The 144179-nt window shown below is 39.6% G+C and overlaps 1 protein-coding gene across 1 annotated transcript; it reads left to right on the top strand.

Annotated features, from left to right (window-relative positions):
* Positions 1–51620: 51620 nt before the first annotated feature.
* Positions 51621–134455, top strand: LOC149147295 (glycosylinositol phosphorylceramide mannosyl transferase 1-like). The gene is made up of 5 exons (XM_089438342.1): positions 51621–52153; positions 58429–58825; positions 59906–60069; positions 60230–60300; positions 133920–134455. The coding sequence occupies exons 1-5, from the start codon at positions 51894–51896 to the stop codon at positions 134078–134080; spliced, it is 1053 nt and encodes a 350-aa protein (XP_089294468.1). The 5' UTR covers positions 51621–51893; the 3' UTR covers positions 134081–134455.
* Positions 134456–144179: the final 9724 nt, after the last annotated feature.

Here is a 144179-nt window from a genome sequence, read left to right as displayed (position 1 = left end):
TGTTGTGTGCCATTTCTATTATCCAACCAGATTGGATAAACGAAGCAAGGGAGGAATGGAAGAATGACGAAGAAGTGTGGGCACTTATTCGAAAGCTACAACAAGATTCCAGTACTTCTGATACATTTAGCTGGCAAAATGATTCGTTATGGTACAAAGATCGCTTATACCTCTGTAAGAATTCCCAGCTAAAACAAAAGATTCTTATGGAATTGCACACTTCTCCCTTAGGAGGGCACTCAGGATTTTTAAAAACTTACCACAGGGTTAAGAAGGAATTTTTTTGGGATGGCCTTAAATCAGATATTCAAAAGTTTGTGGCGGAATGTTTGGTTTGCCAACAAAATAAAGTTGAAACAATTAAGACACCGGGTCTATTACAACCTTTATCCATTCCAAGCCAACGTTGGGAGGAGGTTTCAATGGATTTTATCACAGGTTTACCCAAGTCTGAGGGAAAGAGTGTCATCATGGTGGTAGTTGACAGACTTACCAAGTATGCACACTTTTGTGCATTATCACATCCATTTAAAGCCAGTACAGTTTCTACTGCATTTATGGAAACAGTTCAAAAGCTACATGGAAACCCAAAGATTATTGTAAGTGACAGAGATCCCATTTTCACTGGAAATTTTTGGACAGAATTATTTTCTTGTCTTGGTACTCAGTTAGCTCATAGCTCATCTTATCATCCTCAATCTGATGGGCAAACTGAGATAGTAAACAAATGTTTGGAAGGATATCTTCGTTGCTTTGTATCTGATAAACAGACACAATGGGTCAAATGGTTGCCTCTGGCTGAATGGTGGTATAACACTTCCTTCCATACAGCAACAAAAATGACCCCATTTATGGCACTTTATGGGTATCAACCACCATCCATCACATCATATTTAAGAGAAAATTCTAAGGTTCAGGCAGTGGAACATCACATCGAACATCAACAACAAGTCCTCCAACTCTTAAAGGATAACCTCGTGTTGGCACAAAATAGAATGAAACAACAGGCAGATCAACATCGCAGTGAAAGAAGTTTTGATGTAGGTGATTGGGTATTCCTACGGCTACAACCATATAAGCAAATGTCCCTAAAGCAAGCTAAGAAGGATAATAAATTATCACCAAAGTATTATGGTCCGTACAAGGTGTTGCAAAAGATTGGTACTATGGCATACAAATTGGAGCTTCCTGCAGCTTCTCGATTGCACCCAGTTTTCCATGTTTCATGTTTAAAGAAGGTTATAGGTGACAAGCTCCCAATTCAAACAATATTGCCAGAACTTGACGAGGAAGGAAAAATTATATTGGAACCGGAAGCAGTCACAGAAACAAGAACTCGACAGCTACGAAATCGATCAATTTCAGAGTATCTTATCAAGTGGAAGAACTTATCCGCTGAAGATTCCACATGGGAGGATGAGAATTTTATGCAGAAGTATCCAGAACTACTCAAGCGTTGAGGACAACACTTTTTTGAAGGAGAGGGGCATGTTGGGTCCCTATAATACTAGTGATTACCCCATTACTATTGTAGTTATACCCCTTATTTATATTGTTGTGCCCCTATTACCCCCATATTGTTATTTCTGTGCCCCATAAAATCCCTCTATTGTTATTTTTGTGGCTTTATATTATTATTGTTAGGTCGACTGGATTATATTGTGACTCCTTATACTCCTATATATAGAAAGGAGGTTTTGTCATTTGTATCATCCAAGAATTGTTCATTTATGTAATGTAAAGGAGGTTGCCCCCTCGAAGAGGCTGAATTCTAAGGCGTTGATCTATCTTTTCTATCTTTTCTTGAGCTGGTTTCATAACATGTTCAAAGGCCTTTGTTGCTTCCGGAGTCCATGAAAATGAATCTTTCTTCAATAATGTTGTTAGAGGTGCTGCTATTCTCCCATAATTCTTAACAAACTTGTGATAATACCCTGTCAACCCAAGAAATCCTCACAGATGCTTTATGGATGTGGGGATTTTCCATTCCTTAATGGCTTTAATTTTGCTAGGGTCTACCTTAACTCCTTCATGAGATACAATATGACCCAAATATTCCACCTCCTGGATTCCAAAGAAACATTTGGATCTTTTTGCATATAATTGTTTCTCCTCCAATAGTTGTAGCACCCTGTCAACATGTTCAACATGATCCTTCCAAGACTTGCTATAGATTAGTATATCATCAAAAAATACTAACACAAATTTTCTAAGGAATGGTTTGAAAGTTGAATTCATCAAACCTTGAAATGTTGAAGGTGCATTGGTAAGGCCAAAAGGCATGACCAAAAATTCATAATGACCCTCATGAGTTCTAAATGCCGTTTTCGGAATGTCTTCAATCTTCATTCTGATTTGATGATATCCCGAACGAAGATCCAACTTGGTGAAGTAAATTGATCCATGCAATTCATCCAATAATTCATCAATGACAAGAATGGGGAACTTATCTTTAATAGTGAGCTTGTTGAGCTCCCTATAATTCGGACACATGCGCCATGATCCATCCTTCTTGTGCACCAATACTACTGGAGCTGAGAAAGAACTTTGACTCGGTTGAATTATACCAGCCTCTAGCATTTCTGCAACCATACATTCAATTTCATTTTTTTGGACATAGGGATATCTGTACGGCCTGATGTTTGGAGGAACACTTCCTGGAATCAGATGAATAGCATGATCATGATCACGCATAGGTGGGAGACCTTTGGGAGTCTCAGATAACTTGGAATGATTGTCCAGGACTTTTTGGAGATCTGGAGAAATAGATGATTCCAATGTGGAAACATCTAGGGAACATAATTGTGCAATTACACCTCTTTGCTCCTTTTTTAGAAGCTTAGTCATGCCATTAGAGCTGATTATCTTTCCTGGTTTCCCTGCAATACCCTTAATTCAACTTCCTTTCCTTCCGTAGAAAATTTGATGAAAAGTTCTTGAAAATTAAAAGCTATTGTACCCAAGGATTGTAGCCATTGGACTCCTAGTACAACATCAGCACCTCCCATTGGAATGGAAAGCATTGGGCTAGTCAATACATATTCTCCCGTGGATAGCTTGATATTATGGCACTTTCCAGAGCAATTTATTGTTCCTCCATTTGCAATCATCACTTGACACTCTGGTGCTGGATATAGGAAGCAATTCAATTCTTTTGCTACCCTACAATGAATAAAATTGTGGGTGCTTCCTGAATCAATCAACACTATTACCTTTTTCTTCTTGATTTGTCCTTCTATCTTGATGGTTTGAGGAGTGGTAATTCCCGCCAATGCATTACAAGATATGGTCGTATTTATTTGTTCTTCATCTAGGCTTTGTTCCTGGAGTATATCCTCTTCTTTTGACCTTTCTTGCTTCTTTTCTTCTTCCTCTTCACAATCTATGTAGAATAATTTCTTCTCAGCACACTTATGACCTTTTGTGTATTTGCTATCACAACTGTAACAAAGCCCTTTTGCTCTTTTTTCTTCCAATTGTTGTGGTGTCAACCTTGTAGGTTGTTGAAGACTAGGGGCAACAACACTTCCGTCTTTATAGTTGTGAGTGGTATGCTTCCTAGTTGCCATAATTTTGCTTTCCATTTTTCTTGCTAACTTGAATGCCTTCTCTAATGAATCAGGTTCCCAAAGGCGAACATCATGTTGGATATTATCCTTTAAAGACCCTATGAACACATCAATCCTATGCTCCTCTGGAATATCTTTTACCCTTATGTTCAATTTTTGGAACTCCTCAATGTGCTCCATTATTGAACCCTTTTGTTTGAGACTTATCAATTGGCTAAAAAAAGTGTTGCTTTTTGTATCCTCATAATGTGCTATCAATTCTTCCATAAAAATTGCCCAAGTGATAAATTTTTTATGAGAACAAATCCATTGATACCATACAAACTGATTTGGTTCCAAATATACAGTTGCCATACGTACCTTTTGTGCGTTTTGCACATTATTGAGATCGAATAATTGCTCCATCTGTAATATCCATGTGGCGGGATCTTTGCCATCAAACTTCCTCATATCGATTTTTGGAATATGGTGATTCTTCGATCCAACATTAGCGTCTATGGAATCATGATTAACATTTCTTTTGTTCTCATCATGAGTTTCCTTTACTACCTTTTCACCATTAGTAAGTATTTCTTGTAGAAAATTTGTCAAATCTGTCTTCCAATCTGCCATGCCTGTCTTCAAATTTGTGTTCAAATCTATCTTCAAATTGTCCATCTTAGCTTCCATGCCATTCATCTTAGCTTCCACGCCATTTATCTTAGCTTCTGTTAACTTTTGTGGCGTGACATTTGTTGCACTTGTTCTTGTAATTTTGATATATCATGTAGCATTTCTTCCTCTTCTTCATGAGTCATGCTAGAGCTTTCAGGTTCCTTACTAGGTGTTTACATTTTCCTTCCTCGGGGCATCAGTTACCGATAATAATGCTCTACTATGCCCTTTGAATTCCTTCAAAATAAATTTTCAAACCAAGCTTAAGCAAAAATTTAAAAATCTACACACATTTTTTCACTTTGTAGGAGCTCGATATTGCCTCTGATGTATCTCTGTATTTTCCAATCATTTAGTTCTAAATTTGTGACCTGTAGTAGCTCTCTGTGTCCTCTTTCAAATGCCACAATTCTAATCCAAATTGGATTCTCCAAGAAAGAGTTATGCCCAATCTCCCAAGATGACCGGATTATAGACCTTTCCAAAAGAGCGAAGTTGTATGAAGTGCCACGTGTACAATTTTCGATATTTGGTTCTGAAAAAGATATACAAGAAACTACAGCCTGTCCTCTTTCTGTACCTTCTTACGAAATTTCAATCTGATTCCCAGAGAGAAGGTTATGACGATTTTCCCCAGGTCACCTGTTTTGAATGTAATTCAGGAGTCTGCAAAAGGACCAACTTCCTCAGATCATATCTCCGCAAATATCGCACGAAAAGCTATGAAATTCGGACCCAAGGTTCAACGCGATTTCTTCTCAAATGGGTTTTTTTTCGACTTCTAAAACGTCACAGTAAAAAAAAAAAAAAAAAAAAATAGTTATAGCGAAAATGCCACGATGACTTGTTTGGAGCAGCGAAACCCTAGAATCCAAAGCTCTGATACCAAATGTTATGAAACCAGCTCAAGAAAAGATAGATCAACGCCTTAGAATTCAGCCTCTTCGAGGGGGAAACCTCCTTTACATTACATAAATGAACAATTCTTGGATGATTCAAATGACAAAACCTCCTTTTTATATATAGGAGTCTAAGGAGTCACAATAATCCAGCCGACCTAACAATAATAATGTAAAGCCACAAAATAACAATAGAGGGATTCTATGGGACATAGAAATAACAATATGGGGGTAATAGGGGCACAACAATATAAATAAGGGGTATAAATACAATAGTAACGAGGTAATCACTAGTATTATAGGGACCCAACACATTCAACATTATTCATTTGAGGAAATAGCCAACTATCTTTTTTTTGTGTAAATAAGCTTTTCTATTAACAAGTGAAACATATAGTACAAAACTTTTGCCGAGGCAGATTGCTGGCTGCATAGCAAGCCTTACTCAGTAGCAACGGATTGAAAAAGGAAGAGAGAGCTATAGAAGACATAAAGAAAACTAGAGCTGCCTAGGATAACACCACGCAGGGTGACTTGGTCCAAAAAAACTGATTATCACATAGCTGAAAAACACAGTAACAGAAAATATAACAGAGTCCAACAAAGGGACAGGGAAGACTAATCATGGTTGTTGGGAGGGGTTGCATGCGCCTCTCTGTGCCTGGGGGCCTGAGCCTGGTGAATGCACGACGAACCTCCCTTCGGCGAATCAGCGAGCTTGTTGTCCTGCTCAATAACTTTCTGGAGGAGCTTGACCAGAACAGAGAGCTTTTTGCTAATTGAATCCATCTCCTGATGCAGAGCGCAGAGTTTAAACTCGCTGCTCTCGACCACAGCTCTGTGTTCCTTCGTCATCATGGCTGCAAACTGCTGGAGGGTGCGAAGTTGTTCCGCCTGTTCCCCCTGAACGTCCATTGCCTTTGCCAAGATGGTCTTTATGCGCCATGATTCGGCCTGAGTGCGGAGAAATTGGGTTGCTCTAGTGCTAGGCGTACCAGGGTCATGCAACCAGTCGACTTCTTGGCTGAGTTGATGATCAGAGAGCTTGGCTTCCTCTTCCTGCGCAGAGGCCTCCAAGTCTATGATTTTCCTCTTATTCCTCTGAGATGTTCTCCGCTCAAACAATTCTCGGGCCGTCTGCAGATCTCTGTTTGCCGACTAATTTCGGTTGCTATTGCCCGCCATGAGAAACCTTTCGTGACTGATACTCTCCTGGATGTTAATGCAAAGATGGAGTCTCTGCCTCCTGAGCGCATGAAACATGATGCTCCAATGGAGAGTAGGAGCAAATATATAGAAATTGGCGGGGAGGTTTCGGGCTGGGGAGTGGATCGCGGTGTGATCCTTGCCTGTCCGATCACCATAAATGTTATTGTGCGAAAAATTGGAGGGGTTTTTCATTGATTGGGAATGTTTGCCTTCGCCACCTCCTGCTCGATCTTGAGTGTGCCACGTGTCCCTCCGTCCAGCGCTTCTGCGTCGGGCTATGTCATCCTGGATCATGTTACTGTACAAATCCATGTAACCTGCTATATTCATGAATGCCCTCAACCGGCTTGTCCTGCGGTAGTTGTTAGGAGTTGAAGGCCCCAGTCCCGTTGGCCTATCCATGTACTTGTGTAAGATTATTAATCAGATTGCTGACCTGCCCTTTCTGCAGCCGCAAAATCTAAACGAGCGAGTTGAGAGAATCGGTCTTTTAAATGATGATTTTCCACCATTTGCCAACAGCTGTCCACCATTTCAGCTGGGTGTTCGATCCCGTGGTTAGCCAAGTGGTCGGCGACCGAATTTGCCTTTCTCCTTACCGCTTGGAAGATGAGGCCTTTCATTCCTCCAAGCAAATTCCCAATATTGTCTGTGACCATGGACAGGCGCCAGTGCTTCGTTACTTTGCTTATTGGAGTGCCCCAGTATATTTTCTTGGCCACTGCTATGGCTATCTCAGAGTCGCCCTCAATTACTGCGTTTTCTGTGTGATTTCTATGAAGGATTTTTAACCCCTTTTCCATTGCTGCGAATTCCATTTCGTTATTGGTGCCCTCACCCAGAGCTTTGCTGTAAATATGGAGAATTTCGCCTGAATGGTTTCGGATGATGCCTCCTATACCAGCTGGGCCCGGGTTTCCTTTCGAGGCCCCGTCGAAATTTAACTTCAGAAAACCTTCAGGGGGCCGAGTCCATCCTTTTAGCGTGCTGTTAATGTTCTGTTGTTTGGCCTGGGGGACGAGACTTTGGCCGGTGCAAATGTTGAAAGCATTTAAGATTCTCTGTTCCTCTGGCGAGATTCGTCTGGCAGGGTCGGCTTTACTTTTTACCAGAATTAATTGGCGGATGTTCTGGAATAAGGTAATTCTCAAATGTTCAAAATTCCTGTGTTCGCTTTGAAAAATCCTTCTGTTTCTTTCTTTCCACAAAGTCCAACTAATAAAACCTGGTAGAGCTTTCCAAATATTGTTGATTTGAGGATTTTCTGAATAATTGCTTGGCCAATTGTTAATAGTGTTGTGGATGGAGTCTAAATCTCTGCTGTTTTGCTGCATGATAGCTTCTATCTCTTGCCAAATGTGGTTCGCCCACTCACATGTATTGAATAAGTGGTTCATGGTTTCTGCGTCTTGGTTGCACATAGGGCAAAAAGAAGGGCCTTCAAATCCCTTTTTCTGCAGGTTTTCCCAAGTGAGGGTCTTTCGCTGCATGAGAAGCCAAAGAAAAGTTTGAATTTTTGGCCAAAAGAGGGGGTCCCAAACCTTGATGAACCAAGATGCATCCTCCCCCTGCTCTGTGAATTCCATCTGCCTTCTGGCTTCTTTAAGATTGAAGTTGCCATTGCCCTTCAGCCCCCATCTCAACTTGTCCTCATCTGCGGTTATTCTGATTTTTCTTTTGTTTAGGATTAGAAGCAGGTTTTGAAGGTTATTATTTTCTTCATTAGGGTTTGCTGTGTCTGGGAGGGCCCATTCTCTCCATTCCTGATCCTGGCTATTTGGGTTCCAGTAATGATGGATGGAGTGCTTTCCACTGTTCTGACAGTTAATTTTGTACGCTGCAAGATCTGGGTTTTCAAGCTTTGGGTGTTGTTGCCAGGAGTCTTCCCAAAAGAGGGCAGATTTCCCATTCCGGATCTCCCAAAAACTGTGTTCTTGGATTAGATTTTTATTCTTTTTTGCCAAATTCCAAATTGGGGAACCTTCTGGCAAAGCCTAAAGTCTTATGAGGTCCTGGTCTCTACAGTTGGGAGTGTATTTCTCTTTCCAATGTCTGGCCCAGGGGAGGTTAGTCTCCTTTAGCCAGCGCCACCATAGCTTCGCTCCACCAGTATTGTTGCTAGTGTCGGGGTCGATTAGGTTTAAACCTCCAGCTAGTTTTGATTTACAGACCTTATCCCAGGCCACGAGAGCCCATTTCCTTTTCTCTATGCTGCCACTCCATAGAAAGGATCTTTGAATGGATCGGATTTTCTGTAGGATTGCTTTAGGCGCCAGGAGGATAGAAAGCATATATTGAGGTATGGCCTGAAGAATAGCTTTAGTTAAAACTAGGCGTCCCGCAAAATTAAGTGCCCTGTGAGTCCAATGTTTGCATCTTTTTTCCATGTTTGCTATGAGCCTTTCCCAGTGAAGCTTTTGCCAAGGCTTGGTGGTGAGCGGGGCTCCCAGATACTTCGAGGGAAGAGAACCTTTTCGAAAGCCTAGGATGCTGGTAAGATGGTTCTGAATTGAAACATGAGTATTAAAGAAAAATATAGTCGATTTGGAGTGGTTTATGTCCATACCTGATGCCCTGCTGAATATAGATAAGATGGATTTGAAAGCCTTGGCATCTTTGATCGTTGGAGAGCCATGCAGCATAGTATCATCGGCAAACTGCTGATGAGTGGTTGCAGGGGTGGAGGGGAATGGGTGCAATCCATTGATTTTCCCTTCCGCTTTGGCTCTGTGAATATATCTGCTGAGCCCTTCCATGACTATCACAAAAAGGAAGGGGGACAGTGGGTCTCCTTGCCTTATGCCGCGGGAAGGAGCGAAGGGGGCCGAGGGGGAACCATTAACCAGAATAGAGAAATTTGTTGACTTGACAAGAGCGAGGATCCAGTTGATCCACCGAATGTCGAATCCAAAAGCACTTAAAGTGGCCTCCAGGTAATTCCAATTCACTTTGTCGAAAGCTTTTGAAAGGTCGAGCTGAATCATCATACCAAGGATTTTTCTGGATTGTAAAGTATGTATCATCTCCTGAGCCAAGAGGATGTTGTCCAGAATTTGTCTGCCTTCCACAAATCCTGATTGCTCCTCCGAGATGATGTCAGGGAGGATTGGTTTAAGCCTGTTAGCAATTACCTTAGAAATGATTTTATAAATCACGTTGCACAGAGCTATGGGGCGAAACTTTTCCGGAGTTCGGGCTTCCTCTTCTTTGGGGATTAGGGCTAGGAAAGTAGAGTTTAGGGCTTTAAGAATTGAGCCAGATCGTCTTGAATCTTCAACTACTTCCCATAACTCTGTTCTGACAATTTGCCAACAAGCTTTGAAGAAGTTTATAGTAAAACCATCAGGTCCCGGAGCTTTATCATTTTTCATGTCTTTAACAGCCTCCTCCACCTCCTCCATAGAGATATTTCTTAACAAAGAGGCATTTTGTGCTGGAGTGATGATTTGGGGTATGGCCTGTATTATTTCCTCTCTGGCTTCCGAACGATCTTCTTGAGATTCCTGGGCAATTTGCTTAAAGTGGCTGGTAAGCAGAGTTGAGATCTCATTGTGGTTTTGAAAGACTTCTCCAGATGCATTGGTAAGCTTAAGGATTTTATTTGCCCCCCTATAATCCATCGTCGATCTATGGAAGAACTTTGTGTTTTGCTCTCCCTCCTTCAACCATTGGATACGAGATTTTTGCTTCCAAAGGATTTCTTCCTGTTGGCAGCGGAGCTGCCATTGCTGCATTAGGATCTTTTCCTGTTCATTTGAGTCCTCCCTGTTAATCCCCGAAGCCCAATCTTTATGAATTTGACTTAGGCGGTCTTCTATATTGTGCTTTTCCTAGAAAATATTACCAAACTCGGTTGTATTCCAATCCTTGATTTTGTGTTTGATGTACTTGAGTTTGGACTGAAGTTTAAACATTTTGGTCCCCCTTACATTTCTGGGTTCGTCCCACCATTTTTTCAACAGATCTGGAAAATTTGGGTGAGTTAGCCAGAATTTCTCAAATCTGAAAGGCCTGTTTTTGGGGGTCTCTAGAAAAGCAGCTTCCAGGGCGATGGGCCAGTGGTCTGATCCCCCACTGGGGAGGATATCAGAGTCAACGGTTGTTCCTTCCAGTAAGATGTTTTCTGAGATCAAAAAACGATCAAGGCGAGAGGATATCCTGTTTTCTCCTCCTCTTCGGTTACTCCAAGTGTAGAGCCCATTTTTTGGGGGGATGTCGACCAGTTGGGCGGATTCCATGAAATCAATAAAGAGTTATGAGTCTTTGTTCAGACGCCGAAGGCCTCCTTTTTTTTCCAGGAGGGAGGTAATCATGTTGAAATCCCCTCCCATTATGATCTTTGAATATTGGTATCTTAGCTTTAACTTCATTAGCGAGTTCAGGAAAGAAATTTTATCTTCTAAACGCTGAGGCCCATAGACATTTATACAGAGGTAGGTTTCAGAATTACCTGTTAATTGAAATTATGTGGCGATGTATGATCTGGTAGCTTCCATAGAGGTGATTTCTATTACTCTGGAGTCCCAGAGGGTTGCAATGCCTCCTTCCCATCCGTGACTGGCTATGTCTATATATTTGATAGTTTTCCCTAGCTTTTTGGTGATATTCTCCAGCTGATCAGTGGCACATTTTGTTTCCTGAATGAGCATAATATCTGGCTTTTCCTGTTGTAGCTTCCTCTTGAGAAGACGTTGTTTGACGTGGCTGTTAAGCCCTCTTGTATTCCAGGAGATGATTTTCATTGATAATGATGTGGTTATTGGTAGGACAGGAAGGCGTGTAAATCCTTCATTTTGCCTGAATTGATCATAAAGATACCCAAATCATGAAGAACCTCTCCATTCGTCCTTCGGCCTCTTTTATTATTTTGCTTCCGTCCTAATGAATGAAGAAAAAGACTTTTGGATTGGTTACCTGTGCCTTTCATGATTCCTAATCTTTTCTTTTGCTTGTCTAGCGCCGCTTGTTGTCTTACTATGAAGAGGTCGCTGATCTTCTTTATTTCTTCCTCCGGGATATTTTCCAGCCCTTGTGTTCTCTAGTGCTTTTCCATATCTGACAGGTTTACCCCTTCTTTTTCTAGAACTTCATTGAGTTCCAGGTCTTCGCTTCCCCCATCGCTTGTTAGCATGTCTGTGTCTTCATCTCGTTCATCTGCTACTTCATGCGTTTGTATTGCTGTGTTTTCAGTGGTTTCCTCTGCATCCGTTGATCTGTGGTTAGTCTTATTTTTTTGAGGAGCTTCTGGAAGCCTTGTCTCTTTGTTGTTACCTTCCGAGTCTGCTTCTGAGTCCATAATGCTGAAGGGATTAAGAGTTATGCTGGGATCTGTCACTGCTTTGTTTACTCTTTTCCTGTAGGTCCTTTGTCGTGATTTTGGTTTTTTGAAAACCTCCTGGTTCTTGGCTGGCTGCTCAGGCTTGGCTTCTTCCACTGGTTTGATTAATGGGCATTCCCTTACAAGGTGACCGTGTTCATGGCATTTCCTACAACGGAAGGGGATCTGTTCGTAGTCGATAGCTTGAAAGTAATCTTCGTCTCTAAACTCTAGCCACAGTCCTTCATGTAAGGCACCTGAGACATCCATTTCAACGCAGATCTTGGCACAGGAAGTGTACTTCCTTTGCATTGTTGCCTCAGAGGCTTTAATGAAGGTACCAAGTCGGTCTCCTATGCGCTTTAGAGTTGCTAGGCCCCAGTAATCTATAGGTAAAGAGAAGAGGCGAATCCATACAGGGACTTGGGTGAAGGTTTCCTTTTCAGGTACGAAGTTTGCCTTCCATGGCCTCATGTAAAGGCCTGCTGATGAAAGGAAGTAAGGCCCTCCATCGAAGATCCTATCTTTGTCTTCTAGGTTAGAAAAGACAACAGTAAAGAAACCTTTAGCTCCGAGATGAAGTTTGACATCACCTTTTGGTCGCCAGTGCTGCTTGATCCATTGGCAGAGAGCTCTCTCTGTTGGCCACAGACCCATAAACTTACAAATGATTGCATGCTCCATCATGTGGTCTCTATAGGCCTGAATGTCTGGATCTGAGAAAACCACACGGAGGGCTTCCTTCTTTTTGGGCTTGCAGACTCCTTGCAGGGTATTTTTAGGGCTGAGGTTGGAAGCTTCCATTTTATCCTCGTTTTCTATGGGGCGTTTTCCCTCCCTGTGTTCCTTTTCTTCATCTGAGGGGGCGATTATTGGGTCAGAGTTGTTTTGGCCTGCTTTTGGTTTGTTCCCGTGCTTCTCCTGCCTGTTACTGACTTTTCCTGGCATCTCTGATCCGTGATTTGGATCTTTTTGCCCCTGGGTTGCTCTTCCGCTGCTTGTCCCAGAGCTGTCTTTTCGAGCTTCATACCCAGAGATATTGAAACCCTCGTGTGTTTTGAGTTTCTGCATGACTATTTCTCTGTAATATGGGGTCCCAGTGGACCCCCCGTCTGTCATTTGCCGGGCCAGAACACGGCCTCTGAGAAGAAGATCAATTAATCGGTCTTTGTGCGCTACCAGAACTGTAGGTGAACCTGTTCAGAACAATGCTAAACCCGTAGGAAATAGCCAACTATCACTTCCATAGTTAGGAGTAAAAGATTTTCTTTGAAGAATTTCTTTCCTTGGTTGTTGATGGGGTTGAACTCTCATCTCCTTGTTGAGAATTTCAGATATTGCATTAGAGTTCCTTTCCTCACCTTGTTAGCTAGATTCACCTTCAACAGATTCATGAAAACCATGACCAGTTTTGATGGTAGGAGACCTTTGACTACTAAGAATATTATCCAAAATCTTAGTACTATCTTGAAATCGTAACAGTTTATCCTTTTCTTCTAATTTAGATTTTAAGATATTTACCTCCTGGAACACAACACCATAATCTAAAGGCCACATTTCATCCAATTTTCATACTGGACCCATAAAAAACATTGAAGCACAAAATCAATCACCACTGCAATACAACCATCAACTACATCTGCATCATCAATCTCTAAATCACCCACAACTGAATCACTAAAGGCCCATCATCACTGTCATCAAAACACAGTCACTAGAACACAGAGCAAAACCTAGAACTCTACAACAACTACTAGAACCAACTGCAAATTCAAATATCATATTTCATAATCTATACGCTACTCTGATGATATTTCTGAGTGATGGTTTTGAACCATTCTACTTCCCTATCTCGCTGCAACATGTCCAAGATTTTGACATATAAAACATTCAACATTATTTATTTGAGGAAATAACCGAAAATCACTTCCATAGTTAGGAGTAAAAGATTTTCTTTGAAAATTTTCTTTCTTTGGTTGTTGATGGGGTTGACCTCTCATCTCCTTGTTGAGCATTTTAGATTTGCATTAGAGTTCCATGCCTCACCTTGTGAGCTAGATTCACCTTCAACAGATTCATGAAAACCAAGACCAGTTTTGATGGTAGGAGACCTTTGACTACTAAGAATATTATCCAAAATCTTAGTACTATCTTGAAATCGTAACAGTTTATCCTTTTCTTCTAATTTAGATTTTAAGATATTTACCTCAACCTGATGTTGTTCTTCCTTTTCCAGATATTGCTTCTTCAAGATTTCTTCAGTCTTTCTTCCTTCTTCCACTTGTTGCCTTAGTTTGAGAATCTCATTTTCTTGTTCTTCATCTGCTTGAGGTAGTTCTTCATTCTTATTATTTTCAAGATATTCTTTTAGAGAGAGGATCTTAGCTACATGGTAATTCTAATCATTTATTTCATTTCTTAATGATATCACTTCATCCTGCAGCTGCTTCCTTACTTTGTTTCCTTCCTCCAGCTAAGCTTTTAATTTGGTAACTTCTTCTTTGAAGGCACTCTCCCTTTTATTAAATAGATCTTGTTGATCTCTGATTTTATCTGATGCTTCATTTGCTTGTTCATCTTCAATCTGAGGTGATTCGGAATCTGAATCCTTGCTCCATGTAATGGCCAATTGTCTCTCCTACTGTCACTATTCCTTTGAGCTGTGTTCTTCTCATGAGGTGATTTCTTCTTTAGCTTCTTTCCCATTGTTTCTGCGGATCTCCTTCAAGTGATCAAACTTCTACCAAAGGACCTGCTCCGATACCAATTGTTGGAAATAATACTAAGAGGGGGGGTGAATCAGTATTAGCAAGTCAATAACTTTTCCATTTCCATAATTAGATTTATATACGCTACTTCAATGAAGGGAACTCGCGTGTACACGCAACTGTGTTTAAGGCAACTAGCGTATATCCAGCAAACTTATGATTCAGTTAATTCATCATATGTTGATTTTTAATCAGTGCATTAATACTTCATTAAGCATATAAATAGTAACCATGTGCAGTAATATCAAAACAAACCATCACACATAAGAAACACACATGAACACCAAGATTTAAGGTGGAAACCCAATGCGGGGCAAAAACCACCTTTTGTTGTCTTCTTTTTAATATAAGAAAAACCTGTTTACAATCTTGTACTGGTGCAGACTCATACCAATACAAAGGCATCCACCTGCAAAAGGCTACAACCTTCTCTCGTTCTCCAGCTTCTATTGGAAGGGAGCTACAACCCCCTAGCTCTTGTACTAGCTGATTTGTTTATTAGTACGTAGGCGCCGACCTACTGAAGGTTCCAACCTTCACTCGTTTTCCAGCCACTACTGGAAGGGAGCTCCAACCCCCCTGGCTCTTATTTTGGCTGATATGTTTACCAGTACGTAGGCACCGGCCTACAGAAGGCTACGACCTTCTCTCTTCCTCTAGGGACCAGGTTTCATAAATTTTCAGACTGGATACTCCTGGAACGCAACACCATAATCTGAAGGCTACGTTTCATCCAATTTTCATACTGGACCCATCAACAACATTGAAGCAACAAATCAATCACCACTGTAATACAACCATCAACTACATCTGCATCATCGATCTCTGAATCACCCACAACTGAATCACTAAAGGCCCATCATCACTGTCATCAAAACACAGTCACCAGAACACAGAGTAGAACCCAAAACTCTGCAACAACTATTAGAACCAACTACAAATTCAAATATCATATTTCATAATGTATACACTACTTTGATGAGACAAACCTGCGTGTATACACGCTTTTACTAAGGCGAACTCCCGTAGATATCTGTAAATATTTACTCGTAACTTTGCAGCTATTCCAGACATCAGTCAGACCCAGATCGTAACATTTATATAATAAAATATGCATCAGTAATTCAGATCTAGTCTATCCATGATCAAACCACATAATGATAATACATTTCAGGTCTTATGATCACGATCCATCATCCATCATCAACCACATAGGTGCATCCTTAGTTCAGATCAAGCAATGCATCAGAAACCCATAACCTGCATACTTGATCTCACACTTCATCAGATATTCAGTTCTTGCACACCATGGCCTAATGATCTTCTCCTACTTATATATTTTTAGGCCTTTCTCAATACCATGGACCAATACCTTGGACCAAATATGTAGGGTCAATACCTCGGACAAAATACCATGGATCAAAATACCATGGACCAGATACCTCAGACCAAAAACTTAGTTTACCAAGGTATACGCACTTTTCCTTTTGTGAAAGTGCCTGTGTATGTATACGCGACTTGTATACAATGAACCTACATGTATATGCAGCTTGGTCAAGGTGAAACTGCGTATTCCTCTCTTTCTTCATTTTGTGTAGTCTGATCTGTAACTCTGTGTTGTTAATCCCGCTGTACTATGATCTGTCATCTGAGTGAGTTGCCATCAAGGACAACACCTGTATCATAATGCTAATACCTTTGGCCTACCACCTAAGAAAAGAGGATTGTAGGAGTGACAATATATGAGTGTGTCCATCATACAAAATCAATAATTCCTTTCATGCTAATTGTAAACTAACATATATGTCCTTTTATCCCACTATCAACATAAAAACAACCATAGAAATAGTGATGGAGAGGTTAGTTAATGATCCCCCCTGCGTGGAAACCAAGATAAGCGTGAGAGATTATATTGAAGGTTGATCCTCCTCCTTTAGGCATCCTCTTTGGTAGATCTACTCTGTTGGCTCCTCAATCACTAGGATAAGATTGGAGGGAGTACCTTCATATGCTAGCAATGGATCAATTTTCTCCATGGGAGTGCTTGGAACATCTACAAGAGTGTTGATAGAAATTTCAATATTGAATCTTTCTTGTAAAAGAGCAACAAATTTATGATTGATAATAAGTAGCTTGTCCGATATGGTTTTTGGTTTGTTTTCCTTCTCATTAAAAACTTGTGGGATAAACAATTTATTCATTAGTATAATTTGATGGGTTTAAATATTTTGGTGTCCATGGTATGAGAGTAACTAGAATAAAGAATCCAGTCTCTGAGAGTTGCCTCTGATTACTCCTTGGTGAGTTATTAACATTGCCATTTAGCATTCTTCTCCATATCATCGATCTCCATTTTAGCATCCTCAATGAACTAAAGTTGGATGTCTATGTCGGACCCCATTGCATTTTGTTGAGTTTTGGTTAGATGTTGGGGATTCTTAAGAGAGGAGAGGGTTTAGGAGTTATGGGCATGCCTTTGTATGTATTCTTCCTACTATATGCAAGGCTAGTAGCCTAGACAACATGTTTCAGGTTGAAGACAAAGTAAGACCAAAGACTAATGAGACATCACCTAAAATAATGATGTAATAAAGGAGCACCATCCACTAAAGAAACATTGTGATAAGCCACACTAAAACTCTAGTCCAGGAAAGAGTCGGGACTAGAGGAGTGCCTAATATCCTAATGGAGACAAGGCTTTTGAGAGCAGGGAGATGCTTGACCAAATATGGCATGACTTTTACAAGTAACCTTTCCTACCACAACACGATGAAAATGTGATAATTCAAAATAGATAACACCCCTGGCGTAGGAGAGGCCCAATACTTATGCTAGTGAAGGACTAGATGACGCCTAGGGTTGAGAATAGAACCAATACAAGAGAAGAGGCTCTATGACATGAGGAAAGTGTGTGAACCAATATTAAAGAAAGGAATATATGAGGGTTTTTCCCCAAAAATCACCATCATCACCTAGCAAACTAGAAAAAATAATTGAACCAATCTTGATTGCACTAAGATAGTAAAATCAAAACCTAGACCTTAAAAACACGAAGAAAATTATTGATCAGGAGATGCAAGAATTAACTCTAGTTCCATGAATTGAACCCAATTCCTAATATTTTGGAGTATGTTGCGGTTATAACCTTTATTACCTAGTTTTCTTGTCCAAGACTAGCACATGCTATAAAGTCCTCTTTTTCAATTCATTCTATGATTGAAATCCCAACCATTACTTTATTTTCATCATTCACACAACCACCATCCATATTATCTATTCCAACCATAAAATATTCTATACCGGAGCGATATAGTCTGCACAACATCAAGAGGATTAGAGCGTGTTGTCTATTATGGCCTCTCTCGACTAGGTGGGAGAAGTCCTTTCTTCTACATTTGCCACCCTAGTGAGGGACAAAATCATTTACTCTCTCACACACCATACCAAGAGATGCAAGACTTGCCTCTAGTTATGATTTACATCATAATATTTTTTAAATGGTGACCAAGAGATACAAGACTTGCCTCTAGTTGTGTGAATTGAACCCAATTCCCTGGAATTTGGTGTAGATTGGGGCTATAACCTTTGTTACCAAGTTTTCTTGTCCAAGACTAATTCAAGCTATACAAGCCCCATTTTCAATCCATTTCATGATTGAGATCCCAAATATCACTTCACTTTCATCATTCACTCAACCACCATCCTGATTATCAATTCCAACCATAAAAACCTTCTAGACCAAAGTAGTACAATTTACACAACATCACAAGGATTAAAGAGTGTTGTTCATCATGGCCTCTCTCACCCACATAGGAGAGGTACTTTCTTCTACATTATATATAGTTAATCTTAAAATATTTTAGCTATGGTTGACATATATATAGTTATAGTTGACATTTTTTTTTGTTATTAATATTTTTTAAATGGCGTATGTTAGTTATATATTAAGCATTCAAAAATATCATTTTTCTTTCTTTCTTTTGATTACTTCTATATATATATAATTGATAAAGAATACGGTGCTATGGTTTTCTACTGTGTCCCTTGGTGCTATATACTCTATGTGGTGGTTTACTCTCTTGGCATTGTGGTGTTCTACAATGGATATACTCTCTTGGTTGACATTCAAACCTTGTCATAAATCTCTTTGGCTATACATTGATTTATGCAGTACGCAACCTCTCTTTGGTGATATGTTAAATTCTTAAACTCTATAGTCTGTTGTCTCTATCTATGGCGATACATTAAACTCTATTCTTGTCCTCTGAGAAGAAGAGGTTGTATTTGGGCTCTTATAATCCAAGTGTATAAGTTCCTCTTGTTTATTTTTCCCTCTTTTTACTTATTTTTAATTGTGAGCACTCACCACATATGCCAAAACCCCAACCTAGTAAGGGGAGGCCCAACAAAGTCACCCCAGAGAGTCTTTATGATCATATATATTTATTAGAAAAGAGGAGATAAGAAATAGAAGCATAACATAAATTAGAGTTAGAGACAATGTTGGATAAAAAATTCAATTTTTTTTTTTAATTTTTTTTTTTAACAAGGTCGAGTACTTTTGTATTATAAAAAGAAGAAAGAACAGAAGTAGGACTAAGTCCTATTACATTTCATTTGCAAAAGATCTTTTATGAAGGTGTAAAAGGGGAGCGCAGTCCCTACCTCGATATAATAGACCTTGTTCTAAAATACTGACAAAGAAAATACACATATTGCCGAACATACTGACCAAGCAGCAAACAAAATCTACAGAGCATTTGAGGAATAGAACAAGAAGATCATCAAAATTGGTTTACAGATTCCTCGGGGTATTGACCCTTATTTTTGATATATCTGGAGGAGGCTTCACCCTGTTCGCTTTGATTCAGAGAATTTATATATTCCACTGCATCCTCAAGATGCTTACATTTATCTTTTAACTCTTCAATCTCAACGTTTTGTTTTTTAAGTTTCGTTTGCTTGTAGTTTTTCACACTCTTCATCTCACAACAGAGATCTTTGAGTGTTTGAATAAAACGACCGATAATGAATCTGTTGGCATGACATAGAGCACAACTATCATTTTTCTCCACTTTTTCTAAAGGATTACAAGACATCTTTAAAGACCTGGCAACTGTGCTACTTTGCAAATCGTCGTTCTTTTGCTGTGAGCTTCTGTGCTTACTGTAGTGATGCTCTGCTAAACTTAGTCTTTGAACTATGTTTTTTTCCTTTTGGAGATTTACTTTTGGTGTACCAATAGAGCTGAGTACGCTTGTTGATGTTGAAAACAAAAGGGATCTGCTCCTGAGAGATGAACAAGCAAGGAGTAAAAATTTCAAGCCTGTTAGTCTGAAGCTTCTGGAAGGTAGGAATCCTGAGAGGACTGGAGAGGTCTGGGTAGTTCAGCCAGTGGCAGGACACACAAGTTTCTCTGGAATTTAGAAGAGGGTTGATTGCACAACAGTAATGAAAAAGGGAGGTAAGAGTCGGGATAGGAAGGACACTCTGATTGAACAAAGGAAAAAGGTGGATTCTTTTCAACTGAGACTGGTTCTGATTAGAGAGGGCGATAATAAAAGGCAGGGTGGTGGAAGGAGAGAACTGCCAAAAGGTGTTAAACAGAACTGCGATTAACCAAGACCTGCTCACTCTTGTCTCGATGTTGAAGCTACAAGAAAAATCCACATGCAAAAAAAGATGAATACTATAAAGATTAACACCCCTGATTGAAACAACCGCTTTCTTACCTTCGCTCGACTCCTGCAAGTAGAGGTTGTTGCGTGTATACACACTTGAGCCACCTCCCTCTTGAGCCTAAATAGCCAAGCGCTCTTTTATACAGCGGAGCTTTCTCCCTTTAACTGCGCAAAAGTGGTTCTGCTGATGGCGTATCCTGCACTCATGATGCTTCTTATAGCCTTGGTTGGACATGTTCTTCTCGTCAGTCTTCTCTGCTTTCTCGGGAGTTTTCCCCTGAGTACCATAATTACCCGACTTACCGTTCAAAATAGTATAGGCACCTCTGTGATTGAAATGACTTGTATCAACTTTGTTTTGCTCCTGTAGACGAATTTTCCTCTGTATCAAATCACGATGCAAGTCTTTCTTCATGATGGGGATTTTCCTCACTGCACAAGGAGGATAGGTTGAGATTTTCCCATCAGTCATATGATGGAGATTCTCTTGCTGATTGTTCATATGAGTTTTTACTTCTTTTTTATTGATGTGGTTAACTATGCTTTGAGCCTTGGACCAGTCCTCCAGAGGGGACAAATTAAGGTATTGGTTTTTCATAGATCTTTTGATTTTCCTTAATAGTCCCAGCCCTCCTATCCACTGCCTTGTTGGTAAGTGTATCGGCCACTTGATTGTGGGCTCTTAGAACGTGCTTAAAAATCACATTTCCCAGACTTTTGATATTGTCCAAAATTCTTTGCCTAATTTTATTTAAGGCTTGGTTTTTAAAATATCTCCCTGCTTCCATAACAGCAATAATAATTGCTAAGTCTCCAATAATGATGGGGTCTTTAGCCTGAAGTTTTTTGAGGATACTACTACCCATTAGCAGGCTGTGAGCCTCCGCCCTATTATTTGTCGTAGTCCCCGGCCCCCATTCATAGGATGAAATTGTCTCGCCTTTCTGGTCAAGAATTAACCCGCCTGCTCCTGCTCTTCCAGGGTTATTCTTTGAAGCTCCATCAAAGAAAAGGATGTAATTTCTTTGATTTTTTATCCAATCCTCTATCTCCTTTTCATTTCCACGAAGCTTCCAATCTCTATAATTACCTCCTATCTTCTTTGGAGATTGATTCCTTGCTGAGCCTTCAATGAGGGCTTTATTATACCAATCTTTTTCTTCTTTCTGCCAACTATTTTGATCCATGATTGGCACTCCATTAGCACTAACCATCTCCACAATTTGTCCCCAAGTTTTGGCTAATATGGACCCTGAGTTTGGCTTTTGGCCTTTAAAGATGCAATTGTTCCTTGCTAACCATATGTGCCAACAAAGGGAGGAGGGGAGACACTTCCAGATTCGCATTATGGCGGATTTTTTTCTTTACATATGGATAACTTTGCACCCAGTTCTTATTTAAAATTAATTGTTGCTAAATTGTGTCGATGTTCATTTCAAGGGGACTGATGAGATGTTTCCAGCAATGCCTTGCAATGGCACAATTCAAGAAAAGATGCTGGATACTTTCTTCTTCTTTTTGACACAGAACACATATGGAGGGCCCATGAATACCTTTTTTCCTTAAATTTTCCGCTGTGAGGATCTTGCCTTTCATAAGAGTCCAGGCGAAAAATTTAATTTTGGGAAGGCATTCATTCTTCCACACAGCTGACCAAAGGCTCCAATTTTCGTGATTGTTGTGATTTTGGAGAAAGTTGTAGCCTGATTTAACTGTGAAATTTCCTCCACTTGGGTCCCATATATAGCTGTCATGGCAATTTTTATTTATGGGGGCTGCTCCTGCAAGAAGAAGCTTCAACTCTTCCCACTGATTTGTCAGTCTATTTGGAAGAGGCAGCTCTCTCCAAGCAGTCCATCTGTTATGAACCCACTCAGAGATAGAGAATAAAGAGGTTGTGCCTTTCTCTTCCATCCAATCTTTTAGACCTCTTAGATTTTGGTGTTGAGTCAAAGGAGCTGCACCCATTATTCTGTCATTCCAAATGGATGTGTCTTTCCCATTCCCTGGATTCTTAGAAATATGTTCTCTAATTTGAGGGATAATTTTCTTGATTTGTTTCCACACTTGGGTACACGGGCGGTCTGGAATCATTTCAGTAAGCATCTTTGACCACTGACAATTGAGGTATTTCCTTGAAAGAGCTTCACTCCACCAATGACCCTTCCCATTTAGCATTTGCCAAACGAGCTTGATACCAAGAGCCTTATTTGTTGAACTTGGAATCCTGATGGAGATGCCTCCTTTTTCGAAAGGGAGGGACACTTGATCCCAACGAACAAGACTGAATTTTTTGGAATCTTGTTTCCCACCTTGCCAAAGAAAACCTCTGGTGATTAGCTCCATTTGCTTGTGTATGCTAGTTGGGGCCAAGATTATAGCATATTGATAGATTGGTAAGGTTGAAAGGAGAGCTTTAATTAAGATAGTTCTGCCTGCTAGATTTAACCACATCATCCCCCAACTTTGTATTTTTCCCCTCATTTTTTCAATTTGTTTGTTCCAAACCTCTGTCTTAACCACTTCTTTTGCCAGTGGTAACCCAAGATAAATGAAATGGCCCCATTTCAGCTGAACCGGAATATCCATAATTTGAGAGATCCTCTGCATTATATTAATTGGCACATTCCAAGTATAGATTCTGCATTTTTTATTATTTAGAAGACCTCCTGAGACATCAATAAAGTCTTCTAAAACTTTTTTGAACCGCCTGGCTATAATACTAGAGGCTCCCCCAATAAGAAGAGTATCATCAGCAAAAAGCGAATGATTTATTTCTTTAACCCCTCTAGCTATTCTGATGCCAGTGATTTCCCTTTTTTCTCTTTGGCTTTCGAGCTGAATACTTAACGTTTCCGCCATTAAGATGTAGAGAAACGGGGAAAGCGGGCACCCTTGTCTCAAACCTCTTGTGCTACGGAAGTATCTACTTGGCCTCCCATTGATCAACGGAGCAATCCAAGGATTGGAGATGCAAGCCATAATAATCTCTATGAACTTGGTAGAGATGCTGAACTTTTGAAGAGCGGCAACAAGGAAATGATGACCAACTCTGTCAAAGGTATTGGCCATATCTAGCTTTATGACCATACCCTTTTCATTTCTTTGGATGCTACTATGAATGGCTTCCTAGATAATAATTACATTATCTGTTATCTGCCTTTTTCGAACAAAACCACCTTGATTTTCTGAGATGATACAAGGCAAAAAAAAATTAGTTTATTTGCCAGTATTTTCGTGATAATATTGTAAGAGGAGTTACATAAAGAGATTGGCTTGTATCTATCGAAAGAGATAGGATTTGGCTCTTTCGGAGTGAGAGCTAAATGAGAAGCTTTGGTGTTTTCTCCCACTTTATTTTTTTTTAAACGTTTTTTATCATTCTTACTAGATCTTTTTTGATTGTATCCCAATGTTTCTTGTAGAAAGCAATGGTGAAACCATCCGGCCTAGGGGCTTTTTCCGGGTGCATGCTCCATATTACCTCTCTTATTTCCTCCTCTGTGACCTCTTTCTCAAGTTCGCTGTTTTGTTGTTCATTGATTTTGCTGCTGATTTGCTGAAGGAATTATGCGTTGTCCACTTGTTGGTCCCCTGTTGATAGAAGGTTTTTGAAGTAATTATGGGCTGCCTCTTTAATTTCCTCCCTTCCCTTTATTTCCTGTCCTTCCACTTGGATTTTATCGATTTGATTGCCCACTCTTCTTATCTTAAGATTGTTGTGAAAGAAAGCGGTGTTTTTGTCCCCCGCTTTTAGCCAAAGACATCTTGACTTTTGCCTGATTTCCTCCTCTTCTTGTCTGTTTTGCTTGTAGAGGTCCAAGAAAATTTCTTTTTCATGGGCGTACTCCTGCTCGGTGTCTTGCTGATTTTGTTTTTCCTTGCTTTAATTCTCAAGTTTCTTTTGCAACTCTATTTTTTTTTTTTTCCTTAAGAGCATTTTCTCTTGCCCATGTTTTTATTTTTGCTCTTAAATTTTTTAGTTTGGTTTCCCAAACATAATGGGGGGAGCCTATAACCTCTGTTTCCCAACTTTCCTTTATTATCTTACCAAAATCTTCCTTGCTATCCTAGATTTTGTTATATTTGAAAGGAATCGGCCCATGGTTCTCCAATCTATCCAAGATCAGCACCATCGGCTTATGATCAGAGGCTGAAGCATGCACTATTTTGCTTTTGATGGACGGAAAGCCTGCTGCTATATTCTCTTGAATCAGAATCCTATCTAGTCTTTCCTTTATATTATGTGCTCCTGATCTTTTATTACTCCAGGTGAACTTCCCATTACTTGGAGGTATGTCTAGAAGTTTGTGCTCTTCTATGAGGTCTTCTAGGGCTGCTCTTGAAGGATCGCTGAAGTAATTACCTCCCAGCTTCTCATCTATATTTCGAATCAAATTTAGATCCCCTCCTATGACTAGTTTGCTTCTTTGACCTTCTTGTGCTTCTTCTTTTACTGATTCCCAACATAGAGCTTTGTCTCTATAGTGGTTTGGAGAGTAAATATTTATAAAGGTATACTCTTCATTTGTGTTCTTGTTTTTTAGATCTGTCCTGACCCAATAGTTGTTGAGTTTTTGATTGATGAGTTCCCATTTCCATTTGTTCCACAGCATGCCAATACCCCCTGAGGCTCCAATGGAATCTATAGCTATTCCTTCAAAAAAAATTGAGTTTTAATCAGTTTTTGAATCTCTTGATTGCTGACTTTGGTCTCTTGGATCATTAGAATGTCTGGTTGTTCCTGCTTTATTAAGTCTTGAGCTGCATTGATTTTGAAAGTGGAGCCCAAACCCTTGCTATTCCAAGAGACCATAATCATTATTTACTCGATTTGTGGTGGGTTCCTCCCTTTTCCTTCTGTTGAATTTTTCCCCACTTCCCTTCTGTTTGCCAAGGAAGGAATCCATTGGTTGTTGGGTGCCAATGGCCATTTCCTTGCTACTGCCTCATCTCTGATTTCTTTTTTGGATTTCCTTCTAGCCTTTTTCGGCTGATCCAAAGCATTACTAGATTCTTTGACTTTGTTTCTTGTGAGAATTCGATCGATGGTGGGTGGGGGTAGGATAAGCTTTGAGTAGGAGAAGTGATAATGGCTAGAGCATTGACTTGGGTAGGGGAACGTGGGGATGACAGATCTTCTTCCAGAAGTTCGAATGGGTTAGAGGATGGGTTTACTGGAAGAAGCTTGGTTATGGGAGGAATAGAGGTTGAAGCAATGTTTTCATGGGGCTGTGAAGGGTTCGGAACATCTTGTTTATTATGAGGCTTCTTCCTTTTTACTTGTTCCCAAGTGTCTTCTTGTGCTTCTACATTCTCAGCATTCTCTACTTCTTTTATTTTGCTACATCTATTTGCAAAATGACCATATTCATGACATACCTTGCATTTGAAAGATATTTGCTCGTAGTCCAGCTGCTGGATGTGAGTCCATTGATCCACCTTGATTTTTATTGCCTCCGGTAGCCCTTTCCCAAGGTCTACTTCCACGCAAATTCTAGCACAGGCATGCATGTTATCTTTTGGCTCACATCTGTCTATATACCATCCAACTGCGTTTCCAATAGCTCTGACCGACTCGTCACCCCAAAAATGGAGGGGGAGGTGTGGCAACCTGACCCAGATCGGCACAGTGCTTGGAATTTCCATCTTGGGGTCGAAATCTGGTGACCATCTGTTCAGATACAAGCCTCTTGAATCCATGAAGTATGGTCCATTTCTGAATATTAGATTCCTGTCTTCTTTAGTTTCGAATAGGAACGTGTAATATCCCCTTCCACAAAGCCTGATAGCTATTTTCCCTTGTATGTTAGCGCTCTAGTTTCTCTCCACCCATTTTTGAACCACTCTGGGGGAGGGCCACAACCCTGTGAATTGTCCCACCAATCCTCATTCAGCTAAAGAGATAGTAGCTTTTCTGGGGAGATTAGGAGGTAAGGAGATGTCTGGTATGTCTGCTAAGTTTTTCACGAATTTTCTTGTAGTTGGCCTGGCTTTTGGAGCTCCATTTTCTGCTATTAATGATGCAAATGCTGCTTCTTGAGCATCGATTCCTTGCTGTGAAGAAGAATCATCCCCTGCCAAAAGGGACATGGTGGAGAAGAACTCAACAGCAGGAGGCTGCCGAGAAAGGGGGAAGGGAGCAGAGGACTGCCCAGGAAGGCGAGAGCCAACAAGGAGGCGCCAGGGCTGAGTTGAAAGAAGCCCAGCAGCAGGAGGCTGCCAGGCGAGGGGGCTGCAGGATGCAGTGAAGTTTGCGAGGGCGACTAGGTCAGTCCAGCACACGCGGCTCCCTGCTCATCTTTCTCTTAGTTATCTACAACTAATTTGGTGGATAACAAATTAAAATTGTTAGTAGAGAAGCTAGAGAATAAAATATTACGGTTTAAAACTCAATTGTAGAAATGGAAGTTAGATCATGATTAATAGTTGAATAAATTTACACCTTGGGAGATGAGATTAAAGAGTTAAAATAAGAACTAAATAACAACTTGGCCTTAATTAATATGGAAAATAATTTAGGAATTGATCCGGATTTAAACAGGAATGCAACAAATTACAGAGATAACCATAAACACAGAGATGTAGCGGAAATAATACTCCATTTCATTAATGTAAAATACTGAAATATGCTTGCAAACAGAAATGGAAATAAACCAGCTAGGGCGATAGTAGCTTATCTCTGAGAAGAGATGTGGCGGCTACATGCCTCTGAACTGTCTTACAATGAGGCTCAAGGGCCTTTTTATTATTGAACAATAAGAGCAAATCCTAAACTACCAAAACCCTAACCCGAGGAGATGTAACACCAAGAGTTTATGGGCCCCGTTGGGGTGAGCTGGACAGCCAACTTCCCGAGGTCACGACTTGGTCATATTATATCCGTTTGACGCGTATGATAGCCCGTTGGAAAGATCTCTCCTAGTACTACGATGAAAAAGATGATTTTAGACAAAAAATCACTAACGGTAGATTTCCCAAAACGGTTCCGGAAGTTTAGGACCCAAAAAACTGCTAAAAATAGTAAATTGTGCTATAATTAAGGAAACTGAAAAACTGAAAGAAGAAATGGTGGGGGTCTAAGTGGAATTGGCGGGTGGCCACCAATATCCACCTGGATCATTCCTCCCCACTTAGGAAGCAATGGTCCCCATTGCATTGAGTTCCTCCATGAAATGAGGGAACTTCTACTGAACTTTGTCCCTGGTGAAGGAGTTGGCTTGCTTTGACAACTTGATACAGTTCGATATTCTGCTGGTGAGTGTGCTTGATCTGTGTGTCCATGATCTGATCAATTCCAGCTTGTTCCCTGCAATATGGATTTAACTCTGCGGGTGTGAGCTGTTCTGCAATGTCAGATGTGTATAGTAATGGCGGAAAGTATGGTCGAAAGCAGTCCACATTGAACACTGGGTGCAGGCCAAGGAATGGGGGAATGCTAAGCTCAAATGCATTGTCTCCCACAACCTTGGTAATGGTGTAAGGACCATATCGGAGTGGTCCGAGTTTCCGATAGGCTCCGGTAAGGCGTTCCTTTTGCAAATGCAACCAGACTTTGTCGCCCACCTGAAACTTGTGTGGCATCCGATGTTGATCATGTCGGTGCTTGTACTTAGCATTTGATTTCTCCAGAATCTCATGGACCTATTGGTGAATATGTTGGATGTGCTCAATGAAGCTATTTTCCTGATCTGTTTCGGTCTGGACATGAGCTGAATCTGCGTGAGTAGCTGCAAATGGCATGGCCACATCAATGGGACATAGTGGCTGGAATCCCAAGCCCACCTGAAAAGGGTTGTGGCCAGTTGAGCTGTGGAGAGCCCGGTTGTAGCTGTGCTGAACATAGGGGAGGCTCTCGTCCCATGTGCGTGGATGCTTTGAGTTGTATATGAGCAGAATGTGTACGATCATCCTGTTAACAACCTCTATCTGACCATCAATTTGAGGATGCAAGGCTGTGGAGTTAGTGAGTTTGGTGTCAAGCATCGACTAGAGACTGGACCAAAATGTACTGAGGAACCTGCTATCCCGATCTAAGATGATAAACTGTGGGATCCTAAAGCGTACCAACACTCGTTCAAAGAAGAGTTTAGCAGTGGCTTCTGCTATGATATTCTTTTTGCAGGCCGCCATAATGGCCATCTTTGAGAACCTGTCGACGACCACAAAAACACAATCATTTCCATGCTTAGTGGAAGGAAGGCCTGACATGTAATCCATGCAGATGGATTCCCAAGGTCGAATAGGGGTAGGCAGCAGGGTATAGAAGCCTTGCTTCTTGATCGTCGGTTTGGCAATGGCGCAGGCAGTGCATGATCTGATGTACTTCCCGACATCCTGTCGAAGACTCGGCCAATAGAAATACTTCTGCAGTACTGCCACCATTTTCTCAACCCCGAAATGCCCAACAACCCGACTGTAGTGTGCTTTCCAAATCATCTTAGCATGCTCACTTGAAGGAACACAAAGGTGACCCAGGTGGCATAACAGGGCATCTTGGAGGTGAAAATCTGGAACACACTAACCCTCCAAGAGTGTCTGGTATGTGTGGACGAATTCTGGGTTGCTTTTGTAAAGAAGTGGCCAATCAGAAGTCTCATGCCCACAAGAGTTGAGCACGGTGGTTAACGCCATGATCGGTGGTCGGCTGAGGCAATCTACAACATTATTGGTGTTGCCCTTCTTATACTTGATATTCAAATGGAACTGTTGCAGGTATGTGGACCACTTTTGATGGCGATAATTCTGCAATTTCCCTTGGGTCTGTATGAACTGCAAGGGTCGGTGGTCTGTGTGGATGACTGTTTCCTTCCCCAAAATGTAATGCTTCCATTGTCGGCAGGCCTGCACAATGGAATACATCTCTTTGTCATAAGTGGGATACTTCCGGATTGTGTCTAAAAGTGTCTCACTGTGATATGCCATTGGATGCCCATGTTGAGTAAGGAGTGCCCCAATAACATAGTCAGAGGCATCTGTCTCGACCTCAAATGGTTGTTGCAAATCTGGTAATGCGAGCACTGGTGCTGTGCAGAGGCGATCTTTCAACTTTGTGAATGCCTTTTGTTGAGATTTAGACCAAAATAATTTTGCTTTCACTCCTCCCTTGGTGACTTGACTCAAGGGCCAAGTGATATGAGAAAATCCCAACACAAACCTACGGTAGAAGTTGGCCAGACCTAGAAAGTTGCGGAGCTCTGTCAGAGTGGTTGGAGATGGCCAATCCCGAATGACTTGGATCTTGGCTGGATCCACATGCACCCCCTATTCAGCAATAATGTATCCCGAATACTGAACCTGGGTTATGCCAAAAGCACATTTCTCCAAATTGGCACATAACTTGTGTTGTTGCAATGTTTGGAAAACGTGTCAGGTGTGGTGGAGGTGCTCTTCCCAACTCTGGCTGAAGATCAGGATGTCATCCAAGTATACCACTACAAATGAGTTGGTGAATGGCCGCAAGATGTCATCTATTAGCCTCATGAAGGTTGCAGGAGCATTCATCAATCCGAAAGGCATAACCAACCATTCGAAAACGCCCTCCTTGGCTTTGAAGGTAGTCTTACACACATCGGAGGGTTCGATTGGTACCTAGTGATATCCTGACTTCAAATTGATCTTGCTGAAATATTTTTCCCCCTTTAGTTGGTCCAGGAGGTCATCAATATGTGGGATTGGGTACCTATTACGGACAGTGATCTTGTTCAGCGCCTGATAGTCAATGCAGAGTCTCCAAGTCCCATCTTTCTTCTGTACCAACACGATCAGGCTCCCACAGGGCGATGAACTCGGACGGATGTGACCTTTCTGTAATAGCTTCTGAATCTGCCTCTTGATTTCATTGTTCTCCAGAAGTCGATAGATTGGTCCATTGGGTAGCGGTGCGCCTGGGATCAGATCGATGGAGTGCTTGACCTAACAATGTAGAGGAACCCCTGCAGGGGAGGTGAAGATGTCCTCATACTCCTCCATGACCTTGTCCATCTGTAGTTGTCGTGTTGAGGGGCCATGTCTGGAGGTCGTGACCACCATCTTCTTCTTTCGTTGAGGGCGTATCATCAGGAAAACAAATTTCCCAGCTTTGGAAATGAGCTTACTGCATTGTTTTGTAGTAACCAAAGAGATGGCGGTAGGTTGTGCTACCTCCAGAATCCTGTACAACTTATTTCGCTTGCATCTTTGGCAGGTTGTCTTGGGCCGTCCCACCTTGGCTTTGTCCTTTGTTCTGTGGTTTGGGGGCACCTTTCCCTTGCTTTGAATTAGCAGATCCAAAGTCTCGCTTCTTCTGTTTAAACTTTTGCTCGACCTTGACGTCATATCGGTATGCCGTGCCAAGTGAGGGGATGTTCAGGAATTCTATTTCTTCTTGGATGTACTTGTGCAGGCAGCCACGATATTTGAGTACCAAATGCTGCTCTGAATCTTTGATACCCAACTTTGTGCGAAGGGTATGGAAAATATCGGTAAACCGACATGTCTTGGTCCCTTCCCTGCCGCAGCGTGGTCCAATTTATGTATTGATCCTCATAGCTTTCGACAAGATAGACATGCTCCTTGATGGCATCCCGGAATGAATCCCAAGTGGGTGCGATTGAAAATAGTGAGCTTGTACTTTCATCCTTCAACTGTCAGTAGGTTTCCCACTAGTCCTTGACGTGGGGGGCAGCTTTGAGAAGAGCGAAAATGATCTTTTCTCAATTGGAAAAATCACGAACATAAAAATAACCCTGTAGCAGATTTAACCATTTATCTACAGCATCTGCGTCTATTTGATCCTCGAAGATTGGGATTTCCAAGTTAACTTGTACCTTAAAGGGCGTGGCATTTCCAGAGGAGCTGTTGGAAGCCGATGCGTTGCCTCTAGGTAGCCGCTAAAGGATCTGGGCAAAGTTGTCCATCATCATGTTCCTTTGTTGCTCGAGGGATTCTTCGAGCAAGATTTTGATAGGATCTCCTACCCCCTCATCTTTCTTCTCATCCGCCATGGGAGGTCGTCGGGATTTGCGAGGCTGGGCTTGCAAAGGTTCGACCAGTTCAAGCCCTAACTCCTTATATCCTGACCTCGTTGGAGACATGCAAAGAAAAACAAAGAAAAAGCAGACCGCTCTGATACCAGTGATCCAGATTTAAACAGGGAATGCAAAAAATTACAGAGATAACCATAAACACAGAGATGTAGCGGAAATAATACTTCATTTCATTAATGTAAAACACTGAAGTATGCTTACAAACAGAAATGGAAATAAACCAACTAGGGCGATGGTAGCTTACCTCTGAGAAGAGATGTGGCGGCTACATGCCTCTAAACTGTCTTACAATGAGGCTCAAGGGCCTTTTTATTATTGAACAATAAGAGAAAACCCTAAACAACCAAAACCCTAACCCGAGGAGATGTAACACCAACTTCCCGGGGTCGCGACTTGGTCATATTATCTCTGTTCGACGCGTATGATAGCCTGTTGGAAAGATCTCTCTGAGGACTATGACGGATAAGACGATTTTAGATAGAAAATCGCTGGCGGTAGATTTCCCAAAAAACATCGTTTAGGGCCTCAAAACGGCTCCGGAAGTTTAGGACACGAAAAACTGCTAAAAATAGTAAGCTGTGCTATAATTAAGGAAACTGAAAATTTGAAAGAAGCAATGGTGGGGGTCCAAGTGGAATTGGCGGATGGCCACCAATATCCACCTAGATCAGAAATAAAACACATCCAAGAGGAAATGAATAAGCTAATTGAGTTGAATTATGACCATAATAAAACAACACCGGGTCGTATAATTGCTAGTGTGAAGGAGTAAAAAGATGAGAACATGCAAGCAATAGTAAAAAAATGACTAAATAATAAATCACGAATTGAAACAAATTATATCCAGAAGAAAAAATGTTGGAAAATTTGATTGAGCATAAAGATAGATTGATCTAGGTTAGGGTAATCTACATTGATCACAAGCTTGGCATCCACAGTAAATCTCCAAGATTAAAAGGGACAAGAATATTTATAAATGAGGATCTCATTCCAATATAGAAATATAAGTTAAGGAAGAAGGTTTGAAAGGTAAAGGAAGCTAGAAAGGAAATACAATGAGCAATCATTAGAAATAGGAAAGTTATTATTTACGATAAAGACCAAAACAAGAGTAATAAATAGGAATTTGGAACACTTCAAATCATTTTCTTGTAATTGTCGTGGAATTCCATGGTGTATAGGTCCTATGTTAAGTTGGATCCTGAGTAGCATTGATATTATTATTCTAGTTAAGACATGGGAGCATGACGAGTCTAAAGTCCCCCACATGGATGGATTCATCTCTTGGTTAATATGGAACAAGAAATCCTCCTACAAAGGGATTGGAGAAATGACTTGTTCTATAAAAAAAACGTCTTTCCTCACATTCAACTTCATAAGATAGATCCTCCTAATTAGTACATTTGTATAAAAATATATGACATTAAATTCTAAGATAATTTGTATTGCAAATTTTTATTTTGCACCTATCAATTTTTCCCTCTATGAGAAAAACAATCTCGATAAAAATTGCCCTTATAATACCTTAGAACAACTCTTCTCCTTTACATTGACAATATTGTCTTTTTGGCAAGGAGTGATTATAGTCTTGGAAAAAAAACTAAGAATCCTCCAAGATTTACCTTCCAAGATGGGTATATATATATATATATATATATATATATATATATATATATATATATTTATTTATTTTTTTTTTTATTTTTTTTAACACTGTCGGATATTGATTATATTGCAAAAAAAAGGAGGAGCGAGCTCCTAATACATTTGGAAGGAAAATGATTCAAGTATAGAGCAGAAAATGGGATCGCAGTCCCTAATTCTACACTTGATACCAAATTTCTATGGATTTCATTAACTGACTTGGCATATTGCCGTACAAACTGTCCTAATAGTAAAATATACTTGCAATGCATTAAAATTAAACAAGTTCACCAAAACTGGTTGACTGATTCCTCTTGTTGAGGATGACGCTTCTTGCTTTGTTTTGTGGAGGTTTCCCCTTGCTGGCTCTGGTTGAGTGACTTGATATATTCAACCACTTCCTCGAGGTGCTTGCACTTGCCTTTAAGCTCTGCTATTTCAACTTTCTGCTTGTCTATATCTCTTTGTTTGTACACATTCTCAGTTTTCATTTCTGCTCTGAGGTCCTTAAGTGCTTGATTGAACCTCCCGATCATAAACCTATTAGCCCTGCAGGTTGGGCAACTTTCATTCTTTTCAGCTCTTTCTATTGGATTGCAAGCCATTGTGATTCTTTGAATGACTGTGTAGTTTGTAGCTTTTCTGTTCCTTTTGAGAGCACTCTTGCTGAAGTTCTTTTGCTCTGCTCCTCTGATCTTGGTGTGATAATTCAATCTGGTGTAGCCTGTTGCTTTAGATATATCCAACTGCTCCCCTGAAGACCCAAAAGTACACTGGACTTGTGTTATGCCCGGATTATGATCCAGATCTTTATCGTGAGCTGAATGACCGATAGTGAGGACACTAAGATGGTGTAGATGAAGCGTATGATGAATGGCTGAAAGAAAGGACTCTACTGTGTAGTAAATGATGGATTGGTGAGAGCGCTGATGATCCAGGTGGATATTGGTGGCCACCTGCCAAGTCCACCTGGACCCCCACCATTGTCCTTCTCAGCATTTTCAGTTTCCTTAATTGTAGCACAACTTACTATTTTTAGCAGTTTTTCGGGTCCTGAACTTCCGGAGCCGTTTTGAGGCCCTAAACGACGTTTTTGGGGAATCCGGGGGCAACATTGGTCCATTGTATGGACCGATGTTGCCCGTTCCAACAATGATAGTGCTCGGATAGATCTTTCTAATGAGCTATTGTACGCGTCAAACGGAGATCATATGCCAAAGTTACGACCCCGGGAAGTTGATGTACCAACTTACCCCCAAACGGGGCCCACAGTTTGGCGTTTCATCTCCTAGGGCTAGGTTTTGGAATGTTAAGGGTTTTCCATTGTTTCTCAACAATAAATAGGCCTTCGAGCCTCATTGTAACACAGTTCAGAGGCATGTAGCCAGCACATCTCTTCTCAGAGATAAGCTACCATCGCCCTAGCTAGTTTATTTCCATTTCTGGTTGTAAGCATATTTCAGTATTTTCCATTAATGAAATGAAGTATTATTTCCGCTGCATCTTTGTGTATATGGTTATCTCTGTAATTTGTTGCGTTCCTGTTTAAATCTGGATCAGTGGTATCAGAGCGGTCTGCTCTTTCTCTGTTTTTCTTTGCATGTCCCCAACAAGGTCGGGATATAAGGAGTTAGGGCTTGCACTGGTTGAACCTTTGCAAGACCAGCCTCGCAAATCCCGACGGCCTCCCATGACGGACGAGAAGAAAGACGAGGGGGCAGGAGATCCCATCAAAATCTTGCTCGAAGAAGCCCTCGAGAGACAACGGAACGCGATGATGGACAGCTTTGCCCAGATCCTTCAGCGGCTACCCAGAAGCAACGCATCGGCTTCCAGCAGCTACTCTGGAAATGCCACACCCTTTAAGGTACAAGTTAATTTTGAAATCCCCATATTCGAGGGTTAGATAGACGCAGATGCCGTAGATAAATGGTTAAATCTGCTAGAGGTTTATTTTTCTGTTCATGAATTTTCGAGTCGGGAAAAGATTGTTTTTGCTCTCCTCAAAGCAGCCCCCCACGTCAAGGAATGGTGGGAAACCTACTGCGAGCAGAAGGATGAAAGTACTGGCTCACTATTTTCAGCCGCACCCACCTGGGATTCATTCCGGGATGCCATCAAGGAGCAGTACTACCCTGTCGGGAGCTATGAGGATGAATACATAAAGTGGACCACGCTGCGGCAGGGAAGGGACCAAGACGTGCCAGAGTTCACCAATCTTTTCCATACCCTTCGCACAAAGTTGGGTATCAAGGATTCGGAGCAACATTTGATACTCAAATACTGTGGCTGCCTGCACAAGTACATCCAGGAAGAAATACAATTCCTAAACATCCCCTCGCTCGGCGCAGCATACCGGTATGCCGTCAAGGTCGAGCAGAAGTTTAAACAAAAGAAGCGAGACTTTGGATCTGCGAATCCAAAGCAGGGGAAAGGTGCCCCTAAACCACAGAACAAAGGACAAATCCAAGGCGGGACAGCCCAAGACAACCAGCCGAAGCCGCAAGCAAAGAACAGTGCCGCGAAGCCGAGAAAGGACACTGGAAAATGGTGCGAGTTCCATAAGAGCTCCACTCACAACACAAGTGAGTGTCGGGCCAAGCAGTCACTGGTGGCCGAGCTAAAGGTTTTAGAATCAGATGCATGTTCCAACTCTGAGTCAGAACCCGATAAGGGGTATGAAAAAGGGAAGCAGAACATTGATGCGGACCCCAGCGCCACTGTTGCTACCGCAAAGATCCAGAAAAATGAACCCGAAGATCCAGAGGAGGAGGAGCGTCTCTTCCACTCCCAAATGTGGGTAAAGGGCTCCCCGATACAGTTCATTGTTGATAGCGGGAGTCAAAAGAACCTCATTTCGGCAGAGGTCGTGAAGCGGTTGGGCCTACCGACCACAGCACATCCACAACCATACACCATTGGGTGGCTTCACCAAGGACGAGATCTTCGCGTGAGCCAGCAGTGTCGCCTTCCATACAACATCAAGCCCTTCACGGATGAGGTATTGTGTGACATTGCTCCCCTTGAAGTTTGTGATGTATTACTAGGACAACCATACTTGTGGAAGCGACATGCTGTGTATGAATCAAGGCCCCGTGCTGTTATTATTACATTGGGAAATAAGTTGTTCAGGATACTAGAGGTAGCACCACCTACCGCCCTCTCTTTGATTACTGCAAAACAATGCAGTAAGATCATTTCCAAAACCAGGAAATTTGTTTTCCTGATGATACGCCCTCAAGGAAAGAAGAAGACAGTGGCTGCGGCCTCCAAACGGGGCCCCTCTGCACGACAACTACAGATGGACAAGATTGTGGAGGAGTACGAGGACATCTTCACCTCCCCGGCAGGGGTTCCTCTGCACTGTCAAGTCAAGCACTCCATCGATCTGACCCCAGGTGCGCCGCTACCCAATGGACCAATTTATCGGCGCTCCGTTCTGGAGAACGATGAAATCAAGAGGCAGATTCAGGAGCTCCTGCAGAAAGGTCACATCCGTCCGAGTTCATCGCCCTGTGGGAGCCCGATCGTGTTGGTATAGAAGAAGGATGGGACGTGGAGACTCTATATTGACTATCGGGCGCTGAACAAGATCACTGTCCGTAATAGGTACCCGATCCCGTGGATTGATGACCTCCTGGACCAACTAAAGGGGGCGAAATATTTCAGCAAGATCGACCTGAAGTCGGGATATCACCAGGTACCCATCGAACCCTCCGATGTGTGGAAGACTGCCTTCAAATCCAAGGAGGGCCTCTTCGAATGGTTGGTCATGCCTTTCGGATTGACGAATGCTCCTGCAACCTTTATGAGGCTAATGGATGACATCTTGCGGCCATTCACCAACTCCTTTGTAGTAGTATAGTTGGATGACATTCTGATCTTCAGCCAGAGTTGGGAAGAGCACCTCCACCACATCCGACAGGTTCTCCAAACACTGCGGCAACACAAGCTATGTGCCAATTTGGAGAAATGTACTTTTGGCATTACCCAGGTTCAGTATCTGGGATACATCATCGAGGAACAGGGGGTGCATGTCGATCCAACCAAGATCCAAGTCATTCGGGATTGGCCCTCTCCAACCAATCTAACAGAGCTCCGCAGCTTTCTAGGTCTTGCCAACTTCTACCGCAGGTTTGTGTTGGGGTTTTCTCATATTTCTTGGCCCTTGAGTCAAGTCACCAAGGGCGGGGCAAAAGCAAAATTCTTTTGGTCTGAATCTCAACAGAAGGCATTCAGGGAGTTGAAGGATCGCCTCTGCACGACACCAGTGCTCGCGTTGCCAGATTTACAACAACCATTTGAGGTCGAGACAGATGCCTCTGACTATGCTATTGGGGCAGTCCTTACTCAACATGGACATCCAGTGGCATATCACAGTGAAACACTTTCAGACACAGTCCGGAAGTACCCCACTTATGATAAAGAGATGTATTCCATTGTACAGGCCTGCCGATAATGGAAGCATTACATTTTGGGGAAGGAAACGGTCATCCACACAGACCACCGGCCTCTGCAGTTCATACAGACCCAAGGGAAATTGCAGAATGATCGCCATCAGAAGTGGTCTACATACCTGCAACAGTTTCACTTGAATATCAAGTATAAAAAGGGCAGCACCAATAATGTTGCAGATTGCCTCAGTCGACCACCGATCATGGCGCTAACCACCGTGCTCAACTCTTGTGGGCACGAGACTTCTGATTGGCCACTTCTCTACAAAAGCGACCCAGAATTCGGGCACACATACCAGACACTCTTGGAGGGTCGGCAGGTTGCAGATTTTCACCTCCAGGATGCCTTATTATGCCACCTCAGTCACCTTTGTGTTCCTTCAAGCGAGCGTGCCAAGATGATTTGGGAAGCACACTACAGTCGAGCTGCTGGGCATTTCGGGGTCGAGAAAACAGTGGTAGTACTGCAAAATTATTTCTATTGGCCGAATCTTCGACAGGATGTTGGGAAGTACATCCGATCATGTACTGCCTGTGCCATTGCCAAACCGGCCATTAAGAAGCACGGCCTCTATACCCCGTTGCCTACCCCTAGTCGACCTTGGGAATCCATCTCCATGGATTACATGTCAGGCCTTCCTTCCACTAAGCATGGAAATGACTGTGTTTTTGTGGTCGTCGACAAGTTCTCGAAGATGGCCATTATGGTGGCCTGCAAGAAGAATATCACAGCAGAAGCCACTGCTAAACTCTTCTTTGAACGAGTGTGGGTGCACTTTGGGATCCCACAGTCTATCATCTCAGATCGGGACAGTCGGTTTCTCAGCACATTTTGGTCCAGCCTCTGGTCAATGCTGGACACCAAACTCACGAAGTCCACAGCCTTCCATCCTCAAATTGATGGCCAGACAGAGGTTGTCAATAGGATGATTGTGCACATTCTGCGCATGTATAACTCAAAGCATCCACGCACATGGGACGAGAGCCTCCCCTATGTTCAGCACAGCTACAACCGAGCTCTTCACAGCTCCACTGGGCATAGCCCTTTTCAGGTGGGTTTGGGATTCCAGCCACTATGCCCCATTGATGTGGCCATGCCACTTGCAGCTACTCACATGAATTCAGCTCATGTCCAGTCCGAAACAGATAAGGCCACCAGCTTCATTGAGCGCATCCAACATATTCGCCAGTAGGTCCATGACATTCTTGAGAAATCAAATGCCAAGTACAAGCAGCGACATGATCAACATCGGGTGCCACACAAGTTTCAGGTGGGCGACAAAGTCTGGTTGCATTTGCAAAAGGAACGCCTTACTGGAGCCTATCGGAAATTGAGACCACTTCGATATGGTCCTTACACCATTACTAAGGCTATGGGAGACAATGCATTTGAGCTCAGCATTCCCCCATTCCTTGGCCTGCACCCAGTGTTCAATGTGGACCGCCTTCGGCCATACTTTCCACCATTGCTAGACACATCCGACATTGCAGAACAGCTCAAACCCATAGAATTAAATCCAGATTGCATGGAACAAGCTGCAACTGATCGGATCATGGACACACAGATCAAGAACACTCGCCAATAGAATATCCAACTGTATCGAGTCGTCAAAGCAGGCCAACTCCTTCAGCAGGGCAAGTGGCTCACCAGGGAACAAGTTCAGCAGAAGTTTCCGCATCTCATGGAGGAGCTCAACGCAATGGGGACCATTGCTTCCTAAGGGGGGAGGAATGATCCAGGTGGATATTGGTGGCCACCTGCCAAGTCCACCTGGACCCCCACCATTGTCCTTCTCAGCGTTTTCAGTTTCCTTAATTGTAGCACAACTTACTATTTTTAGCAGTTTTTCGGGTCCTGAACTTCCGGAGCCGTTTTGAGGCCCTAAACGACGTTTTTTGGGGAATCCGAGGGCAACATGGGTCCATGGAATGATAGTGCTCGGATAGATCTTTCTAATGAGCTATTGTACGCGTCAAACGGAGATCATATGCCAAAGTTACGACCCCGGGAAGTTGATGTACCAACTTACCCCCAAACGGGGCCCACAGTTTGGCGTTTCATCTCCTAGGGCTAGGTTTTGGAATGTTAAGGGTTTTCCATTGTTTCTCAACAATAAATAGGCCTTCGAGCCTCATTGTAACACAGTTTAGAGGCATGTAGCCAGCACATCTCTTCTCAGAGATAAGCTACCATCGCCCTAGCTAGTTTATTTCCATTTCTGGTTGTAAGCATATTTCAGTATTTTCCATTAATGAAATGAAGTATTATTTCCGCTGCATCTTTGTGTATATGGTTATCTCTGTAATTTGTTGCGTTCCTGTTTAAATCTGGATCAGCTGAGGTGAAGCAGGTGGCAGAGTGTAAAGAGGGGGATGGTGATGGAACTAGAGCCTGATAATACTGGGATGCAACGAAGGGAGGATACACAGAGAAATAGTAAGAGCGGAGAGCTGGTAATGTAAAACTGTAGCATGCTTGGTATGAAGGATTTTGGGAATAGCTGTGGGACTGTCGATGAAACAGAGCAACATAAAACACACATAAATGGGAGGACCTGACTGATAAAAGACTTCGCTATTGGCTTGGGGCAATGAACTGGAGACTTCTGCCTTCTTATCGATCACAACATCGATATTTAAGCTTGTCTTGAGAGTATTGGGCCTGTTGATGCTCGCGGATATGTTTGTACTGTTGCTGAGAATGATCATTCAGATACGATTTTTGAAGCCATTGATTTCCTGTAACTTGACCCTGAAAAGACATATATCGACTCTACTCAGAATAAGAGGATATATGTGATCCTTGACTTGCGTGATTTGGATATTTTTGGTTTTTGAATGGATTTTTTGCTTAGATTCCTGTAGATAGCATTTGAGTGTCTCTAAAAACATATCTTCTTTTTTATTTGATGGTGTACTCTCCCTGATTGGAAGTTTTTGTTCATATTTTTTCCCAATTTTTTCATGCCTTTTTCCATTTTTTCTTTTCTCTTTCATCATGATGAGTGTTGAGTGTTGTGTATCATGGAATGGAGAGGCAATAAGTTTCATTGTTTTCCTTAACACTTCCTATTGCTCTTTCAGTGGCCTTGTTGGCTAGGATGTCGGCCTCTTTATTTTGATCTCTCAAAACATGTTTGAAGCTGACATTCCCCAATCCTTTTATATTCGATCAGATCCTATGATATATTCTATTGATGGCAGTGTTGCTAGGATTTTTTCCATTTACCATTGCTTCAATAACGATTGCAGAATCGCCAATTATTATAGGATCTTTGATTGCTTGTTTTTTAAAATCCTTGTGCCTAATAAAAGGTTGTAAGCTTCTGCTTTGTTGTTTGTGGTTTCTCCTAGGCCCCATTCGTATGAAGCAATCATTTTCCCATCCAGATCTCTGATTACTCCACCTGCTCCTGCTTTTCCTGGGTTGTTTTTTGAAGCCCCATCGAAAAAGAGACTGAAACTTTTTTGTCTTTTCCTCCACTCTTCAAGTTCTTTTTCGTTCATCCTTAGTTTCCAGTTCTTTGCTGTAGGGGCTCTCTTTGGTCCTGCTTTCCCCTTGTTTTCTAAAATTGCTTTACCAAGCCAATCTCTCTCTTCTTGTTGAAGATTGTTGTTGTCCACGACTGTCATTCCTTTAGAGTTTATGCTTTCTGAAACTAAACTCCAAGTTTTTGAGAGGATTTTGCCTATTCTTGGCTTTTGATCTTTGAATATGCTTTTGTTTCTAGCTAGCTAGATCTGCCAACACAAAACTGTAGGGAGGCATTTCCAAATCCTTATTATTGTGGCCTTATTTTTCTTTGAGTAAGGATAGATCTTCTCCCATGTTTTGTGAAAATCTGAGAGAGGGTTTGTGAAGTTTAAATTAATTTCCAGTGGACTTGTAATCTGCTTCTAGCATTCTCTAGCAGCCCTGCAATCCAAGAAGAGGTGTTGTATTGACTCTTCCTCTGTCATACACATGACACACCTAGATGGACCTTGGATTCCTCTCTTTTTTTAGATTATCAGAAGTTAGGATTTTCCCTTTGAGGAGAGTCCATGTAAAAGCTTTGATTTTAGGAAGGCATTCAGTTTTCCAAATTACTTTCCATAGACTCCATTCCTGCTGATTTTGCTGATCTTGGAGGACTTTATACCCTGTTTTAACCGTGTATTCTCCTCCATTTGGATCCCACACGTATTCATCCTCTTCCTCGATGTTTATGGGTGCTGCCCCTTTGAGGTGGATTTTTAATTTCTCCCATTGACCTTTTAAATTTTTTGGAATTAATGGGATTTGCCATTCGAGCCAATTATTCTGATCCCATGCTGAGATTGAATGAAGGGTGTTAAACCTTCTTTCAACCATCCAAATTTGTAAGCCAAGGAGGTCCCGTTGAAGATTTAGGGGCTCTCTTCCCATTATTCGATCCTCCCAAATTGCCACCGATTTTCCATTCCCTGGATTTTTAGAAATATGATATCTGATAAGAGGGATTATCTTCTTTACAAGTTTCCAAACTTGCGTGCATGGCCTAACAGGAATGGGTTATGTTATTAGTTTTGTTCTGGGATGATTCAGATATTTCATGGCAAGGGATTTTTCCCACCAACTTTCCCTTCTTGTTATCATTCTCCATATTATTTTCATCCCTAAGGCAACATTCATTAAACCTGGTAAGCAGATTGAGAGACCTCCCTGTTCATAAGGAAGAGTGACTTGGTCCCACTTTACTAGACTGAATTTTTTATTCTCTTGCTTTCCTCCCTGCCATAAAAAGCTTCTTATAAATAGTTCCATTTGCTTATGTGCGCTTGCCGGAGCCAAGATAATTTCATACTGATATATTGGGAGGGCTGACAGGAGTGCCTTGATCATAATCACTTTTCCTGCCAAATTAAGCCACATCATTCCCCAATTTTGAATTTTGTCCTTCATTTTTTCCACTTGTTTGCTCCAAACTTCCGCTTTGACATTCTCCTTGGCTATTGGGAGTCCAAGGTATGTAAAATGCGTCCATCTTGCTTGTATTGGGATTTCCAGAATTTGAGAGATGTTCTGCATAATTCTTAGAGCTGTATTCCAGCCATGTATTCTACATTTTGTGTTGTTTAGCATCCCTCCGGAGGCCTGAAGAAATCAACCATAACTTTTTTAAATCTTCTTGCTATTACATTTTTGACACCTTTTGCTATTTGAATACATGTAATTTGTTTTTCTTTTCTTTGATTTTCCAGTGCTGAACTTAAAGATTCAGCCATGATAATATATAGAAAAGGGGATAGAGGACATCCTTCTCTCAGCCCTCTTGAGCTCTAAAAGAATTTGTTGGGCCTACCATTTATTAGAGGTGATATCCAAGGTGTTGAGATGCATGCCTGAATGGTCTCTATTATGTCTTGAGAGAAACCAAACTTTTTAAGGACTGCTGCTAAATAATTGTGGCTGACTCTATCAAAGACGTTTGCCATATCTAGCTTTACAATAATTCCTTTCTCTTTCCTTTGGATGTTGCTATGGATTGCTTCCTAGACAATAATCACGTTGTCTATGATTTGCCGGTTGGGGACAAAACCGCCCTGATTTTCCGAAATAATTTCAGGAAGAACTCTCTTGATTCTATTTGCAAGAATTTTTGTAAGAATTTTATAAGAGGAATTACAAAGAGATATTGGTCTAAATCTGTTGAAGGTTGTTGGATTGGACTCTTTAGGAATAAGAGCCAAATATGAAGATTTTGTATTTCCTCCCTTTTTTTTTGAAAACATTTTTTGCCATTCTCATGAAGTCTTTTTTGATGATGTTCCAATGCTGTCTATAGAAGGCGATTGTGAACCCATCAGGCCCTGAAGCCTTATCAGGATGTAGACTCCAAATTGCTTCCAACACTTCTTCTTCATAAATTTCTTTATTTATTTCTGAATTTTGCTCATCACTTATTTTTTTGTATGTGTTGTAAAAAATCCTCATTGTCTACTTGCTATTCATTTGTTGTTAATAACTCTTTGAAGTGATTATGTGCTGCCATTTTTAATTCCTCTACTCCTTTAATCTCTTGTCCATCCACTTTGATTTGGTTTATCTGATTTTTGGCACGTTTGATTTTCATTGAATTATGAAAGAAGGCAATGTTTTTATCCCCTGCTTTCAGCCATAAACATCTAGACTTCAATCTAGTCTCTTCTTCTTCCTTTCTATTCTGCCTGTAGATTTCCCAAAATAATTCCTTTTCTTGCAAGTAATCATGTTTGTTCTCCTCTTTGTTTTCCTTTTCTTTTTGTATGCTGTCCATTTTTTTGCAATTCTATTTTCCTTGCTTTTTTTTAATATCATTCTCTCTTGCCCAAATTTTTAGTTTCACCTTTAAATTTTTTAATTTTGTTTCCCATACATAGTGGGGAGATCCTGTAATGCTTTTTGCCCATCCCTCTTTAATTTGATTTCTAAAATCTTCATTGTTGTCCTAGCTCGAATTATATCTGAACGGAAGAGGACCTTGGTTCTCCAATTTGCCCATACTGATTGCTACCGGCTTGTGATCTGAGGCTATTGTATGGATGATTTTGGCTTTCACTTTCACCAAGGTGAAATCAATTGTTATATTTTCTTGGACTAAAATTCTATCCAGCCTTTCCTTAATGTTACTCTTGCCCAATCTTTCATTGCTCCATGTATATTTACCATTACTTGGAGGGATGTCGATTAGTTTGTGTTGCTCCATTATTTCTTCCAAGGCTTCTCTTGACGGATCTGCATGATAAATCCCTCCAAATTTTTCTTCTGTGTTTCTTACCAAGTTTAGATCCCCTCCCAGAATTATTTTCTCATTTTGTCTTTCTGTTAATTCTTCTTTTATCGAGTTCCAACAATGTTCTTTTTCTTTGTAGTGGTTTGGAGCATATACATTTATGATGCTGTATGTTTCCTTTGTGTTAAGATCTTTTAAATCTGTTTTGATCCAGTGCTTGCTGATTTTTTGACTTGTCATTTCCCATTTTCTTTTTTCCCATAATGTACATATTCCTCCTGATGCTCCTATTGCCTCTAGCACTATTCCTTCATAGTTTCTTAACTTTTGTATTAGTTTTCTATTTTCTTCACTGCTTATTTTGGTCTCCTGGATCATGAAAATGTCCAGAACTTCTTTCATTAGTATGTCTCTAGCTGCATTTGCTTTGAAGGGTGTGCCAAGACCACAACAGTTCCAAGAGACCACTATCATTATTTACTGGTATGGTGGTGAGTGATGCCCTTCCCTCTTTGCTGATTTTTCTTGTTATTTCCTGAATTTTTCCCAAGAAAGGAGTCCATTGGTTGCTAGGTTCCTAAGGCCATCTCTTTGGCTGCTGCCTCATCCCTTATTTCCTTATTGGATTTTCTGCCTGCTTTTTTTGTTGTTCATTGATTTGGGGGTTTTCTTTAGCTTGGTTTCTGGTTAAGATACGATCCACTGAAGGAGGGGGAAGAGGGGAGCGAGGGATTGAAGGAGTGGGGGAAAGAGGGAGGGGGTTGGGGGGATGCATTAGGGATTTGGGTAAGGGAGGATCAATAGATTCTTCCAAAGGCTTGAAGGGATTCGAAATTATGAGGGGTGGGGGGATAGCAATGGATGGAGATTGAGTGGTGGTTTCATTTGGTTCCTGTGGCTGTGAAACAATTGATATGGGCTGCTTGTTAGTGGATTTTTTCCTTTTTACTTGCTCCCAAGTATTTTCTTGTTCCTCAACATTTTCAATTTTTTTTTAGGACATCTATTTGCAAAATGACCATACTCGTGACATACCTTGCATTTGAATGGGATCTGCTCGTAGTCCAGCTGCTGTATGTGCATCCATTGATCGACCTTGATCTTTATTGCTTCTGGAAGTCCTTTTCCTAGATCCACTTCCACGCATATTCTGGCACAGGCATGCATATTGTCCTTTGGTTCACATCTATGTACTTGCCTACTGCATTTCCTATGGCCTTAATAGTTTCATCTCCCCAACAATGTAAAGGGAGATGGGGAAGTCTAACCCAAACTGGAACTGCACTTGGCACGTCCATTTTAGGATCAAATTCTGGGGTCCAACGATTTAGATATAGTCCTCTGGAGTCTATGAAATATGGACCATTTCTAAAGATCAGATCTATGTCTTCCTTAGTTTCGAAATGAAAGGTATAGTATCCCCTTCCGCAAAACCTTATAGCTATTTTCCATTGATGGTTGAGTTCCAGTTTCTTTCGACCCATCATTGAACAAATTTGGGAGACGACCAAAGCCCAGTGAATTGACCCACTAGCCCGCGTTCCGCGAGTGATAAGGCTGCTCTGCGAGGTAGAGTGGGTGGAAGAAAGATTTCTAGAATATCCTCGAGTTTCTTAACAAATTTGTTTATTGTTGGCCTGATCCAAGGAGCTCCAGTCTTTGCAATAAGGGAGGTGAAAGCTTCTTCGTTTTCTTCATTTCCTTGGTGGCTATGTGATAGAGAATCGCCCTCCTCTGAGGGATCCATGGTCGATGGGAGCCCAACAGTAGAAGGTTGCGTAGCAGGAGGGAGCCTGCTAGGTCAAGTATTCGCGCGCGCGCGTAGCTCCTCCAGGGAAAAAAAAAAAAATAACATGGGTATAACTATTAATATTAACAAAATAAAAGTCATGATAATTAAATCTATGAAGATCACATACAATACTTTCATATATGACAACAACAACTTGGAGGAAGTTCATTCATACAAATATCTTGGAATTGATATCCACCACATGTTAAATTGAAATTATAACATTGATAAAAGGATAAATGGAGGATGGAAACTTTATTACAGATTTGAAAACAATTGTAAGTTAATAGATCTTTGAATATGTGATTAAAAAAACTTCAATTTGAGATTCTCATCACTTTTGTTATTTTATATGGATGTGAGATTTGAGGTTGCAGTATCTCTAGACAGTCATGGAGGAAGATAGAATAGATCTAAAAGTAGTTTATAACCTACAATCTCAAGATTAAAGGAAATACACAATATCCTATCCTCTTGATAGAAGCAAGTCTCCCCCCCATTGAAAGTGTGGCTATGACCAAGTATCTTATGTATAAGAAGAAGTCGAACAACATGGATGGCAAGAGGTTTCCTAAGATTGCTTCTACCTCCAGCCAAAACCACAACATTCGACTGAAGTAAGGATGACATAAGGATGCCCACTCTTAGCTTGACCATTGGGGGATAGAGGAGGAGATCATTTTGCAAAATATGGATAATATTAAAAGTATTATTACACCAAAATTTAAGGAGAAATTGTGGGATGATCAAGAGTTAGAGAAAAAAACGAAACTAAGATATTATAAGGGGGTGGTAAATCCAAATCTCAAAGATAAAAATATCTCATTGTCTTGACTAGTGCAAAAAAGAAAATAAACATTGCTAAAATAAGAACAAATTCTTTTGAGCTTCATAGTTAAACTAAGAGTTGGCCAATTCCTAAATCACCATGGGACGAAAGAGTCTATCGCCTTTTCAACAATAGAGAGTTGCTAACGAAAATCACTTGTTCTAAGATTGTCTTACTTATCTTTACATTAGATTTAAATTTCAAAATATTTATTACACTACCAACTTTCTTGTTCTTTTGAGGTAACAAAACTATAGTGATATTGAAACACTTCTCTTAATACTTTTCGAGAATAAAAATAAAATACTAAAAAACTCTAAACAACCTCTTTAATATATATCTTTAAAATTTCCATAAACCATTTTAATCTTAATAAAATTAATCATCATCAAATTATAGAAAACATTCACTAACCAAATAAATATTTATTTATTAATTAAAAAATATTTATTAAAAAACCTCACTTAAAAGAAAAAAAGTACCTAGTACATTCAAAGTATCAAAAGTCACACTTATAAAAAAAGGATAAAAACATTTAAAGAGTCTCTAAAGCTTATCACGCTTTTAGTAGATAAAATAAAATAAAGCATCTGGAAAATATTTGAAGTAGCAAAGCTATAACCTTAAAGTCCTTTAAGGAAGGCCACATATTTAACCAATTTCATATATGTGGTATACATATATGATTCAAGCTTTCGTGGTCAAATTCATATTTTTGTGGTCAAGTTTATCAAAAGAGTGGATATGCTTTGATTTGAGAGTAGATATGGTTTGATTTATTGCCCCTAGTATCACTCCAATTACATGAAATGTCTTTGTTGATCTCGTCTTCTTCTTATATATCATTGACTATACCATGGGGTTCAATTATTCATGTAATTTTAAAGTCAAAGTCCAAAGAAAGAAAGTACAAGTACAGTACAATATTTAAAAGATATATAAAGATAAACAATAAATATATAAAGATAAACGATATAATAATTACATGTTAATATAAATTTATAAAATGTAATCCTAAGTTTATGAGGATTAATGATCTAGTTTTAGATTTTTGAATATGTGACCTAAAAGAAACCTATTCTTTCTCAACAAAGATGCTCATGCTCGGATGAAAACCAAGTATTTGATAAGGTCAATCTTTGAACTTTGTCTGGTTAACCCAAATTGGACACTGCGTAAACTTGTTTTCTAAGATATAGATTATTAGTGCATAAACTTGTTTTCTAAAATATATACTATTATTTTTTAAGGGATATAAAGAAATAAGTTATTAATTTTAAATAAAATTTTATTATATAAAGGGATATAGAAAGTTTAAGTCTTACTTGTCTATGTTTTGCAAAAAAAACTAAACCATTAACAGAATAACAAAGAATTAATAATAAAGAGAGTTTTAAGTGACATATTAAAAATCATAAATTGTTATTGTTTTACAATATAAAATATTAAATAAATCGAGCTTGGTCAGTTCTAGAAATGAGACTAATAAACAAGCTTATCAATTTATAATCATTATGCCTAGCCAAACAAAAAGACCAACATAATTGAAAATCTAAAACTAAGGAAAACGCAAGGCACCCACTTTTATGCGACTGGAATGTTTCTTGCTACCACCATTGAGACAAGAACTAGGAGGCAGTTGCTTTTTTATGTGCTTGAGATGAACCCTCATATCCTTTTGATTTAGGACCACCTTGTTTAACATATGTATGCTATCTTATTTTCCTTGATGTTTGTCCATAATAACTTTCCCCAACAACATTTTAATCTTCCAGTAGAGGTCTATAGTGAAGAGATACTAGTTATGACTTCCCCAAGTATGTCTCGGGTCGGGAACCCAGTCAAAGATATTTATTATGACCTCTGAATTTGAGGTGCAACCCTTGTCAATTGCCAATTCAGCCTCAAGCTCTTGTAATTCCTTATGAATAGAGTTAGGAATTTGTTCAACATACACCAGTGTTGAAGCCTTCACATGAAGATGAGCGTGTGACGTTTCCAACCCCCTGTTGTTGTTACCTCCCATGTCGACACGTGTTTGCTGATGAACCATGTTTGTAGGCACACCACCAATGTCGAAGACTAGAAAGAAGTAGAATTTAATGCCGAAAGGGAAAAAGGAGAAGTTGCTAAAGAGAAGGAGATAGCCCCCCTTAACTCACTGTAAGATGTGGCAAAGAGAGGCACTAATCTTGAATAGAAACGAAAGACACTAAGAGAGGAAACGATTGAGTGAATAAGGGAAACCATAAAAGCAAAGGAACCGAATGAAAATGGTGACAAGGGAGTGGAAGATCATTAAAAGTTATGGAGAGGGCATGATGGTCATTGCATCTGACACAAACCATAATATGAGTGTGATTAACCATCATTGTGCCATTCAAGACCTAGTCGTCCACCACTTTTCGACAATGAATATCAGAGTGAGCCACATCACATTTTAATTCAGTTTTGAGGGGACACGTCATGTGTAGTTATTACACTAGGTGGTGACACTGCGATCATGTCCCTGTACACTCGATATGGGTTTAATTATTTCTAAGATATATATGAATGTTTTACAGCTCATTTATTTCCATGATGCAAGTTTTTATTATATTTTTGTTGATTTCAATGCTTTTAATGTAAAAATAGATTTAATATACTCAAACAATGTTAATAACTAATATTTAAATTTGCATGCATTAAAATTGTTTTTTACTATATTTAAGCAAGTTTCCATTTTTTATCATTTAAAATGAATAGAAAAGAACCAATTGTAAATTGTTTAAACACACCTCTTAGCTACATGTCTCTCTTTTATGACAGTTCTATGTAATGAATGCATTTGTATTTTTGATTTACTAAAATTATAATGACTTTGATATTTTCATTTTCTTTAACAAGAGTCTTTTTGGTAGAAATCACACTGTTTTGAACCAACTAGTGTGGTTCATCATGGGGATAGATGAAGATGCAGATCAAGGCACATGCTTAAATAGAGGGCCATGTAGAGACCAAAAAATCATAACGGCTAGTTTATGAAAACTAATATTTTAATAATGATTATTAAGATCAAATAATATTCTTTTAACGACTAATTTAAGAATAATAATATTATAATTTATAATAACAATTAAGATAAAAAATAAAATAAAATAATAATACTAATAATAGTAATTAAGAAAGATCAAAAAACGTAAACATTAATAAGAAACAAACAATCCAAGTAAACCAAATACAAGGAATAAAGTAAAAAATAATTAAAAAATAAAAACATAAAATTAAAAAATTAAAAAATAACTAGGAGTCAAGCCGTGATTACTGAATCAAGATCCTATAAAATAATAATAATTGGAGACTAAAATTAAAACAAAACAATCAAATGGGAAGATAAAATTAAGAAAGATCGAAAAACGTAAACATTAATAAGAAACAAACAATCCAAGTAAACCAAATACAAGGAACAAAGTAAAAAAAAATTAAAACATAAAATAAAAAAATAAATAGGAGTCAAGCCGTGATTACTGAATCAAGATCCCATAAAAATAATAATAATTAGAGACTAAAATTAAAACAAAGCAATCAAATGGGAAGATTAAATTATATATATATATATATATATATATATATATATATATATATATATATAAACTTAAACATTAAAAACAATATTCCTATAACTACTAGCTTATATATATATAATTAATATGAAAAACTGAAAAAGGTAAACATTAACAAGAAACAAACAATCCAACTCAACCAAAAACATGAACAAAGTCCAAAAAATTTATTTATATATATATATAAAGAGGAGTGAAGTTATTAATGAGTCAAGATCCTATAACAAAAATAATAATTAGATGAGACTAAAATTAAAACAAAGCAACCAAAAAAGAGGGCAATTTTATTTTATTTTTTATAAAGTTGAGAAATAAAAAAATATTAACATTAAATGCAAATACCTATATATAAACAAAAAATTTCATGAATAGAAATGTCAAACACTAAAAAACAAAATAATCGGCCAACATAAACAAATTAGGAGGAAAGGACAGGCACCCAACTTCTACTAATATTCTAACCATCATCTCTAAATTTTCATTTTCATTATATTTAAATATAAAAATGAGATTATGAAATATATTTTAATTTAATTAATTTAATATTTTTCCCTTTTAATGAAGTACTTCACTTTTTAGTATGCAAGAATAAGATATTCTTAGTACATTGTCACCCTATCAATCTTTTTGATCTTGTAAGTAGCGAAGCTATGGTGATCTTGAAAATCTTTTCTTAATATTTTTTGAGCATAAAATAAAATGTTAAAGAATAACTTTTTAAATCAATAAAATTATGGTAATGTTGAAACACTTCCTTTAATATTTTATTTTATTGAGCATAAGAATAAGATGTTAAAGAATTCCCAATAATTTCTTAAGTCCAAAAAATCATATCAATATTAATAGACATTAATAATCATTAAAAAATTAAAAATTAAACCTAAATAAAAAACAACTTATCCCAACCAACTAAACTAAATTCAACTAATTTTATAATTTCACAAAATAATAAATATTATTCCAAATGAGGTTGGAATTTATTGATATTAGATGAGGTTGGAATTTATAATTTTTAGTTCTTAAAAATATATTGTATCCTTTGTTAATAAAAATAAGTCAGTTTTATATATGATATTAAAAAAAATATAAAAGAAAAAGCCGTACATACACGGACGTTCATCTCTGCGATTTCCATTCACAATGGGAAAAGAACACAAAACTTCAAAGGCCAGCCAAATCGAACAATTACAATGGGGAGCATGGAACTCCAAATTAACCAAATGAGACAGTGTGGAAAAAATGGCTAAAACTGCTAATAACAAACCAAAATAATTAGGTTGTTGGTTGTTTGCGTGACACAGGGCAAGCAATCAATCCCCTGCTCTTAAGAAACATGAAACCGTCCGTTAGTAGCTAACCAAACCAAACCAAGAAGGCTTACCAACCATTTAGATTGATAAATCAAATCAATTAAAAACTGTTTAAAAATAGCCACAAAAGAAATTCAAAAGGAAAGGAAACGGGGGCAAAGGATATTAATCAGACCAGCACCACCATCCGATGCAGGCACCCGGAGGATAGACAACAGTGTGCTCGCCCCACAAATTGGAAATGAAATAAAAATCACGCACACATCGGGTAAGCAAAGAGCTGGCGCGTTCGATTCTCAACAGCCTCGACCTGAAGCTTCTTGCTTTTTGGTTTATAGTTTATCCTCTTGAAGATCTCGTTTACCGGTATGAATTCGCTGCCGTGAGAGTATTATGGGATTGCCATGTCGAGTAGCATGGGATTGGGCGTGGGCAGCGCCCCTATGAATAGTGGGGTTTATTCCCCTGCTAAGGAAAAAGCTGGAATGAGAGGTTCCCACAACAGATTACTGGTTCAGAGGCTAAGACAATTGCTAATTAACATTGGGTCAGTTAAGATCAAGATATTGGTGCCCTTTTGCCTTATTTTTACGCTTATTGTTATTGCTGGCCGAGCTGCCTCGTTCATGGGATGGCATCACCAGTCTCCCCAGCCGAGATCCAGGTATTCAATCAAATACCCTTTTCATTTTCTGTACTTTATAACCGATCTTTTGTATGGTAGTGAAATACCAATTTCGATCTCCGTAGCTGAAGGCTACACTATTCTAATTTTTCTGGGTACCCATTTCAATTTTATTAACTGAAGGATGTCCTCTGCAAGGATTTACAGCATAATTTGAAGTCAGACAGTTTTTCAAATTGGCTTGCTAATTTTCTGCCTGAAGCTAGTTGGCTTTTCAAATTGGTTTGCTAATTTTTAGCCTATTTCTTTCTCGTTTCATGCCTAATGAGCCGTCGTGGAGGAATTGGGCTTGACCTTTGGCTCGACCTAGGTGTATTTATTCCCTCGACATCACCCAGGCTTGTACCTGGCCTCATCTGTGCAGATACACTGCTTAGGACGGACAGTAGAGGTTCATTTAGAAATGCAGGATTACAAGGTATCTTATGATGGGTGGAATTAACACAGCAGCATTTCTTGGGTTGGGGGATTAAATCGCCGATTGACCTCTTTGCCACAACCCGCTTGACTGTAAAGTTTGGCGGACCTTAAAGAGGAAATGTCGATTGGCTTGGATGGTCAATATGAACACCAATGACTTATCTTCCCACGCCTTAATTTCGACACCTAGCTCCAGATACAAAGACTGCAAATAAAACTTTGGCCAATAGTTCCATGCTGGGCTTTAGGGAGAACATGGTTCGGGCTTAGGTCCTTAATATATGCACTTGACTTCATTCCCAAATGCTATAAATTCGACCCATACCTGCAGGGGTCCCCATGCCTCATCTCAAGTCCGTTGGAGTGGAACCTTGGTCCGGAGCGCATTGGGTAATAAAAGGAAGGCATTAACCGCCCATGGAGGTGGGCTTGGATTCATAACATGGCCATGTGGATCTGCAATATGGCCAATGGGGCATCACCTCCCAGTGTCATAAGTTTAATTCCTACCTCCAGGTGCCACCTAACTTCACAGTTTTAAGGAGAACATGGAGGTGTGCTTGGACCTGTAATGTGTGCACGGAGGTTCTCGACTCCCACTGCCCTTAGATTGATTGCTACCTCAATGGGCCACGGTTACCATAAGTTTCTGGGTGGAGCCTTTTGGAATGAAATATTGGTCACTGTGTGAAACCCATCAGACGCAGTCACAAGCTGACTTTAGTTTCCTTTTTCATTTCCCATTTCATTAGAGATTTATTCTTTGTTCTAACTATACTCATATTTAGATAAATTGGTAGTCTTTAGACCTCTTTACTGGATTAATTGTTAATTTTTGTTTTCACTATATGCCTGTGTATACATGCATACGCAGATACACAGGTGCATTCTTACACTCATACAGGCATAGAATAGATACACAGGTACATACAGTATACTGACTCATACACACATCTTTTTAGGTTTCCAAATATTTCAGGAGTTTCATTGTAAAGCTGCAAAATTTTTTGATTCTATGCGTACCTTCTAGATTTTAGGGATTTCTCTCTTTTTTTTCCAGGTAGGGGGAAACCCTAGGACGTTTTTCTTTATTCAGAGGATGGTACCTAGGCTAGACGCTAGATTCTTCAGGGCACAAGACCAGATCAACAGCAGAGCCCGAAGCCATTGCAATGATATATTTATTATGAACTCAGCATGCCACTCAGAGGAGTAGAACCTGGGTGTGGAGGATAACACTCCAGCCCACAACCACACAGGCTAGACCCAAACGATAATATTTCTTTCTATTTAAGAATTGCTATTTCAATTTCTTCTTATAATGTGGGTCTGTTTTTTAACCAGACATTCCCAGAGTTTTCTTGCGTTTGTTTTTCTAGGCTTTTTTCTCTGTTCAGCCAAGATGGTCCATTTTAGAATTTTTTGAAGTTATCTGGGTTTCATTTTCTTAGATAAAAAATTTGTACTTACGTTTTTTTTTCCAAGGCTTTTCGATAATTCATATTTGTTTGTTTTTTCAGTCATTTCTAATATTTACGTGTACTTGATTGTTCTCTTGTTAATTAATAAATATTATGGATTTAGTTATTTTTCTTATGTTTTTTGTCTGGAGTCATATGGATTTCATATACTTCGCAGAAATCATCTATGTCATAATTTTTTGATTTCTTCTGTATTTATAATGTTTTTTGGTTTATTTATTTTTATTTATGTGGACTCACCTCTCTGATAATTTTTGTACTCTGATTGATTTTCATTTTCTTGTATCCCCTGCATTTTTACTTTAATCACTTCTGTACTTATTTTTTCAAAAAATCATCTTTCTGTTTTGAACAAGTGCATTCATATAGCAAATTAAGTGCAAAGAATGAAATAAATATTATAATTACTAAACAAATCATTACAAGAGGAAGAGCTAACAGCGAAATGGAAATTGGGAGTTTAAGAGAAACTGAGACAGGGAATGAATATAATCATATAATCTGCTACACAAACCATATTACAGGAGGAAGCAAAATGAAGAATGGAACTCACTTAGGTATACCTATATACTTATCAACTTTAAATTCGTTGTCTTGGTCAATGAGAATGATTATTATCAAGATACAGGATAAAAACTGATGATTATGATTGATTTAGTTAAAAACTTCTGATAGTCGTCATGGCACAGGGGCCTGTCAGAGTTTCATAATGTTTTTGAGTGCTCTGGGATGTGCTGTTAGATATCCTATGCAAAGCATCTTGAGAATCTTATGCCCACCTAAATGTTAAAAATTAAAATAACCTTTTACGAAAGTTTGATATATTTATTATGATCTCAGCATGCCACTCAGAGGAGTAGAACCTGGGTGTGGAGGATAACACTCCAGCCCACTAACACACAGGCTAGACCCAAACGACAATATTTCTTTCTATTTAAGAATTGCTATTTCAATTTCTTCTTATAATGTGGGTCTGTTTCTTAATCAGACATTCCCAGAGTTTTCTTGCGTTTGTTTTTCTAGGCCTTTTTCTCTGTTCATCCAAGATGGTCCATTTTAGAATTTTTTGAAGTTATCTGGGTTTCATTTTCTTAGATAAAAAAATTGTACTTATGTTTTTCTTTTTCCAAAGCTTTTCGATAATTCATATTTGTTTGTTTTTTCAGTCATTTCTAATATTTACATGTACTTGATTGTTCTCGTGTTAATCTATAAATTTTATGGATTTAGTTATTTTTCTTATGCTTTTTGTCTGGAGTCATATGGATTTCATATACTTTGCAGAAATCATCTATGTCATAATTTTCTGATTTCTTCTGTATTTATAACGTTTTTTGGTTTATTTATTTTTATTTATGTGGACTTACTTCTCTGATAATTTTTGTACTCTGATTGATTTTCATTTTCTTGTACCCCCTGCATTTTTACTTTAATTGCTTCTGTACTTATTTTTTTCAAAAAATCATCTTTCTGTTTTGAACAAGTGCATTCATATAGCAAATTAAGTGCAAAGTATGAAATAAATATTACAATTTACTAAACAAAACATTACAAGAGGAAGAGCAAACAGCAAAATGGGAATTGGGAGTTTAAGAGAAACTGAGACAGGGAATGAATATAATCATATAATCAACTACACAAACCATATTACAGGAGGAAGCAAAATGAAGAATGGAACTCACTTAGGGATACCCATATACTTATCAACTTTAAATTCGTTGTCTTGGTCAATGGGAATGATTATTATCAAGATACAAGAAAAAAACTGATGTGATGATTGATTTAGTTAAAAAATTCTGATAGTCGTCATGGCACAGGGGCCTGTCAGAGTTGTTGAGATTTTGTATATATTAATTTGGCTAAAATCTCATGGATAATGCCAACAATAGGATTTGTTCCTAAACTGATTGCATCAAATCCTGATGAGGAGATATTCTATCCTATTTTGTTGTGATAGAATTTATTATTCAGTTTCTTCTCTACATCTATAAATTGTAAGCCTGTAGAGGCAAATGTATATGTGAGGTGTGAGGAAGAGGAAATCTGCTGTTGTAATCTCTTGTTGAATAATTGATAAGCCGATACCTCTGTTTGGTGGATGTAGCCCAGATTGGTTGGGTGAACCAAATGCTGTCTCATGTTTTATGCTGTGTGTGAATTTATTTAATTTTCTGCTGTGCATAATCTGAACAATTGGTATCAGAGCGTTGTATACGCTGCCTGCTTGCTGAGTATATGCTGTGTGGAGAGGAGTGCTGTGAGCTGGTGCAAATCTCTGCGTGAAGTGGAGCTATTAAGTGCAAATCTCTGCAAATTTATTTGTAGAGCTGGTGCAAATCTCTGGTTTTGTATGGTGCATGAAGTGTAAACTGAGATCAACAGGTTAAAGGCTAAGATGGCTAGGACGTTTGATATGAAATATCTAGGAGCAGCAAGACAGATTTTGGGCATGGAGATTTTCAGAGACAGGAACAATGGTAAGCTGTGGTTATCACAAAAGAAGTATATTGAGAAAATACTCTTAAGGTTTGGTATGAACAATGTGAAGCCAGTTTTAGTCCCTTAGCTTCCCATTTTAAGCCTTCTTCAAGTTTATGTCCTAACACAATTGAAGAAAGGGAATATATGTCTCGAATTCCATATGCCAATGTAGTAGGTTGTTTGATGTATGCGATGGTTAGTACACGACCAGATATTTCACATGCAGTTGGGGTTGTCAGCAGGTATATGGCAAATCCAGGGAAAGAACACTGGTCAGCAGTGAAATGGGTGCTTCAGTATCTGAGAGGCACAAGTGATTATTGTATCACTTATAACAGAAGTAGTGAATTTGTTTGCGGATATGTTGATTCCGATTTTGCAGGTGATTTGGATAAGAGAAGGTCAACATCAAGATATGTCTTTACTCTTGCAGGTGGAGCTATTAGCTGGATGTCAAAGCTACAAAACATTGTTGCTTTATCCACTACAGAAGCAGAATACATAGCTGCTTCACATGCTTGCAAAGAAGCGGTTTGGTTGAAAGGTTTGTTTGGTGAGTTTGGTAGGTTACAAGACAACATTAAGTTATTTTGTGATAGTCAAAGTGCAATTCACTTGGCTAAAAATCCAGCCTATCATAGTAAATCAAAGCATATACCTATAAAGTACCATTTTGTAAGACAGGTTATCACTGAACGGGGAGTCTCTCTTGAAAAAGTGCATACAAAGGAAAACTGTGCAGACATGTTCACGAAACCAGTTTTATTAGAGAAGCTATGATGGTGTCTGGCTTCTCTTGGCTTGCAAAGAAAATGAAAAGAATAAACAGGAACGAGGTATCAGGCTAATTGTTGTCAAGGTGGAGATTGTTGAGATTTTGTATATATTAATTTGGCTAAAATCTCATGGATAATGCCAACAATAGGATTTGTTCCTAAACTGATTGCATCAAATCCTGATGAGGAGATATTCTATCCTATTTTGTTGTGATAGAATTTATTATTCAGTTTCTTCTCTACATCTATAAATTGTAAGCCTGTAGAGGCAAATGTATATGTGAGGTGTGAGTAAGAGGAAACCTGCTGTTGTCATCTCTTGTTGAATAATTGATAAGCCGATACCTCTGTTTGGTGGACATAGCCCAGATTGGTTGGGTGAACCAAAAGCTGTCTCATGTTTTATGCTGTGCATAATCTGAACAAGAGTTTCATAATGTTTTTGAGTGCTCTGGGATGTGCTGTTAGATATCCTTCGCAGAGCATCTTGAGAATCTTATGCTCACTTAAATGTTAAAAATTAAAATAACCTTTTACGAAAGTTTGTAAAATACAGATGATATCCAGAAAACCGGAAATTCCAATGCAAAGCCAATTGGCTACTTGACAAAAGTACTAAAAGATATGCTTTTGCTGAATTCTGGGATCAAGATCCAATGACTTTGGAATAAGCCGAGCCAAATTGAAAGTAAGACATCGGTTGATCTATCAAATGAGTTCGACTCATACTAATTATAAGCCCAAGATTATCCATACCGGGATCTTCAGATGGTAAGAGATGTTCTGATCAAACTAGTAATTTCTGTGTTTATTTCCATCGTGACTTTGTGTATATGGAAATCCTCATGCTTATTTCCCACACAAGTATTTTCATATGTTAAGTGCTTGGCCTAGAGTGAAGGTGTTTGGCCAGGTTGTAGGAATCTTGAATGCAAAATCTAAAATGTAGCATCAAAAATTCAAATGCAAGCTTTGCTACAGAAGTTGGTTAGTTGGTTTTTAGTTGCATGTATGCTGGATTACATTTTGCAAATGGTTATGTTTAGATAGTGGACTAACAACATTGCATTTGGGCATACTTTTTGTCTTCTTGCAGGAAAATGTATACAGTATTGATTAATACGTGGAGGCGGAATGATCTTCTGAAGCAATCCGTTGCTCACTATGCAGGTTGCAGCAGTGTTGACGCAATACATGTTGTCTGGAGTGAAATTGAACCACCCTCTGCTACTCTTCAAGCCTATCTCAAAAGAAGTGTGCACTTAAAATCTAAAAATAGGAACAGACCTGACCTTAGGTTCAACCTCAATGAAGTGGACAACCTAAATAATAGATTTAGGCCAATTGAAGGCCTAAGAACAGATGCAATATTTTCGGTTGATGATGACGTCATATTTCCTTGCTCCACCTTGGAGTTTGCATTCAGTGTATGGCAAAGTGCTCCAGATAGCATGGTTGGTTTTGTACCTCGCATGCATTGGGTTGATTCAAAGGTATTCTCTGCCCACTTCTGCACTGATTGTTGCTGATGAGTATTACAATTTTGTGTAACTGAATTTTAGCTGGCCCTCAATTGTTGGCATTTAACATATAGGTATTGTGATCTTTTGCATTGTATTTGTGAGTATTAATGAAGGCTGGGATATGGTGTTTGTTCTATTTTGTTTTCATGTGTAAACATCGCTCTTTGTAAATGATAAACTAAAGATCATCTTACTTGTGGTGGCATGTTTGTCTTTCTTTCTTTTATTTATTTTTCCTTCCTTCTTTGTTTGCGATTAGTTATAAGTTTATAACTCAAGACATAGAAGAAGGTGTTTTTACAAGTTTTATAATTCTGCAAGAGTTATACCATTTATTGATCTCTTATAGCATGCTTTTCTAGTAAGCAAATGCCTTCGGTGGAGATAGATTAAAATAGATGATTGATGGCTGTCTTTAGTGTTATCTTTTTTAGAAATGGAAGAGTGCCTTTGTAGATCCTGGCATTTGAATTTTGAATACATACATTAGGTTCCTGAATATTGGGAGTTGTTAATCACCAAGATCTTGGAAACTCATATTGACTTGAGGCTTTGAGAAATTGAAGGCCAGTGGAAGTCGTTAATATCTGAGATCTTGGAAGAGCAAAGCAACTTGTGCTTGATTGTACTGGACCCTTAAGATTTGTCAATTTGGAAAGGCCAATTTTCTGGTAATTACTTTGAAGTTTCCACAGGTTTGCAGTGTGCACTATTATTTGAACTGTTATAGTCCTTGTAAAATTCGATATACTTATTATTGTAAGATATCTGACAATATATTTTTAACTCTGGAGTCCCGAGTTTTGTAAATCTGCAGAGGCTTTTTCTTAGCCAATTGCTTTCACGTTTCCACAAGTTTGTGGTATTCTTTGAATTGTTGCAATGAAGATAAACCAATAGTCTGTGTAAAATTCTAAATAATTAAATGTCGTATGATTTCTGGTAGTAAGATTTTAATCCTGTTTCTTTGAAGCATATAGTTTTACTGCTCGTCCTTCGAGTGAAAATTCCCTTCGCCTTTTGTTCCTCATACACTTTTTATGTCTGCAGAACCATGATGTAATACGCTATACTTATGGGGGTTGGTGGTCTGTCTGGTGGATGGGCACATATAGCATGGTTCTTTCGAAGGCTGCATTTTTACATAAAAAATATCTTGATATGTACACTAATCAGATGCCAGCGTCAATCCGGGAGTATGTAATCAAGGAAAGGTTTGTTCCATATCTTGCGTTAGTACCTTAAACATGCTTTTATGAGTGTCCTATTATGTCAGATGTGAACTCCAATGTTTTCCCCTTATCATGTTTGTAATACAGAGAAATTTCCATATTGATCATGCTGTTTTTTAACTTACCTGTTTATATATAATAGGAACTGTGAAGATATTGCAATGTCTTTCCTTGTTGCAAACACAACTGGTGCTCCTCCTATCTGGGTTAAAGGTAAGCAAGGATATTACATTAATGTGTTTGACTCTTTCTTGCATTCAAATCTTTGCCTTTCTCATTGATGAAATTATATTTGTACATCATTTTGCCTTGTGTCATTTGTTTTTTTGTAAGTTCTTTGAATTATAAGGAGCCCTCAAGTTAGCTATTAAAGCTCTCTGCATAAATTAGTACTTTTTTGATGTGATTGGATTCTGGAAAGTGTATGATTGGACTATATGCTTCTGACTCTTTCCTTTTATCGGCTAAGGTTAAGTGCTTTTTTTAAAAATCCATGGTTAGCTATGAACCCCAACTCTACATTATTGCGGTAAATTCACTTTAAAGTAAGGGCTGTTCAACTCAAGTTTCAACCAATTCATAATACACATGATCCAAGTTCTATGCCTGCTGGTGTTTGAACTTTGAACCTGTCTAACAACCACACCACTGTGGATGGACAGCTCCTTACTATTGCATTGTTTTAGGAGTCGAAATGCAATGTCATGCATGATACTTCTGACCATATTCCATTAAGCATTACTGCTTATATGAGAATAGGTGACAGTGCTTCTATAAATTCACTTCTCATTGCCCCTTTATTGTCTTCTGTTGTTTTTCAGTTGTGTCCCAAGTTACCAGGATTTGGATATGGATCCAGATCCACTAGATTTTTGAAACGCTAAGATCTGGATATGGCTAGGAAATGGGGATGAACAGTTGTGTTCATTTGATGAGGGTCTATCACCTCCTGTAATGCTATTCCACTCTATTAAACTAAGACACTTCCACCACTGCATTTTTGAAGCAATTTGTCACCGATTAGTGTCCTTCCTTTTTAGGGTCTAATTGGGGTTTTTTGTGGAGGATTCTGTGCTGGATGTTTCCAGCAATGCGGGATATGTTTTCAATGGCTGATCTTGAATGGATCCAAAATGCATTGGCATTTCTTTCTAGATCCATTGCAGATCCTGCCGGATTTGGATCTGGACCTGCATTTCCATTATGCTAGATAGGCAGATCTGGAAACTTAGGTTGTGCTCCTCTCGTTGACTTGCTTAATATTTTGTGATGGTTCTAGTTTATTTAGGAGTGACATTACATCATTGAAGTCCTTTTCTTGTGAAGTATCTCTAGCTCTTTTATGTTTCTTGATTGTGAGAATAAAAATGGAGTTTGTGGTCTCTTGCTTTGTGTGCTCGAGTTTCCTCAACTGTCTCACGTTGACAGTCATGTGGAATACATATATCTTTTCCAATTAAGCTAGAAGGCACTAGTACATGTGAGATTTAAGAGATTTAAGGTTTTGTACAAATGCACAATTATTCTCCGATTGAAATTAGAGTGGTGAATGACAACCTTGAAATCAGAGTGATGAAATACCAGTTTTTCTAGTTTTTTTGTTTTGATATTTTGGATGTGGTACTTCTCTTGGTATGCTATTGTATGATACTTCTATTCTATTGTATGTGTAGACCTCTGTAACACAGGATTTGTTGAGTATGCTGAGATTAAGCTGGTGAGTCGAATTGGCATTCAGTCAAAAGTTTAAAACTTGACCTATTTTGGACAAACACTAAAGCAGGTGACATTTAAGCGTGCTTGGATGGGGAACCCGAGATCCATGCATTCCTGTGCAAACTTCCTGCTTTTATTAGCATTTACTAATTTTGATGCCAATGGAACTTTTAGTAATCTAGCTATAAGGATTTATGAATTATGGTTGCACTTAAGATTTTCCAATTTTTGAGATGGTTCCTTGTGAAATTTGTGAATGCAATGTATTCATGGCACTTGAAGTTGTTCAAAGAATCTAAAGAAATGGAAAGTATGGTGTGCGCGAGAATAATTCTTTTAACTTCAAAGAGAAGGACAAGCAACAAGTGGGACAAGGTTGCTGAAGAGGATGTGGTCTAGGAAGTATGCCTTTCTATATTTTTGTCAAGGACAAGATACATTTGGAAATATCATAATTTTGTGAAGCATTGAAGATTTCCCTGCCCTTCTTCGTAAAATTAGGAAAAAGAGAAATGTTAATATGCTTGTTATTGTACCCAAAGAAAGAAGGTTGAGTGTTTGAAAATTACGTCTCGATTCAAATGTTCTTACAAGACATGGAGCGAGGATTGGTGCCAATGTTGGATCAAATGATTTTGCTCAAAGAACAATTGGGAGGGTAAAGATGTGAACCCAATACCCAAATGTAGTGGAACAAATGCAATTCTTTAAGGATGTTGGCACACTGTTTAATGATATGGGACGATAAGGAGATTATCTTATTGTACTTGATTGCTTTTCCAATTGAGTGGAAGAAATTTAGAAGTATTCAAAAGTTGGTGGTTCTCCTCAAAGCAGGGAATCCACTATCCAAACTTCTGAACACTCTACAACTATTACAAGGAGCATATCTATCTCAACAAGAGAAGGAAAATCAAATTCAAGTAAAACTTGTGCAAAAATTGGCCTATTTTGGGGATGTGATCTTTGAATTTGATCCACAAGTTGACCTTGAAGTTGAAGGATTCCTTCTACCACAAGGTATATGGGACTTTCCCTACGGTAAATATTTTGTTGAAAGACATTGATTCAAATGGGTCTGCTAGCCCTATCATGGTGGAAAAATGGGTCGACTAGCCCTATGATGGTGGAAGAATGGGTAAGCTAGCCCCATCATGGTAGAAGAACTATCTAACGGTAGCCAACAAACATCTTGCCAACCTTCTGGGTATTTTAAAAAGTGTGGAAACAAGTTTGACGGGGATAAAAATCTATGCTGATTTCAAAGTGTTTGATTTGGAAGATGCATGTATTGTTGAATTGTTCTTCTGGAGGGGGAAAAGATTGAAAGGTTTGTTATCGCTTGAAATTGTCCTTTGAGAAATCAACCTGAACGAGTTTTGAATGGACAGTTTAGTGACACTGTCCCTGTCTCATGTGTGCACCTCTTGCTTTAGAATCAGTACTCACTGATTCTAGGGAAGTATCCCTATAGGATCTTGCTCATAGAATCTCTTAAAATCTGCATCTTATACTTCAAAGTAGCAAGCCATTTTCAGATCTGCAACTAATATTTGCAAATCTGAAAAATAGATTCTTTAAAGCTTGTGAATAAATTGTTTGAATTCAGCTTTAAAACTCAAAATTCAATGATGGTTAAGTCATTTTTTTAAGAGGCCTGTGCCTTGCGGAGCTTCAGTAGTGAAAGAAGAAAGAAAGAAATAGAAAGAATATCAGAAAGGCAACTATAGCACTGAATTTTGCTGATAAAAGACTCTCAAATTTGAATCTATATAACACGTGAGAGATATCAAACAAAAGAATTCTTACACAAAGTAGTCATCATTGACCAAAGAGAAGGATGACTTATTTTCTTCTTTAATCAGAGCTGTTAAGTACAAGATCTGAAGGATTTCGGATCATAATCATGCCTAGCCAAAGGAGCCAGGGGGACCGGATCATAACTTAGAATCCTTGTCTCTGCACAATTTTTGGAGATGCAATTTACAGAAGAAGCACGCAGGAGATTTGATCTATAAAACAGTTGAATGCTGCCTAGAAACTCAGACATGAAACAAAGAAGATGGAGTGAATGGTGTAAGGAAGAAAGACTGAAGATGCACCAATGGAATGAAATGCTTGCTTGTCCTCTTCTTATAGATGAAGCCTTGGTTCCAAATTCGAAGTCATGTTTTAAATTTGGTGTGTCCCACCCCCCCACCCCAAAAATAAAAATAAAAATGTAAAGCAATATCTTTTCCCACGATAGCATCAATATTGATTTTGGCACTCTGTCGGAGAAAGGATCACTTCTAAAGGCTGCGCCTCCCTTGGCACCACCCCAGAGGATAGGCCAAGTGTCCTCCTCAAGAATAGAGTTCTTTTGCACAAGAATAGATTTTAATCTTTGTGCTGCACAAGTGCACTAACCTTCTTGTCCAAGTGCAAACTGGTACACTGAACCATTGCTGCCAGTACACTGAACCATTGGTGTTAACAAGGTGCATTTTAACTGAAATGTTGAAGGAATGTGGTCTTAGCCATTAGAACTTAGAAGTCAATGAACAAAGTTAAATCGTCAAGGTCAATTTACAATGTCGAGAATGAGTTTGGGACATGATGCGGAGAACTACAATTGCAGTTCAATTTCATTTGTGTAGAACTCAGATGCTGACATATTCATTTGACAATTGCAAAACTATGGAGATCAAGAGCTTGTTGAAGAGAGACAATATATCTCGTAAAGCTTGTTTTAGCATGGGAATTGTTCCTTGACTTTATGATGAATTAAGAAGATAGGTTCAACCTTACTACACATAGAAGTTGAACTAGGATTCTTTTAGGAATTTGATACTTAAGAGAAAATTCTCTAGTGATGCATGTTAATCAAATGCAGTGAGATGCAGTTTTCAAACTTGGGTCATCTTCATAGCAAGCACTCTGGCTTACTGCTAGCTTGCTGCTAGAAGACAACTTGACAGACTGTACTCTTAGTACGACCTTCTAAATCTATATATCAAAATATCACTACAAGGTTTGGTTGTCCATTGATCATCACAAATACTCAAAGATCAAACATTGTGTGAAGAGAGCATTAAAAATAAAATGTTATTACTAGAATTATGTTCCAACATGACACAAGCTTACCTTACCATACTTTAGCTAATGGATAAATTTAAGCTATCAACAAAATCTTGGCTACGGAATTGACTATTTTGTGTAATGTGGATCCAGATAATTGCAATGATCAAGTCCTTGTAGTCTTGTGGGTTTATTGGGACAAGAAGTCGTTTGGTTATTATTAATTTTTTTTGAATTGGGGTAATTAATGCAATCTGAAAATATACCTCATTTACTTGAGGTTTCCTGGATCTAATCCCCATGAATTTTCAGTTGTAAGGCTGACTTGAAGTATTCAATTATGGCGACAAATGCTTCTCTTTAACCCACATCACCTTGCGGCCTGACAGAACAAATAATATATAAGTGTACTACAATGCCAATAAGGTACAGCTCTTAGGGCACACTTTTCCAAGCATATCACATATTTGAAATAATTTTATTACAAGAATTTTTTACAGCAGAAAATTTTCTCTTTTATCTTCACATTATGTGTTAAAACTGTTGAAAATGTAGCGAAGGAAGAAGGTCTTCTGGTTTGTGCCTTAGCCAGTGAAGACTTCGATCTGTCTTTCTCTAGCATGCATGCGAGATAATGAGATAGACTTCAATTGCGATGAGTTGATTTTCAGTTCACTGGTAAACTGCATACGTAGTATTGGAGCTTGAGTGCGTTGGAGTCTTCTTCAGTTAAACTACAAGATGAGTGGGATGAGGCAAGTTTAGTTAGGACGAGTTAAGACTTCAGAGACAAGTGAAGATGGGACAAGTTAAGTCCTCAGCTGACTCGGTTCACAACTAGAGAAAATCAAGAAACAACTCCAACCAGTCAACTGAGAGCTCGTCTAGGTGTAAGGAGGACTTGCTTCAGTTAACTGTGAAAAGCAACTCATTGCACTAGTGTGAACAAACATTCGAACTTGGCCTCTTGCATGCATTGAAAGTCTATTAAGGCAGAGAAGGATGAAGGCACAAAGATTGATGATCTTTTGTTGATGGTATAACACATTGATTGAGGAGCAAAGATCAAGAATTTGAAGAGCAAGCCGAGACTAGGTTCAATAGGAAATGATTGTGTGAAGGTTGAGATCAAGAGGCAGGGCCGAGAGCAATTTCTCAAGGCAGAGAGCAGTGACAAGCTGAGAACAATTTTTGGAGCTGAGATTAGTGGGAAGAAAACCAAGAGCTTTCTTAGAGGCTATTTGCTGGTTGTAGTAGCAGCAGACTAAATTGTAAAAGATTTATTTGCTCAAAGAAAATCAATAAGAAGACCACAACAATGAAAGCAGGTTTTCTCATTTGGGTTTCCTGGCTAAAACATGGGTGTCAAATTTATGTGTGCATGATCCGAATTGGATCATTATATTGTTTGTCATCCATCTTGATGCATTTGGAGTGGAAAAAGTGGAGGAATTAGCTCACGGGATCGTTTTTATCGGCGGCACCTTATTTGGCGAAACAGGGTCTGGAACCTTTCGGGAGCGTTTTGTGGCATCAAATGACGTTTTTTGGGGGTGAAAATTTGGCGCTTTAGCATAACACCTGTTCATGCTATTCTACACACAAAGACCTTTCCAGCGGCGAAGAAGTGCGTCAATCAGAGTCCGTATGCAAAAGTTATGCCACCTAGAAGTTGACCTTCATGTTTTCACACCTATAGTTCGGGAGTATGTCGCGTCAACCCCTTATTATTCATGGAAAATGGGCTACCCACGTGTTTGTGATGTAAAAGGCTCTAGAAGAGTCTATTTTGTAACTCTAGTTACAAGTTGATGTTGTCAAGCTTAACCACTAGTAGGCTATCGGGCTGTGTTATAATTGGGCCACTAGGAGGAAGAGGCATTCCATTCTTTCGAGAGCATTTTGTTCCATAGTTAAGCAAAGATAGCCAGGAGAGATAGGAGGTAGATCACACAGAGAGGATCTGTGCATTGCAGCGCAATCCATGAGTCACAGGCATTACTTCTTTGTACCTGCAGCCATGTTTCCAAAGAGAGAAAGAGAGCGTAGCGACCTCACCTTCCAGCTGAGTTTTCTTCCGAAAAGGTTTCCCAGAGAGCATTTCTTGTGTCTTATGTGTGTGTATGTGAGCTTATTTTGTCGTTCTCTACTTCTATGCATAATTTATATTCACATGCATGCACTAATTATAGTTAAACCTACTAATCTTAAAGTTGAATAAAACTGTAATAGTGTAGAATCTTAGATTTTTAATATAATATTATCAGATCTGTTGTGACAAATTGTCCAGTGCAATATCCATCGCAGTTTACGGATCATTTAGTATCAGAGCAAGTGTCTTTGTGTATTTTATGAAGATTGAAAGGATCTAGATCGGCGAGGCCGAAAATCATAAAACCTTAATCATAGGCGACGAATTTGTAAACAAACCTCGTGATCCTGCAGAGGTGAGGTTTTTCGTGGCTTGAACAAGAAGTCGCGGATATAAACCGCAATGTAAACCTCCTCATGGCGGCCCTAAGCAATAAGCTTGGGCTATTTGGAGAAGACGGGGGTTTGAATGCAGAGGACAAATTAGAAGGGGGATCGAGAGATCAAGAAGACACAAAGAACTAACCGAAAAAAAAAGAACTTGAAAAAGATTAACCCAATTCGAGTGCCCTGAATCAATCCCTGTTCAAAATGGAAGCAAAAGTCGATATCAAGTTGTATCATGGCGAGATCGACGCTCTGAAGCTGAACCATTGGTTGCAGCACTTGGAAGTTTATTTCAGCATCCATCAGATCGAGGAAGGGCAAAAGATCTCATTTGCGTGGCTGAAATTAGAGGGCCATGCACTGACTTGGTGGGAGAGCCACACGGAAACCCTGAGGTTGGAGGGAGAACCTCCAGTGACTAAGTGGGAGGATTTCAAAACTCTCATTAAGTCATAGTTTTATTCCATTGGGTACGTGGAGGACCAGTGGATCTGATGGCACTACTTCAGGCAAAATTCGGGCCAAAGCGTGCAGGAGTACACCACAAAATTCAGAAAGATGGCTATAATGTTGGGTATCTCTCCAAAGAACTTAGATGTATGCCTCAAGTATTTGGGGGGTCTACACTGCCATCTGCATGAGAAGTGATGTTGTTCAAGCCCAAATCGGTGGATGAGGCTTGTGTACAAGCACAATACCTGGAGAACATAGGCCTGAAAAGAGCGCAATCAAGTGGATCAAAGCAGAAGGAGCAACAAGAAGCTTCTGAGGAGAGGAAGAAGAAGCAAAAAGAGGGAAAATATAAAAATACGACAGCCACAACACACCAGTGCAAAGATCCTAGCAACCACTGCAACATTGATGGCCATACAGAAGAGAAGTGCTGGAAGTTGCATCCAGAGCTAAACTCGAAGAACAAGAAGAAAGATAATAAGAAAAAGAATCTCATGGCCGCTGATTCGAGCAACCAAGTTGAAAGCAACTCAGACGATGAGAAGATTGTTTGTACATCAATATAGAAGGAGGTGAATTTGAGTAGCCTTTAGTAGCAGGAAGAGAAAGAAATGACCAAACTCTTCCATATAAAGATACAGGTCAAGAAGACAAAGATTGATGCTCTGTTTGACTCAGGATCGCAGGCGAATCTCATTGCAACAGAGCTGGTCAAGAAGTTGGGGCTAGAAGTTCGTGATCATCCAAACCCATATCCACTGGGATGGGTAAATAAGGATGCAGAGTTGAAGGTAACAAAACAGTGCAAAATTAGATTTGTTATCAGTGCTGATTTTATTGATGAAGTAGATTTGGATGTGGTTCCCCTTGATGTATGTGGAGTCGTGTTTGGGAGTCCATACATGTACATGCGTGATGCAATATTCATGAGGAGAGCTAACCAGTACCGACTCATCAAGGATGGAAAATCGTTCATCATCAACGCACACAAAGGCAAGTCAAAAATTTCACTAGTAAGTGCCAACCAGGCCAAGAAATTGATCAGTTCCAACAAGAAGTATGTTTATTATTTTTAAGAGAAAGTCAGTTTGAAGAGGAGTCAATAAGAGGCAAGGCATCCCTAGAGGGGTGTACTAAGAAACAAAAACAACAATTGGAGGAGTTGTTACAGGCATACAAGGATGTGTTCCGAAAGCCTAAAGGGTTACCACCTAAGAGAGAAGTGGAGCACGAGATCTAACTATTGCCAGACTCCCCATTGCCAAATATTGTGCTGTACAAGTAGTTTGTTATAGAAGCAAGTGAGGTGAAGAAACAATTGTAGCAGCTGCTGGAACAGGGTGTCATTCGACCGAGTACATCACCATGTGGGTCACTCATCATCATTGTGCCAAAGAAGGATGGGACTTGGCGGATGTGTATAGATTAGAGGGCATTGAATAAAATCATGCTCAAGAACAAATACCTTCTCTCCAGGATAGATGATCTCCTAGACTAGTTGCAACAAGAAAAGTATTTCACCAAGCTGGTTTTGAAGTCTGTATATTACCAGGTTCGAGTCAAAGAAGAAGATACATGGAAGACAACCTTCAAAACCAGACAAAGTTTGTATGAGTGGTTAGTTATGCCATTTGGCCTATGTAATGAGATTAATGAATGATATATTGTGCCCTTTTATAGAATCATTTGTTATTGTCTATTTGGATGATATACTAGTATATAGTGCTACCTGGGAGGGGCATTTTTTGCATTTGACGCAGGTGCTGGAAACATTAAAGAAGCACTAGCTGCTAGCAAATCTCAAGAAGTGCGAGTTTGCGCAATTGTCCTTGGTGTATCTGGGGTATTGATCGGTGGAGGAGAGTTGAAGATAGATCCTTCCAAGATGGAGGCCATCATGAAATGGCCGGTGCCGACAAATGTTTCCGAGGTCAGGAGTTTCATTGGGGCAACACAGTACTTGAGGAAATTCATACTCTCATTTTCAACGGTAGCAACACTGCTCCACGCCTTAATAGCAAGTGGCAAGAGTTTCCAATGGAGAAAAGGTCCGCAAAAGGCTTTCGAGGAGTTAAAGAAGAAGATCAGTCAAGCACCAGTTCTGGCATTACCAAACTTGTGGCGGCCCTTTGAAGTGGAGACAGATGTGAGTGGGTATGCTATGGGGGCTGTCGTGATGCAAGGAGGAAGGCCCGTTTGCTACCATTTTGAAGTATTTCATGGGGTAGTTCTTAACTACCCTACCTATGATAAGGAGCTCTATGCCATGGTGCAAGCTATGAAGAAGTGGAAGCACTATTTGATGGGAAAGGAGACAATAATCCACACAGATCACCAGCTGTTACAGTACTTGCAATCCCATAGTAAGCTACAACAGACCAGGCATTACAAGTGGATGGGATTTTTACAATAGTTTCATTTGGTGATCAAGTATAAGAATGGCAGCACAAACAAGTTCACTGATATGCTTTCAAGGCCACCCACATCAAAGATTACAACTTTGGGGACTCTTATGCACATGGAGCCATTCACCCATGATGCATACAGAGAGGCATATTTAGAATATGAGGACTTCAAGGAGGTGTATTAGCAGTTGCAGAGTCAGAGTCATGTGCATGATGGTGACAACATCATTGACTACCATCTCCAGGATGGGTTACTCTACAGACTGGATAAGCTATGTGTTCCTAAAGGTGAGTGTTTGCAGCTGATTAGAGAGGCTCACACCTCCAAGGTTGCAAGGCACTTTGGTGTAGGGAAGACCGTGGCTAACTTGCAGAGGTATGTGTATTGGCCCAAGATGTAAGAGCAGGTAGCTAGGTTCATAAGAGGATGCATGCTTTGTTGTACCAGTAAGCCTAACAACAAGAAACATGGTTTGTATCAATGTTGCGAACATCGCGATTGAGATTAAATCGACGCGGGAAAAAATCTGAAAAATCGGGAAAAAATTGGCAAATACAAAAATATTCATTTTTTTCAATTCTTTTAATATCTAAAGCGTCTACAACATAAAATAAATGCATTGACACATAAATATGATAAAAGAACTAATATATAAGATTTGTAATATCAGTTCCAGTGCTGCATCACACACAACAATGAATCATGTCCTGAATAGTAAGTCTTGAGTCCTAAACTCAGCCCCAAAATATGAACAAAAAATATAATAATGTATCTCATATCTGGAGTCATAATGTCATATACAATGAAATGAACCAAATAACTAATATTACTAATTTCCTTTGCCCCTCTTGCGAGAAAATGCAATAGCTTTCCCTCTAGATGTAGATGGCGGTGGAGTTGGCAATGGACTCTGTTGTGCTCTAGAAACTGAAGAACTAAGAGCTATAGGAGGTAGACCACGTCCTCTACTGGTGACAGGGGTAGCCTGGGTAGGTGGTGTCACCTCCTCCTCTTGTTGCTCCTCTTCCTCCTCCTCCTCCTCTATCCCCTCCACTACCTCCTGTCCTAACCAATCAACGACCGACTCCATGAGAGGCCTCACGGCCTCAACCTTCCATGCAGCAATGGTGTCAATCCCATCCAATGAGATGGCCTCCACATCAGGTCTCCTCTCAAGTTGCCTCACCCACAATTGAAGATTGTAGTAGACGTAGACCATGTCATTAAGTCGCTGAGACTCCAACCTGTACAAGGGTCATAATTAATAAATTATAAATAATAAAATAATAATTATAAAAAATATTATTTATTGAATTCAAAAAATTAATTGGAAATTTGGAATATTTAAATGTTTTAACTTGTTGCACTTCTTGGTGTGTATTTTTTCAAATACACTCTAGTTGTGCTCGCATCTTGAGGAGCTACATGTTTGGCTGAGCACTCGAATGGCAAGCCTTCGCAGATTGGGTACTTTGCCACCATAACTTCTCCACCATGCATCTACAACAAATAAGATAAACATAAGAAAAAAATGAAATTTGAAAGTTGAAGCAAAGTATGAAGTTATGAACTTGAAGAGAATGAAATTTGAAACAAACTAAAACATACTTGGCATTTTAGTCTTCCTATCAACCACAACCATGTCAAAGCTAAATGTGCCACCTGCCATCTTGTATATCTCCATTTCTTTGGAGATTTCTGCACATTCTGTTGGAGATGGCACCATCCTCTGAACACAAGTGAAGAATCCATCCATGACCTCAACATCAAATAAGAAACCACAGGAGTAAGCAAATGCAGGGTTCAGGTAGATCCTTGCAACATGAATGGGACGATGGAGTGTATTGTTTCATCGCTCATCAATCACTTCCCATAGGAGGAATTTTTTTTGAAACCCTTCATCCCCCTTATCATCATAGTAGGTCCCAATGGATTCTTTGGCCCTATCCATGGCCTCATACAAGTAGCCCATTGTGGGCTTGTCTCCATCAACTAATTGAAGAACCTTTACCAAAGCTTGAGTAATGCTGAACACCTCTTGCACTCCTGCACAGAAGCTTTCCTGGTGTGAAACTAATTTGCATATGGCCTCTCCCTTTGTTTTATGGCTAAATGCCAAAGCAAGCTACTCATCTGAAAGAGACATTCTCTTCACATCCCATGTAGAACTCAAGAGGGATTGAAGAGATATGAAACTGGTGGCAAACCATGTAATGAGAAGGTGCACCAATTCCTTGTTGTCGGTGAATCTTCTCATCAAATGAAGCACAAATGCATGATTATATATAAATTTTGTAATGCTTTTTGATGAGTCAACAATATCCTTGACAAAAGGAGTTTTTCCTGTGTCCTCCAACATCGAGTCAATGTAGTGTGCAACACAAGGTGTCCAAAATAAGGTAGGATGCCTCTCCATAAGCATCTTGCTAGCAACAACATAATTTGCAGCATTGTCTGTTATGACTTGGACAACATGTTCTGGACCCACCTCCAGAATGAACACATCCAACAAATCACATAATAACTGCACATCTTTGATATGTGCAGATGCATCAACAGATTTCATAAACATTGTCCCCTTGGGACAATTAACCAAGAAGTTTATAAGGCTTCTACCCTTTTGATCGGTCCAACCATCTAACATCATAGTGCATCCTGTGTGTGCCCATGATGCCCTAAACTCCTCCAATCTCTTGGTGCAATCAACCTTTTCATTTTGAAGAATGCGCCCTCTAAAGTCATCATAAGAAGGGACTTTGTACCCTGGGCCAACAACTGCAATAACATTAGCCGCGAGTTGGAAAAATGGATTGTTCCTTGCAACGCTGAAAGGAATATCACTCCAAAGAAGAAACTTGCCCAACAACTTGTCAACTTCTTCTTTCTCCTTTTTTTAATAATTGAAGAGATAGATGGTTGTGAACTAGGTGTGGTTCTAGGAACAAAATATGATGAGGCAGCTATAGGGTTGGTTGTAGATACTGATGTTGAAGTAGAACCAGTACCACTCTCATGTTCACCTCCCAATCCTGACACTCTACTCCCAGTCCCTGCTAGTTGACTCTTCAGAGCTGCCTTGGACAATTTGGTTTGCTCTATTTCTTCCAATGATCTGAGGGCTCTTCGGATGATTTCTGGATTTGTATTTGTGCAAGGCCCTACCTCATGTCCAGGGATTTGTGCAAGGTGATACTTCAATTTGTATACCCCCCCTGTCATATGATGCCCACATAACTTGCAAGTCAAGTATGATCTGTTAAACCCTTCATCAGGTTCACCAAATTCTAACAGAGGGTCCAATTTCCTTGGCATGTTTGTAACTTTGTTGAACTCTTGAGTTTTAATGTAAGATGAAGTTTGAAGTTTGAAGTTGAACCTAGGGCACAAGAAGAATTGCAAGTTAAAAAAATAAAAATAAAATTTACATACAACACATTGAATTTTTGACAAAAAACCTCAACTCAATGCAACAATAATGGGAAAAATACACATTCAAACCCAAACAAAAATGAAATATTGCCGTCCCAACATCTTACAACTGCCCCTTGAATATTGCAGCATTATATCATTGCTGTCCCAAAATCAAGCTATTGCTCCAGCAATTAACTCGGCCTCCATTGAGGAACTTAGGCCTCTGCCACGCTGTCTTAGAGCCTCCCTCTCTTGCTGCGGTTAGGGCAATCCATAGACTGCGTTAAGGTTCTAGGGCATAGGGCAGTGTTAGGGCTTCTTCATAGGGTAGCGTTAGGGCTTCTCCATAGGGAAGCATTAGGGCTTCTCCATAGGGCATCGTTAGGGCTTCTCTTAGGATCTCTCCTCCCACCAAACCCAAAGACAAGTGGAGAGGAAGAGATCACAAGAACTGTGTGTACAAAAGACTTGCAAGCCACCTCTTTTTATACTAAAACGTTGAGCACAAGTGGGGTTTATTTGGTTGCTGGCCGACCTTGATGAATTGTCTTATAACACAAATAAATTCATAACTCCATGAATACTTATCGGAATCGGATGATCTTTAGATCAATCTTACACCTCTCGATGAGAGGGATCCAAGAAAATTATCAGCTGCCATTAATAAGATGATCCACATGGAGTTTGGCCCTAGTTGCCAATTTTAACATGGAGGCTGAGCTTAGAGGCCAAGAAAGTACAAGGGAGGTCATGGTCTGATCCAAGGAAGCGTCTTTCTCAAGAACGAAGTGCAAGTGCCTCAAGATAGCCACATGCCTAGATGAGGGACGAAGTGGAGCTTAGATGTCGATCTCATGGTTGAAGAAAGGCCGGGCAAGCCAAGATTTATAGACAAGCTTAGATTTGAAGCTTGAGCCCTTGCTTAGGCTAGATTTGGCAGGATTTGGAGGACGCCTTCATTCGCTGGTTCGTGCGCTAGTTCAGGGTTAATTCCGTGGTCACTCAGTCCTTAGGATCTGCCCTAAAAGTTTGTTGTTTGAATGTTGGCTTTTCTGCAGGAGATAGGGCCGAGACCCTTATGGAACAAACCCTAATCCTATGACTATGCTGCAGATCTATGGGTACAAAATCATGGGTAGGGAGGCCGATATTTGTGATCAGATGAGCAAGTTTTTGGGACAGAAAAGAAGGACGAGAGCTGTTGAGAGCCTTAATATAACTTTCTGGTCTGGAGTAGTCTTATCCTCCACCTTACTTGTTGGACATGGATGCTAGAGGTATCCAGACCCATGGCAAGTTTTACAACGGAAAAATGTTGCCATACTCGTAGTTTAGAATCTAATCCCATGAGAAATCAACACCTCTAATATTATTGATGATTGAATGGAATTTTTCCAAATCTATAAAATTTTGATGTATGGTGACATTCTACCATTTTGTGCTAATTTGGAAGCTTTTATTGACTTCCCTATCCTATTTTCCATTGGCCAAAATAATTCTTCATGCCATCACTGGAGATGTAGGAATCATAATCTGCCCTGTTGGAATTAATGTGGGCTTTGGAAACAAGTCAAATCCATTGACATTAAGAATGGAATAAAAAGTCCTCTCGTATTGAAGAAAGATTAGAACCCATACATAAATTAATTGAAGGGTTAAATCCTGGAGTTATAAGGTATCAAAAGTACCATATATTATTTATATATAAAGCTCAAGCATTGAGCTAATGGGAGTTGCTCCCTTACAAATTCGACACATATTTCAAAGACATTTATAAAGTGGACTATAGAATCAAGTTCCTAATAAATCATGTATTTATTTTCCTCTTTTTTAATTGGTGGAATCATGATATATACAAGGGGATCTTGACGAAATTAAATTGGATTCTAATAATGAGGAAAAATAAATATTTTCTAAAACCTCAAAAAGATATATTTCAATGCTACTACTTAGAATCAAAGGGACCCTTGTAGGGAAAGATATTAGTATTAGTATTTCTATTGCTCCTTATGTTAGCGATGAACTCACTAACTAGTTATTGACTCTTGAGTCAACTATATTTAAAAAGCTAGGCTTGTCGAGTGGAAAAAAATATGACAAGTTATTTAGTACTGAAGATTGAAAATTATACTTTTGTATCATCATTCATTGTTAAATCCTTATACTTTTGTATTGTCATTCATTGTTAGAACATTGGAGATTATACTTTCAAATTGCCATTCACTGTTAAGTCTCAAATAAGCACTAAGAGCTTGGTACATCAAAATTGACAAACATTTGCAAGATATTGGATTTAGAAGAAATATTTCTGATTTCAATATCTACATCCAAAGTGAGGAAGGTGATACAACAATATTGTTGATACATGTAGGATGATATCAACATTAGAGGTAGTGAGGTCAGAGAAATTACCAATGTATAATCTGAATTGCGTTCTTCTTTTGATATGATAGATCTAGGTCTCCTACATTAATATTTATGTCTAGAAGTTTAGCATATTAAAACATTATCTTTGCCAAGGAAAGCATCCTTGGCATGCTTGCCGAGCATGCATTGTCTGCATAGACTATATTGTTGAATATAGAACTTTGGAAAACCTATGACTATCTCCCTCAGCATAGGCAACACCCTATGATGCCACAACTCACACAAGCTATCACTGTTATGCACCAAATCTTAAACAGGTTCACCATGAAACCTATATAGTTACCTTCTCTAACCCCTATTACTTGAGTTGGCTATAATTTTTCAGCCTAATGAGGATTTCCGACTTGTTAGTTCTTGAACTCCATTACAAAGCCTGAATCCTCCATGACTGAAATTGAAAGCAAATCTACCTAAGATCTAAAACAAACACGACGTTGTCAAAATCTAAAAAACTACCTAAGTCTAGTTGGAAGGGAATAGTACCAACCCTTGCTATTGACTCCTTGGCATCATCATCAAGCTCAACGTGTACTCCTCAATCTTGCTTCTTCAGACTAGAAAACAATTGTTGCACTTGTTGACCACTCAAGTGTCAACTACCCCATGAGCATAGTACATTTTAGAGCAGTCAAATTTTTTTCAGACTTCATCACCATCATGCAACTTCTGGTCTTTAATGTAATCCAAATTCTACAACCTTGTGGGCCATTATGTAAAAATGATTCTAGTATGTTTATAAAGCCATGCAAAACATCTAGGTAGCTTAAGATTTTTTTAGAGTTTCACTTTAAGGAGTTTTTTTTCCTCAACTAATTATTTGTGTTTTTCAACTGTTAATAATTAGTTGAGTTTTTCTTCTGAATATACCCCAAAGCTAGAGTGGGGCTTGATGGTAAAGTCTTAGGTGAGTCCTAGTGGATAGATTCAATGTAAATTATCATGCTAGATCATGTCTAAAGTCTCACAGAATTTGGTTGTCTAAAGGTCATTTTTTTTAATTGTTGAAATTCCCCTTCTGAATGGGATTTCTATGTAATATTTGATGTAAAGATGTGAAAAAGTGTTGTCTATAGAATTTATATGGGGTATGAGTACTTAAAATTATACTTGAACTTCGAAACTTTTTATCCAAACACACTTTGAGGGTGAAAAATATGTCCAAACCCCTCTAGAGTCATTATTTTTATTTTCTGGGAAAAATGGCAAAATAATTATTTGGAAATTGGTAAAAAAAATTAAAATGAGAGAATAAAATTCTCTCCAAGTGTAAAAGTAATTAAAAATTGATGAGGACTTTCCCAAAAAAGGAATCAAATCAAAAAGTGAGAAAAGTCCCATTTCCAAGGCAGAAAAAGTCCCACAAGAAATCCATTGAGCCAAAAAATAATATTTCAAGGAACTCGATTTTTTTGGTCCAGGGGGTTATTTTGAATGAGAAAATTTCGAGGAAAATGTTTTTGAAGATATTCCAGTAGTCCAAAACCACTCCAAAGTCAACATATGGTCCATCCAACTCATCCATTAAGGCCAATGAATTTTTCCTTTGGATTTGTGCCAACGAATGAAGGGTTCAAAATTTTTGGAAGCATCTAGCCATGGATCAAGTCAAGCCAGACATTTTTCCAGTTGACGGGGTCTCATTTTCTCACATTTTCTATATAAGGAAGCTCTTGCTCCTCATTGTAATAGAAGAAAGTTGTAATCGAGCTCTAAGTCAAGCGAAGCTCTACTGGTCTGTAATACTTTTCTAGAATAATAAAGAAGTCTTTGGGGTTAATTAATGGTGGTGTTCTGCTTCTATTTTCTATGGTAGATTCTTTTTGAATATTGTTCTTAATGCTCTACTAGGTTTACAAAAAATTGTAACCGAGCTCTAAGTCAAGCGAAGCTCTACTTGTTTGTAATACTTTTCTGGAATAATAAAGAAGTCTTTGGGGTTAATTAATGGTGGTGTTACGCTTCTATTTTCTATGGTAAATTCTTTTTGAATATTGTTCTTAATGCTCTACTAGGTCTAAATTTAATTATTGTTATTTCACTAGCCAGATGTGGATTAACTATTTGCACAAGTATGTTGCATTAGTTTTTAAGTTTAGAGAAGCATTCTAACTTTAATTGATCTTAAGTATGGGGGATTTACGCAGTGCATTATATTAGATATCATTTTTGGGATTCAACTGCGTTAAGTAAGTCATTCAAACGTATGACCATTTCCATGAGAGGTAGTCGTAACTGACTAATTTCTCATGATTTTTGAATAGTTCACTTAGCACTCATTGCATCGGGTGATGCTCACAGGGGTGAAGAAGTGGGATCGAAACTAGTGAAATGTGGAGAACGAATCACATAGCATCAATCATCACTTCCGGGGCTTGCACCCGGTAACCAGGACTTCCCAGGAGGTCACCCATCCCAGAACTCCTCTGGCTCAAGCGCGCTTAACTGTGGAGTTTTTCCCCACAATCAAGCCCACTTAGCAAGCGCGCTTGAGCCAGAGGAGTTCTGGGATGGGTGACCTCCTGGGAAGTCCTGGTTACCGGGTGCAAGCCCCGGAAGTGATGATTGATGCTATGTGATTCGTTCTCCACATTTCACTAGTTTCAATCCCACTTCTTCACCCCTGTGAGCATCACCCGATGCAATGAGTGCTAAGTGAACTATTCAAAAATCATGAGAAATTAGTCAGTTACGACTACCTCTCATGGAAATGGTCATACGTTTGAATGACTTACTTAACGCAGTTGAATCCCAAAAATGATATCTAATTTAATTGATCTAGCAGGGATCTCTAGATATTTTGGTTTATTGTGTTATCTAACTTTGCGTGATCTAACAATTTAATCTTAAGTGTGTATAGATCAGTTAGTGATTTAGATCTTGGGTGTTAGGGGACGTCTTTGGTTGGACCAACCAACTTCGAAGACATAGAAATTGAAGAACCTACCTTGTTTGGTTTCAAAGACATATCTAACAAATGGGTTTCTTGGACATTGCTCATCTAAAATCTATTTATCTCATCTACTTTTTCTATATATTGCACTTTAATTGAATATATTTGCTATCAAGAGCCATTATTTGCTAATCAAGGAACTCATATTACTTGAAGTATCTATTGTAAATTTGTAAATAGATCTTGTATATATTTTTCTTCTAACCTTTGTATATAATTTTGTTCATCTTGTACATATAGATTTGGGGTTTTTATTCTTTGTTTCCTTGTAGATTTGAAGAGAAAGACAAGGGTCATGGTTTGGATTTATTTTGCCAGTGGATTTAGTTTCAAAGATCAAAGAGAAATCAAATTTCTTGAAGGCCAAACCCTCATCTTATCTAGACGACCAGGGTTTTGAATGCATTGAAGTCTTTCTGAGGGCTGTCTATCATTTAAACCCTCTCTCTTCAGGCCACAAGCATAGAGGCCTCTCTAGCCTCTTAAAAAAGGATTTAAATTTTGAAACTTGGGTTTTTGTAGCTTATAAATCTTATTAATGATCTCTGGGCTAGCCGCAACCCTTTTGTTGGCACTAATTTATCTAGCCGCAAACCTTTAGGGTTTGATTTTTCTTTTGGTGCCAAATACTTAACCCTTGAATTTTTTTTGCAGAGAAAATCGATTTGTTTTGAAGGGTTTGTCCATCAAAGTTTTGACAAGGATTTAATTGTTTGGAGATTAGTCTTTTGAGGTTATTCTTTGGAGAAAGCTACAGGCTTTGGAGGTCCTTTCTCTCTTAGTCGAGGGCTCAAGGAAGGTCGTCCTTCATTCTTAGATCCAAACTCTTCTACCTTGAGGGATAGCCAATTTTTTTTTAAGGGTTTAGGCTTAACAAATTGTTGAAATAAATTATAAAATTTAATTAAAATCTTTATCCATTTTTCCTTGCAAGGTCGTGAGCATTTTAGGCCTCTTCTTCATCTTGGCTGTGAGCTTTCAAGGTCATTCTTCTCTTTTGTGAAGGCCCTAGGCCTCTAAGGGTTTGAAATGATTTATTTGGAAGCATTTCTTTAGTCAGGTTTGAGGAGGATCCCATTGTTATTTGCCTTTCTATTTCATTATAACTTGAGGAGTGAATTTTTTGTTCTTGTAAGGAATTTTCACTTGTAACTCTCCTCAAGGTTTCAAGAGCCCTTCTCTCTGTCTAAAGGGTCTCCTCTTGTAATAATAATAATAAATCTTGTTGCCTAAGGGAGCTTGGGATTTTCCCATGGTATCCCTCCTTATTTAAAAGGGAGGATCTCTCTTGTTCTTAGCTTAGTTTTCTTTTTTCATTAGTATTAGATTTGATTCCTAACTGTTTTTCTTGTGCCCTTTCGATTAGCTAGAGTTTCATTGTCATCATATCCTAGATCTAATCTCTTGAGTTGCATATCTTCTTGCTCTTGTCACATGGGCTATTTGATCTACTTGCACTTGAGAAATTTTTGGTCTTAAGCTCATTTATTTAAAGTAGTTTTTCTATCTTCTTATTAGCAAACTCCTATGCCGTCATTCACTTGTGCTTTCATTATATAATTCTCACTTGCTTCACCTGTCATAGTATAATATAAGTGAAGAACATCTTAAGGAGCACTATTAACTAAAGGCATTTGGGTTATTATATTAACATCTAGATCTAATTTGTCATCTCTTTCATTTCTCTCGTTTCATTAAGTAATCTTAATTTGCTTCATAAATCATTGTCATAAGATAATTATAATCTTGTGTTCTAAGTACTCATTATAAATCTTGATTATAAGTGGATTGGCATTTCCTTTATTGAAGCATCTTGTTACAATTGAATCTCATTGAAGCATTTGCATTTGCATTTTAGATCTAGACTTGCATCTTTAAAATTTACCTCCAAGCATAAGCTTGGTTGATAGAAAGTTTAGGACAACCTTCTCCACTATTCAATTTAAGAAGCTTGACCCTTAAACAACGATTAAAACAAGTGACCTTGTAGTTCTCTTGTGGTCGAGTCCCTTGTAGGAACGAAGACACTTGGGTTGCTAGAAGCCTTGGGTTGGCCATAGACTCCTTCCCCAACACTCTTTCCAACAACCTTGTTCTAAGACAAGTTTTGACAATTGAGGAGAAGACATTCACCCTTAGTTTAGGCATATAAATTAAAATCAACCAAGACCTTGCATCTCACATAGATTAAGTCTTGCATGCATTCTCATATTTTGTATTTCAATTGGTTATTTTAATTGGAATTTTGAGCTAATATATTTACTTGCAAGCTTTACTCTACATCCTTGTACTTGTCAATTTTATTATTGTCTTTGACTCTTTTGAACATCCTAAGCATCTTTACTTAAAGTACAAGCTCTCTATATCCTTGCAAGTTTATCTCAAATCTTATTGCTCATATTTCTAGTTGCTCTTGATCTCTTGTACTAACCTTCTCTTGCAGCACTGCCTATCTTGTAACTTGAAACTATCATTCCTTTATTTGCAAGTATTGTAATTTATCTTTGAGCATTGTCATGAGGCACTGGTCTTTCACTTTTATATTGTGTTGAGTGTCATATTTATCCAATTAATCCGTCTCATAATATTTGCATTGCTCAAGAATAATATTACTTGCTAATTAATCTAATTCAAGTTATCTATTGCCTTGCCTTAGATCTCCTAGAACTTGTTGTTCCAACAAGTTTTCTATCCTTTAGGGACAACCTCCCATAGCTAACCTAGGAGAGAGCTTAAACGGAGTGAGTAGGGAATAGTTGAAAACCCCTACTCTAAGCGTTACGCCATAAAGACTATAACTTGTGGGGTTGGAAACTTTTCCCACACTTAGGTGTACATCTTAGGCAACAACAAGGCTGATGTCATATGTGAAGATGCCACATACTGTGCATCCCTTGAAATTACACTCATATAGAGGAAATATATCATCAAGAAATCCTTCTCGAACTTGACAACAAACTCATTCATCTGAGTTTCTACAGGCATTGCTACTTGTTGCTGTTGCCGCTTCCCTTTAAACTCCTCCTTCTCTAGATGTTAGGCTTGTTAAACTATATAGGATGGCAGATTGTATAAATTCATTTACACCTGTGGAGAAAGGGATGAACCTTGTGAAGCGGGGGTACTCAAACCTAGTGGTGGGGTTCTTGTACCCATACCCGATTCGTGCACCTAAGCACCAAAAATTGGTTCAGGTATGGAAAACTCGATACTCTGAAAATTAAAAATGGGTTCTTTCTTCGTGATAGGTACTCGACACCCCGTAAAAGGGTGCATGGTTCAACGAAAACGGATATGCAGAGGGTACGCCTACTTAGTCAGTGACAAAGATATTTAGGTAGTTAGTCTACTTAGTCAGTCACAAAGTTACTTAGTCTACATTCATAGCACACTTCGTCTCATATCTTGGAAAAACCCAGGGTACAAGGAGGGTCCTTTTCAAGAGATGGGACCAATACACGAATGACGCTGAATGTGTGGATGAGGAGATTCAACCAGATAGTCTTATTGAGCTACCTCCAGTTGCTATGGATGAGTAGGAGCCTCCAAATGAGAGTGATCCCTCCCTAGAGAGCATGTTGACTGATGAGCTTAGAGATGTTGATCATGATGACATTGATGCTGATGAGTGATGACATGGCTTGAGGAAGCCAACTTAGTTATCTTGAGACTTGTTCATTGTTCAATTTCACTTTTTTTTTGGAATTTTCTATTTCATGTGTGGAAATGCCTTATGACAAATTTCGAATGTAACATGACAACGAAGTCCTGTACAGATAATATATATCTATTATCATTATTCATATCTCTTTGTTTGATATTAAATTTGAAATTTCAATGTGAATGCTCATTGTTTTATTTTTCTTGTTGTAAATTGGAAGATTTCAAAATTGAAAATTCATAATTTGAATTTCATAATTCAAATTTCATATATATTATAATATAGTATATACCCTCGACGAACCCATGTACTCTGTTTGAAAAAGTGACGTACCCGTACCCATACCAATACCCGCGTTTCCTAGCAACTTACGCTGAAACTTTTTTGCTAAAGCTGACTCAAAATCAACAAATGAGTTGATTTTTAGGCAACTAGTGGGAAGTCTCATCTATCTTACAACCACAAGGATACATCTACATATACAGGTTCATGACACATCCTAAAGTAGAACATTGGATAGGAGCAAAAGGGATTTTGAGATATGTTAAAGGTATAATAGATACTGTAATATATTTGGTGAAAGTGATGCACTTCAGTTAACTGGATCCATAGATTTTGAGATATGTTTTGCTTTTGATAGGATAGATTTAGGCCTCCTACAACAGTGTTTAGGTCTAGAAATTTAGCACATTAACACATGTATCTTTTCTTAACAAACTAAGTATGCCAAAGGTTTGTTAGACAAACAAAGGGTGGCAGATTTTAAATGTTCATTTACATCTGCCTCGATTGGGTTGAATTTTAGGCAACTAGTGGGAAGTCTCGTCTATGTTACAACCACAAGGCTAGATATACATATGCAGGTTGATGACACATCATAAAGTAGAACATCTGAACTATTGCTTGGTCGCAAGCATTGGCTCGATTGGCAGTAGGTGATTGGTTGCGTTGGTGTTGACTTGGCATGAGGGGGTGGTCATGTCCCCAACCCAGTTGTTGTGACTGCATACTGAATGTTACGAAGGGTGAACGATGGCTTAACAAGTCACATGACAGAGCAGAGTTGGTAAGGCGTGTGCATTGTGCTTGTGTGGTCACATGTTTGACCCACGATGGAGAACATGTTGATAAGCTTTATTATATATATGTTCAACCATTCTGTTGCATAGTTTACAACTTTTGGTGGCCTGAACCGAAATCCGGTGTTGAAAAGTGCCTAGAAAAGCGTTGTTTGTAGAACATTTAAATGAATATAAGGTTTTATATAATTATTTTGGATTTTGTGGGGTCAATATTGATCCAAATTTGATTCTGGAAGAAGCTGAGCGATTAGGGTTCAAAGATGAATGCAACTAGAGGGGTTTGTGGCTCTTTTGATGCTCAAAATCCCTTATATTCATTTTGAGGGTCTAGGAGTATGTTGCAGGTACTTTGGATATATGCAGTTAACTAGTTCCAAGAAGGGGTTTGCATGCTCGGTCACCAGATTAAATATCCGATTGAAGCAGAATATGGGTAGCAACATGACAACTAACAGGGATGATTGATATGTTGTTATGATGCAAGTACAAGGGTTGCAGATTGTATAATAGTGCAATGGTTGCAAGTTGTGTGGTAGAGACAATGATTGGAACAATGGTAGTATTTATGGCCGTGACAATGTTTATAGGTTGTGATTGCGAATTGTGACAATCTCCTTGTATGTAAAATTCAATGATATATGATAATAATGGATCTAATTTGAAAATGAGATGAAATGGAGGTCCACAAGGAAATTGAAGAAGGAGGTTGGTGCCTCCACTAAGGTTGGAGCATTAATCAGGTTGTAGCCTACAGTGAGCAACTGCTTGCATCTTCCGAGGTTGGTGCTTCATTCAGGTTGTAGATTACCACAAGTGGTAACTACCTTTTTTGGGGTTAGTTGCCTCTAGCAGGTTGGAGCTTGCAAATTGATGTAAGGAATTGAAGGCAAAGTAGAAGAAGAGTTGGTGGTTTTCTCCCATTTGGGTTACCACCTAAAAGTTCGTGTCTCCTTGTGATGTGATGCCTTCTTGTGTTGTTTCTAGTTATGCTGCTTATGTGATGATGCATTGTGATAAATGATGATATGATGCTTATGTTCATTGCTAAATGAATTTATGGTTAATTGAGATTGAAAAGTTTTAAAATTTACTTGACACTGATTCCCACCCCCCTCTCAGTGTGACTTTTGGGCCAACAATGGTGGGCCATATTAAGTTGGGGAAACAACCATTTACCATTTATAATACAAGTGCTTCCTTTGATAAATTGCAATAAACTGGATGACAAAAGAAAAATGGGTGCACTACCTAAAAGAGGGATGGATATGTAGGATAGCCTCTTAAATATGCTAAAAAAAGCAAATGAACAACAAGGAAGCCAACCAACAACAAGGAAATTGTGTCAATGAAAATAGGGCAGAAATCACTAAAATACTGATGTTGTTGTAGAAAAAGATGGGAAACTATAGTTTCAGCCCTGAAATAGTCCTGAAAACAATGTTGAATATATGAGGAAGAGTTCACACCAATTGTGATACCATGTTGGGATCATAAAGGGATTGTAGATTTAAATATAATAGACTTTAACATTTGTCATGATAGAGATGAGTCCATATCATGTGCTAGAAATATAAATGACACAAAGGAGTGAAAATCACTGTCCAAACACAAGCAATTAAGAGTGAAGATCAATGCCATAAGTAACTTGCCGTTAGGCTTTATCAATTAAACAACTTGAATGAATGATTTAGAATGATTAGGGTGATGGTATTAGGGTTTAGGCACTGACCCCAAGGAGATTAGGACGACTTTACCCAAAATAGACAAAATGCAATAAAGTATAATAAATTGATTAGGCATCCCAAAGTGGGCCCAACCCCAAATAGTAGATTTCCATGTGGCCTAAGTGAAGATTAGCCATGTAATCTCAACACTCCATGTTGATGATGACACCACAGGTAGGTGCTTCTGCATAGGCTAGGTGTCAAGCATGTAAAAGATGTACAAATGCCTCTTTAGGTACTTGCTCATGTTGAGTATATGGCTTTTATGATCGCTTTCATTAGTTTAACTTCAAAAAGAACATTGATTAATTTATTAATTAATGTTGGCTATTAGGATAAGGTTTTCTAATGAAAAGTAAATTAATTTACTTTATTGAGTTAGATCTAATCTCTATTGTTGATTTCAAGTGAAGCTTAAGATTTAATCCTAGCCATTTATCACTTAGGAGATCTAGTGCAATGAGACAAGCCAAAGGGAGAGTTGTGTTGGAGAATGCAATAGGGCAGCTATTAAATCAATTTCTCCTTAATCTTAATAATTGCTTGTGAGCTTTATTTATCTTCTTGTGTTTCTTTATTAGATCTTCTTGTGTTTCTTTATTTATCTTCTTGTGTTTCTTTATTAGATCTTCTTCATCAAACAATTATCATGTGCAAAAATAATACAAACAATGGACACAAAAATTAGGCTGCAAGCCAAGGCAAAACCCCTCAAAGGGGAAACCCAAAAACTCTCTTCTCTTCTTATATAATTTTCTTAAAATGAGAAAAACCAAGACCTAAACCCTAGACCAAGTCCTCCTCCAAGCACCAAGTCAGCCCTCTAAGAAGCCCCTTCCAATCAGGTCAGAGATCAACCAAGACAACAACATTGATCCCTGTTTCAACCAATTTCCTGCTTCAACTTCGGCTCCCAACTTCGATCTGCAACTTCAACCCTATAGCAGTTGTAGAAAACGAAGGTTGCACGAAACGGGGAAATGGGTAGTTTCCGAAACGGGCACGGGTACGAAACGTGACCCCCCCAAGTTTTGGAGACGGGGAAATGCGAATATATATATATATATATATATATATTAGGACATTTAAGAAATATGTGCAATCATAAAGCATATATGATACATTCTAATTTATTACATCATGATAAAATTGTCAATTGTCAATGCATAAACCATAAGTCTCTAAATTTACATCACATTTACTCATGAATGATCACATAATGAAAATAGAAATATCCAAAATCAGCCACGAGAAATATCTAATTTCTTGTCTCATGCTTGATTGGGAGTCTCCTCCTACATAGTCGAACGACCTTAGTGCTCTTGATTAAATACAAGTTTCATACCCTAGTACCCTACATGCTCTTGATTATTGGGAGTCTCCCCTGGATAGAGGGATTGGTTCTCTTGATTAAATACAAGTTCCATACCCTAGTACATGATAAAATCCAATGGAAACATTGCAATCCCCCTAATCTTGAAATCCTGAAAAACAGATAAGTCTGCTGGATTTTGAGTGAGATCTAAAATTCTACTTTCTCCATATGAAATCCAATGAGGGCGAAACCACTCTCAAACATCCTGAGTCATTTCATGGTAATGTTAAAAATTTAAGTAAAAGGATGAAAATGAAAAATAAAGGAGAATATCACTTTTACTTTAAGAATTTAACATTACATGAATTGCATATGCCTCAAACTTCTTGATGAACTTCATATCAACACTAAGGCAAAAGTTCACTTTTATAACTTTAGACAGGCATCTAGAAGCAACTAGAAGGCATTATAAAAACCTAATTAAAAATTAGGAGACAAATTAATTAAAAAAAAAGTCAAGTTGGATGTGGAAATGGCGTCGTATGGCCCAGAAATGCGTTTCTGGGCCATACCGTACGCGTTTCGTTTCCGTTTCCATATGGAAACTCCTCCCGTGCGAGCGTTTCCTGCAACTTAGTAGAAAACCTAATTCTGGTACATATCGCTTCTTCAAGAAGACTTTCTTTAGTCAAGGCAAGGTCTCCAAAGTCAAACCAGAGTATTTGGCCTTCCAACAACTTGGATCTGCAATTTGGCCTCTTGCAATTCGGACCTGCAATTTTTAGCAGCTTCCTTGAAGCTGCAAAAACCCTAACCTTCACATGTGTGAGAGAAAGACCCAAAAACAAACTTTTTTTTTCTTCTTGCCTTCTAGAATTTCACACTTGCTTCCTTGATGCTGCTAGCTTCAGATCGAACTTCTTGATGAGAGAGATTGAATAGATGATGAAATGAGGTCGAAGCTATCTGTATTTATAGCCTTTCCACGAGGTTGAATTCCCTTCTTTAGGTCGACTTGTCATTTCCTGGGCCAACTTGTGCTTGGGGTTTTCAAGGACTTTCTAGACTCAAAATCAATATCTTTTACATGTTACAACTTGCCCAAAAAGGTCTTATATAAATGATAAAGACTCTTTTGACTCAAGAAAAATATTCTTTTAACATGACAAACCCTAGAAGCATGAAGAACATGCTTTACCTAGATGACCATCAAAATGGAGCATGAAACCCATGTTCTAAAATAATATTTTTATTTCTTTTTTTTCTTGTAACATAAAATATACATAAAGATTTGAGTACATTGACAATTATGAGGGCCGAAATTAGTTACATTTTCCAATAAGTTGAAGATACATCAAATTCTTTTGAGAGCAGTTTTCTCAAGGGAGTCAGAGACAAGAATGGAGAGAATAGAAAGGTGTGCAACAACGAGATTTCTGGAGAAGGATTAAGAGGAAGCCAAGATTGTGGAGAGAAGAGGTTGAGATTTGGAGGAGGTTGAAGTTTGTAAGGGGTTGAGATTTTCCAGCTAGGTTTGTGCAAGTGTAGAAGGTGAATCTTCTCTAGTGCGCAAGGGGGTTGTACTTGGCAAGGAAGAAGAGGCCGATTTGTAGGTGGAGAAGTTGAGTTTTTCCAGTGGGCCAAATTCTTTAGGAGGCCAAAATTTCCAACAGGCCAAAAATCCAAGTTCTATTGTGTTGTATTTTTTATCTATTCTCTGAGGGTCATTTTCCCTATTAAGAGAGCCCTAATTTTCTTGAGTAATTGAAAAGTGGAGGAGAATTTGGAGGGTGAATTTTGTTGTTTTTTTACTGTTTTTTATTCAAATTTCTGTTGCAATTATTTAAGTTAAATATCAATGTTTCTTTATTCAACATTTTTCATAAATTAATTTACTGGGGTGAATATAACTTTTTGGTTTTAAAATAAATTGCTAGAGGTATTAAATCAGATTTGACATTGGAAAATTAACATGATGTCAGAGCTTCTCTCCTAGAGATAAGATGGGAGTGGTGCAGAATACCTTCCTCTTTGGGAGGGAGTGCTGATGATGATAGATCAAACAAGTGCTTTTGCATAGGCTAGTTGTCAAGGTGTCAAGCATGCAGAAGATGTCCAAATGCCTCTTTAGGTACTTGCTCATGTTGAGTAAGTGACTTTTATGATCTCTTTCCTAAATCTAACTCAGGAAAAGCACATTGATTAATTTGTTAATTAATGTTGGCTATTGGATAAGGTTTTCTAATGAAAATTAAATTAATTTACTTTAGTGAGTTAGCTCTAATCTCTATCGTTGATCTCAAGTGAGGCTTAGGATCTAATCCTACCCTTTCATCACTTAAGAGATCTAGGGTTTGAGATCTATCCAGTGTTCCGAAAATTGCGATATTCTCGCGATAATATCGAAAAATAGCTATTTTTTCAGTTTGGCGATTTATCGCTTGATTTTTACGTTATTTATTTATTTTATTTTATTTTATATATATATATATATATATATATTTTTTTTTTTTTTTTATAATCGCGATAACTTGAAATAATCGCGTTTTTTACAAAAAATCGTGATTTTTGGGAAAAAATCTTGATTAATTTTTTTATTTTTTGGCCGATTTTTTGATGAGGAGGAGGAGCAACAAGAGGAGGAGGTGACACAACCTACCCAGGCTACCCCTTTCACCAGTAGAGGACGTGGTCTACCCCCTGTAGCTCTTAGTTCTTCAACTTCTAGAGCACAGCAGAGTCCACTGCCAACTCCATTGACATCTACATCTAGAGGGAAAGCTATTGCATTTTCTTGCAAGAGGGGCAGAGGAAATCAATGGTATTAGTTATTTGGTTCATTTCATTGTATATGACATTATGACTCATGATATGAGATACATTATTATATTTTTTGTTGATATTTTGAGGCTGAGTTGGGACTCAGGAGTCAGGACTGACTATTCAGGACATGATTCACTGTTATGTGTGATGTAGCACTAGAAATGATATTACACATCTTATATATTAGTTCTTTTATCATATTTATGTGTCAATGTATTTATTTTATGTTGTAGATGCTTTAGATATTAAAAAAATAAAAAAAAAGAATATTTTTGTATTTTATGATTTTTTCCTGGTTTTTATGATTTATTTTATTTTATTTTAATTTTAATTTTATTTATTTATTTATTTTAATTTTTATTTATTTTTTTATTTTTTTTCCGATTTTTTCTTGATTTTTACGATTTTTCCTGATTTTTTTCCCTCGCTGATACTATCCTGAAAACGATTACTACAACATTGGATCTATCTCAATGAGAAATTATAAAAGAGGCCTAAGGAAGAGGTGAATGACACATCGAGTTCTTGGGAGAGTGATTTTCTCAAGGGAGTGAAAGACCCAAGACTCTAGATTGAAGAGAAGAGAACGTTGTGCAGCGAGGAGATATTTGGAGAAGGATTCAGAGGAAGCCAAGTTTTTGGAGAGAGGAGGCAAGATTTGGAGGTGGTCAAAATTTGTGAGGGGTTGAGATTTTCCAGCCAGGGTTGCGCAATGGTAGGGGGAATATTTCCTCTAGTGAACAAGAGGCATATAGCAAGGGAGAAGAGGCCAATTTGCAGGTGGAGGAGCTAAGTTTTTTCAGGGTTGAGTTTTTCCAGTGTTCATATTCTCTAGGATGGTGAAATTTCCATGGGGCTGAAAATCCATGTTCTATTGTGTTGTATTTTCTGTGTATTCTCTAAGGGTCATTTTCCTTGTTAAGAGATCCCTAAGTTTTCTGAGTAATAGAAAAGTGAAAGGAGAATTTGGAGGGTGAATTTTGCTGTGTTTTTGTGCTTGATTTTCATTTAAGTTTCCGTTGCAATTATCTAAGTTAAATACTAGTGTATTAATTTACTGGGGTTAATATAATTTTATGGGTGTAAAATAAATTGTTGGGGATATTAAATCAGATCTGGTATCGGAAAATTAGCACTTCATTAAAATTTTGAGCTCTTTGAACACATCAACTTTAATAGGAACTCTTTTGTTGGGCTTAAAGTTTAGATGTTCTCAATTGTACATGAAAGTGCATTATGCGTAACATGTGCATGCTTAAACTCTTGGTAAGTTAGGAAAATTTTTGGGAATTCAAATGAGCACTCTTAGGAATGTCTAAAACAAGTTTGCGAGTAGTAAGTACACACTATTTAGTATTTAAAATATCGTTTCATTATTTACTAGCATGTCTCAAATATGGATTGAAATTTTTGGGATATTTCAATTATGGGAAAAATTTCCAGGATTGTAGGATAGCAAGGATCCCTCGCTCTCTATGTCCTTAGGATCACACAACCGGATTCTACTCTAGTGCTTGACCACTCAGAGATTGAGCCAACACCTTGGTCACCTCAAGACCAAGAGACCTAGACATCATCCCCATTTTTGTCTTTTCCTTGATCAACATCGAGATATTGAGTTTCAGACTCTTCGTATCACTAGGCCTATGATACTATTATATCTCTTTTGGGTTTGGTTTTAGTCTATGTCACAAGATTTGTCGAACTTCAACCTTGAGGTTCGAATTTTGGCGAACCTTAAATTTTTTTTGAGGTTCGATGAACCTCGTGAAACCTCATAGTCATTGACCAAGTCCAAAGATCAAAACTCATAACCCCATGTCACAACTCAAGCTTGTAATCTACTTTGCAATTTCCATGTTTGTGTTAGCATCTTTATGTTTATCGATGTTGATATCTTACTATTTTGTCCTATATTTCATTTAAAACTTAATATATGTATATATATCATGTTAGCATTTTTTATGTTTATCGATGTTGATATCTTACTATTTCCTCCTATATTTCATTTTAAACTTAATATATATATATATATATATATATATATATATATATATATATAAACGAACCTAATGGTGAACCTCATCAAAAATTACGAACTCGAACTGAACCTAATCATTGCCGAACTCGAACTCCAACCCGAACCATGTGACATAAGTTTTAGTTAGACCTAGTGATTAGCGTAGCTAGACACTTATCTAGGATGAATTTCTTTTCGACTTTATTTATTTTTCTTTCAACATTACCTAGGAGCTGATTTTGCATTTCCACATGTATTCAGACTAGTTGTAGCTTTTAGTCCCATTGACCTACTTTTGTGGTCATTTGTTGGACATCAATAAAATTATTGTATCTATTTTATTATCAAATATGGATTGAAATTTTCCAATGAGGTAAGAAACATTTGATGGAGATGATCTTCCAGCCATGGAGTTCTTTGCACGGTAATATTTGTGGAAAGACATTGGTAGGTGATGACTTGTGAAGTAGCGTGTGAATGATATAAGTTTCTGAGCAATTGCATGGAGAATTCAATCATCAATCACATCAAAGAAAAAACATTCTCCTCCTTTCAAACTTTTTGAGTAAGTTTTATTTGGACATTTGCTGCCATGTCCATGATCACTTTGAAATTGCATGTTAGAGCTATTGTTGCAATGTAGGATGCTACCCTGTGCTCATTAAGTACACATGGTGTCACCATGGCTTGGGAGTTTCTTTTCGACTGTTTATGAGTATTGCATATTATGGCCCAGTGACATGATGCATGCCCTAAATAACCCACTTTTAAGGAAGTTGATGGCAACTCAAGAGTGGGGCTAATCATTGGGTCAACATTGCCTGCCCTCTTGAGAGGGCAGGTCCTACCTATCGAGCTGTTGAATCATTCGAAAAGGATAACTGAAATTAGGGAGTATTTGAAAATTGAAACAACATAATCTTCTCTTCAGGTGAACAGAAACCGAAATACAACCAACTTTAGTACAACTTTCCTTTCGAACTATTTTTAACTAATCATGAATTACATTGTTTAAAAATAAAATATAACCAACTTTAGTACAACTTTCCTTTCGAACTATTTTTAATTAATCATGAATTACATTGTTTAAAAATAAGGTTGCAGACAATAGTGGTTTGGGTTTACTTTTTTGTTGGTTCATAATTTTAGTCAATAGTGGGGTTTAAACACTAATCATTGCTATATGCTTGTGATTGTCTGATGCTTTATAAATTCCATATTTTTCAAACATTGGAGCACATTCAAATTTGTGAGCTTCTAATTTTATTTTGGGATCATATTTAGTGTTCCACGAGATTCGTCCTGCAGGGTTGGGGGCACGTCCCCATGTTTCCCATGCTACTAGGACGAGGGAACGCCTGGGGAAATGTTTCCCCATATCCCCTTTTTGTGGAAACGTAGGGGGAAACATTTCCAAATGTGGGGATGCGACTCCCCAAAAATGGTGCTTGTGGGTGTCCCCCTTGAATTTTTCCCTAAAACAATAATTTCTAAGTAGGGAACCTAATATTCAACCTTAGGGCCATTTTAATGCTCTATGTAATTAATGGTAATGTTAAATTGTTAATAAAAGTGACATTCTCCTTTATCTTTCATTTTCATCCTCTTAGTATTAGCATTAATTGTTTCAAGATGTTTGAGAGTGTTTCCAACCCAGTGTTGCACGAAACATCCCCCCCCCCCCAAGGATCCAAACTAGGATTCACGACCCGTACAGATCCGTGGGGGATCTGTCGTCGGATCCACGGTTTGGAATTTCGGAACCGCGGATTGGGCTGGTGAAGACGGTTCCTGGAAATTCGGAATCGTGCCAGCCCGATCCGATGACGGATCCTCAGATCCATGGCGGATCGGGCACGGATCCCAAGAAGATCTGAAGGGAGATAGGCGGTTCCACAGGGTTTCATAGGGTTCTAAATATTTTTTATTATTTTTTTTTGACTTAAGTTGGGTTGGGGCTTCTCGGACGCTCCCAACGTGCTCCCTTAATGCTTCCTAGATGCTCCCTCATGGTAATGTTAAATTCTTAAAGTAAAAGGATGAAAATGAAAAATAAAGGAGAATGCCACTTTTACTTAAATTTTTAACATTACCATGAAATGACTCAGGATGTTTGAGAGTGGTTCCAGCCTCATTGGACTTCATATGGAGAAAATAGAATTTCATATCTTATTCAAAATTCAGCAGACTTAACAGTTTTCAGGAATTCAGGATCAATGGGATTGTGGCATTTCATTAGGTTATATCAAGTATGAAGGTATGCGATTAGCATTTAATCAAGAGCACCAAGCCTTATATGTACTCTAGTGTTGGTGGTGTTAATTGTTGAACTCCCTTGTTACGCCCTTAGCAAAAAATTACCTTTCAATCAAATCAAAATCATCGATCAAGCATGTTAAGTTTTTTCTACCATATTTTAAGTCTTGGATTAGGTTGTTTGATCAAAATTGGGTAATGTTGATTAATATCCCTAGACAATCGAGGTAGAGGCAAAGGCTAGACAAGAGGAGAAGAATCTAGATTCTAGATGGTTGATGCTCGAATAATTAATCATTAATGTACAATGGATGCTATATCTATCTTGATTTATGTAAAAATATGCACGCTTCCTTATCTTCTACAACTAATTTGGTATTTTGGATGTTTTTTTTAATATAAATGCAAAAAAATATAAAAAAAATTATATATATGGTAGATGCTTCCGAGACGCTTTGCTTCCTAGATTTTTGGGAAATGACGCTTCTACGTCCCCGCTTCCAAAAAACGTCCCTGTTTCGTCCCCGCTTCGTGCAACATTGTATCCAGCCTCACTGGATTTCATATGGAGAAAGTAGAATTTTAAATCCCACTCAAAATCCAACAGAGTTACAGTTTTCAGGATTGGGGGGCTTGCACCGTTTCCGTTGGATTCTATCATGTGTGAAGGTATGGAAGTAGCATTTAATCAAGAGCACCAAACCCTCTATGTACCTGTTATAATGGTTGCAACACCCTCCAAAATTTTGGCTTGTATTCAGATTTCAGAGCCTTCCTTGGTTGTTTCCCTGATGGTTGCAAACACTTGGGCTCATTCCATGAGCTCTTGTTGAGTCTTTATGCCCTTTTTGCTTGACTGACCATTGGTTGTCTTTTGACATGTTGATTTCTATGTCATGCTTGCGAGTTTGTTCTGTCTTTTGACATAGTGACCCTGCTTTGTTGCCTAGAACTACGTAGAGCGTGAGGCTGTCCTCCGTAGCAGCGTGCACTGCGCAATCTTGGAAGTGAGCCGACCGATTGTCTCCTAGAACTGTGCAGAAGCTGTCCCCAAGTCCGATCCACTTCGCGCTTTCCGCAACATCACTCATCAAGCCTCCCTCTGGTCTACCGGAAAACTTGAACTGCACTGCTCCCCAAAACTGCGCAGAAGTTGCCTAACTGCCTACCCTGAACTGTCTACAAAAACTGCGCAATCATGTGAGTCGGGCCTCTGCTGCCTATCACTGCACTGTTCCAAGGAATTGCACAGATTTGACTAGCAACCCCCCTTGCTGACTTGCCCTGCTCTCCCTCTGAGAATTGCGTAGATCTGATTGGCAAGTCCCTTGCTAGCTTGTCTTGCTCTCCCTCTAAAAATTATGTAGTTTTGACTAACAATCTCCTTGATGCCCCACTCTGCACTCATCTTGAAACTGTGTAGAAACTGCCTGTCTGACATTGTCTCTCAGAAATGCGTAGTTATGACCAGCAGCTCCCCGTAGCCTGATCCAACCTTTCTTTGAGAAACTACGCAGAAATGTCTGCTAGTGCCTCTTGCTGCTCGCTCTGTCTTCCTCGGAGAAACTGCGCAGATTCCCAGCTGGACCCTCAGATGACCTGCCCAGTCCTCATCTTGAAAACTGCGCAGAATTTCCCAGCAGTTCCTCCCGATACCCTGCTTTGTCCTTCCTCCTAGGAACTGCACAATTCTGACTCCCAGCTGGGTTTTACCTTGTAGCTGTCACTGCTGTCCCAGATTGCACAAATCTGCTTCCAAGTGACATCTATGCAGTTTTTCCTGACAGTGCTCTAGAGCCTCGCATCTCAACCTACGCTGTGCTTTCTGCAGTTTCAGTGCCTTGTTCCTCTCCTGGTCTCTTGCACCAAAACAGAAAACAATGCATCATGTTAGACTAAGAGATTTTTGGATTTGATGTCGTCTCGTCATGAGTGATTGCAGGAACAGGTACATTGATGAAACATGGCGTGACGACGAACGAGATGAAGAAGGAGCGCATGTTAGAAGACTTGCTCGCAGTTGAACGAACGCATAAAGCACATCGAGCAACAAGCGAAAGGTGCACATACACGAGCACCATCAAGCAAGACCAAGATCATCGAAGACTCCGCACACTTAGCCATGCGGGGGTGAAGACATGTTACATCGAGAGCACACCCATCACTCAGCAAGATAGCAGCTCGACACGGACACCACAGTCAGTGGTGTCATGTCGAATTGTGTCATGAGTTGTCTCGGCCACATCACTACTATGGGCCATACTTGTTGTAATCAAATGTAATGTAATGTGAAAGTCCAAGAGATGCACGCATGAAGTTGAAGAGTCATGTTTGTTGAAATGTCATAGAAAGTCAAACAATCATGAGAGAAGTCGAAGAGTCACAAGGGTCAGTTATACCCCTTGGCTATATATACCCCCTCATTGTATGAGCAAAGGACTTTTCACCTTGGCTCCTCCCACATAGCCTTGAGAGTCCGTAGTCTATTCCTTGAGGAGCGAGGAGTGGCTCCAATGTCTCACTACTGGGGCTAGTGATGTATGGTGTACATATGTGTCTTGGAACTTTTGCTTAATTTAGAAGCCCGTCTCAGGCTAGCACGTTTTCATGCATGTTTTGTATCCGTTTGTAAGACTATTCTTTAAACGTTTGTAATGCATGTTTGCTTAACTTGTATTAAGATAATTGAACTACTTCGGTTATTTTAGTACTTACATTGTTGAAGATGTGTTGTATTGTTTATCACTGCTGTCTCACCTGTGTGGACTACTCCGCCGGACATTAGACAAACCATCCTTGTGTTTTCTTGGTTATAACGACCGTCACCCCCATGTGGACTACTCCGCTGTACGGTTTACGTGTTTTCCCTTGTACTTTGGTTTTAACGACTGCCGCATTAGCTATGGATTATTTTGCTAGATGCTGGATAGACCCTTGTTGTTTTCGCGTCTCTCCTTGGGTGGTACTACTCCCTCTCATCTAGAGGCTCACTTTTACCCACTCCCTTACAGTGAGAGAACCTGAACACAAAGTTACATTACGCACTCATTAGGTATACTCACCTCGCTTTCTTGAAGTTACAAGCATAACACTCTCATGTGTTGAATAGCAAGAGCTAAGGCAAATTTGTAAGATATTGGCAATCGGACCATCGTACCAGATGGGACTCCTACACCAAACGGTGTGAGGTCTAGTTGGGACTTCATACCGGGGGATCCCCTGAATGTTGGTGGGTCCAACACCGTCAACATTTCTGGCGCTAAGAGGGCCGCCAGTAGTTTATGGCTGAATGTCTTCTCAACCCCACGTATCCGTCATCTGGTCAAGGCAGTAACACGAACTCCCTCTCTCCCACGTGCAACTCTGAAGTTGGTTACTCGTCACCTCTCAGATCTGAACAATTAATTTCATATCATCACCTCTGTGCTGTCCGTGCCATCACTCGTCAGTTTGCTAAAGCTGGGGGGCTGATTCCAAGAGTACACACTCCTCCCTCTTCGTAGAGGAAGCAAAAGACTACACCCACAGGAGTGGTAGTCTCGTTTGTTGAAGAAGTAATCCTCGCCACTATTGAAGATTTGGCAGAAGCTATTGAGAATGAAGAGGAACCTCTTATTTTCCTAGAAGGAGAAGAAGTTAACAACTTACTCTTGGGCTTCGGTTCCGGTAGAGGCAGCGGAGAGGAACCAACAGAGTTAGAGGTTGAACCGTCCGATTCAAAAGAAGAGGAGGACGAAGAAGAGGACAATATGGCTAATCAAAATCTGGAATGGATGACACAGGGCCCATTGGCACTCCAGGGTGCCTTGCACAAGATGCCAAGACATGCAGAGAAGCTGTTAACGAAGTATGACCCTGACAAAGCAGTGAAGGCAGAAGACCATCTAGACACGTTCTACCTACATCTGCAGACACTCGAGGTACGTTATGACAATGTTGCATGTAGATTGTTTCCATGTACCTTGGATGGTAGAGCAACTGTATGGTACCATAGCCTTCCTGTCAACTCCATTCAGAACTGGGGGATGTTCAAGAGAATTTTCCTTGAGAAATTTGCTGAGGACAAAACCCCCGCCATGTTGTTAAAAGAGTTGGGTAGTCTCAAGATGGAGAAGAAAGAAAAAGTGAAAGATTTTAACTGTATCCTGAACAAGTTCACTGCAGACACTAAACCTCGTGACTCCATCACAGTTGACTACTACACGTCCACATTGTTGACCAACATTTCGCAGTTCATCAAGCGAGTTGTGAAACCAACACTTTCAAAAAATTGCCAAGAAGCAATTGATGTGGAGAAAGACCTGCGCGCGATTGGAGTCATTGTAGATGATGAACCAGCTAAGGAATCCAAAGACACGGGTAGGAGGTCTCAGACTGCTGTGAGTAAGGTAAAGGAAAAAGAAACAAGTGAAATTGAGACCCTTACTCGTCTCCTCAAGTCCTTGACAACCGAAGTAGCAGAACTCAAGCAACGAACAACTGAGACAACAGTGAGCAATAAACCTCCTAGATTGGCGCAGAGGAAGAATGTGACATCAGGTAGCAGCAGTAGTCACCTGGCTAAATCTGCGTAGAGCTCCAATGTTGTGTTCCAAGTGGACCAGTTTGTGAAGGATAACTTCTACGTGATCCACGAAGAACGACATTCAGAGAAGTCTTGTCCAAAATGGAACCAATTTATGAGCACTATGGCTTCAAGGATGAATGATCATTTTAAAGCTATTGAGCAAGTTCAACCAGAAGATGAAGATGAAGAAGAGAATGCTGCATCTGATGAAGCTCCTAGCTCTGGGCATGTAGTTAACATGTATCAATGTCTTAATGCTGCCCAGAAGAAAACAACCACCGAGAAGGAGCCCCCAAAACAGAACAATCGGTGCTCCTGCTGTGATTGAGATACCGAAAGAAAAATTTAAACAATTGCTCAGAACAGTTGATCCACTGGCATCCTCAACACAGAAAACACAAAGCAAGTTCAAGAAGACAACTATAATGAAAGATACGTCTGTGAGCAACAAACTCCAAAACACTCCAACGGACAGTACAAATACAAGTCTTACCCCGGACAACTTTGTGAGTCTTTCCTCTTTGGATTACAATATTGTTGAAGATATGAAGAAGACCTGTGCAAACATTTCTCTGTACGAGTTAACCAAGCTCACGGGTCAGCGAGATATTCTTTTGCGCGCACTGGGGCAAACCTCCATAGACAATGTTGCCTCTTCCAACAAGGGACCAAGCAAGTCTTGCGGATCACTCGCATCTGTGCTCAACGCGCTTCGCATGGAAGAAGCGAACTCGCTCTGCCCACCATTTTTGTTATCATTTGAAATATTTAACTTCAATGTCCACAACTGTTTGGTTGATTCTGGCGCATCAGTCAATGTCATGCCACTCTCCATTGCTAAACAGATCAATGTGCAATGGAGCAGTACAACTGCGCAGATCATCCAACTTGACTGAACATGTTTACCAGCCATCGGTGAACTCCAGAACGTGATCATCCGACTAACGTTCGATGGACGAGTTCACCAGTGCATTAACATTGTGACCATGGATATCCCTGAAGCATATGGCTTATTGCTCAACAAAGACTGATCTAGTAAGTTGCAAGGATATTTTGCTAAACATTGGTCACACTTATGGCTTTCGTACCAGGGCAAAAACAACCAGATTTGGGTGTTGTTGGAGAGATATATGAAAGATAATGTTACTACCTTGGATGGTCAGAATGAACTGTTGGCTTTTGTAGAACTTTTGTTCGGCAATTGCTTTCTGGAAACGCAGCTGCGGTGTTATCTCGCATAACTGAGCCCCACCCCACTAGATACACAGTTGGGTCTCCTTCCTTGCCCAACTGGTGGAAATGCAACTTGTATAGTACTTTGTAACAGTAGTGGCAGTAGTGTTAGCAGTACCAGCACTTGCAAGCGGTCCTTGTATAGATGACTTGTGGACCTTGTATTTTAATGGATCCAAAACACATGATGGCTCTGGAGTCGGGGTGTTTTGATTGACCCTGTTGACACCTAATCATAGGGATTGGGTGAAAAACTGTGATTAGTGTAAATAAATAATAGAGAAAATGGAGAGTCATCGAGAGATGAACTGAACAGTCACTACCTCTTGTATATAATAATGAACAACCCGAATGAATAATATGATTACATTTGAGGAGTTACCTCCTGGTCTGACATGGTATCAGAGCCAACGCCATTTTTGGCTTCCCTCTCTGCTTTGTAACTCCTTTCTGCATATTTTGCAGAACTGACCTCTTGCAACCACTCCACAGGTGTGCCTCTCTCAAGAATTTGATAACCGTTTTGCAGGTTTTCCCCTCTCTCGCAACTGCTGCCCCTCTCTAGCAATTGTTGCAGACGTTCGGCTAGTTATGTGAGGCAACTGCTCCACAAGCGCAGTTGAGGTATCACTCCCACACCTGCATGCATGCTGCCTATCGATATACCTCTCATGGTTTCATCACTCTCTTGGTTTCATAGTGTTAAACACGGGTGCGATGAATGAAATTCTCTTATGACTGTGTATTGGCATTCTGGACCCTAATCGGGTATTTTTCTCTGTTCATACATTTTATTTATAAATCACAATCAATTAGTGTTAAGCGTTAATATTGAGTTTAAACCTTTCCTTAAGCGCCTTTATTAAAAGTATGAATTAAGCACGTGGGTGGTATTGATAAGTGGGAAGCGGTATCTTGCGCGCCCTAAAGGCTGTAAATGGTATTCCTAAAATTCACGCGATTAACCTTAGTGGGCGACACGTAGCATGGGAAAACCACTTTTCTCGTGCGCTCTCGACTTGATATCGGTCATGCAAGATTTCACGCGAGATTGCGCAATAGTCGTTCGATTGGACGGGTCACATCGACGGTGGAGATCGTTCGGGTTAGTTGGTGAGTAGACGACGCGATATCCGTTGGATCTGGAGAAGTGAGATCAACGACGCGAATTGAAGCACTTGATAAAAGGAGAAGTCAACGAGGGACCGATAGTCATTGGTCAGATAAGCGGGACCCTCAGGGGGGAAATCCACGTACAAAACTGGATTTAAGCGTAGCTGATTGGTTACAAAGTTAACCAGTAGTCGAATTACAGACTACCACCTCATTTTCGTCAACCTCCTGCATCATTTTTTTTATCAGCAGAAGAGCGATTTTTTTTTACACAATACATATTTTTAAAATGCACTCATTGATATCTGTTGTGGGAGTGGTTCTCAATGGGAAGGAGAACTATCCTGAGTGGTCTCGGAAAATCAAACACACTCTCATTTTTAATGAGTTGTGGAAAGGAGTGTGTGTTGGAAACGGAGACAAAGAGCCAGAACAGCCTACCTCAGACAAGGAATTCGCCATTTGGGAAAATAAGAACAGCAAGGCTTATGCATTGATTGCAACATCAGTGAATGAAGAGGTGAGTCGCCATATTTCGCCATTTTCAAATGCTTTCGAAGCCTTACAAAAACTGAAGGAACTCCATGACTCACACTTTGCACTTGAAGTTGTTCAACTCATGATTAAATTGTTCACCCTTGAATTACAAAATGATGATCCTCTTGCTCTTTCATGAGAAGTAAAATCTATTATGCATGATATCAAAGTCACTGATGTTGAACTGGACATTCCTCTGATAGCTTTTCTCAAGGCACTTTATCTCACTTACTCAAATTATCTTGAGTCATTGCAAGCAAATGGAAACCTCAAAGATATTACCTTTGACTCCCTTGTGAAAAAATTTGCTGAAAGAGAGAAAGCTTTTGGGAAGAAGACAGCTCCTCAGTCTTCTGAAGAGGCTGTGTGCCTTGCACATAGAGAGAAGAATCTTGCTCAAGATTCTTCGAGAGGAAGAGGTGGTCGAAGAGGAAGAGGAAGAAATTTCAGAGGCAGGGGGGCAGACACTCTCAAGGAGAAAAGTCAGATTTGCATTGCATACGCTGCAAAAGAGATGGATCACATGATGCATCCACATGCAAGTTGCCTTGGGATAGAATTGAGCATGAAAGAAACCAACCCAAAGGTAAAACTAATGACAAAGAGAAAGGTATAGCACCTGAATCCGCTCACTATGTTGTGGCACACTGTAATATTGGAGTAAATGAAGACTTATTTAATGCTTCACTTGCTTCTTGGAAAAATGATTGGTTGCTTGATTCAGGAGCAACTTGCCATATGACTTTTAGAAGAGATTTTTTTGAAGAATTTACTGACAATGTTGATGTAGTATACTTTGCAGATAAATCAAAACTCAAGCCATCAGGGCTTGGTACAATCAGGCTTAAATTGCCTGGTCTTCCAGACTTTCCTATGCACCATGTTTTATATCTCTCGTAGTTGAGGAGAAACTTGTTGTCCTTGGTCCACATCTGCCAACAAGGACACTCCATTCATATGTTTGATGGCAAGCTTGGGGTGAGAAAAGCATCAGACCACTCACTTGTCATGACAGGGATAGAAGAAGAAAGGCTTCTCAAGTTGCAGGGTACATCTGCTTGTGCACAAAATTTCTCATACAATTCTCATTATGAAGAAGGTACATTTCCATCAAGTTTATTATGACATGCTAGATTTGGACACTTGAACTATGACAACCTCCGCTCGTTGGAAAAAAATGGTGTTACTGGTTTGCCTACAATTCCTGGGAAACTTAAGAAAAGTGATGCTTGCATTCTAGGAAAGCATAGCAAACAATCTTTTCATGATTCACATTCCAGAGCACATAGAAAACTTGAACTCATTCCTTCAGATTTATGTGGTCTAATGCCTGTTCCTTCTGCAAATGGAAATACATATATGATGACATTTATTGATGACTACACCAGAATGTGTTGGGTTTATTTATTGAAGAACAAATCTGATGCTTTTCAAACATTCAAGAACTTTCATACATAGATTGAAAATGATGCATAATCTCATATTGGCTCTATTCGCACTGATAATGGAAAATAATACACTTCAAATGAATTTGAAAACTATCTTCACCGACATGGGATCAAACATCAAACAACTGTGCCTTATAATCCCCAACAGAACAGAGTAGCTGAAAGAATGAATAGGACAATCTTAAATATGGTGCGCTCCATGATGTTTTTCAAAAATGTAAAAATGATGTTTTTGGCTGATGCAGTTCTATGTGATGTATATGTAAAGAATAAATGCCCATCTAATGCTATTAGAAACAAGACTCCTTATGAAATGTGGTATGGGCACATTCCTTCAGTAAATCATCTCAGGGTCTTTGGTTCCACATGTTATGCCTTGTTACCAAAGGTACATAGTAACAAACTTGGTGCAAGAAGTCGTAAGTGTATCTTCTCGGGGTATTCAAACACCTCCAAAGCATACCGTCTCTATGATGAAGTCAATAAAAAGTTTGTTGTATCTAGAGATGTAATCTTTCTTGAATCATCCAAAAATGATAATGTTGTTGAGTGGCAACTTGATCGCTTGGATAGATTCGCAAATGCAAAATCATTTCAAGAACTTAACTATATCCTATGTGTCGGAATATCCTAACATCCCCCCTTAAGAACAACTTGGGATAGGATTGAAGGATTTACAAATATGACACAATAGGAGAAGGAAGGAGGCACTAGAGCCTATCCCCCCTTAGTGACAACTTCCTGAACTCCAAGCATATATCGAAGTTTAGTGAACTTCGCCTCTGTGAGAGCTTTTGTGAAGATGTCTGCAACCTGATCATCTGTTGGACAATATTGCACTTCAAGAACATGGTCATGAATGAGCTTTCTGATGAATTGCATGTGTAGTTCAATGTGTTTGCTGCGCTGATGCTGGACTGGATCTTTGCATAACTGAATGGCACTTTGATTATCACACCAAAGTGTGGTTGGATGCTGCTGCTCAAAGCCAAACTCTGATAGGATCTGACGAAGCCACAAGGCTTCCTTACTAGCTTCCACGGCACCACGATACTCTGCTTCTGCTGACGAAAGAGAAATGGCAGCCTGTTTCTTACAAGCCCATGTAATAGGTCCTGAACCAAGAGTGAAGACATAACCGGCAGTAGACTTCCGATCATCAGGGTCACCAGCCCAATCAGAATCAGTGAAACCAACTAACAGAGGAGCTGCTTTGGCACTGTAATGAATCCCAAACTGTACAGTACCTCGAACATAACGAAGTATTCTTTTAGCTGCTTTCCAATGACTTTCACGGGGGTTTTGCATAAAACGAGCAACAAGGCCAACAGCAAAGGAAAGATCAGGACGAGTATGGGTTAAATACAAGAGTTTTCCGACAAGTTGACGGTATAAGGTAGCATCAACTTCAGGAGAAGTACAAGAGACTGAAAGTTTGACTCCAGACTGAAAGGGAGAAGGGGCTGGCTTACAGTCTTCCATGTGAAAATGACGAAGAATATCACAAGCATACTTGGACTGGGAAAGGAAAATACCCTCCTGGGATTGCAAGACTTGAAGACCGAGAAAATAGTGTAAGTGTCCTAAGTCTGTCATTTCAAATTTCTTTTTAAGGCTGGACTTCACATGGTTTATAAGGTTGGGATCACTACCAGTAAGAATAAGATCATCAACATAAAGAACAAGGATGATAAGAGAGTTGTCCACTTTCTTGGTGTAGACAGTATTGTCAGAATGACACCTAGAAAAGCCAGATTCTAAAAAAAAGCTATCCATTTTGGCATACCAAGCCCGAGGAGCTTGCTTGAGGCCATAAAGGGATTTCTTAAGTCGACAAACAAGGCTGGAGTCTGTTTGTATGAAGCCAATGGGTTGTTCCATATAGATTTCTTCCTACAAGTCCCCATGCAAGAAGGCAGATTTAACATCCATCTGATGGACTTCCCATTTTAAAGAGGCAGCAAGGGAAAGAACAAGGCGGATAGAGTTCATTTTGGCAACAGGGGAGAATGTTTCAGTGTAGTCAATGCCTTCAACCTGTGAAAAGCCCTTAGCAACGAGACGAGCTTTATGTTTATCAACTTTCCCATCTAATCCATACTTGGTTCTGTAAACCCATTTACATCTAACAAGTTTGCGTCCCTTTGGTAGAGGAATAAGATCCCATGTATCATTTGTCATCAATGAATGATATTCTTCATTCATAGCTGCTTCCCAATGTGGATGGCCTGAAGCTTCTGCAAAAGTGTCAGGATCATGATTTACTGGAGCTTGAGCCAGTAAAGAAGAGGCTCTTTCAAACTGAGAACGTGTATGTCGCTGATCTGTAAGATCACCGGCAAGATCACCTGCTGCATCCCGAGTAGCACGGACCCATCTTGGAAGTTGAGGATCCTGAGAAGGTGGGGGAGGATTATCATCCTCGCTTTCATCATTTGAAGAAGAAATGTTTTCAAAAGTAGAAGAGATAGGAAGAGGTGGCACATCCGCCGGACTAGGCTCGTAGGCCGATTTATTTTCATCAAATTTTACATCTCTTCTAATGATAACATTTTTGGACTTAAATGGAATAAGTCTATAACCTTTTACATCTTCAGAATATCCAACAAAAGTGCATTTCTCACTCTTAGGTTCTAAAGCTTTATGCTTTTCATCTGGAATATGGGCCCATGCTTCACTTCCAAACACACGAAAGTGACTTACATCTGGTTTAATGGAACTCCAAGCTTCTTTTGGAGTGATATTCTCTAGAACCTTAGTAGGAGTGCGATTGATTATATAATTTGCACAATTAATTGCTTCGGCCCAAAAACTAAGACTGAGTCCTTTAGATTGCAGCATACAATTAGCCATTTCCTTTAAGGTGCGATTTTTCCTTTCAGCTACACCATTTTGTTGTGGAGTGTATGGAACAGTATGTTGCATTTGAATTCCATTTTCGGTGCAAAAGTTGATGAATGTGTTTTTAACATATTCTCCACCATTATCAGTTCTTAGCTTAAGAATTTGATGTCCAGATTGTTTTTCAACAAAGGCTTTGAAGGCCAAAAAGGTGTTAAATACTTCGCTCTTGAGTTTTAAGAAGTATACCCAAGTGCGTCTGGAGAAATCATCAAAGAAAGTTAAGAAGTACTTGCAGCCAGAGAATGAAGCAACAGGAAGAGGACCACATAAATCACTGTGCACAAGCTATAAAGGGGCTGAGGCGTGCCAAGAGGCACGTTTGTCAAAACTGTCCCGATGATGTTTTCCGAGTACACATCCGGAACAAACACCATCTCTGCAAGATACCATAGGAAGACCTGTCACCATATTTTCTTTACATAGATGCTGAAGGGAGCGATAGTTTAAGTGACCAAATCGCTCATGCCAAAGTTTGCTCACTTCATCATTATGAGCAACAAATATTGAGGGAAGATTTGATGACCCAAAGTTGTGAAACTTATACAACCTTTTGGAATCATCAGCAAGACCAGTAGCTAGAATCTGTTTAGGATCTTTTAGATCCTTGATTACAACATCATGAGGTGAAAATTCAACAATTTTACCTTCACCTGAATGAGTTATCTGATAGACAGATAGAAGGTTGCAGGATGAGGTTGGAACACATAATACATCATTAAACTGACCATTGTCTAGATGAACAGTTCCAGTCCCTACAACATTAAGAGATCTATCATCACCAACATATATATTTTTGGTGTTACAATCATTTAAAGAAGAAAACATGGCTTGGTTTTTGGCCATGTGACAAGAGGCTCCAGAATCAATGAGCCACTCATGAGAATGAGAAGAAGAAGAAGATACATTTAATGCATAACCAGACTGAGATGATTGACAATGACATGCAGAAAGTGCCATTCCGGAAGTTGAAGTTGAAGTAGGCTCCACATGGATGTTATGTTTCTTCATTGCGGCTTCCAAGGCTTCCATCTTCTTAAAGCATTTAGATTCTAAGTGGCCATCTCGATTACAAAAGTTACAATGTCTATCAGTCTTCTTCCATTTGTTTTTATTGGTCTTATCATTTTGCTGAAATGATCTTTCATTTTGAGGCTGAGATGGTTTAGGACCATTCTTTTGAGGATATGACTTCTTAGGATTCTTTGAATTTGGTTGTTGCTGGGCGGCTAACGCTTTCGTGGAAGAGTTTCCAAGATTAAGAAGACCAAGGTGTAAGAGTTTTTCTTGTTCTCTTATTAAGGAATCACAAAAGGAGTCAAAGGAAGGGGCCTTGTAGTCTTTTCCTTGACAAATGAAAGCTTCCCTTGTAGAATGGAAAGTGGAAACAAATACAGAGTAGGCTGGTCCCAACTTAGTAAGGATGGAATAAATAAGGTTACCATCTTCTTTCTTAACTTTAACACCTTCCAAGAGATATCTAAGGGTCTTGAATTTGGACAAGAAATCTTCAATGCAAGAAAAATTATTAGGATCCAAAGTAAGCAACTCATTTTCAAGTTGATGGGCTCTAATTTCATTTTTAATCCCAAAAACTTTAGCGAGTTTTTCTAATGCTTCATGAGGAGTCTCAAGTTCTGCAATGTGGAATCTAAGATCAGGAGAAATAGACATCCCTATCAAACCACGTGCTTGATCTTGTCTATTTTCCCATTTTGCAGCCTTGTCTTCATCTTTTGGTTTCTTCTCTTGGTCTGTGGCTATTCTGAAGAGACCTTTACTTCTAAGTAAATCTTCCATGTAGGCTACCCATTGGAAGTAGTTAGTGCTGTCAAGAATGACTTGGCATGGACTTTCCATTTAAAAAAAAAAAAACTGAAGCTGAAGATGCTGAAAGTAAGTGTTCCAATGGATAGATCTCGAAAAAATAGGCGGTTTTAAAAAAAATGGCTTTGAAAAAGGCTTCCGGATGAAGAAGTTATGGCTTTTTGAAAAAAAAATTGTTGACGTTGCCGGCAAAGTGCGCGAATGTGCGGAAAAAAAAAAAAATAAAAAAAATCCGCCCCCACAAAATGGAGACTTGAACCCAAGACCTCTACTCTCTTAAAATAGCTTTGAAGCAATTGATCTATACAAAAAATTTGAGAGAGAGAGAGAGAGAGAGAGAGAGAGAGAGTCGGGGGGGGGGGGGGGCTTGGATTGCGTGCTTGCCTTGAGAAAGCTCTTTTTCCCTACAAAACACAAAACACAAAACCCAACACGAATATGCAAAGAAAAACGAACCTTGCGGCTCGAAGTTAGCTTTAGCCAAAAAACTAGAAATTTAAAAAAAAATCTCAAAGTTAGCTTTAGCCGAAAAACTAAATATTTTTCTCAATGTTTCTGATTTTCCGAGATCACACTAAGGTGCAGGGAAAAGAGCATACGCATGAGAAAAATCCTTCCTTTCTGTTTCTGATTTGCCCAGATCGCACAGAGTCGCAGGGCAAAGAGCATACGCAGAAATGAAAGGTATAGATCCGGTTAAAAAAAAAGGCTAAATAAACTGAGACCGAAATAAGCAGAGAGAAAATAACAGTAAACTGCAAAAAACACTGTATACCTCCCGATCTGAAAAATGACGCAGCTAGGGCTACCGGAAACCTTTTCGCGTGAAACGAAAGGGGTTCCTCACTGGAACGGATGCTCCGAACGCAACAGAGCAGTCCTCTCGGCCCGAAAGCAGTCAGAAACAGCAGATCTAGGAAACGACAGCCGCATGCAGTTCTACCGGCTTCAGATTTGGATCACCAACGGACGCGGCCCTCAAATAACTCTGATACCATGTAGGAATTTACAGGGTAAGTTCCTCAGAAAGAATACCAAAAGGACACCGCTCACGACCAGATCACAGATCAATACACCAGCATTTTTGACGTGGTTAAAACCCTCAAAGAGGGAAACAGTCCACGACCTGTCCCAACGTGGGTATTACAGGCAATTTATTAATCAAAGAATCAAAATTTACATAAGCTTCTCTCATGCACGGATTACCCGAACAATGACCCTCCATGCGCTTTAAATAGAACTCATGGACCAATCGGGTGTCAAGCCACGGATCAAGTGTCGGTAATACCGAGGAGAGAATGAACCGTCGGATCACTACATATCGTGACCGTCGGATTGTAAGTTACAAAATGTACAACGGTAAAGAAACACACTTTACCTAACTCTATACCTAACTCTACACTAGACCAAGTTGAACTTAACTATATCCTATGTGTCGGAATATCCTAACATCCACATCTTGAAGGGGGGATTCCTATACTAGATCAACCTGTGGAATCTTCTTCTGAAGCACTCTCTCCCCCGCATGAAATTCCAACAATGGATGATACTTTGAGTGATGCAATTGACAGAATTGGGAGATTGTTGGAAATACTGAGAGGGGTGGTGAATCAATGTTTCTTTTCAATTGTTATTTTTATCAGTTAAATCATTTATATTTAGAACACAAAAATAAATAACAGGAATAAGTGCTTTTATTAATATAATCTTTGCAATAAAACAAGTACAATGTATATAGGGCTTCAACCAGTTCCCAAGCACCAATTTGGAATTTTTTGTGAGGTTCCAATCTCCAGAGCACCAACCTTGTCTTGTGAAGGCACCAACCTTGGATTTAGGAGCACCAACTCCCAGGACACCAATCCTTCCAGTTCTGAGGCACCAACCCCAAGGGCTCCAACCCTGTGCTGTAAATTGTTTGGATCTGTTTGGTAGTAATTCTCTGCTCCCAACCCTGCTGGACCTACGACTTACTTTTGTCCTCCTTCTTCTTCCATGTTTGCCAGACCTTTGGCTTCCTCTGTTTTTTACAGTACACCGACCTGTAAACTTTCCTTGTTCTCTGTTATATATCCCTGATACCCCTAACCTTTGGTTGCTTTTCGCTCGCTTGATCTTCAGCTTCCTCTGTGCTCGCTCTTCGGCTTCCTCTGTCTCTTCGAGTTCACCAATACTCAAAGGGTACGTTCATTCGGAAGAGAGGTTGAATTACAAAAGTGTTGCATATTAAAATTATATCAGAGAGGCCCTTTTAAATATTTATACAATAGACTCAATATTTACGGAGGATTTCATAGGAGAGGCTATACCAACAGGGAGGTCCCACATGCCACGTCACTACCTCAATTCGAAATCGCAACTTTCGGAAACTCCCACAATCACAACCCTTTGGCTTCACGATATAACATTGCCGATGCCCCTATTTCTGACGGATGCGATATTCCAATAAGCTTCTTTTGATAACTCAATCGGGTCCACAACTTATATCGCAATCGGCGGTCGGGTTCACAAGACTTATCGCAATCGGCGGTCGGGTTCACAAGACTTATCGCAATCGGCAGTCTGGCGGTGTCAACCCTTTTGAACTTTGCGATTCAACGGATGCGATATTTAGTTAAGCCATGCTATAATGGTGCAGCGGGTCCGCAATGCTATCGCAATCGCAGTTTTCAAGTGGCATTCCTTTGTGATACATAACTTCCAATGCGGATGCGATATACTATTAAATCATGTTATAATGGTGTAGCGGGTCCACAATAATATCGCAATTGCAGTTATTAATGTGACATCCATTTATGAATTGCGATATGAAAGTTCCAACGGGCGGATGCGATATTGCATTAAGTTATGTCATAGTGGTGCAGTCGGGTTCGTATTACATATCGCAATCGGAGGTTTGCAGGACTTCGACTGGCACATGGATTAAAGCCGGCCTTAACCCCCGCAGTTTGACCGTGATCTAAGGGTTGACTTCCTTGATCGATGACTAGGATTTAGTGCGGGCCTTCAGCCACGATCAAAACAGACGTACACTCCTACCCCCGCTCTTCCGATAGCTGTGCTCTTTGTTTTCTTCTTTACTTGCTCCGATAGCTCTTCTCTGCTTTGATCTGCTCTGCTCTGCTTTGATAGCTCTGCTCTGCTCTGATATTCTCTACTCTAATAGCTCCTATGACTTCCAATATTCTCTGCTATGATATTCTGCAATACTCCTCCGATATGTTAACTCCTGATAACACTGTTTATGCACCTCTGCCGATGTGTTCCTCTTTGCTTCTCATGGCTTCCAATGACCTCTTCCTCTTACGCTTTGACTTCATGATGGCTTCCGATAAACTGCTTCCTCTTACGCTTTGACTTCATGATGGCTTTGTTTCTTGGCTTCTTGCTCCTATTTCTTCACGGATCTGCTTTGCTTCTCCTTGGCTTCATATCATCATTTAGTATCCTAGAATATTGCCATATTGACATTAATGACAATCTAGATCAACAAAGACTCAATCTTGATTCAGTCCCAACTCAATCAACAGAGCAACCTGGACCATCTTAGAAAGGTCCCCCAAAGTGGTTGACAAAGACACTTGAAAGTGTTCATCCTGATGAGGTTGGAAAGATAGGAACTAGAAATTCAACCCGGCAAAATGGAGGTGATGTAGATGACTCTGATTCACCTGTTGATATGGATGTTTCTTATGATTGTGAATTGAATTTGTCTACAGATTTTGAACCAACTTCCTTCAAAGAAGCTGCTTCTCATGATGAATGGAAAGAAGCAATGCAAAAGGAGTATGATGCCTTGATAAAGAATGACACTTGGAAGCTGGTTGATCCTCCATTGGGAACCAAACCAATTGGCTGCAAGTGGGTCTACAAGAACAAGTATAAAGCTGATGGCTCACTTGACAAGCACAAAGCTAGGCTTGTGGCAAAAGGTTTTGCATAGAAGGAAGAGGTCGATTATGAGGAGACTTTTGCCCCCACAGCAAAATGGGCTACCATCCGGACACTCTTTGCCCTAGCAGCTCAGAACGGTTGGAAATTCCATCAAATGGATGTAAAAACTGCTTTCTTGAGTGGAGATCTAAAAGAGAACATTGTTATGTTCCAACTTAAAGGATTTGTTGTAAAAGGACATGAACATAAGGTATGCAAACTTGTGAAATCCTTGTATGGCTTCAAACAAGCACCACGAGCCTGGTATGAAAAACTAATTGAGCATCTTTTGCAACTCAATTTCAAACATTATGATCTTGATGATGCAACTTTGCTTGTTAAGAAGGTTGGCAAAACAATTGTATATCTTGTGGTATATGTAGATGATCTTTTGATGACAGGGAATAATGAGAGCTACATTGCATCCATAAAGAAGGAATTGAGGAAAGGTTTTGAAATGACTGATTTGGGCTATGTTCATTACTATCTTGGTATTGAAGTAACTCAACATTCGAAGTCCATATTCCTTTCACAAAAGAAGTACATTGGAGATCTGTTGAATAGGTTTGGCATGATTGAATGCAATCCTCTGACTACTCCAATGGAACAAAACTTAAAGCTCACATCCATTGAAGGAAAAGAATTTGATGATGCAAGAAAGTATAGACAGCTTGTAGGAAGTCTCAACTACCTAACTACTACCAAACCAGACATTTCGTTTGCTGTTGGAATCCTCTCCAGGTTTATGCATAAGCTTTGTGAGGGACATTGGTCTGCTGCAAAAATAGTTCTAAAGTACTTGAAGGGAACTCAAGACTTTGAAATCAAGTATACACAGGTGGGCGACTTCAGCTTGATTGGATACGCTGATTCAGATTTCGATGGAGACAGAAAATGGGGTATCTACATCGGGTTATGCTATGAGTCTTGGATCAGGCGTTGTCTCCTGGAAATCACACAAACAATCAGTTCTAGCAGATTCCCCAACAGAGGCAGAATATGTGGCAGCAGTTGAGGCAACAAAAGAAATTGTGTGGCTCAAGAAAATTCTGGAAGATTTGCAGGTAAAACAAGTACAATCGACTCCACTCATGATTGACAATACCTTGACAATAAAGTTGGCCAAGAACCCAAAGTTCCATGATCGAACGAAGCACATCAATACAAAATATCATCTCATTCGACATCATGTTGAGGCCAAAATAATCCATCTTCGCCATTGTTCCACTAATGAGCAGATTGCAGACATCTTCACCAAAGCGCTTGGAAGAGAAAAGCTTGAAAGATTCAGAACGATGCTTGGACTCATCAACATCCCTTCAGATTAAGGGGGGGAATGTTGACACCTAATCATAGGGATTGGGTGAACCACTGTAATTAGTGTAAATAAATAATAGAGAAAATGGAGTCATCGGTAGATGAAATGAACAACCACTCCCTCTTGTATATAATAATGAACAACCTGAATGAATAATATGATTACATTTGAGGAGTTACCTCCTGGTCTGACAGACCCAAGGCAAAGGAAACACTTAGTCTTGAGCTGCTTGGAGTTCGAGTGCACGAATAATACTGCCGAATATGAAGAACTCATCTTGGGTTTACAGAAAGCCCTCAACCTCAACATTGCTATACTGAAAGTGGTAGGTGATTCAGAGATTGTGGTACGATAGGTACGTAACACCATACACTGTGTCTCACCTCATCTTAAGAGATACCAACAAGATGCATGTCGACTTATCTCTAATTTTCAAGCTTTTAATATCAGCTCTGTACCAAGAATGTGCAATGCAGCTGCTAGGGTGACATCGCTTAGGGATATATTTGCTATTGAAATTATGTATGAGCCAACTATTCTTGACAACATCACTAATTTGCGTGTTTTTGATGATGATGAACAGATACTGCATTTCATAGGCAACGCTGACGTCTTCAAGGACGCAACAATAGACAAAGACGTGCACGAGCAGTTTTTGCAAGACACAACTGATGACAGTAAAGGTAACCTCATCCCCAAGGGTGTGGTTTCACTCGAGAAGCTATATGACTCAGTGTGGAAAAAGTCTGCAAAAAATCCCGATTTAATCCTAAAAACGCGATTTTTTGAACTAAACGATTTAATCCCCCGACTTTTTGGCGACTTTTTTACAAACGAAAAAATCGTGATTTTTTCCTTATACTCCCGATTTAATCGGGAGTCTACCCAAAAAGTCTTCCTCCCTTCCCAGGCCGCGGATAAAGAGGCCGCAAAGGTGAAAAAACTGTAAATTGAAGCTTTCATCCATGCATTTTCAAGTTATTGCATTGTATTGTTTGTCATACTTCTTGCGAGCATAGCAGTCTCATTTGTAATCTGTTAGTTTTGAGGTTAAGATATGTTTTTGTTTTCCAAGGAAAAACAAATCTTTATACTTCATATTTCTAGTTAGAAAGCAAAGAATACATTGGCTAAGCCTCTAGGCTTTCAGTGATCTAGACTCTAACAGCCACTGCCCCTTCAAAAGATTACAAAAGTACCAAAAGGATAGGCATACAACAATCTTCTGTAGAAAGAACCCCACACCATCAAAAACATTGTTACAGTTGTTGAATGCTTCCAGTTGAAACAACAAAGAGGAGGTAATGAAGATCAAATAGCAACAACTTGTCCAAAAAAAACAAAATCAGTGCCTCAAAAAAGAACCCATTTTTCAGACAAGAACAAAGTACCTGTGAAATCTTGTGACAGCAAAGATCCTTCCTGCAATGAGAGCACGTTTTGAAAGGGAATCTTCTTTAGTGGTGAATTCCCTATAAATGTGGGGAAAGGTTATGTATCAGAAGTGGATTTTACCTCCAAGATTTTTTGAATAATAGATGCCAAGGCTAGGTTAATAATCTGACATCTACTGTTTTCTCAGAAAATAAGCAGCTTGGATTCACCAAGCGTTATTTTTCACATCTACTGTGATACTCATTGTTAATTTTCATTGGAACTACCACCTGACACCTTATTACCCAAGCAGATTACAATCTACTGAATAAATGCATGACTTATTTCTTAATACAATTAGCGGAAACAAAAATTAAAAGGGGAAGAGGATCTCAGTAACTGATTACTTGATGACTTTTAGATGATTCATGATATGCATTTATTATATTTTTTGTTGATATTTTGACTCTTGAGAGTTGAGACTCGAACAGGACTCAAAATTCAGGAGTTGATTCACTATTTTGATATGTGATGTAGCATTAGATTTCATATACATATTATATATTAGCTTTCTTTACATGTTTATGTGGAAATGCATTTATTTGATGTTGTGGATACTCTAGATGTTAAAATAAATAAATAAATAAATGAATAATTTTGTGTTTTTAATTTTGCCGACTTTTTCAAAAAACTCCCGACTTTAACGAGTTTTTCAACTTTTGGACCCTTGCCGAATTAATCCCGACTTCGACTTTTTCCACATTGATATGACTTGCAGAATCTCTTAGGGATAGATTTGCTATTGAAATTTTGTATAAGCCATCTATCCTTGACAACATCACTAATTTGCGTGTTTTTGATGATGATGAACAAATACTGCATTTCATGGCCAACGCTGATGTCTTCAAGGACGCAACGATAGACGAAGACATGCATGAGCAGTCTTTGCAAGACACAACTGATGACAATAAAGGAAACCTCATCCCCAAGGGTGTGGTTTCACTCGAGAAGCTATATGACTTGTAGAACCGCTTTAAGGGCACGGGAACAATAAAACCCATAGTTCCACACTGATGCATGAACAGATTAACTTGGGAACAAACAAAGATCCGAAGTTCGTGAATCTCGGTACATGTTGCACACTGGAAGAGCGGTAAGCCTTTGTCTGTTTGTTCAGACAGTACTGTGATGTATTCGTGTGGACATACGATGACTTGAAAACATATGACACACGAATAATCCAACACATCATTCCGATCAAAGAAGGGGTCAAGCCATTTTAGTAGAAGCTCAAAAAAGTCCATCTGTCACTTGAACCCCTCATACAGAAAGAATTGACTAAGTTGTTGGATGCTCAGATCATTTACAAGGTTCGTCATTCTACTTGGGTTTCAAACTTAGTTCTTGTCAGGAAGAAGTCCGAGGAGATCCACTTGTGCATAGATTTCCGAAATCTGAATCGTGCCTCGGACAAAGACAATTACCTGTGCTGTCTATGGAGCACATCTTGCAGACAGTATCTGGAGCATAAATGTTTTCTCTGCTTGACGGTTTTTCCGGATATAACTAGGTTCTAGTAGCAGAACCTGATAGACTTAAAACTACATTCCGTACCAAGTGGGGTACGTTCGCTTATCAAAGAATGCCGTTTGGGTTGGTAAATGTAGGCACAACTTTTCAGTGCCTTATGGACATCGCCTTCCGTGGGCTCATTAGACAGAGCGTGGTGGTTTACCTTGATGATATGACAGTGTTTTCCAGAAAACGGTTAGACCACCTATGCCATCTTAAGAGGATCTTTGAGTGATGTTGAAAATACGGGATATCCTTGAATCCCAAGAAGAGCATATTTGCAGTGTCTGAGGGGAACCTCCTTGGGCATATCATCGCTAAGAGTGGGATCAAGGTTGATCTAGACCAAGTTCGGACTATTACGCAGATTCCTCACCCAGTGAACAAGAAAGCAATGCAGTCCTTCTTGGGGAAAATCAACTTCATCCGGAACTTCATCTCGGATTATGCATAGATTGTTAAACATATACGAGAGATTATCAAGAATTATGCAGTTTACGGTTGGGGAAAGAAGGAAAAGGACGCGTTCACCCGTATCAAGCAGGCAATAGCAGATGCACCTGCACTATACAACCTTGATTTCAATAAGATTTCTTGCTTTATACTTTCGCTTCCGACAATTCACTCGTTGCAATGCTCACTCAAAAGGATGAGTTGAACAACGAACGTCCCATCTCCTTCATGAGCGCGATCATGCATGGACCCGAGCTCAACTATCCTGTCGTGGATAAACAAGCATAAGATACAAGGCAGTGAAACACTTCAAACCCTACTTGCTGAAAAATCATTGCATAGTCTTTGTGCCACACCCAACAGTCAGATCACTACTTGTTCAACAAGAGCTGGGTGAAATACGTGCGAACTGGATGACAGGATTGCAAGAGTATGATCTCGATTTCAAGCCAGTTCACACTGTTAAGGGTCACGGTCTATGCAGACTTGCAGCAAAAGCGGTACATGCACAAGTGGAAGAAGAAGAGCTCGCCGGTTGGGAGCAATAAATCAACATGTACAATGTAGAGCGAGCACCACCCACTTCGCACGATAACTATTGGTACGAAGAAGTGCGCCAGTACCTTGAGCACGACACCATGCCCTCTCACTTTTCCATGCGGCAGAAGAGGACACTTCGACTTAAAGCCTTACCTTACTAGTTGGTGCACGAAGTGCTTTACAAAAAGCACAATGATGGAATTTTGCTCAGGTGTCTAGAGGCACAAGATTCAGAGCGAATGTTACCTGATTTGCATGACGGACCAGCTGGAGGTCACTTCGCGAGTAACACAACTATGCATAAATTCATGAGAGCTGGTTTCTACTGGCCCACATTGTTTAAAGATGCACACACTTATGCTCACAATTGCCCGGTTTGTCAGCAATGCACCGACAGAACTCGAAGGTGAGCAGCCCCGCTATAGCTTGTTGCAGTGAACCATTCCAACATTGTGGCTTAGACATCATTCGGGAAATCTTCCCACATTCATCAAAGCAACACTGCTACATCCTGACTGCTACAGATTACTTCACGCGGTGGACAGAAGCAGTTCTGCTTAAACAAGTGAATGACCAGGAAGTCATCAGCGTCCTTCAGTAGAACATCATTTTGAGGTTTGGCATTCCTGTATCACTTGTTTTTGACAATGCAACTTACTTCTCTTCGTTGAAACTTTATGATTTTGCATTGCAATATGGTATTGTGCTTAAACATTCAACTAACTACTACCCGTAGGGAAATGGTCTTGTTGAATCTACAAACAAGAATCTCATTCACATCATAAAAAAGACCATTTACTCTGAGCAACGAAACTGGCATTCTGCTCTGGTGAATGCACTTTGGGCTGATCGAGTTACACCCAAGCCCTCTCTAAACACATCTCCATACTTCCTTGTATATAGAAAAGAAGCCATCCTCGCACCAAATATATACTTGCCTGCTCTCCAGTTATCCCAAGAATCCTGAGGCAAGCCGTGTCTATTGGTTCAATGTAGGATGGACACACTACACAAGTTACAGGAAGAACGGATGAAAGCAAAAGAAAAAATTTCACTCCACTAGAACCGTATCAAGAGATGGTTCGATTGAAAGTCTGCAGGGAACATCAACTTCGCTTTGGGTGACTTAGTCTTGAAGTGGGATAAACCCCACAAAGACAAAGGCAAACACACAAAGCTTCATTCCATGTGGATTGGTCCTTTCATGGTCTACGAAAAACTTGGCCAACACACGTATCGTCTATAATTACTTGACGGGAGGATTTTTAACCTTCCTGTCAATGGCCAAGATTTAAAATATTATTTTCAATGATCTGGGGCCGCGCCCCGCCCTATGTACATAACATGCTTATTTTTGTTCTGTTGTTCTACTGTGCTGTTTTGCTTCGTTTTGCTTTGCTTTGTTTTGATTGTCTTGTCATTTTCATTTTGTAAATAAGTGTCCTATACTATGTACTGGATTTTGAATAAGTATGTGGTTGAAGTTAAAGAGTCTTGTGACACTGTAGCGCTTGGCTAGTCTTGTGTCCGTCTTCTCTGTGCTTGGTTGTAACTTTTGGCTGATGAAGTCTTGATGGAAAATATGATCCGTTTGTAAGGGAAGCTCTGGTCAAACCATGAACTTGTGTCCAAATTGGGAAACCCCATGCCTGTACTCAGTTTTCAAATTTGTGTGTTCAAGCTTATCCAACTTGTAGAAACGAAGAAGGGGAAAAATCTAAATGAGCAAACCTAAATCAAAGGTCTTACATGCTTCTTTGAAGGAACAACCTCTTTTGCTCTCAATAAGCCGAGATCCCTCTTCCTCCCAAAATATATAAGTGCCTATGCAAAGTCCTCTTTCAATTTTTTTTTTTACAAAGGCGAAAGAAGAGAAAGGCTTCCTGTGCAGAGAGGTGAAGTAGGCAATTCCACTGGGGTACTGCCCAGGCTCGCTGGTAGTGGAGCAATGCTTGTGTTCCTGCTTGACTCCGTCAGGGTACTGTCTAGACCTGCTGGCAATGGAGAAACACTAGAGATAAAAGCTTATACTCTGAAAATCTTAAGCTCGCGAACCAAACTACCCTTTCCGATTTTGAAACACTGTGATCTAGCTGAAAATTTTGTTGTGTTTGACTGAGTTGGTACAAGGTGAACCATGTCTGTCCATGGGGTAAGTGGGGAAGCCAAAGTAACCTGCACAACGAATCAATACTCCCTAAAAGGCCAAGGCCCTGTGCTGAAAATGAACCGAAACAAAGAAGCTGGTATTCAACCAGTGTGTCGCCAAGTGTTGTAGCGGCTACAATAGCCTCTAAAATTTTGGCCTGCATCCAAATTTCGGAGCCTTCCTTGGTTTTTTACCTGATGGTTGCAAACACTCGAGCTCATTCCATGAGCTCTTGTTGAGTTTTTATGCCCTTTTTGCTTGACCGACCACCGGTCGTCTTTTGGCATGTTGATTGCTATGTCATGCTTACGAGTTTGTTCTAGCGATTTTGAAGGTTTGTCTTTGTGTGCATGAGTTGTTTTCGCTCTGTGAACATTGGTCGTACTCACACACAAAGTTGCACACACTGTCGCGCAAGTGTCGTCACGGTCGTTCAGATATCTATCTCAAGTGTCGCACTTGTCGCTCTTAACCTCTAAGGTAGTCTCACTGAGCACATGTTTGTCTCGTTGGTTTGAGGAGTCTTGTTGTCGAGTCATGATAAGTGTGTGATCACAATGTCATGTATGCACAAGTTCACTTGCTCTCACACTTAGCCATTTTTCCTGAAAATTTGTGGACCAGACAACCCTCCTTCAGCCGGACGTCGACTGAACTGCACTGCGCAGTCTCAGCTCTCAGTGACCCTACTCTGCTACCCAAAACTATGTAGAGCTTGAGGCTGTCCTCCGGGGTAGCCTGCACTGTGCAATCCTGGAAGTGAGCCAACCGAATGTCTCCCAGAACTACGCAGAAGATGTCCCCAAGTCTGATCCACTTCGCGCTTCCCGCAACATCTCTCATCAAGCCTTCCTCTGGTCTGCCGGAAAACCTGAACTACACTATGACCTGGGGCTGCAACGTTCCCCAAAACTGCACAAAAGTTGCCCAATTGCCTGCCTTGCATTGTCTGCAGGAACTGCACAATCATGTGAGTCGGGCCTCTGCTGCCTATCATTGCACTGTTACAAAGAATTGCACAGATTTGACTGGTAGGCCCCCTTGTTGACTTGCCCTGCTCTCCCTTTGAGAATTGCGCAGATCTGATTGGCAAGCCCCCTGCTGGCATGTCCTGCTCTCCCTCTGAAAATTGCGCAATTTTGACTAGCAATCTCCCTGCTGCCCCGCTCTGCACTCGGCTCGAAACTGCGCAGAAACTGCTTGTCCGACACTGTCTCTCATAAATGTGCAATTATGAGTAGCAAATCCTTGTAGCGTGATCCAACCTTGCTTTGAGAAACTCTGTAGAAATGTTTGCCAGTGCCTCCTGCTGCCCGCTCTGTCTTCCTCAAAGAAACTGCACAGATTCCCAGCTGGATCCCCGGATGACCTGCCCAGTCCTCATCTTGAAAATTGCGCAGAATTTGCCCTGCAGTTCCTCCCGACACCCTGCCTTGTCTTCGTCCCAGGAACTACGCAATTCTGCCTCCTGGATGGGTTTTACCTTGTAGCTATCACTGCTGTCTCGGATTGCGCAAATCTGCCTCCAAGTGACATCTGCGCAGTTTTTCTCGACAGTGCTTGGGAGCCTTGTATCCCGGCTTGAGCTATGCTCTGCGCAGTTTTAGTGCCTTGTCCCTCTCCTGGTCACTTGCACCGAAACGGAAAACAATGCATCATGTTAAACTAGGAGATTTTTGGATTTGATGTCGTTTTGTCATGAGTGATTGCAGGAATAGGTACATTGATGAAACATGGCACGACGACTAACGAGATGAAAAAGGAGCGCATGCTAGAAGACTTGCTCGCAGTTGAACGGACTCACGAAGCACATCGAGCAGCAAGCGAAAGGGACACATACATGAGCACCATCAAGCAATACCAAGACCATCGAAGACTTCGCACACTTAGCCATGTGGAGGTGAGGACATGTTACACTAGGAGTACACCCATCACTCATCATCATAGCAACTCAACACAGACACCACATGTCGAGTTGTGTCATGAGTTGTCTCGGCGACATCACTACGATGGGCCATACTTGTTGTAATTAAATGTAATGTAATGTGAAAGTCCAAGAGACGCACATATGAAGTTGAAGAGTCACATCAGTTGAAAAGTCATAGGAAGTCAAACAGTCATGAGGGAAGTCGAAGAGTCACAAGGGTCATTTATCCCCCTTGGCTATATATACCCCCTCATTGTTTAAGCATAAGACTTTTCACCTTGGCTCCTCCCACATAGCCTTGAGAGTTCGTAGTCTGTTCTTTGAGGAGCGAGGAGTGGCTGCAATGTCCCACTACTGGGGCTAGTGATGTATGGTGTACAAATGTGTCTTGGAACTTTTGCTTAATTCAAAAGCCTGTCTCAGGCCAACGCACTTTCACGCATGTTTTGTATCCGTTTGTAAGACTATTTTTCACGCATGTTTTGTATCCGTTTGTAAGACTACTCTTTAAACGTTTGTAATGCATGTTTGCTTAACCTGTATTAAGATAGTTGAACTACTTCGGTGATTTTAGTACTTACATTGTTGAAGATTTGTTACATTGTTTATCACTATTGTCTCGCCCGTGTGGGCTACTCTGTCGGACATTAGACAGATCATCCTTGTGTTTTCTTGGTTATAACGACCGTCACCCTCGTGTGGACTACTCTGCTGGATGGTGTACGTGTTTTCCCTTGTACTTTGGTTTTAACGACTGTTGCATCCATTGTGGACTATTCCGTTGGATGCTGGACAGACCCTTGTTGTTTTTGCGTCTCTCCCTAGGTGGTACTACTATCTCTCATCTAGAGGCTCACTTTTACCCTCTCCCTTAGAGTAAGAAACCCGGACACAAATTTACATTACGCCCTTTCCAGGCATACTCACCTTGCTTTCTTGAAGTTACAAGCATAACACTCTCATGTGTTGAACGACAAGAGCTAAGGAAAATCTCTAAAATAATGGCAATTGGACCATCGTACCGGATGGGACTCCTACACCAAACGGTGTGAGGTCTAGTTGGGACTTCATACCAGGGGGATCCCCTGAATGTTGGCGGGTCCAACACTGTGAACAATACCTTGATGTTGCTGGCATTGATTGTTGAACTTCTATCATGGCCCTCGTAAAAAGAATCTTCCCATCACTCGAACAAAATCTCGATTTGACATGTAAAGCTTTTTTTATCTTGTTTTAATGCTTAGAGGCTGATATTGATGATGAAGATCTCAATATAGGCAATGATTTTGATGATATGTAGGGATTTGTTGTAGCATGTTTTTTTTGGAATATAGAGGCCATTTTGTCGATGTATTGTTTGTTCAAAGATGGATTACATTCTATGTTTTTTTTTTTTTGGTATCTCAGAGGAACCTAACAGTCCGCCTCACACGTAACTACTAGTCAACCTCTGGGGGTCTACGGCCTACCCTCCTCTCTATAAACCGGGTCACAACCGAGCGGATTTGAACGTTGGATCTCTCAGTTTTTACAGCTATCACATTACATCGATCACCAACTGAGTTGCCCCCCTGGGACACACTGGATGCTATTTTGGTTATATACACCCTTGTTATATTTTTGAGAAACTTTGCATATTTGTGTTTATAGTTTGGATTCACATGGATGCACATGAATATCTCCATATTTTTTTTTTTTCAAAAATTGAATATTTATGTATTTTTTGGTCGACTACTATTTTGGTACTTTTTTTCTTCCAGTTACCGAGTTTGGGGTCGACTGTTATTTTGGTCCTTTTTTTTCCAGTTCCCGGGTTTGGGGTTGAATGGTTTGATGACTGGTCTAGTTCTGATAACATTGGCTGATTATTTGTTGTTTATTTTCAATTTTATTTTGAGTCTTGACTCTAGATACTAATGCCCTCAGACTGAGTCTTTGATTCGTCACTTTTACTATTTTCGAGTTTAAGTAATTTCAATTTACTATTCCAGTCTTTAGACCTTAGACTTTAGTATCTACTATTTTGCTTAGTACTTGTCATATTCTAGAATAATGAATGATGAATTTAAATCAATGTAGATTCTAGAATGATGAATGATGGATTTAAATCAATGTGTACAATATTTTAATATTTCTGTTGCATTGAATCATTTATGATGTATGAATCAATATATTTCTATTAAAATTGGCAACTAGGGCCAAACTCCTTGCGGGTCATCTTATTTATGGCAGCTGATATGTTTCTTGGATTCCTCTCATTGAGAGGTGTAGGATTGATCTAAAGATCATCTGATTCCAACATGTATTTATGAAGATATGAATTTATTTGTATTATTTGACAATTTGTCAAGGTCGGCCAACAACCAAATTACCCCAACTTATCCTCATAGTTGCATTATAAATAGAAGAGGTCTTCAAGTCATTTTTGCACACACACTTCTCTTAAGATCTCTCTCCACTCGTTTGGGTTTGGTGGCTATAGAGATCAAGAGGGAGAAGCCCTAGATGTAGTGAAGGAAGGGTTCTATACGCAGCAAGTAAAAGTGCCCTAGACGCAGTTGAAGGGAGAGACACCTAGCCGCAGTTGAAGGGGATCTAGCCATGCCCTAGCTGCAGTCACAAAGAAGGCATAACCGTAGTCTGGAAGGTGGCCTAGTGCCCTAACTGTAGGCGTAATTCCGCAGCAACAGGAGGCCTAATGAGCAGCCCTAATTAGCTGTCAAGAGAAACACATACATAGTTTGGAGGGGCTCCTATTCATTGTCATGAAAAGGCCTTATACACAACTCACCTAGCTGCAGTTTGTGAGTCCCTAATATGCAGCATAAGAAGGCCTAAAGACACAGTTTGAGGAGCCCTAAACACAACTTGAAAGGGACCCTAAGACGCAACAAAAAGTGTGGACCTAGTCGCAGCAAAAAGGAGTACTACAACAACATGAAGGATTTGTGTTAAAAGCCACATTGCTATAGGTGACAGCGTGGTCTAATTCAAGGCTGTTTGAGCATGATAAGGTTGTTCTTGAGCTCGATTTGCAGCGCAGTAGAAGTCGCTTAAAGGAGGAGCTAGGGACTGCTGTTTAAGCACTGATTGGGACACTGATTGAAGGACCAAAGTTACAGTCCATTTCTGGGCTAGGCTGCAGGCCATAGCTAGCAGTTGGAGGCCTTTTAGGAGCTGCGTTCAGAAGGTTAGCAACCTATAAGGTAGCATATAGTTGGAGGGACTGTATGAAGGCTAACCACAATCAATAGGTGGATTGTGGGGTGTGTTTAGGGTGCTGTAGCACGTAGAGTTTGTGCCCTAACTAGTGACCATGTTTGCCAAGATATGCACCAGTCCTTGCAACATATATAAGATGCCAGTTGAGCAGCCTTGTCATGATCAGTGAAGCAATAAAGGAAGGAGAGTCTTATGGAAGGAAAGCCTCAATAATTTGGGTGATTGGTTGCGCTGTTCTAGGCCTATCATCTACTGTATATGTTCAGTCCTTGGTGTCAGAATTACAACCTCATCGTGTCATCTTCATGGAGAAAATCTTTGATCTCCTATTTGGTAAGTCAAGTATTGACTTCAAATCATTATACTCTCTCTCTTTCTCTCTGTTGAACTATTGAAGAATATATGAAGAATTGATCAAGGGTTTCCTCACATTGGGGTTTGTCCCTGGCTTGTGCAACATCATGTGTCCTTTTGTCTTGGCTTGTCTTCTATTGTTTATGTTATGTTCTATCTGCACTTTACTATAATGCTGATGTGATTGCTAATCTGAGTATTGTCATTGGGCTAATATGAAAAATTGAAGTAAATTCCTCTAAGCATAGAACATACCAAAATTAACATGGTACCATAGCCGAGGTGAAGACAAAGCCCAAGCAAGTGTGAAAGAGCAATCATTGAACACAGTTGAAAAGGACAAAAGGCTCAATGAGTTCCTCATCTCACTTCCCGACTGAAGACAAGCTCCGTGAAAAGTCTGACTATCACGGATGGAAGATGTCTCTTGATCTGACATTGGAAGAACAAGAAGTGTTGGATTATGTAAAGGGTAAAATCCCTGAGCCTCCATCAAATGCACCAGCTGCTACAAAGAACAAGTACACGAAGGGTGAAGTCAAAGCGAAGAAGATTATCAGAGATTCCATTGACAAGTGTCTGGTGGCCTACATCTCCTATCTAAACACCTCCAAGGAGATATACGATAGATTGGTAAGCATGTTCAAGGTTAGTGATGCAAATCAAATTTTGTTCCTCAAAAATAAGTTGAAGGATATTGAGAAGGGCAAGGACGAGGATCTTCAATCCTACTTCTTAAGGATCACCGAGATCAAGAATGATCTTCTCTCGATTGGAGAAATCATATCTGACAGGGAACCTACTATCACCACTCTTGGAGGGCTCCCACCTGAGTGCTATATATTTAGAATCACTATTCTCGATAATGATTGAATTCCAGGGTTTGAAGAATTGATGTCGAGATGCATTCAAGAAGAAACTAGGATGGTGGAGCAAGAAATGCCTTCTAATAGAGGCAACCCTACTGCTTTCTCCACTCATGCCAAAAGGAGAAATTATGCAGGGTCTAAAGGTCATTTCCATGGAAAGGCTAGATCTAAGGGAGGAAGGAAAGGCAAATGCTTTGCTTGTAATAAGTTTGGCCACTATGCAAGGGAATGTCCAAATAGAAGGGACACATCACATGATGATGATCACAATCATTTCGGGGGCAACTTCAATCAAAGGAATGACAGGAACAATGACAAAGGAAAAAGGAATGCAAGACATCATGGAAATGGTCGACACTCCAAGAAAGCAAGGAACTCTAGGTATGAAGAATCAAATGTTGTTTCTGATAAGAAAAATGTTGAAGTTTCTAAGTCTAACAATTAGAAACCCTCCATGTACTTTTTGATTTATTCCTTCCTACTTGTTCTGATTAATTAACAAGTTATTTACCATGTAAATATTGAAAATAAACACAAGTACATGCTCAACACATTACAGATCATCAATTGAAGGAAACAAAAACAAGCACACAAATGACACCATTATTTTTGGACTAATGTCCTTGGAGAAACGCAATGTGGGAAAACTGATGCAGCTATTTGAGGGTTTGATTTGTTAAGCAGTTTCAGAATACAATGTGGGTGCCAAATCCGGCTCACCCAACAGAGAAAAATCTCGGCAGTAGTACCTCATTTCGGAGACAGATGCTCGAGCTGAAACCTTGGATAAACACTCCGACAACTCTTCAACTCCAATCTGCCCCACGAGAAACCCCAGCGTCAGCCTCTAGGGACTGTGGCAGCCTCTTTTGCCCTCTATGTCAGCTTTCCCGACAGTTTCGACAGTTCCCGACAGTTCCGCTATTCCCAACAGTTCTGGCTTCTGCCCTCTGTGTCAGCTTTCCCGGCAGTTCCGACTTCTGCCCTCTGCGTCATCTTTCTCGGCAGTTTCGGCTATTCCCGACAGTTCTGGCTTCTGCCCTTTGCGTCAGCTTTTCCGGCAATTCCGGCAGTTCCTGACAGCTCTGACTCTTCCCAGCAATTCCAGCTTCTGCCCTCTGCGTCAACTTTCCTAGCCGCTGATCCGCCCGGCACTATCTCTGCCTCTCTATTTCTGTATTCACTGCCCCTCAGCTGCAACTCCAGATCACTCTCCCAACTTTCTCAGCAAACCCAGCGCGAGAAAGTCGAAATCTTGATCTCTTGGTGTGTTCTCCAAGTGACCCTCAAGCCTCCTTTTATACTTTTCTTGTTGACAAATCGATGGCCGAGATTAAGTCCCTAATCAACAGCGAAGATTATATGTGGCTTGATCCATGACTTTTGGGCATTCTAACACAGTTTTATATTAATTCACATTAATATTTTAATTTCCCTAAGTTTATACTTAGGGACTCCATTAAAAATATTAATTATTTTAATATCTCCCAAAATGTTTAGAATTTTCCCAAACCCTTTCTGGGTATTGGAGATCTCATGTGCCTTAGCCTCTCCACCAATTTTCGTGGCTAGAGCACATCCGATGCTACCCCAAATCAACACTCCCTCTTAGCGAGGATTGTGCTCTAGTAATACTCCTCACTGAGCATCACTCTGATCATCCAACATCGGTCCCTGTGTTGATGCTAGGTCTGCTGCCCAACATCCTCTGCACTGTTGCATCCTGTATTGCTACCCATGGCCTTGCCGTTGCTACTGCTACATCCGTACTGCAACTCCCTCTGCATTAGCGCTGCTGCCCATGGCCCTGCCATTGCCACTGCTGAATCTGCACTGCAACCCTTCTCATCATGGTGCATCGTGCTACCCATAGCACTACCACTGTTAACTGCTGCACTGCAACTTAGTTACTGAGAAGTAAGTAACTGATCTGCCAACTTTGACATCTTCGTCAGGCTAGAAACACTCCTGATGCTGAAGCTCCCTCTCTCACTTACAAGTGCTCTCTCTCTGACTTCTGCGCTGCTGCAACAACTCCATGCATCTCGCACTGTTGCACACCTCTCTGTGCCATCCTGCACTGGTGCAACACTCTCGTGCCTCTCGCACTGTTGCAGCCTGCTAGCCTCGCGCTGTCTTGGGAATCTTGCACTGTAGCTCCCTCTGTCACTCCATCCGCATCCATCTCTACCGACATCCACCAATCCTGCTACTCCTCTTCGAGGCTCCCGTAGTAAGGTCTAATCCAAGAGGTTGGGTACCTCGAGGATCCTGCCCCTCATCGCCTGTGGTCCTCCTGACTACAACTTGATGTCTCCCCACTTCTTCTGAAGTGGCACATGAGCACTCATGGCACAGTCATCATCTGTCTCCTCTGTCGACTCCTCCGAGTCTCTCTACTTCCCGCCTGGAAGTTCTCGGTTCGACTCCTGCTGAGTCTCTCCACTTCCCGTCTGGAAGTTTTCGGTTCGACTCTTGCTGAGTCTCTCTACTTCCCGTCTAGAAGTTCTCGGTTCGACTCTTGCTGAGTCTCTCTACTTCCCGTCTAGAAGTTCTCGGTTCGACCCCTGTTGAGTCTCTCTACTTCATGTCTGGAAGTTCTCTTCTGGACTCCCTTTGAGTCTCGATTTCCCTCCTGGAAATCCTTTTGCCCATGTCGAGATGCCCCCCACTCTGATCATATGTGCAGTTGCACCACTGATCCGGATTTCTCGGCTAGAAACCGTCGGTAGCAACTCCCTCCTCCTTGGCCTTGCCCTGTAGGTACTGTTTTGACAACAGTACTCCACCAGCTTCACTCTGCAACTTACCCACAGCCTCCTAAATCCCAGCTGCCTGAAGGTGAGAGCTCCTAGGCTCTGTGCAGTCCCACGACAAACTAGATTCTTCAACCAACTGCGTTAGCCCTCCTGGCCTCTGTGTGGCTCTGCGTGAGCTTGTCTTTGCCTCCCTCAGCCTTTGCACAACCTCTTCTTGGCTCGAACTTGATGACGCAGGCACTGTGTCATCCCTCCCTTGCTGCTTTGCTGCTAGGAACATCTTCTGTCACTAAGGACAACTGTTTTCTGTTGCTGCTGTTTTGCTCTGTTGATGTTCTCAGTTCTCCTGTGATCTGCAACCACGCTCTGATACCATGTTGAAGTTTCTAAGTCTAACAGTTATAAACCCTCCATGTACTTTCTAATTTATTCCTTACCATGTAAATATTGAAAATAAACACAAGCACATGCTCAACACATTACAGATCATCAACTGAAGGAAACAGAAACAAGCACACAAATGACACTGTTATTTTTGGACGAATGTCCCTGGAAAAACCCAATGCGGGAAAACTGGTGCAACTATCTGAGGGTTTGATTTATTAAGTAGTTTCAGAATACAATCTGGGTGCCAAATCCGACTCACCCAATAGAGAAAAATCTCGGCAGTAGTACCTCTCCTTCAGAGACAGATGCTCGGCTAAAACCCTGGATAAACGCTCTGGCAGCTCCTCAGCTCCAATCTGCCCCACAAAAAACCCTGACGCCAGTCTCTAGGGACTGTGGCCGCCTCTTTTGCCCTCTGTGTCAGCTTTCCCAGCAGTTCCGGCAGTTCCTGATAATTCCGACTGTTCCCGGCAGTTCCGTCTTTTGTCCTCTCCATTAGCTTTCCCAGTAGTTCCAGTAATTCCCTACAGTTCTGGTTGTTCCTGAAAGTTCCTTCTTTTGCCCTCCGAGTCAGCTTTCCCGGCAGTTCCGGCTTCTGCCCTCTGTGTTAGCTTTCCCGGCAGTTCCTGACAGTTCTGGCTGTTCCCACCAGTTTCGGCTTCTGCCCTTTGCGTCAGTGTTCCCAGCAGTTTGGGTAGTTCCCACTGTTCTTGGCAATTCCGACTTCTGCCCTCTACGTCAGCTTTCCTGGCAGCTGTGTTGATCCTCCTGGCACTATCTCTGCCTCTCTGCTTCTGTATTCACTGCCCCTCCGCTGCAACTCCAGATCACTATCTCAACTTTCTCAGCAAACCCGCCCCAAAAAGTCGAAATCTTGATCTCTTGGTGTGTTCTCCAAGTGACCCTCAAACCTCCTATTATACTTTTCTCGTTGACAAATCAACGGCCGAGATTAAGTCCCTAATCAACGACTAAGATTAGATGTGGCTTGATCCATGACTTTTGGACCATTCTAACACAATTTTATATTAATTCACATTAATATTTTAATTTCCCTAAGTTTAGACTTAGAGACTCCATTAAGAATATTAATTATTTTAATATCTCCCAAACTATTTAGAATCTACCCAAACCTTTTATGGGTATTGGAGATCTCATGTGCCTTAGCCTCTCCACCAATTTTCATGGCTAGAGCACATCTAATGCTACCCCAAATCAACACAAAAGGAGTATTATCTTATATCGGCCCTCTCCACTATCTCTCCTCCAGACTCTTTAGGAAATTGGCTTATTGATAGTGGTGCCTCAAGGCACTTCACCGGATACAAGGAAGCTCTCTCTAATCTGATAGAGAAGGAAACAAACTTGGAGATTATTCTTGGAGACGATGTCACCTATCCCGTAAAGGGTGTAGGGAATGTTACTCTTCAATTGGATCAGGGTAACTCGATTCATTTACAAGAAGTTCTTTATGTACCTGATCTCAAGAAGAACCTGGTGTCCATTTTGGCAATGGAAGACAAAGGTTACAAGGTGGCATTCATCGATGGAAAGGTACGTGTTTGGAAAAAGAATTTTAAAGATGCTTTTACTCTTGGGTTCAGGGTTGGCACTTTGTATCAAGTTGCAGGAAGTCCATTGGGGACCATGTTGTGTGTCACATCTCTTCAATGGCACCGAAGCCCTGCCCATCTTCATTGTAAGGCCCTACCTGATGTGAGACAGATGGTGATAGGGATGCTTGAATTCAAAGAAGAGAATGAGGGTACATGTCCGAGATGTATCGAAGGAAATCTTACAAGGGGACCATTCCCCTCATGTAATAGCAAGACCACAGATGTGGAACAATCTGAGGGGTTTGAGATTCATGATTGGGAATCTCATGTATGCAGGTTGAAGAAAGCTCTCTATAGTTTGGAGCAAGCACCCGGGGCTTGGTAGGAGAGGATTGATAGCTATTTGATGAAGTTGAGATTCACTAAGAGTGAAGCCGATCCTAACCATTGCTTCAAGGTTGTGGATGATAGACCTCTCACACCGGTACCTTATGACAACGACCTCTTTCTGATAGGTACCGACCCTCTCATTTACGAACATAAGAGGGAGTTGGATTCTGAATTTGAAATGGTGGATTGCAAGCCTGTGATTAGCCCGATGGAGCTTAACTTTAAGAAGTTATGCGGTAGTGCTGCCGGACCTGATTTGGGAAATGCCTCTGAGTTTCGTCAACTCATAGTAGCATTGATGTTCTCGGTGAACTCCCTTCCGGATATATATTTTGTAGTTAGTATGTTGAGCCAACATATGGCTGAGCCTCATCACTCACATTGGATTGGTGCCAAGAATCTTCTGAGATATCTTTGGGGCACAATCACTCATGGACTGAGATTCATTGCCGGAGTTATGAGGCTGCTTGGTTATTCTGATACTGATTGGGCAGGCAGTATGGTGGATCGAAAAAGCACTTCTGAGTGCTGGTTCTCTTTGGGTTCTGCTTCGATATCCTGGATGAGCAGGAAACAGAAGTCAATTGCTTTGAGCACTGTTGAGGCCGGATACATAGCTGCGAGTATGGTCTCGTGTGAAGTTGTCTGGTTGGGGAAGCTCTTCAGTGAGCTGTTTGGACACATGCTGGATACCACCGTGATCCTCTGTGACAACCAGAATGGGATTTGATTATCAGAGAATCCCGTATTTCATGATCTCTCCCAACACACAGACATCAGGTACCACTTTATTTGGGATATGGTACAATGAGGAGCAATAAGGCTCCATAACATTGGGACTGATGTGCAGGTCGCCGATATTCAGATGAAGCCCCCGGGAAAGGTCAAATTCTTGACTTTCTGAGAACGATTAGGAGTCATTGAGAGACCCTCTCCTGAGGGTCTTGTATGATATGGATATTGAGCTCTGGGAGCTCCGAGGGGCATGGGGTACTTCTTGGAGCGATGAGCAACCATAGGGTGAGTGGTTCAACCTTCCCCCAGTGGTTTGCTATGTAGGTAGGATGAGTGGTTCATCCTTTTCCTGTTGAGACACAATCATAGGGGTAGTGGTTCAGCCTTCCCCTAGGATACCCCATGGTGACATGTAGGCAGGATGAGTGGTTCATCCTTCTCCTGCTGAGACATCCTACCCATGCAGTACCTCTCATCTGGCCAATGAGCAGGGAAATGAGGATAGGGACCATAATACTATCGATGGATGCATCGTGTACTACCGTACTCTCTATGCCAGGATGATATTGATCTGGGAACAATTGGAACTGACTTTGGGTCAGTAAGAGTGGTATGAGACACTCTTTTTATTTGGAATTTATTTCGGATTAGTAAGAGTGGTATGAGACACTCTATTTGAAACTGATTTCGGATGAGTAAGGGTGGTATGAGACACTCTGTTTATATGGGACTGACTTCGGGTCAGTAGAGAATTGTATGATACATTCTTGATCACTTCTTCTTCATAGTTTAGCAGAGCAGAGCAATGTAGGGCACTGCATTGATGGCAGAGATAGTACGGATTGACAGATGGATTAGCAGATGGAGTTCTCCCTAGTTGAGAGGGAGTGTTAATATTGGCAACTAGGGCTAAACTCCATGTGGGTCATCTTATTTATGGCAGCTGATATTTTTCTTGGATTCCTCTCACCAAGAGGTGTAGGATTGATCTAAAGATCATCCGATTCCAACATGTATTTATGGAGATATGAATTTATTTGTATTATTTGACAATTTGTCAAGGTCGGCCAGCAACCAAATTACCCCAACTTATCCTCAACGTTGCATTATAAATAGAAGAGGTCTTCAAGTCATTTTTGCACACATGCTTCTCCTAAGATCTCTGTCCACTCGTTTGGGTTTGGTGGCTAGAAAGATCAAGAGGGAGAAGCCCTAGACGCAGTGAAGGATCGGTTCTATACGCAGCAAGTCAAGATGGCCTAGACGCAGTTGAAGGGAGAGACACCTAGCCACAGTTGAAGGGGATCTAGCCATGCCCTAGCCACAGTCACAAAGAAGGCATAACCGCAGTCTGGAAGTTGGCCTAGTGCCCTAACTGCAGGCTTAATTCCGCAGCAACAGGAGGCCTAATCAGCAGCCCTAATCCGCTGTCAAGAGAGACACATACGCAGTCTAGAGAGCCTCCTATTCGCTGTCATGAAAAGGCCTTATACACAGCTCACCTAGCCGCAGTTTGTGAGGCCCTAATCCGCAGCATAAGAAGGCCTGAAGACACAGTTTGAGGAGCCCTAAACACAGCTTGAAAGGGACCCTAAGACGCAGCAAGAAGTGTGGACCTAGCCGCAGCAAAAAGGAGTACTACAACAGCGTGAAGGATCTGTGTTAAAGCCACATTGCTGTAGGTGACAGCGTGGTCTAATTCAAGGCTGTTTGGGCATGATAAGGTTGTTCTTGAGCTTGATTTGCAGGGCAGTAGAAGTCGCTTAAAGGAGGAGCTAGGGACTGCTGTTTAAGGGCTGATTGGGACACTGATTGAAGGACCAAAGTTACAGTCCACTGCTGGGCTAGGCCGCAGGCCATAGATAGCAGTTGGAGGCCTTTTAGGAGCTGCATTCAGAAGGTTAGCAGCCCTAGAATGCAGCGTATAGTTGGAGGGACTGTATGAAGGCTAACCACAATCAATAGGTGGACTGTGGGGTGTGTTTAGGGTGCTGTAGCACAAAGTTTGTGCCCCGACCAGTGACCAGGTTTGCCAAGATATGCACCAGTCCTTGCAGCATATATAAGATGCCAGATGAGCAGCCTTGTCATGATCAGTGAAGCAGCAAAGGAAGGAGTCTTATGGAAGGAAAGCCTCAGTAATCTGGGTGATTGGTTGAGCTGTTCTAGGCCTATCATCTGCTGTATATCTTCAGTCCTTGGTGTCAGAATTCCAACCTCATCGTGTCATCTTCATGGAGAAGATCTTTGATCTTCTATTTGGCAAGTATTGACTTCAAATCATTGTACTCTTATCTCTTTCTCTCTGTTGAACTATTGAAGAATATATGAAGAATTGATCAAGGGTTTCCTCACATTGGGGTTTGTCCCTGGCTGGTGCCACATCTTGTGTCCTTTTGTCTTTGCTTGTCTTCTACTGTTTATGTTTATGTTCTATCTGCACTTTGCTATAATGCTGATGTGATTGCTAATCTGAATATTGTCATTGGGCTAATATGAAAAATTGAAGTAAATTGCTCCATGCATAGAACATACCAAAATTAACAATTTCATTATTGAATTTGAATTTTAATCATCACGACGTTCGCACCACCCCCCCCCACCCCCCTCTTAATTCCCCTAAAATTTAGGGTTAGGGTTGCTCCCACACGTACCCCCTGAAACTTGGTGGAACATTGTTTATACCTTTTATCTGTTGTTTAATATTATGATGCACATTTGACATCTCTCAAATTCAAAAGATAAAAAAAAAAAATTAAATGTAGGTTTGTTACTGTTTCTTGTTCTGCATCTTGTAGAAATCTACATTCAAAGAACATTCTTGTACAATTCGTAAGATGTAGGAAAAGCAAGGGAGTTCATTGTATATGCTTCTTTTTTTTGCAGGTAAAATATTTGAGATTGGTTCAACTGGCATTAGTAGCTTGAAAGGACACAGTGAACGACGAACCCGATGCTTAAATGATTTTGTGTTTCTATATGGGCAGATGCCCTTGGTGGCAAGTAATGTCAAGGCTGTTGATGCTTGTGACAAATGGTTCTGGTAACTGCGCTGGTGCCAATGGGCTTCCTCTTCTTGCCCTCGTGTTGTTTGTTTTGTGAAAAAGTGTTGTACCATATATCACGTTCATTAATTTTCTCAATTGACTTAATAGTTTAGTGTTCCAAAGGGTTCCTACAGAAATAGATGTTTGAGTTTACTTTTATATTTCCTATTTATATTTTTCACATCAAGAGTGGATGTGCAGTTGAAGGTGAAAACCTCCATTAAATATGTTTTTGTACATCTTGTAGTAAGCTTATAACATACTGCTACACCTACACTAAGGGGTACTCTTGAACCTGAGCTCCTGAGTGCTAAATTAAGGATTTTGTAAGTTCAAGTTCATTATTATTGAATTTCAATTCTGGTATTTGTGATAGATTGAGGATATTGAAGTTCATTATTCTTGAATAATCAGCTCCTCCATTGGCATTAAATTGGCATATGTGTTTTCGACTTAAAAGTTGATTGTATCAGCTGTTAGCATTGATATTGACCATTCAGTTGGATTCGATTAACCTGAGTGATCAAACTTTTCCTGCTTCGTTGCAAACTGTCTACTGCTCCATTTATTAGACTAGTTAATGTGTAAGTTGGATATCCATAAATTTGTGTAATTTCTAGCTACATAATTCTTGAACTTGGAGAAGATTGGTGTTGTCTTTCTTCTAGAATAGGCACTGAGGGGATCAACTCCTGAGCATCATTTCAGTGTCACTTGAACTCAGAAGTCAATTGGGTGTAGCAATTTTTGTAGAAGTGAAAGATGGTTCTGTGACTATTAAAGATTAACTTGGATAGATGGTGGGAACTGGAGAGAAGACATCTGGATATTCTCATGGCGTAACTGTGATGATTACATTCCCCACAGGTATTTAGCTTTCCTGAAAGGCACAAGTAGTTCAACTTGATGGCGTTGTCCTAGATGTCAGAAATATGAACTACTGAATCATTAGGTGTTTGGCAAGCATCTTGTTTTGTTCAAGCTGGAATATTGGTATCAGTTTACATTGGGGATAAATTAAAGCAAAACCAGAGACAATATCAACATGGAATTGGTCAGGGATATCCCTTTTTGGCATATTATTCAAAGCGCTGCCATGATCAGGGGCACAACTTACCCTGTTAAAAAAACAAAAAAGAATGAAGGTTGGTTAATAAAATGATTTGACAGGTTGCTGAATGATTGAGTGAATGATAAAAGGCAAATGCCGTAGTTGATGAATGAGTTTCTGCTAGGAGAGAAAATTGGAGAAATATGATGTTTTAAAAATCCAAGGGGGTAGCCAAATGTGGCATGTAATGCCTTGGGCATCATGGAGCATTTGCATGCAAGTAACAGGTGTGCCAGGTAGTATTTCTCCTTTGAGGATAACTTGTGGCACAAGGATATCAAAAAATTCTGTGGTATTTGAGTTTCTCTTGAGTTGTGAAGAAAGAAAGCATCAAGAGCCTGCTGAGCTTTAGTTGATGTTGTATTAGGGATCAGAAGGATATGAGGAGGGATCAGTAGTTAAAAGGTGCATTTCTTGTGAATGGCCCAGGGTGGGGAGGTGTACTAGTGAAAATACTCCTGGTATTGGAGGTAGTTAAGGATGAACCTAGTGGAGATAGTCCATATGATTAAAAGGAAAATGATGTTTCCTTCTTAAAATGTCTTTTATTCAGTGCACACAAACTCTGAATTCAGATGCCAGCTTTTATACATAAGTTTCATCTGAAGGCGGCGTCAATCAATTGCATTGAAAGTGGAAGATATAGTTAAAATGAGAAGGAAGATTCATTTTCATCTTGGCTGACACATGTTCATCACAAAGACATTTAGATGCCAACCCTTATTTCATATAATTCATCTGAAGCAGGCCATTACTTGAGAGTGGGGTAAGTCTGTAAAGCTTCAGCTTTATTTTTACCTGGCAATTTTAATGAGATTGCGACTGAATAAGCAGGGAAATGACTGAGATGGCATATGTACATTATTCTCTCTGAAAATTATATGCTTTTGAAAGAAACCAATCCCCATATTACTTGGTAGGTTTCTTACAGAAAAGATGAGCAGCAGGGAGCCCTTGAGAAATGGTTCTCCTGGAAATTGGCTGTTTCCAAGGAAGAGCAATTATAATTGTAATTTCTTATTTGATTTTTAAAGAAAAATGCCCATCATTTCCCCTATTACTTTGTAGGTTTCTTATGGGAAAAATGAGTGGCTGGGAGCCCTTGACAAAGGGTTCTCTTGGAAGTTGGCTGTTTCCAACTGAGACCAATTATAATTGTAATTTCTTATTTGATTTTTAAAGAAAAATGGCCATTGTTTATATTTGACACAATATGCTGTGCTGTAGAGGCAGTTTACTGTTTCTGTCGATCACACCATTAAAAGGCAGCCATCATATTTGAACTCAGAAGAAATATCCTTGTGCCAGTGGATTCTTTCCTAGATTGCGATGGTTGTTTATTGTTCCCATGAGAACATTTTGCAAGTGTGGAAGCTAGAGGGTGGAATGCACAAAAATGAAAGTGCAATATATCTGCATCTCCTATGAAGCAGAGGGTTAGGAAAGTATTTCTGGATAGAGTGGAATGGGTTAATGGTTTTTGAAGTATTTCTTCACAACTTTGGCTGTCAAATATTGAAGTTTGAAATCATTGAGGCTTGGGCATATGTAAATGGGTGTCTAAACAAGGCATCAGTGGAGCCCAATGTCTCCTCTCATATTGTGTGAGGGTTACACTCATGATTTTCATCACAATGGATGGATTGCAGTATGGTGCCTATGGAGTTTTGATGGATTCCTGGGATGCACCTTCATATTATTTGATTGGGTTTAATGTTTTAGATTGGAGGAAACTCACTCTTCTAGAAACCAAGGGTCTTGCCACAAGTCTAGAAAGATGTTGATCGCAAAGGCAATATTTGGCTTTGTAGTCAGGTAGATCGAACATCTGACCAATTGATGATATAAATTCTGATCAACCACCTTGGAATCTTCATTTCTGAGCAACTTCAACATGCCTTCAAAAGTAGTTCTAGTTGGCTTTCAACTCATCATTTTGAACCTTTCCAAAATATCCACAGTATACTCAGCCTGTGCCATAAAGAAGCTATCATCTCTCTGCCACATTTAATGCCGAGAAAATAGTGCGATTTGCCTAGCTGTCATTGCAAATCTTGCAATCATGTATGACTTCCAAGTTTTGAAACAATTGTGGACTGTTTCCAGTGTCAATAAATGCTACAACAAGAATGTCCTGTCCTGACTTCAGTATGCACAAATTGGTCTCTGAGGCAATTTTCAGAAGTCTTGGAGCTGGTAAATATTTATTAATTTTAAAGTACTATACTCCAGAGGCTTATTTGAGACTGTACAAAAGTCTTCTTTAACCTGTAGTCATAATTTTCTTTTACTGCTGCTAAAAGAAAATTATTCTCATTGATTCCAGAAGTGACCACAACTTTCCGTTTTACCCGTAAAGAGATTTATCATCTCCAAATGTCAGAATACAGAATACTTCAATAGCTAATCATCTAAACTAGTGACTTATTCTCCTGGAGATGTCATATGAGTTGAACGGTCAAAACCTATATACTGACAACCCTCTTTCTCACTCTAAAGAACAACTTTTTCATCCCCTTTTTCCTCCGTAACTGTGTATTCTCCGTAACTTTTCAGTAACTTGTTTACGTCTTCCACATCATTCTGTGCCATGCCTTCCTTGTCCCACCTTGTCCTAATCTACGTCACATGACACGGGGACACGGGACATGAGGATTCGAGTGTTGGACATGGACACGTTGACCCCCCGGAACATGACACGTTATATATATATATATATATATATATTAAAAATTAGATATTCTTACACAAATTCTCATTCATGATACAAATTCATTGATTCAAACATAGATCTTCATCTAGATGTGAGTTTTATAAAGTAACATTATGCATACAAAGTTACAAATACAATTGTGACAATACATATTCAATATTCATCAATGATCCAATAGGAGAAAGACAAAACACTGTAGTTTGCTCATTAAGTCATCAAAATCAAAATGTGTTACATAGGTAGTAGCAATGCCAATGGCAAATAGAAATAGCAAATACAAAACAACTACAAGCCTCAAGGTAGTAGGTAGCTTATGAGTCATCAATCCTCCTCATCAAAATCAACATCATTGTACTCATCATCATGGTCACCACTGCTCTCCTCTGCTGCACCCTCCTCCTCTGTATCCAATGTCATCTCGGCATCTGCTGCTGTGGAGGATGACCCCTTTACATTATCACCATCATCAAAAGTGACAAGTTTTAACACTGGCTCATTAAGATATAAGTTGGTCAATGCCAACTCAACATTGCTATCCAAACCCATATCATCTGGAAAGACATCCCACGTCTTTGTCTTTCCCTTCAACTACTCATCCCTTTGTTTGTAAATAAAACGAAGGTTGGTGTGCACACACATCATTGTCTTTGCCCTGGACTGCTCAAGCCTACTCTTCTTGACACTATACAAATTCCCATATGTGCTCCAATTCCTCTTGCAACAAGAGGATGAAGTCGCCTGAGAGAGGAGCCTCATGGCTAATCGCTGTAGAGGAGGGCTTGGTGCCCCATGAGTTGCCCACTAAGAATAGGGCTTCTTAAACCCTGGTCTTTAATCACATGATATCATGCAAATCGACCTGTGCCAGTGGAAAAATCTGCAAAGACATCCTCCACCTCATCAAGGGATTATGTATCTTGAAAATCTCGCCTCAATGCATCTTTCCTCCCCTGTGAAATTTCCCCATCCATGTGAGCAGGGAATTTGTGGGAAGGTCCACCATTCAACCACTCATGGCTGTAGTATTTTGGGTTCAATGAGTGAGCCAAACCATGTAAAGGTGTGCAATTCTTGTCCCATTCGCTGACAAGAATATCCTGTATGGTGGTGAAGAAGGCCTATGATGATGTCTTATACTCGAGGCACTCACTCTGTAAAATAATGCTCCTCATAGACTCAATCATGGAATCCTATCTCTCATAAACCTCTCCTAGGATGGGTTGGTCTGTATTTGCAAACCGAAGTAAAGAAATGATATGGTCCATGATCAGAATAATTAGATCTACCCTCTCCCACCAAGCATCAACTAACATTGTGCCCTTCACTCTTTTTGAGGCTGCTTGATTTGTCTTTCTCCAGAAAGACCAAAATCATAAAATAACCATGGCCCTACGCGCAGTGTTGACCTCCCTCAACCTCTTCAACATGATGAATGAAGAGGCAAACCGTGTATTCACAATTTTCATCAATAATATATTGGTGTACTCCTTGTAGATAGCGAGGGCATTTGTATGTTTTTTACAAAGTTGCGGATATGCCGTGCTTCCTCAATAATGCTTCCAATCCAAAGCACATCAAAAGCAATAGATTTAAGTGCTAAATTCAATGAATGGACAATGCAAGGTGTCCAAAATACTTGTGGATATTTAGCTTCCACAATCATGCCAACAACCTTGCAAACAGGGGTATTATCTGTAATGATTTACACACAAGAATCAACACCTACATCTTCAATAACTTTAATAAACAACTCACCCATATATTGTGCATCCTTGTATTTTCCAAGTGCATCCATGGATTTCAAGATCACTGGACCATTCACGGAAGACACAATGACGTTGATGAGTGGGTGCTGTGCTGGATTTGTCCATCCATCAGAAACAATGCTAACCCCGTATGTTGGCCATGCTGATTTAATAGGCTCAAGCATTTTGTCCACCTCTTTTTTTTGCCTTCGTCAACAATGTGGTTCTAAGCTTTTCTGACCCATGAGACACATACCTTGATGGAGCCCATTAAGTTAGAGTTCGACACATCTCAATAAATAAAGGTAAACGTGCAACATTAAAGGATATGAAGTTCCGATAGAAAAAAATGCGATGGTGAGATCAAGCTCTTCCCTTTTGTCTTTTTGAAAAATCTTGTCCATTGGACGAAATGTCATTGCCTTTCTTTTCGCTGCTTGCCCCCCACTAGAGCTCTCAAATGGAATTTTGTTGTTGCCTTTCCTCGAGAAAGGAAGGGGTTCTTCATTCTTGTTTTTTTAGATGTTGTAACCACCTTTGCAATTCCAACATTGGCCTCTTTCCATTTTCTTCCTCTTAGCTAAAGACACTTGTGTACATTTTGCAATAACACAACTTGGTAAAGCCAACAAATGAGCTTTCACATGGTAATATGTGCTCATGAAATGATTTTTGCAATAGTTGCATTTCCAAGTAACATTGCCTCCTCCCTTCATCTTGCTCCCTGGCTTGTGCTCTCTTGTGACATATCTCCACAAGGGATATTTGTTATCTTCAGACTACTGTTTTCCCTCAACATTTGAAGTTTTTGTTGCAGCTCCACTTGCAATAGAAGGAACACTTGCAAACCTTGATGAAATTGAAAGAGGAGGCTCATCTCCAATGGGGACATTCTTCCTCTCCTTTTACCCCTTCCATGTTGCCCTTTGATTGAGCGATGGATGCTGTAAATAATAAAGAAAAAATGCACAAATTTGTAAAACAAATGCTAATGCAACCTGTTATAATAAAAATGCAAAAAAATTAGAGAGAACATGCATTTACTTCTTGTTTGAATCGCCTCCAAAATGCTCCCACACCCTTTGCTCTTCACTCTTACACACCCACAACTAACCTACAACAAGAGAGAATGAGTATTGTGAAGATAGAATGGTTGGCCCAAATTGGCTTTTTATGGCCGCATGAAGGTCAAAAAAGCATGACACATGTCCTCGAATCGGAACACGATCACGTCCCATCGGGACAAGCTTAAACACGATCCAGAGGACACGTGTCCCACCAAATCGTGTCTGATTCACACAATTCGAGACATGTGAGGCTTGGGCAACGAATCTGGTTTGTTAGGTCCTAATCCTTTCGTGGCATGACTTCCTCTTCCTCTCGAAGTGGATTATTTTCTATCCAAGTTTTGTTACTAGAATTGTGGATTTCAGTGTTAAAAATTATGCATTTCTATTGACCCCCCAATATTTCATATTAGTTGCAGTTCAAATTTTGAACTTCTTATTTGATGCTTTGTAATTTCCTTTAACAACCTTATTGCTGGTCACAACCATTTTAAATTTACGTACTAGACATTTTCCCCAATTAATTAAAATTTTTCTTTGTTTTGTTTTTTCATTCTTCTTTTACTCATCCTTTTTCATTCATTGGGAGATCTTATTTTATTCCCCAAGTCTTATATTTTTGTGGTGTAGTTATTAATTAATTCACATTCTTTTCATACAATAATTTTAAATTTCTTTATTTTATAATTTAGTAATTGCTCTTTTATAATAAATATTTTTTTATAACATCTTTTCATATTTTTTTCAAGAAAATTATAAATTTAATTTTACAGCTTTAATATATATTTGATATAATGTTATTTATAATTATTTTTTTGCAATAAATGAAAATTTATAATTTAAATTGATAGTACATTCGGCAATTTTTAAAAATTCCTTGTATATGGAAACTCTTATAACCCCTGATACACTGTGAAATTACAACTAAAACCATGAGTAAAGTGACCTTATGACTAAAACCATCTTTTTTGGCCAAAACCTTGCTAGAATGGATTAGTTAGTAAATAAAGCAGTTCACTCATTAGATTGCTCCTAAATATAAATTGGTAATTGTCTTCAAATGTGCAAAGTAACATCATAATAATAAGATTTTGTGGTGTGCTATGATACACGAAACCATGAGTAAAGTGAGCCTATGACAAAAACCATCATTTTTCGCCAAAACCTTGCTAGAATGGATTAGTTAGTAAATAAAGGAGTCCACTCATTAAATTGCTCCTAAATATAAACTAGTAAACCATGAGTAAAGTGAGCCTATGACAAAAACCATCATTTTTCGCCAAAACCTTGCTAGAATGGATTAGTTAGTAAATAAAGGAGTCCACTCATTAAATTGCTCCTAAATATAAACTAGTAATTGTCCTCAATATGTAAAGTAACGTCATGTGGTGTGTTATGATACGTGATGACATCACAAAAACTTTAGAAAAGTAATAAACATTTGTTTAATATATAACTAGTCTAGATCCATTTTAACTCCAGATCTATCAAGCGTCGAGAGGGATCAAATATCTCTAGGTGAAAACTTTTTTTTTGAGTGCAAAACTTGAGGAGAGGATTGCACCTCAAGATATTTGATCCCTCTCGACACTTGATAGATTCAAAGTTAAGATGTATCTAGGATGGTTTTAGTCGTGTGCGGCCAAATAAAATCTAATGAACATATGATTAATTCCATCAATAATATGGAAATTCATCTAATATTAATATAATAATTTTAAATGTGCTAAATGTGTCTCAGATTAATCTGGTCATTTTAATTTCAAATTTGCATAGTTACCTCAGTTTGTTGAGATGATAAATATTGTTAATAACTTTAATGATAAAATAAAATTTTTGAATGTAAAGTGACAATGTAATAGTGTTGAATGATAGAAAATGTGAATAATAAGAATATAGTCAATTACAAATAGTCTTCATTGTGATTAATCGCAAACTATTTTCTTCTACTATTTTTATTGTCACCTTTGTTACTTTTGTTATTTTTTCATATCGATTGTCATCTTTTCATATCGATTGTCATCTTTTCATATCGATTATATGAAGAAGACATGTCAAATCGTAAACCATTTAAATCTTTAGCTTGAACTATTTTAGTAAACATCATACATTGTTTCTCTTTCTCTCCAACATTAATAGGTTGAATTACTATAACACAAAAATCAAATGTACATTGTCAATAATTTTTTGTGCTTACACTGAAATCAATGCACAATGTTCATCCAATCACCTTAAAATTAATGTACCATCATACATCTAATTACATCAAATCATAAATCAACATCTATACTGAAATCAATCCATCTAAAGCAATCAACCAAATAAGATTATAAAACAACATTTACATTGAAATCAATGCATCTAATGCAAGCAATCAAATAGTATTAGAAATCAACATTTAAACTCAAATCAATGCATCTAGTGCAAGTAAGCAAATATGATTATAAACCAACATCTACACTGAAATCAATGCATCTAGTGCAAGTAAGCAAATAGGATTATAAAGCAACATTTACACTAAAATCAATCCATCTAGTGCAATCAATCAAATAGGATTAGAAATCACCATTTACACTGAAACCAATGCATTTAGTGCAAACAATCAAATAGGATTAGAAATCATCTACATTGAAATCAATGCATCTAGTGCAAACAATCAAATATTAATAGAAATCGACATCTACATTGAAATCAATGCATTTAGTGCAAGCAATCAAATAGGATTAGAAATCACCATGTACATTAAAATCAATGCATTCAGTGCAAGCAATCAAATACGATTAGAAATCATCTACATTGAAATCAATGCATTTAGTGCAAGAAATCAAATATCATTATAAATCAACATCTACACTAAAACCAATGCATCTAGCGCAAACAATCAAATATGATTAGAAATCACCATCTACACTGAAATCAATGCATCTAGTGCAACAAATATTATTCCCTCAATGCCCCACCCCAATCTATATCTATATCTCCCTCCATCTCTCCTTATTTGTCTCTCCATCTCAACCCCCGAAACACAGACACCTTGTCACTTCAAATCTATCAATTTCTCTGTCTCTCCCCCCCTCCCTCTCTCCATCTCTCTTCTTCCCTCTCCTCACTTTTCATCTATATATACTTCTCCCTTTGTCTCTTTATATCACTCTCAAAACATGCACTCTCTTTCTCCAATCTATCTATCTATCCCTCCCTCCTCTCCCCGCGCTCTCTCTCTCTTCCTCTTCTCTCCCTCTCCCTCGCTTCTATCTCTCTGTTGGAAAAATACTAAGAGCGAGGGGAGAGAGGGGCATGAATTAGTGTTTACAAATCAATAACTTTTAACATTTCATATTCAAATTTCTATACTCGACTTTACCGAAGCGAACTTGCGTGTGCACACCACTGTTCTTAAGACAATTAGCGTATATCTAGTGAACTTACAATTCAGTTAATCCAACACATGTTTGTCTTCTGC

The sequence above is a fragment of the Pinus tabuliformis genome, chromosome 9 (assembly GCF_031772625.1).
Source record: "Pinus tabuliformis cultivar Carrire ecotype Pingquan chromosome 9, CPIR1, whole genome shotgun sequence".
NCBI lineage: Eukaryota > Viridiplantae > Streptophyta > Pinopsida > Pinales > Pinaceae > Pinus > Pinus tabuliformis.
Note: the sequence above shows the minus strand (reverse complement) of the source record. Positions and strands in the feature narration are given on the sequence as shown.

What these genes read in the sequence shown, in the direction of transcription:
- LOC149147295 (XM_089438342.1), top strand. Translation starts at nt 51,894, where the DNA reads ATGTCGAGTAGCATGGGATTGGGCGTGGGCAGCGCCCCTATGAATAGT. An exon ending in GAGTATGTAATCAAGGAAAG is followed by an intron (nt 60,070 to 60,229) that starts GTTTGTTCCATA and finishes TATATATAATAG; the next exon opens with GAACTGTGAAGATATTGCAA. An exon ending in TCCTCCTATCTGGGTTAAAG is followed by an intron (nt 60,301 to 133,919) that starts GTAAGCAAGGAT and finishes TTTTTTTTGCAG; the next exon opens with GTAAAATATTTGAGATTGGT.